We start from the raw sequence: 144,179 nt of genomic DNA, 5'->3' as shown, positions 1-144,179 counted from the left end.
CGGCTGCGTGTCCCTGGTGCCCGGGTAGAGCCATTAACGGTAACCGCATCGCGCCTTTCTCCAGTTTCAAGGCGCGGACGCAGAGCGCCTGGCCAAACGCAAGACAAGCGAGCAGCTCCGAAAGCTGAAGTGGCCACAGGAAGTGTTCTCGAGGGGGGGGGGTCTTCCTCCGGCTTAGCACGGGAACCCCTTTTGTTTGGAGCAAAGGCAGGCGTACTTACTGGCCGGGCTGCTCCATGGGAACAGGCCTCCGTTTCGCGGCTGCTCCCCGCTCTGCTGCTTGCTCGTCATGCGCTGCAAACTGCTGACCAGCAGCCTCCGAAAGGGCCGAGCCGGGACTCCTTCCCCATCCCGGAGTCAGCTGCGCTTGCCAAAGACAAAAACTGCCAGCGCCGGCTGCGCCCCGTCGAGGCTCCGCACGCCTGGGCTGGCTTCCTCCGTCCGCCTCGGCCGCTCGGAGCAAACCATTTCGCTCTGCCGGCGGGTGGGGAGGAAGCGCTCGAGTCATCCGTAATTACGCGGCGCGGTTGAGCCGGCATTCAGGCTGCGCTCCAAACGCCATTGGAGGCGTTTCGGAATCGCGCACAACATTGCCCAGTAAACGCGACGCGTCATTTTTTGATTCAGTGAAAGGCCTCCCCAGCGGAAAAACCCGGGCGCTAGGACCGAGCAGAGCCCAAATTTATTGCATGGGAAACGGCTTTGTAAGCAATGCGTGACCCGGCTCACAAGGTTAGTGAGCTCAAAAACAACAGTTTTGCAACGAGGAGGAACTCCTGACTCTTTATCCAGGCCCTGCCAACGAAGTGGGACTTTATTCTTGAGTGACCATGCATAGGATCCAGCTGCAAACCTAGTTTAATGTATTTAAGCCAGTTATTAGATATCTTTTGGGGAAATTGACAAAAATCTATAAAACAGTAACAGTCGATATGCAGTCTGGCTGGTGTGTAAGCCCTATAGAAAGAAGTGCTGACTTCTTATTTGAAACATTTACACTATAAACTGGAAACTATAAAATTTCAAAAAAATGTCTGACTTGGATCTGGGAGACCCAGGTACGAATCCTTGCTGGGTGACCTAGTTACTCTCTCAGCCTAACCTACCACAGAGTTGTTGGGATAAAATGGAGAAGGGGAGACTGTTGCAAGCCCCTTTGGGTTTTCATTGCAGAGAAAAGTGGGATATAAATGAAGTGGCACAGTAGTAAAGCCTAGAAACACAATTAAAATATCTGATGGCAGGACCGGTTGTTGCTTCCAACGCCGCACACTTGAGTGCAGTGGGCCGAAACAGGCTTCTCCCCTTGGGAGGCAGGGTTGTCAGGCACAACTGGCTGTGTTGACGTGGCATCTGTGTGCATGGCAGTTGCATGAGTGTCGCTGCCGCACTCGCAGCATTTTATATAAGTCTTGCAATCAGTTGAGGCATGTTCTCAAGATTGGCAACAACGGGAACACATCTTGAGCTCTGAAATCGTGAACTTCCTCACTGTCAATGGCAGTTTCCTGAAAGTTGGGCACCTGTTCGCAGAGTGTCCCTCCATGTGGAGTGGACAGAAATATGTAGGCCGTGCCGTCGACTTCTGTGCTGGTGGCTGCGCTGGCAACTTCGATGTTGAAGGTTTACTTACAGTGGCTTCGGCCGGTGTTGTGGAGACCCCTGTTTTTAGCACCGAAGCCGTTGTCTTGGATCTGGAGTCCCGTAGAGGCTTGTGCCTGGTATCCCGTGAAGGTACAGTCCTGATGTCCCGAAGATGCGTCTTCTCATCACGAGGCTCATTGGGGTGCGCGTAATATCCGCATTGGGAGTCACCGGAATACAGAGCCAACCTCGTCAGAAGTACGACGCAGGGCAGAGCTCCTGATTTTCCAGAGAGTACAACACGAGTTCTATGTAGAAGAACTCGAAAACTCCAAGAAAGGGTTGCCTACACCCAAGAACAGTCCGCTACTTAAGCTGAACCCCTACCTCGACGATGATGGCTTACTTCGGGTAGGAGGACGTCTCAAGGCAGCTGATGTAGGCTCAACAGTAGTGAACCCTATCATCCTTCCAGCTCGACATCACGTGACTGTCCTCTTGGTGTGCCACCACCATGAGCGGGTTCATCATCAAGGACGTCACTTCACAGAAGGAGCCATCAGAGCAGTGGGCCTATGGATTGTGGGAGCGAAAAGATGCATCGCTGCAGTCCTACAGACCTGCATACAATGCCAGAAGCTCAAAGGTCCCCATCAGCAGCAGAAGATGGCTGACCTGCCACCGGATCGACTCAGCACTGAGCCCCATTTCACTAACGTTGGACTTGACGTATTTGGCCCCTGGAATGTAGTGACACGCAAGACCAGGGGAGGACAAGCCAACAGCAAGAGATGGGCAGTGCTATTCACATGCCTGAGCATCCGAGCCGTACATATCGAAGTGATTGAGTCCATGGATGCTTCCAGCTTCATAAATGCCCTCAGAAGATTCCTTGCCATACGGGGACCTGTCAAGCTACTGAGGTCTGACCGTGGCCCGAACTTCGTTGGCGCCTGCAAGGAGCTGGGAATCAATGGAAGCACAGATCTTGATCCAACTCTCAGCAGCTACCTGAGTGACCAGAATTGTAAATGGATCTTCAATCCTCCCCACGCCTCTCATATGGGAGGAGTGTGGGAACGCATGATTGGCATTGCACGCAGAATATTAGACTCCATGCTAGCAGAAAAACCTTCTCTCACTCATGAGACCTTGGCTACCCTCCTGGCAGAGGTGTCTGCTATCATCAATGCCAGACCTTTAGTTCCAGTATCGTCTGATCCTGAGAACCCTACCATCTTAACACCAGCCACCTTGCTGACACAGAAGACAGGCGCCTGGCCTGCACCTCAGGGAGACTTCATCTCTAAGGATATGTTCAAGCAGCAATGGAGGCAAGTTCAACTCCTCGCTAACACCTTTTGGAAGCGATGGAAACAAGAGTACCTCCCAACTCTGCAATGCCGACGCAAGTGGGAGAAGTCTGAGCCCAACCTATGTGAAGGTGATGTCGTCGTCCTGAAAGACAAGGATGCTCCTAGGAACTCGTGGCCCATGGGACTTATAGATCGAGTTCTACCCAGCGCGGACGGGTTGGTCCGCAAGATTGACATTCGTGTAGCCAGACACGACGGCCCGAAGATTTTCACCAGACCAGTCACCGAAGTGATCCTGCTTGTTCGGAAGACTGATCTTGAAGACTGAAGCTCAAGCTTTGCATGCCATTTGTTGCTTATATGCTATATTTAGCCTTTATTGCCTAGTTATGAGAATAGTGTAGCATGACATATATGCTTAGACTTGTTAGGTTACTCCACTAGCTTGCATGTTGGGGTGGAATCCATAGGATCCCAGGCGGGGAGTGTACTGTAACCACAGCTTAGAAAGCCTCAGTATCTGTGTAGTCAGAACTATGTACTGTCCCTTTAACAATTGGTACTCATGGGAATTGTAGTCCCCCCTCCAATATAGAAGTTTTATTGTAGGCTTCCTGTGAAGGTGTTAAAAGGTTTTATGGTCCTCTTCCCCCCTTTGTTCGGACCCTTGCCCTCAAGGATGCAACAGTCATAATGAATTTACTGCTTGTCTACAACAAATCTGGACCAATAAAGACGAATCTTGCTTATATTTGAACCATGCTTCGTTCACTGGCTAAAACTGTGAGTAAGGATCCCTTTTACTATCTGGGTTGAGAAAGGCAGCGTGTTAGAGCTATCTGGAAGCTAGCATCTTTCCCAGCTGCTTCCAGAATACAGAATATAACCTGGACAGAAACAAATAATCCAAATACCATCTGAAAAAGGAATAGGAAAAGAACTGCATCTTAAAATGTTCTATTGCAAGTGAAAGGTGCTTTGAAAAGGGGTGAGACCCATGATTTTTGCAGTTTCCCCACCTGAGATACGCTGACCCTTGGGAACAACTTTTCTGGTGTTGCGGTGGTTGAGCAGGACCTCACAGACTTTAGGATCAAATGAGATGATGCTTTCTGAACAGTTTCTGGAAGGAGGTTCCACAAAGTGACCTCCATTACCATCAGTGATCTCCTTTGGGCCCCTCACCTGACAGTTGTGGTACAGCAAGTCTGCAGCCTTGTTACAAGTTGACACATAAAGTGACAGAGTGAGAAACGAATAGCACTTCAGGTATGTGGGTCACTAGTTAAAATACTCATTGGATCAGGTTGCAGTCCTATGGGTGTCCGCAGAGTAGTCTCTTCCTATGGGCTCACTGCCCAGCTATAAATTTAAGTCTCTCCCACATTCACAGACTTACAGATTTTCTGTCTGGTTCCTCTGCTTGAGCCTATTGATGTGGTTCTGCCTAACATGACATGATGAATGCAGGGCCCGGAACAAAAGACTGTTAATGTTCTTTAATGGCTGTGGGTGTTTGCTAAATAAAGGTCTCTTGCTACCTCTCTGGATAAGGACTCATCAGAGGGGAAGGTGCAGATGAGAGGAAAAAAACAGCAGTTGGCACTGGAAACAACAGAAAAAGCAGAAGTCAAGAAGTGTGATTTGGCCCTAATATTTGCATTACTTCTGCTTTTTTTTTCTTGCTAAGGCTTAAAGCAGCCCAGCATACGTGTGTCTCTATTTTTAGTCAGGGAAAAATGTGGAAGGGAGCATTATCCCCCCACACAGCACCATAGCCTTGATCCATACCCTGCCCCCCACAGATTCTTTTCAGGGCCCTCCATATCTGACAAGGGAACTTTGACTCAAAAGATTATACCCTGGAAATCTTGTCTGGTGCCACTGGATTCAAATTTTGCTCTCCTGCTGCAGACCAACATGGCTACTCACTTGAAACTCTTGTTAAGGCCCAATAACACATCTGGAATGTCAGCAGTGCAACCCTAGTGTTGCATGTGGTTTGGTCCTGACACTTGGCTGAAGCAGTCTGGGGTGCAGAGTCTCTGTCTCTCTCTTGGCACCTGATTTGGTGAGGCAGATCTGCTGGCCATTTACCTGCACCCACACCACACAAAACAAATACATTTATTTATATGCCATTTCTTCACACGTTTGAGGCAGCTCATAAGTAAAATAACTTAAAAACTTAAGTAATAACATAAAACCATAAAAACAACAGCACAAGTGATTCGTATTAAAAACAACCCATTAAAAACAAGCTGTGGGCATAAAAACAGTGTAAAACAACCCTCAGGCAGTCTAAAAAAATCATACTGGCTATAACCAGACCATAAAACATCTTAAAAAAGGAAAAGAACCAACGCACTTTCAGACAAAGCAATCTGACAGGTGAAGAACTTTTAGAACTTCTAACCGTTGCAGGAAGTGGGTTAATAGGGTTGCCAACCTCTAGGTGGAGGCTGGAGACATCCTGGAAAGGCAACTGATCTCCAGGTCAGTTTCTCTGGAGAAAAGGGCTTGTTTGAGGGGGGACTTTGACATTACACCTCTCTGAGGTCTCTCTCCTCTCCTTATCCCATGCTCCTCAGGCTCAACACTCCCAAACCTCCATGAATTTCTTAACTCAGAGGTAGCAACCCTAAGTGAGAAGCATGTGTTGGGTGTGTATCAACAGCTGGGAAAAAAGCCATCCAAATGAATTAATATTTCCCAACAATGTACATTAGTACCACAATTGTTATAAATCCCACTTGAAGTGAAAAGTATTAGCCTGTGACTCAGAAATCTCCAGAACGGATAGCATATTTATGTATCTTGTTTTCTTGTGTGGCCTGCAATGTGCATGTGGCACAGTCATCTGATTGCAAAAAGCACTGTTGTGCAACTCTTGGTTGCAGAAAATGAATCACAGATCTGCCGATTTTCCTTTGGACATCTTGGGGCAGTGGGAACAAAGTGTTCCATGAGCCTTAGGGCAGTGAGAGGATGTTAAAATTAGTCTTCTGATCTTAGCATGCTGCCAGGCATTAGAATTATCTAGCTCAATTATTGACAGTGCTCCTACACTTTTCACAGCAATGTACAATAGGTTCAGATGGTCCTACTATGCAGGTACAGCAGTAAAAACCTCTGTCTGCCAAGGTGGAGTGGTGGCTAGAGTGATGGACTAGAATGTGGGAGACCCAAGTTCAGTTCTTTGCTCTGCCATGGAAAATTGCTGGTTGACTTTGGGACAGTCACATATTCCTAGCCTAACCTACCTCACAGGGTTGTTGTAAGGGAAAAAAGTGAGAGGAGACTGATGTAAGCTATCTGGATCCACATTGGGGAGAAAGGCAGGATATAATTGAAGTAAATTTTTAAAAAATTATTGGCTGTTATCTAGATATTAAATCGATCTCACTAGCCTGAGATCTCCTATGCTCAATGCATCAGGCAACCTCAGTTTTCATTCATATTCAATTAATTTATATAAGAGTTTGGCTCATGCTCTGCCCCAAACACGTTTCTACCAGCGTACAAAATAAAAATACAAAATACCTTAGAATCAAATGCTATTCTAATTGAATTAGCATGCTAATAATGCCCATATTTGTATCTGTCTGCCAATTTGCCTCTGTCTGCCAAGGTGGTGTAGTGGCTAGAGTGATGGACTAGAATCTGGGAGACCCAGGTTCAGTTCTTTGCTCTGCCATGGAAAATTGCTGGTTGACTTTGGGACAGTCACATATTCCTAGCCTAACCTACCTCACAGGGTTGTTGTAAGGGAAAAAAGTGAGAGGAGACTGATGTAAGCTATCTGGATCCACATTGGGGAGAAAGGCAGGATATAATTGAAGTAAATTTTTAAAAAATTATGGGCTGTTATCTAGATATTAAATCGATCTCACTAACCTGAGATCTCCTATGCTCAATGCATCAGGCAACCTCAGTTTTCAATCATATTCAATTAATTTATATAAGAGTCTGGCTCGTGCTCTGCCCCAAACACGTTTCTACCAGCGTACAAAATAAAAATACAAAATACCTTAGAATCAAATGCTATTCTAATTGAATTAGCATGCTAATAATGCCCATATTTGTACAGCGCATTTGATGGAGAGATTGTTGTAATCAGGAACCACCATCCTAATTATCCTCTAGAATTCGAGGTCTTGCTGAAACACATGTTAACTTTTCACAAACTTAACAACTGTTTTCCTTCTCTTGTGGCTTTTCTTCCTTTGCAAAGGGTTTGAGAAGTAAACAGGTACATCTCACCACTGCATATGAGTCTATACAGCTATTAAGATCAGCTAACAATATACGGGGAACACTTCATCTAAGAAGAAAGGTGACCCTGTCTTGAGGCTTCACAGTTCTGGCTCCTGTTCACTAGCATCAATTCGAAGAGAACAAAAATTGACTATTTAGCTTTAGCAGAAGATGGGGAAAATGTAAGCTGAAAACACGTTTTCCCATGGCTTGGTTTTATCACATCAGAGTATATCTGAGGGTTTTTAAACAAGCAGTTTGATGATTATGTTGATACTGATTTTTTTGTATTAATAGTTGTTACTGATTATAGGAAATATGATGTGCAAATGCATTACATAAATAGATACACATTCCTTGCATAAATTCGGTAATGAAAAATAGGTAGGATTTTAGGTTATTTTCTTTTTCTTTTTTTTTGGTCTCCTTGACCAAGTCAAGTAGAAAACTAGGTCTGGCAAACTGAAAGACAAGCAATTAAGATCACTCAGCTGTAATTATAACAAGATGTTTGGAGACATAAAAATATGCATTGGGCTTAAAGACAGATAATGTACTATACCTGCAGGTTCATTCTTTATCTGTCATGTATTTTAACCACCTAAGGGATTCAGGGCATTCCATCTCACAGGGCCCTACCAATTAGGTCCTGGTGCAGTGCATTCTTACTTTTTAAATTTATTGTCCCTGAATTTGCCATCCCAGGTGATCATCTTCATCATCATCATCATCATCACCTTCTTCTTCTTCTTGCCTGCACTATCATGTTATTTTTCCAATAGATTGTTGAAGAATACTGATAGACTGAAATTCATTGCTGTCATACTGCCTTGGTATTTATGAGAATGCACAGCTGTGACCTTCAAAAGCTTACTATGTGCCTTCCAGCTACCTCAGACCAATATGGTCAAACAGATACCAAAATGTAAATAAGATGTAGGAGTGCATGGTGGAACAGATAAATAAATGCCAATCACGAGATTTAAGGCTGTGCAAATCTTTTCCATAACAATCTGATTGAGCGCTGAGATTCCAGGATATGGTGCCTTCTTGTAGACACCTACCATTCCTGAAATGAAGTGATTGGAATTCCTGGAAGGTTCTTTTCAGTTACTGCCCCCGAACTCTAAAGCTTTTTTTCCCTGGAGGTGAGACAAACTCACCAAACTTGTTTTTTAGTGTAGTGGATGCATTTTTATTTGTAAATAAAAGTTATTTTTCATTGTAACTTACGTTTCTAATATTGCAATCTTAAACAGTTACATGGTCCTTCTAAACCCATCAAAGTCAATAGATTTAGAAGGGTATAACTGCTTAGAACTGCCTTGTCGATCTTTGATTTTACTATTAGGAGATTTTTTTGGCTGAAAGGTGATTTTCTAATGAAAGGCTGGGCCTGGTATTCACAGCAAAAAACATTTGCTATTTTATTCCAGACTAATACATACAACTATTTCCTACTTGGAAAAAATAATCAATAAATTCTTTCAATGTCTAGGTTTATCCAGTTATGAAAGAACAAGGGCGTGCCTATAAGTCACCATTCTTTCACACATGAAATGAAATTAAGAGTTTTCACAATCTAGATATTGCTAATTTCTTCTGTCATGCACAATTTCTTGGGCTGGGCACAGTTTATGAGTCAACCATCAACACATGAACATTTGTAGAAAAGGCAACGCATGTCTAAAGAGGAATTATCACATACAAAGCCCTCGATGACCTCAGACCCTCATATCTGCATCTCCTCCATCACAAAAATTCCACTCATTTGTTCAGGACCCTCTGCAGAGGATGCACTGCAAATGGGCAAGATCGACAACTGTCAGTAGATGTGCTTTCTCTGTTGTAGCCCCGACCTTGTAGAATGGCCTGTTTGAGGTAGGATTGCCAACCTCCTGGGGAAGTCTGAAGATCTCCCAGAATGACAAACTGATCCCCAGATTACAGAGAGCAGTTCCCCTGAACAAAATGGCTGCTTTGGAGGGTGGACTCTATGGCATTATACCCCACTGAAGCCTAGCCCCTCCCCAAACCCCAACTTTGGCAGGCTACACCCCCCAAATTTCAATGAATCTCCCATCCCACAGTTGGCAAACCTAGCCTGAGGATGTCCCAAGCTCCTTGCGTTCTGCAAACTATGTAAAATGGTGTTTTTTTTATAAGGAGGCTTTCTAGTTGCCCACTAGTGGTAGGCAATCTCATGGGGTTTGCCCTGTAGGTGGCAAGCCATTCTGAAGATTGCTTGCTACTGGCAGGCAACCCAGGAAAGCATGCACCCGGCACACTTCCAGTAGGGCAAAATGATGTCACTTCCTGAGGTGATGTCATTGCGATGGCTGCGGGCATGCTCTTGCGCTTCACTGGGGCCAAGTTTGGCCCCAAACAGGCTGAATTTGCCTCACACAAAGCACAGGAGCAAGCCCACAGCCTATGTGATGACATCACTTCCTGGAAGTGACGTCACCACCACACAAGCGCCAGGAGCACACGCATGCTTCTCCCAAGCATGTGAAAACAATCAAAAAGGCTTTGTATGCATGCAAAAACAACAACATGCTATTTAATATCTATATGAAGCCTCTGGGAGAGGTCATCAGGATGTCTGGGCTGCATAGAAAACAGTGGTTCGGCTGTAGCTCTGGGGAATAAGCATCTAAGCATCTTAGAGGGGGCAGAATGTCAGGTTCAGAATGCTCTCATGTATGTTCTTGCCTAACCGACTCCATTTTTAATCTTTTCAGTGTTTAAGTGCTTTCTTCACAGGTGCCAAGGTTCCCAAGCAGCTATCTCACAGAGAAGGATTGTTTTGGCTACTGCTGTTCCACCAAGAACCAACCTTGAAAGACTTTCGCTTTCCTAGCTTCAAAGGGATTGTTTTGAGAACTATAGGGGGAGGTTGGGCCTGCTGGGATCTGTTACTTTGTACCTCATGCTTTGCCTGTCATTAGTAACAATTCACATGTACCATCCTAAATATTGTGTTCAGGCTCGTGGACTGTAATGAACTCTTTCTTCAGTAAACTCTTTAAAAACAACGGGCTTTTGTCTAATTGCAGAAGGTAGTCTGGAGTAAGAACATTATCTAGCCACAGTTCTGACATTGTCATCAATATATGGATGATACCCGGCTTTACTTTCCCGTTTAATTCTGAGGATGCTCTTGATATTTTGAACTGGAGCTAGAAGTCAGTAATAGGCTGGATGAGGGTGAACAAGCTGAAACAATCCTGACAAGGCAGCGGTTGTCTAGGTTAGTAGAAAGGCTGACTATCGACGTCAGATCTCTCCTGTCTTGGATGAAGTTACACTCCTCTTGAAAAGTCAGGTTTGCCGCTTGTATTACTCGATTCAGGTGTCACCTTAGAAAGACAGGTGGTTTTGGTGGCTTTTGCCCACGAATGGTGCATCAGCTATATCTTTTCCTAGTTCAATCATATCTAGCTACAGCGATCCATGCCTTAGTTACTTCTAGGCTGGACTATTGCGATGTGCTGTACTCGGGACTACTCTTGAAGAATGTTTGGAATTGGAAGCTGCAGCTAGTGTGGAATGCTGCAGCTATATTGCTGGTTGGGGCCAGCTACTGGGAACATGGGATCCCATATTACAGCAACTACATTGGCTACTGAGCCCAATTCAAGATGTTGGTTTTGTCCTTTAAAGCCCTGCATGGCTTGGGACTGAGGTGTCTGAAGGACCATCTGCTCCCCTGTGTTCCTGCCTGGTAGTTAAAATCACAGGGAGAGGCCCTTCCAACTGTCCCATTGACCAAAGAAGCTCATCTGGTGGGTACACAAGACTTTTGGTGGCAGCAACACTGTCATGAATCAACTTCTCCAGTTTGGTGTGCCGGGCCCCTTCTCTCAGTCTTTAGGAAGCAGCTAACGACAGTTTAATTCAGGAGAGCATTTAAATAGGTAGGTAGTTTTATTGCCAGTCTTAAACTGTAGTGTTAAAAAAAATTTAAATGTGTTTTTATGTTCGTTGTTCTGTTTACATTTTAAGCTGCCTTAAGTGCCATAAGGTAATAAATATTTTAAATAAATAGAACATACAGGGAAAGGCGGGCCTTCCATTTGTATTCCTGTTGTCTTCAGTTTCTATGGTTTTCAAAATCTGATAGTGCTATATGTAAATAGATGCTATTTGGAAATATGTTTGTGGATGAATAGTCTATGTGTATTTCTTTGGTTATCAAAATATTTTAAAACTTTGAAGGGGCTGATCCCTGTCCTACAAAAGAAAACAACATAATTATTACTTAGTGAGAAATCCTGAAAGCCTTACTTAAAAGTATACATTCTGATTCAGGCAGTCTTCTAGAACTACTCATTCATTGAAAGGTTACTCACATCATTTTTTCTGGCAGCTACAGTGCTTCCCACCCATTTTTATTTTAGGCTTCAGTTCCGACATGATGTGTTGTAGCAAGATGATCAAATCTGCTTATTGCCTCATCAGAGTTTGTCCCTGAGCACTGAGGAGAGGTGGATCTAAATCAAAAGGCATAATCGGTTGGGAATTCTTCCTGTGAAAACCCCAATGAAATAAGGGGGCATTATGCAACTACATGTTCATTACTAAAATTCACTGTTGTCTGGTGTAACAGCTATGGAGGTGTTTCAGGAGACACACCTTTGAAAAATGTGTGGTGGATAGGCCAGGAGTTGCCAAAAATCCTATGAAATACTACTACTATTTTTAAAAGAAGCTTAGAGCAGATCTTTTCACAAGTTTCTAGGTCGTCTACGCGAAGAACAAGCTGGTGTGGCCTACTTGTTAGAGACATCCTGGCATAGGGTTCCCGTTCCCCTGGTGGGGGCAAGGGATGCCCTCCTCCCAACTTCCACCACTCCCCACCACCTCTCACTTGGCCAGCAAGGGGGGGGCACAGGAATGGGCACACAGAAGCCTGCAGCATGCTCCAGAGCACTTCCATGCACAAGGTAAGTCTCTGGATTGGGCCCCCACCTGAGGCCTCTGTCCCTCAATTTCATGCCCAGGGGACCTAGCAACCCTACTCTGCCATAGGAGTTTTTCATATAGGAACAGACACGTGTATTTTCCCTATTTCTGCTACAGCTGCCAGTACAGTGCAGCAGGAACAGACCTTCGACATGGCAGGTTTCCGCATAGTCTTATTGCCCTGATGTCTTGGCAGCGGCCATTCCTCCCTCTGTCCCTGTTCCACCAGAGCTTTTCAGATTTTTTTTTAAAAATTGGCAATTGCATATCATTATATCAATATAATGTATAACAGGTTCTCTGAATTCCCAGCTTTCGTTTGCGGCGGGGGGGGGGGGACTTCTAGCCCCTTTACTTGTGGAGATATGCCTTCCCTTTTAATCTCCACAGTGAAAGAGGCTAGAGACTTACTTTTTAAAAAATGAAAGTTGGGAATTTGGAGAGCCTGATACACATATTGTTATAATGTTACACAGGGGTCATTTTGTAGAAAAAGAGCTGGAGGAACTCATTAGCATAACTCATTAGCATATGCCACGCCTCGACATCACCAGAAGTGTGTCATTAGCATAACTGATTTGCATATGCCGCACCCCCTGACATCACCTATCCTGGCTGTTTTGGACCCAATCCTGGCCATTCAGTGCCAAAATTGAACCCAAAATGGCAAAAAGGGGCTGCAAATGGTCAGGATCAGGCCACTGCTGAGTGGGAGAGTGATTCACCACCCGTCAGAGGCCCGATCTGGGCCATTTCAACCCCAATCCAGGCTGAAACAGGCTCAAAATGGCCGAGAGTCAGGTAGGCGGGGCCTCCTGACATGTGACCTCTTTGGGGAACTGCCAGAACTGCGTTCCTGCGCGTTCCCCCTCAAAATGAGCCCTGATGTTACATCAATATGATGATGATATTCAATTGTTGAATTTTTAAAAGCCGCCTGGTGGCAAGGGAAGAAAATGGCCACTGTGGGGAAAATGGCTGCCAGTTGGGTGGGACTAGGAAATATCCAAACTTTTCTGCCCACAGAGCAGCTATCCAGGCTTTGTTGCAATCTTTCCCAAAAGTCTGGAGCAAAGTGGGTTTGGGAAAGATTGGGGAAAGCTGGGGAAACCGCACTATACTGTGTGGAAGCCCAACAAGAACTCATTTCCTAACAGCAAATAACCTGGATGAAAATGGCCATAGAATCCATTGCCTTAGGAATAGACTGACGTGCAAGATAAGAGGCTATACCATTTGTTATAACTAGTGTAAAGAGCCATTTCTATCATATTCAGAGTCACTCCCCATCTTTCCTGCCGTCAACACCAGCATTACCTTGGCTCTCGCACAGGAACTGTGGGCATCATGCACATTTGTTCACATATCTTTAAATAATAATAAACATTCAATTTACATTCTGCCCTTCAGGACAACTTAATTCCCACTCAGAGCCCTTTACAAAGTGTGCTCTTATCCTCACGAGGGGCTGAGAGAGCGCTGAGAAGCTGCCTGTGACTGAGCCAAGGTCACCCAGCTGGCTTCAAGCAGAGGAGTGGGGAATCAAGCCGCTCTATAACCACTATGCAAAACTACACCAAAGACACTAGCACAGGAGCTCTGATCATGCCATAGGTTCCCAGAGACTTCTAGGTGGGTGTTTAAAGATGCATATGCATGACACAGATAAGTTATTGTTCTTGCTACAGGAAACAGCAGGGTAACAGATGAGTTTCTTGTATCCCCTGGAATGTGTGATATCCCTTTAATTTTCTATATATTGGACGATAGTTGCATCTGACCTCCCAAACTGCTAATTATATAAATCCCTCCGTAGTTCATTATAAATACTGACCAGTACAAGACTTCTTACACATGAATCATTGGAGGATCTGCATCTTAATGAGCAACCTGCTTGTTGACATTTCTTTTGGATGACAATCTGACATGATCCATTTTTGCCGCTGTATTATGTAGCGACCTAAATGTGAAAAGGCACACTAAGTCTCATGTGATCTTGGGTACAGCATTCATAGCCACGTACTTTATAGCTGTTGCTAGTTTGGAAGGCAACTGACATCATCATAAACAATACATCGTAGTCATTTCTTTTATTTGGATTAATGTTCTCTTTCAAGAAGGAGTTTATGCATGCCACTAGACTGAATCTGCATGCAAGTACACTGATCTCTTCAAGGCTTTAATTTGTTGGAAGACTTGTGTAGGTTGCATGTACAATAGATCCAATATCTAAAAGATAAAATTAATACAGTAACTAATTTGGGGGTGAGGGGAGACCAGCATTGCAGCCCAAGATGGAACTGGGCTGCTTCAAAGGATCCTCGTTGCCAGGGTAATTGTGATAATACGCATGAAGTGCTACACACGGAACCTTAACAAGACATGAGAGTAGGATCCAACTGGAATTTCTATGGGTGAAAACAACAACATTGGATTTATACACAGCTCTTCGTGACAACTTAATGCTCACTCAGAGCAGTTTACAAAGGGTGTTGTTATTATCCTGCTCACAACAATCATCCTGTGAGGTGGGTGGGGCTGAGAGAGCTCTGGAAGAGCTGTGACTGACCTAAAGTCATCCAGCTGGCTTCAAGTGGAGGAGTGGGGAGTCAAACCTGGCTCTCCAGATTAGAGTCCTGCCGCTCTTGACCACTACACCAAACTGGAAGGAAGGATATCCTTTGACTCTTTGCTGGGGATCATGGGACCTCTATATACAAAGACATATGGGACAGGAACTGTAGGGAATTGTAATTAGACATATGGGACAGGAACTGTAGGGAACTGTAATTAGAAGAGACTCAGTGAAAAGATTGACTGGATCCAATCCAGTACGAAGAGAGAGCCCAGCAAGTCACACAAAAATACCAAATAACCAACAGAATCAGACAAATTCATCACCTAGAAGCAGCAAGAAGGTGAAGCTGGAGATCCCCCTGACATGCTTGAATTGTTGACATTTCAATACAGCCTTGAACTTTAGACACAAGGCAAATATTCACAAAAGCAGACCTGAAGGCTTATTTACAAGTAGGATGAATAGGGAGAAATGTAGGCAGATACTTAGGTTCTGCTAGCTAATTTCTCTCCTGGGGGGGGGCACATGATCCCTAACAGCTTTTGGAGGGGGGGCGGCAAAGGGGATCCTCTCCTCATTTTTTTCATCTGTGGAAAAGCTGCTTGAATTCAAGGCTAAAGCTTTGCTGGTCTTCTCTTCTAGGAGCAGCTTGTGTGGGGTGTGTGCCCATGACTTCCATACAAGCACTTGCCCCATTAGTAACATAAGGTGCAACTCCTATCGAAATCTTGGTTCCAACAATGTAAAAATAAGCTGCCAAAGTGATGGTAAAGTGCGGGATGGCTCCTTATGTCAAACTGCTTCTAGGCAAGGGAGAGTGCGTGCACTTCTCAGCGGACTGAGTTGGGGCCAAAATGGGCTCGCTGAGAAACTCAGAGGCGGCACAGTGGTATCACTCCTGGAGGGAACATGGTCGCACTGCCCTGGGAGTGTGCCCGGGGCCGCGTTCCCCTACCTTTCCTCTCCTGGCAGCCAGGTGAAAAGAGGCGGACCGCGAAGGGTGGGAGCAGGGGATTCCCCACCCTCAGCAGGGGAACGGCATCCCTACTTGGGATAATCTTACTGTCTCTTTCCCAAAGGAAGAGTTTTCCTTCTATCATGTTAGTCTTCCTAGCTTTATGGCTCCAGGTGTGATTTACTAGCAGGGAATGAAATGGTAAGCCATTGTCCTGCTTTGGGCAAACTTATTAGCATAACCAAGACATTGAGTGTTCTGTGCTTGGAGCTTGATGGCTCCTTCCTCCAACACCCTCCTCTCTGCCAGTTACTAGCCTGAGCCTGGACTCAGTACATGGGCAGAGTGCAGTCACAGTACTCGAAATCTTGGGGTGGAAGATATTTCTCAATACCAACTATCAAACGGACACTCAGAGGAGAAACTTTGATTAATATAAAGTGCCCTGGGAAGAAGAGCCTGAAACCAAGTCTCTCCTTGTACTTAACCAGAAAGCAGGAGAAGGCTAGTTAAGATACTCACCCTTGGAACCCAATTATTATTTCCCACCCCTTTTAAGGTGAAGCTTCCCGTTTTTACTTACCTCATTAAATGCCCAGTTTCAAATCCCCTCTCTACCCTGCTCCTCTCACCCTCTCTCATCCTAACTTACCTCATAGTAAAATGGGTAAGTTTGCCAACTGTGGGTTGGAAAATTCCTGGAAATTCTAGCAATTGTCATAAAAAATAAGAATGTCACAGGTGTTGTGGGTAACCACATTATCTTATATACTAATAGTCAAGTGGCTGTGATCTGACGATACTTGAATCCAGAAACTGGAGCTATGAACAGACAAGACAGATCTTCCTATACACCTGAAAAACACCCCAGGTTTGCAGAAAAATCGGAAATCTAAAAAAAACCCCAAAATTGGGCTTAAAGAAAATCCCAAATGATAACAGGATCTCCTGCAGCTTTAACCAAAAGCCCTCAGTAGCTGCTCCTGGGCAATCATAATATTTTAACCAGTATTCCAGGCTTGGTTGCTGTCGGAAAAGGCAGGGGGAGGGGACAGGGCCCTTTCCAGGGCTGTTTGGGCCTTTGAGGGAGGACTCATGGGAGCCAGGCCCAGAAGCATCCACTGGGTGACTTGCTACCACATAACTTGCATGACTCATTGGAGCCTAGCTGCTTTCTACTGCTCAGGAATAGCCTTCCCCCCCAAAAAAGCCAGTGTAGTACAGTGGTTAGAGTTTCAGAGGAAGATGTGGGAGGCCCAGGTTCAAATCCCTACTTTGCTGTAGAAGCTCACTGGATGTCTTTGATCCAGTCACACACTCTCAGTCTAACCTACCGCTTAGTGTTGTGAGGACAATTTGGAGGCAAGGAGAATAATAGAAGCTGCTTTGTGTCCCCATTGTGGACAAAGATGAAGTAAATTAATAAATATAGATGAAGGTGGAGGGCAGATAAAAGGTAAGTTGTTTAGTGGGTTTAAAGGAGAGGAGGACAGAGGGAAAGGTTGGAGGTTGCCAGGAGGAGAAGAGGAGGAAATAGTGCGGGGGATACAGGGAAAACTGAAGCCGGCCTGCAAGTCCTTGCAGGTTCCCCCCATGCAACTGGGCCCAGCTCCGCCAGCACCACACAACTGGGCCATAGAGAAGAGGCTGCTGGGAGGCGCAGAGAAATGGGAAAAGGTAAAGACTGCGGGGGAGGGGAGATTAAAGATAATTGGAAAGGAGTGAAGGAAGTAGGAAAAGGGGGAGAGCCTATGGGGGGCAAGGAAGGGAAAGAGGACATGGTGGGGAATGAGAAAATGAATGACCCCCTCCCTTGCAAGTCCTTGTGGGTCCCCACATAATGTGTTTTGCAGTATCTGTTCTAGGAAACAGATTGTGTCTGTGTGTCCAAGTTTGGTTCAAGACCATTTGTTTGCAGTACCACCTCTCCCCTTCAGAAAAAAACCCGGTTCTGGTTTCCTCCCTTCTTTCCAAAGCAAGGAAAACAATAATTTTCTAGCATTTATGAGGCAACAGTATTTTTCTCTTAGAGAGGATCTGTACGTCATTGGATAGTGTACTATCATAATCATTCACCTCCTGGGCTTTCCTGCATGGACGGGAAATAAGGGATTACAATGCCGCAAAATCCAGCAGCATGTGGGGAGATCTACCTGGGGGAAGGAACTTCACAGCTGTCCGAAAAGTGACTGGTCAGTATAGCATTTCCCACTGGAAAAGTGATGTGTCTTGATCATTTTCAATTAGATTTTCCTGATATGTTTCAGTATTGCATTCCAGATCTGTGCTAAATAAGTCTTGGGTAGATTCTGTTGCAGTTGAGTTTCTGCCTCTTTTTTCGCCAGTGACCACATTTATCTCCTGAAAATGCCCTTGCTGCCATCTTAGTTCTGATGACTATGCCAAGTGAGTATGCTTTGCATAAATTACCCCGTGAGGAATATACTTTTACAGTTGGAAATTATGCATCTCCTAGCTGCCATAATATCCATAACCTCTGAAAAAGGCATTTTGGACACAACAACCACAAAAAAGAAATATTAAAAGGTGCATATTCTATATGCAAAAAGTGGTTGCAGAAGTTACATACCTACAAGCCACCCATACCTTTTTAAAAAAACAAAAAACAGGTGTACTTTAAATTTTTTAATTAGTTTCCCCAAAATGTGCAAAATTGCTCCACTCTTGGGGTGGACTAACTATGCCAAATTTCAGATTAATGGAATAAAATTATTTAGCTTTTATGAGACATATAATATGTAGGCATTATCATGGGAAAACATGGTTAAACTAATGTAACCAACTTTATGTAGTTATGCAAATATACTAATGTTGTTTTTTCTTGTACTTTTTGATACCCGTATTTCTGCAAGCCACATTTTTAAATTTCCTAAAGAACAAGGAAAGAGGAGAGACTGCTTGATTTAAAAAACAAAACAAAACAAAGGAGTCAGGCTGGGTAGATTCATCTGCCCAAACTCTTTACCCTGATAGTAAATGCAGTATGAAGTCGACAGGCTTTGCTCGCTGATCTCCAACACATCTCTTCATATTCCCACAGAAGTATCCTCCAAGTACATATACAAGTTCTGGCATGTGTTATTGTGAGACAGTTTCCATATATTTGTAAAGCATTAATGATGCTGAGTATGACAGTACAAAAGAGTCTCTTAAGTCATAAGGTAAGAACTTGACGAACACGTTCGGGATCCAGTTTTGCTGTGCAATAGGTTCGCTCCAGGGATAGTTTTCGGGTGGGGGGATCCCTCTTGTTCCTAGTGTAGTAACTTCTGTGCCACGCAATACTATGGGGAGATTGTCTCCTCCAAGTTACAACATCTCCGTTGGTGTTTTGCATACAATCACAATCTGTTTATCAGAGTTCTAAACTTAAAGTTCTTAAGCTTAAAGAATAACTATGATTATGCATGGGTGATTCCGCACAAATGGTTTTCCCTGCTTCAGCTTCTAAATGACGTCGATTTTTTCTTGTGTTTCCACACGTGGGAAAGCAATCCTAGCAGCAGATTCGAAGTCACTGCACGTTTTGTCCGTTTTTTTCCCATCCTGCTTTCCCCCGACTTATTTGTCCATGCGCAGCAGATTAGGGATTTTAATCATGTGGAATTCTTTATCCGATGTTCTCCCCACCCTTGCTCTTTTCTCTCGCCCTTCGAATCAACTTAATTTGATTGGCCAATCATGTTTTCTAAGCTACACACACTACCCTTTCCCTTCCCCTCTTTTTTTTAAAAAAAAATGTAAAAAAATGTTGCAATGTTTCTACAAATCTATGCAGAAACATATCCTGTGTCACATGACAACAGCTGACCAATAATGGGTCCATTTTACAACACGCCAGATTTGTTACTTGTTGCTCGCTGACAGCTGACAGCTTCTGAGGTAGAGTGAAAGTGTGATGGAGGGACTTCAGCGTTCAACTAGTGGTCTAGGCATTTCATGGAGGGAGAAAGAGACCGTCCTCAACACAACACCTATCACTAAACCACACCGCTCACGAAGAAAGCGTGAAAGATAGACGCGGGGTCATTGGTAACAATTTTCCCTCCAAATGTCAATAGCCAATACTCTTCCACAATATCGGCGGGAAGTGCTCTGGCCTATCCAATATGTTTATTTGATGCAACGTTTATGTGTAGCAATGTTTTTTTGTGAGAAATTTTTTTCTAATGTGTTGGTTTGATGCAACGTTTATGTGTAGCAACGTTTTTTTTGGGGGGGGGGGAATTAAAAAAAATGAAGATGCGCATTATTCGACACTTCCCCCGGAAAAAGCAATAAGGAATCAATTTTTATCCTGTCAAAAATTCCACACGATGGACTTTGAGCCGATGAAATGTGCGAAACAAAAGCCTAATGTGGAATCGGGGAGAAGTGGATTCGTAGGACTCCACCGCGGCATGACTGCTCAGAAAGTCCGATCAAAATTGATCATGCGGAATCCCCCCATGTTTGGTAAATGTTTAACTTTCTCAAATTTTTAAATAAAAATTAAGACTAATTCATTCCTAATTTCCTCCATCTTCGACATGTGCTTAGATCAGGGGTCTCCAGTGTTGCTGAGGTTGTGTGAGCACTTTGGGAATTTTGTATACAGAGAGTGGGCACCATCACAAAAGGCCTGACATGGAGGGCAGAGCCAATCATCAATAGGTACTGTGAGTTGCTGAAGCCAATCACAAAGTTTGCAGGCTAAGAATCCTCCTATGATGGAGGCAGCTGTTTCTGAATTGGTACTCCCGGCAGAGGCAAAGATGATTCTTCCTGGATTCTTCTGAAGCATCTCCTGCTACAATGAAGCTATTTGCATTGGGAAAGAGATGTTTTGGGAAAGAAGCAAATGGACACAAGGAGATCCATTTGTAGTTGCCATGGTGTCCATGGATAGCATGTTGAGGATCACTGGCACAGATAGAATATGACCCAAAAAATCTTGATGTGATTGTACATGATTGCATCAAATTCTTTTTGTATGCTACTTTGCCAGTGTATGGAATTTCATGCGTTCATCATTAAAACACCACACAAGAAGAATCTTAATGAAATCACGTATGGCTTTTTTTTTTTGGCATGGTTTTAATCAATGAGCACATTGGGAATGAAAATGAGATGCATAGATGCAAATGAATGGAAACCTATGGTGAAGTACATATGCTATATTTTCTGACTCCCTAGCATATTAAGCGATTATTAGTCAATTATTGCAGGACAGTAGCTGCTGAATAACTAATTCATTAGTCGTTATTATTACTGTTTTCTGAAAATCATTTTATTGCATTTTATTTATTTATTTATTTCTGGCTTATTATTTGACTTTTAATTAAAAAGTGCCCAAATGTAAATAGATAGGTTTAAATGTGGAAGTGATAAAGAGCTAGAGCATAACAGCCAGTTTCTCATAGATTTTCATGCAGTGCAAAGTACCAGTTTATAAGCTGAAACTCTTTCTTTTAAAAATTATAAATCAATAAAATGATTGGTTATAAGGAATTGGAGCCAGTTTGGTGTAGTGCTTAATGTTAGAGCTAGTGTTAAACAACGCTGCGGAATTAAACGCCGAGCTGGTCAGAGAGGCAAAAGCTTTATTTGAGGAAGTTACATACTTGAGGGAAAGGGGGAGAGATAGATCTGACTACATCTTGCAGAGACAGAGAAGAAGTGTGGCAGGAGAGAGAAGAAGCAGGATATTGCCCTGTTTAGCCCAATAGGAGACAAGACAAGGAAATGACCCCCAGGAAACAAGAGAGGTGCTACTCTCACTGTCCTAACTAAGTGATCCTTGCTGCCCCCTGCATAGAAGGCTCTTCTTACTTCTTGCTGCTGCAGTACACCAGACATTGTTATTTCTAACACCCCTTCTCAATGTCTAGTGTACAAAGTCCACAAAGTTCAGTCTTTCTCGCAGACTTTGAAATTTCTCTTTGGCAAGTGGCTTGGTGAGGATGTCTGCTATCATTTCTTCTGTAGGGCAGTACTGTAGCTCAACAAGCCCTTCTTCTTGCATATTTCTCACAATGTGATTCTTTATGTCAATGTGCTTGGTTCTTGATCCAATTCTTTCTGTATTTGCAAGCTTTATGCAAGATTGATTATCTTCAAGGAGTTGTATAGGTTTGGGTTCATTTATCCCAAAGTCTTCTAATAGTTGTAGAATCCACTTGAGTTCTTGGCATGCTTCTGCTGCTGATATGTATTCAGCTTCTGTAGTTGATGCTGCTACTAGTTCTTGCTTTCTGCTTGTCCAACTGATTGCTCCTCCACCATAAAAGAATACTCGTCCACTGGTAGACTTTCTGTCTGTGATGTCTTCTGCCCAGTCAGCATCCATGAATCCCACTAGTCTGGGATTGTCGCTTGCTGGTAGCTTGAGCTTCAGTTGTGCAGTACCTCTCAGGTATCTTGCCAGTCTTTTGACTGCTTGCCAGTCATTCACACTTGGTGATGCACTTTTCCTGCACAGTATTCCAACTACTGCTGCTATGTCAGGTCTGGTCACTGTACTTATGTAGAGCAGTTTTCCAATTGCTTCTCTGTATACTTTGATGTTTCTCAGAGGTTCATTGTTTCCATTTTGTTTCAGGAAATCTGTTTCCATTGGAGTACATGTTGGTTTTCCATCTTTCATATCCATGTAGTCTAGGAAATCCATGATCTTTTGCTTTTGATTGAGAAGATAGCTTCCATCTTCCTCTCACTCTATTTGAACTCCAAGGTAAAAGCTGACATTTCCAAGACGCTTTACTTCAACCTCTTGGTTCAGGTTGAATTATTTCATCACAATCTTGTTGATCTTCATAACAAAGGAGAATATCATCTACAAAAATCAGAATAAAAGTCCATTTGTTGTCTTTCTTTCTTGAGTACAGGCAGCGTTCTGCCCCGCCTTGCTTGAATCCTTCTTTGATGAGCATTTGGTTCAGTTTCTGGTTCCAGGCCCTTGCAGCCTGTTTCAGTCCATAAATGCTCTTCTGCAGTTTGCATACAAGTCCTCTGTCTTTGGACTGTTCAAATCCAGGAGGCTGTGTCATATACACATCTTCTTCCAGCTCTCCATGAAGAAAAGCAGTTTTCACATCCAGATGCTCCACATGCATCTTCCTTGCGGCTGCTATGCTCAGTAGTGTTCTTACTGAAGTGTGTTTCACTACTGGCGCAAAGGTTTCATCATAGTCTTCTCCATACTTCTGGGAATATCCCTTTGCAACTAGTCTTGCTTTGTACTTTTGTACTTCTCCATCTGCATCAAGTTTGGTTTTGAAAATCCATTTGCATCCTACTGTCCTTTTTCCAGGTGGTAGTTCTGTGAGAATCCATGTCTTGTTCTGGATCAGAGTCAATTTCTTCTTTTGCAGCTTTTCTCCATTTCTCTGCTTCTCTTGCTGGCATTCCTTCTATGTCTTCCCAGCTAGAAGGTTCTGGTACAGCTTCTGTTTTTGCCAGGTAAGAGAATTTCAGTGGTGGAACTCCTTTGTTTGTTCTGTCTGAGCGTCTGACACTTGGCTCTGCTTCCCCTTCTCTTTCTGTGGGCTCTGCAGGTGTCTCTTGCGTCTCGGTCAGGTCCCAGAGTTGCACAATTTCTGGCTGCTGTGCTGCATCAGCTTCCTTTGGTGTAGACTCTCTGGTGTCAGGCTTGCTTGCCTTCTCTTTTTCATCAATGTACACCACATGGCGGATCTTCACCGTGTCTGTCTCTGGGTTGAGGATTCGATATCCCTTGCATCCCAGTGCATATCCAACAAATATGCCTGCTTCTGTTCTGAGACCCATCTTAGACCTCTTTTCCTTCGGAACATAAGTGTAGGCTTTTGATCCAAACACTCTCAGATGCCTTACATTGGGCTTGCGGTTGTACCACAGTTCAAATGGTGTGCTGCTTGCACCCTTTGTAGGTAGCATGTTCTGCAGATAGGCAGCAGTGTTGATAGCTTCTCCCCAATATTTTTGAGGTAGCTGTGCTTCTTGCAGCATGCTCCTGCACATCTCTGTGAGAGAACGATTTTTCCTCTCTGCGATCCCGTTGAGTTCGGGGGTGTATGGCACGGTCAGGTGATGCTCTATTCCTTCATCTGCTAGGAAGCTTGTCATCGCCTTCGCCACGTACTCGCCTCCATTGTCTGTGCGGATAGCCATTGGTTTTCTCTGGAATCTGTTCTGCACCATTGCTAGGTACATCTTGAATTTTTCCAGTACTTGGCTCTTTTCCTTGAGCAGGTAAATCACAGTAAATCTTGAAAAATCATCAGTAAAAGTCAGAAAGTACTTACTTCCACTGGGTGTTACTGTTCCCATGGGTCCACAGACATCACTGTGAATCAGCTCCAGTGGTCTTGTCGTCTGCTTCTCACTCTGTTTGGTGAAAGAAGGTCTTGTGCCTTTGGCTTGAATACAGCAAACACATTTCTCTGCATCAGGACATTTTCTCATTTGCAAATCATTAGTCAGATTCTGCCTTTCAAGCTGATATATATAATCCATATTAGCATGTCCAAGCCTTCTATGGATAAGACTAGTACAATTCTTGTGAGTGCACTTTTCAATTAAATTCACTGCGCCTTCAGAGCAATCCAGCATATACAGGCCATCCTCTAATGTGCCTTGTGCAATTAATTCACCTTCATTGCTAATAAAACATTTCTCTCCTTTGAATACAGTCTCAATTCCTTTCTTCGCCATCAAAGAAACCGATATTAAATTAGATTTAACTTCAGGTACGTATAGACAATCAGTGATCTGCACTTCTCTAGTTTGGCCACTGGGTAGCGCACAACATGCAGATATGGTCCCTTGTCCCCGAGCTGTTAAAACCTCTCCATTTGCCGTATACAATTTATCGTGGCTTTCATTCATCTCATTAAAAAACTTCTCTTGATTGCAAAGATGGTTAGTACATGCACTGTCAATTGCCCATTTGCATATGCTTTGATCATTTTTACCAACATTTAAACAATTCTTATCAGATCTGCTTTTCCTTTGACCATCGGCATTAGGTGACTTAATGGCTGCATTAGCATTCCTAAAGCCCTTTGTTTCCGTGCCTCGTGGCGGCTTGCTAACTCTCTGTGAATCACGAAACCAACAGTCTTCCTTTAAATGTCCTTTCTTTCTGCAGATGCTGCAGAAGAAATCACTTCTTGAACTGACTCTTAAAGCTAGCTCTCTTGGCTCACTTTTATAAAATTGTTTGTTAAGACTTTCCTCTTGCAGTCTTGCAAGTACATAGTTTAAGCTTAGACTTTCTCTCATTTCCAAAACATGTACTATGCTTGTATAAGATTGAGGAAGGCTAGATAGAAAAATTATAGCTAGATCCTCATCCTGGATCTCCTTTCCAAGGGATCTTAATTTCTGTGTTAATTCCATGAAATTTGCAATATGATCTTTCAGCTGTTCCTGTGGCTTCATCTCAATCCGATACAATTGCCTCATTAGCAAAATTTTAGTTTTAATTGATTCTTGACGGTTTATTTCTAGAAGAGACGTCCACATTTGTCTAGAAGTGGGCTCATGAATTACTCTTATCAATTGTTTATCACTTAAAGCATTAATGATAATAGATCTTGCCTTATTGTCTAGCTTGACCCATTTGGCTTCCTTCTGCGGATCTGCAGTCGGTTTTTCATCTGTTATTACAGACCAGACGTCCAGTTGAATAAGATGGGCTTTTATTCTTTCTGCCCAAAGATCGTAGTTGTTGTCGCCTAGTCGGTCGACTTGGAACCCCTGCTGTGCTCCCCAGGAGTCCGCCATCTTTCCTCTGCCCTCTATGCTTTTAGCCTGCGGCTACAGCAGAACTTTTATTGCTCTCTCTTAACTTCAGCTTGCGTTAATTGCCTCTGTGGCCCATTACCCTGTTAGAGCGAGTGTTAAACAATGCTGCGGAATTAAACGCCGAGCTGGTCAGAGAGGCAAAAGCTTTATTTGAGGAAGTTACATACTTGAGGGAAAGGGGGAGAGATAGATCCTAGCTATCTGACTACATCTTGCAGAGACAGAGAAGAAGTGTGGCAGGAGAGAGAAGAAGCAGGATATTGCCCTGTTTAGCCCAATAGGAGACAAGACAAGGAAATGACCCCCTGGAAACAAGAGAGGTGCTACTCTCACTGTCCTAACTAAGTGATCCTTGCTGCCCCCTGCATGGTAGGCTCTTCTTACTTCTTGCTGCTGCAGTACACCAGACATTGTTATTTCTAACACTTAAGAGCAACAAGATTCTACTCTGGAAAACTGGGTTTGGTTCCCCACTCCGCCACTTGAAGCCAGCTAGGTGACCTTGGGTCAGTCACAGCTCTTCCAGAGCTCTCTCAGCCCCACCCACCTCACAGGGTGATTGTTCTGGGGATAATAATAACATACTTTGTAAACTGTTCTGCATGGGTGTTGTCCTGAAGGGCAGTATCAACTTATATATGTTGTTGTTGTCATTGATATACACATAGGTGATATTTCGTGCTTTCTATGTAAGAAAAGCCAAGCTTGCAAGATCTATCAGGTTACAGTATGGATCAGACAGGCCCATTTCAAGCTTTGTAAAATAAATATTTGCATTGAACTGAATGGGCAGCTTTTAGGAGGTGAAAGAATTCTAGGTCCTCACTGGATTCTCAAGCAGATATAGGGTTGCCAGTCCCTCTTGTTTCCCACCACTGCTTGGAGTGGCTGTGAGAGAAAAAAATAGCCATCAGGCCTATGACCATCACTTCCACATAGGGTTGCCAAGTCCCCACTTGCAACCAGTGGAGGTGGAGGGAGAGGGGGTGTGGTAGGGTTGCCAAGTCTCCCTGGAAACAAGCAGGGGGGGGGTTAGTACTCACTGGGGTGTGCATTCCCAGCCTCGGCATGATGACATCACTTCTGTAAATGATGTCTCTGCGCTGGCCACAGGAGTTCTACGCACTTTGAACCAGGTCTGTTCTTTGAAAATTGGCCTCTTTGGGGCCAAAATCATTTCCCCACAAAAAGTGGGAACATTCCTGCACTCAACCCAGCGATTTCACTTCTGGACATGATGTTGTCATGACCTGCTGGGAGCATACACACCACACACTTGCCTGGGTTGCTTTCCGGTGGTGGGAGATTGCCCACTGGCAATCACTGGGCACAGGGGCAAATCGCCTGGGGTTTGCCTGCCACTGGCAGACACCTGGGAACCCTATAGTGGGGAGGTGTGGATACTAAACCGTATGCACACACAAAGCATGCACATCCATGGGCCCTGCCAATGACATCATTTCCGGTGTGACCCCAGAAGCAACGGCATCACATCAGGACTGATGCTTTAAAAATCAGCCCAAAACATATGAGTTTTCTCTGCCTGCCTCCTCCCTCATGGGCATTGCCTCCTCCAACCAATCAGCTAGTGATCAGCAGGCAGAGCCAGGAATCACTAACAGACACATGGTAAGCATAACAATGCATAACATTGCATAAGCACAACAACTCATTTAAGCGAAGCCTCTGCAAGTGTAAGTTTGCCAAGGCTTGCTAATGTTGCATCCATAGTGAGTGTGGGTCCAGTTTGAACAAGACACTGGATATCTAAGGGCATTCTGAGTGTGCGCTGTAGCATACACAGGGGTGTGGTCTGCCGTTCCTACTTTGTGTACTGTAGGAGTATTGTTTTAAGTTCTTCCAGCTTCATTGTTTAGTCTAAAAATTCAAGCGAATAGTAGGAAGAGTAAGCAACCACTTGTTTTGGTGATCTGTCGTCAAGTTCATGGCACTTCCTCTTGTTTATCCTGAAGCTGAGTGTGCCTCTTTGCTGGTGAAATGTTGCGCAACATAGATACACTGGCCTTTTTCACACATCCTTAAATGGATGGCCCACTCACCGAACACCGGCAGCTTTTCCCTTTGACTCCAGATTCTCCATTTTCAAAACAGTTGCAGGCTGTTTGGCTTCCATTTTTTCGGCACCTTTTCTGGGACCACGGGAAAGTGCACTCCCAGAAAAGGCACTGAAAAAACAGAATCCAAACAGCCTGCAACTGTTTTGAAAATGGAGATGTTTGGAGTCAAGGGGAAAAGCCGCCAGCATTCAGTGAGTGGGCTGTCCCTTTAAGGACGTGTGGAAAGGGCCAATGTCATATGTTTTGCCAATTTGTAGCATGAGATGACAAACTTTTGCTTCTATTACTGGTTATCAGTTGTTGAAGTCCTTTTATTTTTTTCAAAGGGGAATTTCATTTGAATTATTCTTTGTTACTTTGGGTACTTTCAGGAGAAGTGCAGAAATAATTGCCACACATTAAACTGATGATGTTTCAGGGGCTCCCTCTGCTGGTCATCTCAGGCGACAGCCGCTGAAGGAGTTGCATGAATTAATTAAGCCCTTTAGCCCAATACAGTTGTATGAATTAATTAAACCCTTTAGCCCAATACAGTACTATGTCTTAAATAATCATTTGTTTGAAGCTTATATATCCTGAAAAGAAATCCTGTTAGCCTAGTTTTGGGTTGCACAATCTTATCCAGTCATCAAGCTTTTGACATCAGTTTAGTCACTGATACTGTAGTTCCTTATGGAGCGCAACATTTGTAGTCTGAGTGTTGGTGGCAGAACTGTGTCTTTAAAGATGAGTCTACTCTAATCATCATATTTATTTATTTATTTATTTATTTATTTATTTCCTGCCTTTCTCCCTGGGACTTAAGGTGGCTTAAAAACTATTCCGGAATATAAAACATATCTTTCATAAAAACACTCTGCAACAAATCCCTTGCCTGCAGCTCAGGTCCCACGAAATGCCTGCACAAGCAGCAAAGGGTTGCAGTGCTTCCTAAGCACCTCCAGGGAACCTGCCCTCCTGGGCATCTCATCTTGGAGGATCTGGCGTGTGCCACTCTCAGTAGGGTTCAGGCAATCCTTGCTGATTCAGTTAAGAGCCCAGTGGTTATACTGGGCCCAGCATTACTGGTCAAGAAGCAAGTTAATGCAGCTGCAAAAAAAGTTTTCTTCAGACTTAGTTTAGCCCAGAAGATGCCCTCTACCTGGACTCAACTGATCTGCCCACCTGGACCCTTTCAACAGTGACAACGATACTAGGCAATGAGAATGGGTCTGCCTTTGAAGCTAATTTGGAGATTCCAGTCAGTACAAAATTCTGCAATGGGGTTGTTATCAGGAGCTAGGTGCAGTGTGAATATTACTTCCATTTTGCAGTCATCCCATTGGCTATGCATCAGTTACCAGGTTCCGTTTAGAGCACTGGTTTTAACATACAAAGTATTTCATTACCTTGGACCTTCATATCTTCAAGGTCGCATCCTTCTATGCTCCGCCACTATAGGTTTGCTCATCTCTTCAAGGCTATCTGCAGGTGTCTGAAAATGGGTAAGAACAACAATTGCCTGTATATGTACATTCTCTGTTATGGCCCCCACCTTGTGGGATGGCCTGCTGGAGGAAGTCTGGAATGCTTCCATACTTGTGTAATTCCACAAACCATGTAAAACAGAATTGTTCAGGCATTGCTATAACAACAACATTTGATTTATATACCACCCTTCAGGACAACTTAAAACCCACTCAGAGCAGTTTATAAAGTATGTTATTATCCCCACAATAAAACACCCTGTGAGGTGGGTGGGGCTGAGAGAGTTCCTAGAAGATGCGACTGACCCAAGGTCACCCAGCTGGCTTCAAGGGGAGGAGTGGGGAATCAAACCTGGTTCTCCAGATTAGAGTCCTGTCGCTCTTAAACTGGCTCTCCAGGTAATAGGGCAATATTATAATGGAAGTTGATTTAATAAATGGAAGTTGATTTAATAAAGGAAATGGGACTGAGTACTATACAATTGCATATAGGGTGTATTATCTGTTTACATATGTACTATCCCGTGTCTCTGCATTGTTTTATAATTAGTAACACCACTTTCTCTTTGTTTCAAATTTCTGCAATCCTACTTTGATTGCTTTGTTTATTGGATGTCACATACATCCTCTTGACTGCATTGACTTATACTGAGTAATCTGCCTCGAGTCTCAGTGAGAAAGGCAAATTGTAAATAAAAATAAAGCACAGGCTAATACTGAAAGGAACGGGATTTAATAGATACCGGGCAAGCAAGCCTGGTTGAGCGGCAGGAATAAGCAGGAAATGACAGCTAGCAGAATATAATTGGTGCAGTGGGACATAATGGAGATCCTACAGATTCATAGGCTCCAGATCATTAAGCATTTTTAAGGGTTATTACTAGCCCCTTGAACTGAGTCCAAAAACAAACTGGTAGGCAATGCTGCTATTTTAATATCTGCAATATATGTTCCTGGCATCTAGACACTGGCTGATTCTGCACACATTGGATAATGCACTTTCAATGCACATTATCAATCGTTTGAGGTGGATTTTTTGTTCTGCACAAGAAAAAATCTGTTCCAAATGATCTATAAAGAGGATTGGAAGTGCATTATCCAACGTGTGCGGAATCACTCACTGACAATAACTTAGGTGCTACATTTTGAACCAGATTCTGGGTTGTCTCCAAAGGCAGTCTAAGTAGCAAGGACAGGGCGGGTATATGGCATGAGACACAAAATGGGGACATAAGCAAGGGGATGCTGAACATCCCTAGCTGGAAGCTGCTTTGGGTTGTGAATGGGGAGAAAACAGGCATATGTTAAAGGGGTTAGGGTGAAGATTTGCATAGCAATGATGGCCAGACTACATGTTACATTTTATAATGAGTCAGGTCCAGGTTGCCCGGACCCAATTCACTTTCCACACAGCCACATGGCAACTTCAGGGATCAGCATTATAAAAGTCCACAGGTGGGGAGGTGAGAGTTAGGGGAGAGTTATTTGCCCCATTTTGGAGCTGCCTTAATCGTTATAAATTGAATATATGGTTTAACCCTTAGGCAAGACTTTTGCCCTTTAAATTGCACATTACACTTCTGCCTGTTTATTAGAACAGCTCATCTCTAAAGAGTAGGTCTGTTGCCTTCATCTGTATGTAGGCTGCAAGTAATATATTACAATGGTACTGCTTTTAGAGGAACTAAACGGGTTCTGCTAGCTATCCTATTCTTCAGTACATCCCTTGCTAAGGATACATTTGCAGTATGTGAGATTTGGCATCTGGTTAATAACTTGTGAAAGAAACTACTAACTTGCTGTATTTTTTCAGTAGGTCAAGGCTGGGTTAATAAAGAGTAAAGCCACTTTTCTCAAAAAATTTAATTGCAGAATTATTTACAGAAGATGATCATAAACAATACAGGAACCAATGGAGAGAGGCAGCTTCATAAAAGAGCCAATGGGTGGGGGTGGGGGGGATAGTGAAGCGCATTTGTTGCTCTTACAATTAGCTGAAGGCAAATAGAAGATCATGAAAAAAGTAAATCAGGAGTAAAACAATTGGCAAGGATGTTCCAAACCAACTAACCAACAAACAACTTTTTTTTTTTTTGGTAAATAAGATATTACTGAGAAGCAAGAAATTATTGTTGCAATGAAACATTATACTCTACATTCAAATTTAGGTATCCTGCATGCTACTAAACAGAACTTATCAAAAGAACCATAAAAGCATGAGAAACAGAATTACATAAAATAGTTTTAATTCCAATGAAGTGTAGATTTATACAGATGGCAAATATTTGGCACTCAGTTCATCCTCATTGTTGATATGATTTCTTATGTGTGTGTATATATATATATAATATATATATTTATATATATAATTCTTTAACAATAAACTAAAGAGCTAGTTTCCTGTTTCTAACATTCCTTGGAATTCTATAGGAGGCATTTAATTTAGTCCTTAGGCCACACTTGAAGATTTTGGCACATTATGCACTAAGTGAACCTATGAATTTCTTTCTGCACAGAAGAAGCTGTACAGACTGACTGGCTTTTTTGTTTTCACAGGAAAGAACATTTCTAGAGCAGTGTTTAGTTTTCACTGTTTTAAAGGGATTGAAAAAAAAATCCAAAAACCAACCCCCCACCCAAAAAATCAATGTATGGAGGAAATAATTCATACATGCTGAGCCCTTTAAAATTGAAATGGAGACCAATATTAAAACTTCAGAGGTAAATCAATGCACAAGTATGAATGCAGATTTCACAGAAAGTGATGATGTAAAGTTGAGGTGAAAGTAGACAGAGTATCAATTATGGAGGACTGGCAAAATATTCATCACGAAGCACAGAGTACCTGATGGGACTTCAAACGTAACTGGGTACTTGCGTTTCCGTGATTTTAAGTAGATGCTTATGAAAATAGCTTTGTTTACAGTTCGGCATCTACTTTCTCTGTTGTGACTATTGCCTGCTTGGAAGAAGAAAGTAACTGCTTCCAATGATGTGCACTTGTGTCCAAAACAAGCGTTGGCTCGTTTCTATTCTGTGTTGCATATCTAGTGTGATAGCCTCGAATGCAATGAAACTGGCCTAGACTGATGTTGGGGAAACTGGGTTCAGAATTAAGGCGAAACTTGTGTTGATGCCTGAAGCAAAAGCGGCGTTCAGGCATTTGCTATAGCTGCCATTTAAAAAGGAACAAACCTCCCTTGTTAAGAGTTGGTCATTACAGAATTGTTCACTAGTAGAGTTTGAGTGGGTAGAAACGATCACTGATACCCTTATCTTTGCTGTTCCTATAATCCTGCAATTTTAATTTGTCAGATCTCTGTGGGCAAGCACCCTCTTTGTTATCTATATAAACAGGTATCTAATGTCAGATATCTGCATCACTTCAAAGCTGGAGGAATGCCAGTGATTTGATCAACTTTGAAGTGATTTGTATACGCCTGGCTGAGAGTTTGTTATTACCCCAAATCCCCAACAGAAATCTAGAGATGGAAACAAGCTTCCTCGTGTAAAATCCTTGCTGATTGCTCATGTAGAATCAACCTTATTTTGCTCCTCTTTTCCATCACACAGATCTTTCTGAGAACAAGCAGCAGATTTCCAGAGATGAGCTACAGCTATCATGAAGAAACGGCTGCCGAAAGAGAAAAAAAGTTCAACGTGTCAAAGAACGATACAAATGCTAGCAAAATGTACAAAAGGGACAAAGAGAGAAAGAAGGGAAAGGAATGATGGAAACTCCCAGGCTGGCTTTCTTCCAGCCAGCGTATCCATAGCTGCATGAGAAGCACATGCACATCTGAATGGTGAAACCACTGTCATTGAGACAAGTAAGCCCCAGTGGCTGCACACGGTGTTGACCGTAGCACTGCCAAAAGAAGTATTAGGTGGAAGAGGTATGGATGGGCACTGAGTCAGCCATCTGCCTTTTCCTCTTGCCCTTCAAAAGTAGCACAATAGACAGTTATTGGACTGGGACTGCTGAGCCCTAGTGTATCCTCATTCCTTTTGCAGCTGGGGTACCTGCACAGAAGTCAAGTTCTACACATGGTCCTACTTGGGTCAGGATGAGTAAGAAAAAGGAGAACAAAAAAGGCACAGGCACTTTGAGCACAGTCCGGCAAAAGTTATGGATGCCTACACCCCATCCCATTGAACCCAATACAATTAAAGTGCACAGTTCAATGCTTATTTGCTTCCAGTTCTTTGAACACATAAAGCTGCTATATCCTGGGTGAGACCATCAGTCTCCCTCGCCCAACTCTCTCTATTCTGCCTGGTATTGGTTCTTTTTTTTCCAAACTGGAGACGGCAGGATAGAGTCCTCCAGCACATTAAACATGTGATCAATTTTGTCAAATAGCTGTGTGGTTCTCTTACTGTTAATGTTGTTTGCAGTCCTACCAAACTATCACCTTATGAGATTTAAAGGCTAAAATAGGAACAGAAGTCTCCTGGTTTTAAATTTAATTTTGCACTGCTTATTAAAATATAGGGGTGAATCCATTGACCTTCTTCTATTAAATGAACAGCATTGTTCTGGAGGAAGGAATCTTGCGCTGATAGAGCAACAGTCCTTCCACCAGAACAAGATGACTCACATAGCTGAAGTGAGTTGTTAGATCCAACCCTGTATTTTTAGCATAGTAAAGTAACGATAAAGAATTTGTGTATTTTCCCCTGGATATACTTGGGGAGGTTCAAAATGTTGAGGGTTCATTTTAGCACACCCTCTTCAAGGAAATAGCAGAAGTGCTCAGAAAATTCAGCAAACTTGTCTCTGAGAAATACCACCTCTCCCTTCCAGTATTGCTAAAGACAATATAATTTCTAGGATCAGCACTTGCGTGATCCAAGTCCTCTGGGTCTTGGTTTTAAGCATGATTACAAAACCCCATTAGGGTTGATTTCACAATTGATTTGTGATTCCACGATGTGATCTGTGGGAGTTCTGATGAAGTCCAAGAGAACTTCACACATTTTTTTTCTCTCAGTATATTCCTGGGCCATGTAGATTGGGACATGCGGAATCTTTTTAAAAATCCCACAGAGTATACATAGCTGACTCTGAGATTCACAGTGCAATCCTAATTAGAGTTACACCCTTCTAAGACAAGTGAATTCAATGGAATTAGAAGGACGTAACTCTTTTTAGGATCGCACCGTTAGGGACCTTAGGCAACGCACACCCCTGTGCCGCGAAGAACAAACAAGCAAGCAAACAACAACTCCGCTTCAGAATTAACCCTTTATATGCTAAAATAATATGTATTTAAAATTATTTTCAACACACAAAGAATGAGCTAGTTTTGAAGGGGCTTCTATTGTTTTGTTGCTATTTTTACATTGCCACTTTCCCCGGGATCCCAGTTCTCAGAATTGTGGACGTGTGTTCCCATTTAATTTCTCTTCTGGGAAACAGGTTCTGCTTTGAATCTTTGGGTTCTTTCAAAGTCCTGGAAATGGGATGGATGATTGTCTGAGCAAAACACATGGATAAAAGATAGAGTGAGTCTTAATGGGGGCTGACTCTTGAGGAACTTGCTTAATCCTACTTCCTGTTTTCTTTTGTTAATGAAAGGTTCATCTAGAATATAATTGTTTTCTTTTTCTTTGGAGATGTAGAATGTCATCTAGAACAGGTAAGTACTCTTTCATTCACATAAGCCTCTGGATTACAGGCTACATCAAGCACATTTCAAAGCGCACATCTCCTGGCACAGATGTCTGAATAGAAATGAAACAATAGCTGTTACTATCGGAAATGCTTTTGTGTGAACCTCACAAATTACTTCTGCATTCTTGAGCTTGTTGTTTCGAATTCAACAGACGACAAGCATTTACTGTGTTTCTGATGAACTAAAATGAAATAAAAATTCTGTTTTTGGTCTTACTTAGTGACATTACTCATTCTTACAAGAAAGGCCATGCTAATAAATCAAATGGCAACCCACAAAACATCATGATGTTTAACTGACAAACAGTGGAATGGAAATGATAGCAAACAACCACAGAGATCACTGGAAAACAAGTCTAGATTCTTTTCTGTCTTTATCCAGAGAGCTTTTGTTCCATTCAGCCCAATCCTGTGCATCTTTACTTAGAACTAAGTCCTATAATCTTCAATGGGATTTATAGTGCTGCTAACCTAAGCAAAATTACATCTTTCTAAGCCCATGGACCTCAATGGGATTTAGAAGGGTATAACTCTGTTTAGGATTATACTGTTAGTCATAGGTAAGTGCACACAGAACTAGGGCCCTTGTTCAATATCTTTACGAATTCCGCTTATTACAGTTGAATTTTTACAGACAACGAAATAACAATTTACCTGTCTGGCTGATATCATAATTCACAATGTGGTAACTGCATCAAGTTTAATTGAACATGGTAGATTTCACCATTATGGTGCTATAAAATTAAATTTTATATCTTTTATATAAAGAGAGAAATTTTATCTTTTAATCATATGATAAATTATTTTGTTTGAACCACATATGGTAGTAACTCTCTCTGTAGACTTTGGAGTTTACTCTAGACTGGGGCCAACTGACTTGCAACACAAATTATTATAAACATTAATTTTATTTCCCCCCAACAAATTAATATACAATACATGAGAAGCATGGCTTATTAACTGCCATTATTGTTTAAATCTTCCCTGTACAAAAGAAATTGAATATATTGCACTTAAAAAACTTGTTTTGAGAACAGGTAACATTTTATCAGTTAGCAGAAGGCATCTGGTTTACATTTTAAATAGTTTTCTTTGGAACAGAGGTGGAATAAACAGTGGGATGTACGGAGGCAAAGGCTCATATTCAACGTCTTCCCATCACTGCATGGACAACGTGCAGGTTAGTGTTCGGCTCGATCACATTGGCCTAGTTTATCCTTCATGCTTTGTGCCTTACTTATTAGTAAGAGTAGATGTTCATTTTAGAAACAGAAAGTGAAGTAAAAATAATAAAAACAAAGGTCTCGCCGGCACAGAAAAGTAGCTTCTGTTTCATGAAGTTCCTTTAGGGATGGCGGAGTGCAGTACAATGCCTCATTGACATGCTGGCTTGAGTTGCCGCAGCCATTACGGCCGGCTGTTCAAGCTCCACTCAAGGAACATGTGATACAGAAGAACTGTTTTTCATTTAACAAAGAATTCCGCATCCAAATTCTTAATGGGGCATATGAGCGAATACTGTTTCAGACTAGATGTTACAGGTGACAGGTGCGGATTCTCTAAAATTGTTTGCCTTTTTTACATGGAATATGGTGAAGGGGTCAAATGCAGCAGGTTACCTTATTACCATCAGTTCCTGCTCTGCATGGAGTTTAATAAGCAAAGCATATATGATTTGGCCTTATCTGTTGAATAAATGAGATTAAAACAGATCAGCTGCCTTAGGTATGGTGGGACAGGAAAGAGAGGGAGAGGAAGATCTATTTTAAATCTGCTGTTTCTAAGAAATGCATAAACTATTCTTTTACTTTCATGTAGTTACTTCTATGTAGCAGCTCCACTTGGAAAAAAAACCCCTCATCTTTAAAGATACCTGCAAATATACTTGCATTTAAAACAGAATGGTAAGCAGCATTAACATTATACACTACCCAGGAGTTGGCTTTTCCCCAGAACTTCTATGAACACACTGGGAAGGGGGAATATCCTAATCATTACAGAATAATATTTTAGGATTTTTTTTTTGCATTTTTAATGTTATACATTCCTCTTGGTTTTTTGCTTCCAAATGCAGTTTAAGGCTAGTTGGTAAAATTTACACAAGATATTAGGCTCAATTTACAGGGTTCCCTCTTTTCGCAAACATTCAACTCTAAAGATTCATATCTTGAAGCTAAACATGCTAATATCAGCTTTGCCCTAAAACAGAATGCATGCTTAACAAAATACATTGGAGAAAAGGGGGGAGAGCGGAGAAACCCATTATTGGATCTGCTTAACCTCCTATAACGTCTAGCATTTTTCAGTCACGTGATGGAAGGAAGGGCTTGCAAAGTACATATTTAAAGTGCTCATCAAAGTGAAGAACCAAAGTGCTGTAGTATCATTTAAGGAGCTGTTCTGCCTATGGCTAAGTACAGATTGTTCAACTAAGACTTGTAACAGAATTTGTCTCATGGATGCAATTCAGTTTTTGTATTCTGTTTCATTCCAAACCCTGATTTGTGTGTTTGTGTGTGTTGTCTTCTGAAGACTTCAGAGAACTAGAATCATACCACTGGAAAGATAAATAAGTCAACACTATTAAGAGGTTATTTCATGTCCAAGCATAATATTTCGAGATTTTCCTTGGTATTAAACAGAGGCTTGCTGGGGTGGGGGCGGGGAAGGATGCTTTCCTTAAATCCTATAGTTAGAAGTCACACACCTCTTGAAATTATGTCCTATAAATCTGAAACAACCATCAAGAGACTTTCCCTTATCGTTAACTAATACTGCATAGGAAAAAAAAAATCTGAATAAAATTACAAATGTAAACCACAGTTCACCTTTTTAACCTTAAGATTACCATTTAAACTGAGATATACTTACCACTCACATTCATATTTCTTAAACTGGTTACAACATCACAACTGGTATTTTAAACAAGCAAAGGTTTTTTGTATTTTTTTGTTTTTGTTTTAAAGGATACCCTGGAAACTCAATTGGTCTAGCATTTTGAGACTTTCAAATATTACATGTAGTACAGCTTAAAATTTAAAAAAAAAATCCATGTTGTAAACAAAATAACTACAGCATAAAAGAACTGTTTAAAATGCAATGCATGTTCCAAAAGAGTAATAGAACTTTTCACATCTTGCTACACAAGATCTAAATTCGTAAGGCGTCCCTTTTCATTTCATTTTATTTTTAACTAAAGTCCTTTTGCATTTCCCCCCCATCAGACTTCTGAACATTTGTAATGATTCACTTTTCTCACAGGGCTGGATGTTCTCACCACAATCAGATATTTCTATGCTTCTTTATTCGTTCCTGGTGAACTTTGGAGTTTCATGGCTGGATATCCCTGTTTGTCTCCAAAAACTCAACTTGATGTGAGATGATAGGCCTCATGTTATTTTGTAGTAATGAAGATGAGCAAAACAGCAGAGCGTGTGGGCAAAAACTTTAGCTGAATACAAGGTAAGGAAACTGGAGGTCAAAGAGAAGCAGAGAGAGAGAGGAAGAGAAAGAGAGAGAAATGGGTTTTCTTTCTTTCTTGCACTTTACATTTGTAGCACCTTCTACTTGGATTAGCTAATGCCTCTGGTGAATGGTGAGATGCACCCATTTGAAAGTTTGTTATATTCTTATCCCTAGTTATCACATCATTTATAAAAATATAAATAACAAAAAAGTAAGCTGGGTTCCATCTCGAGAGGTGTTTCTTGTTGTCCTCTGAGAACATATTGGATAAGTAAGGTCTCAAGAAGCCCTATCCATTGGAGCTGATTGTTTAGTCTGATAATCACTACAAAAAAAAGGGAACACAACTGGAGTTCTTGCAACAGGCTCAGCAAATTCCAAGGAACTCAAAAGCATTCCACTGTGCCTGTGGCACGAGGGGCACAACACCAAGGGCCCATTCGGTAGGAGGGGAAAAGAATGTGACCAGGTTTAGCAGGGAGGAGACAAACTGTACAAGCATTTTGCTTTGTTTGGTTCTTTTTTTTAAAAAAAGAAGAAGAAGAAGAAACTATGCAGCATTCTGGTCTTTAAAGCCTAGTTTGGGCCTCTGGGATATATATCTCAATGCTGTCTGCACGCTCTGTAGCTGAATTCTGCCGAAAAGAGGCTGCTCTTTTAGCAGCCATTAGCCGTCTTCGGGCTTCTTGACGTTGTCTGTCGGGCAGATCTAGAGACTTCTCTCTCGTGATAGGGAATTTTCCTTTTGGGGGCTTCTTTGGTACTGGAGGAGGAACTTTTCTTTCTTCCTAAAAGGAGTGTTTAAAAACAGAAAGGAAAAATGTTAAAAAGGATAGAAGAACATTAAGTGCCACCTTAGAGTCCCTTTCAATATTTGACAGAGTTCTTCCAAGTGAAACATCACCGGCAGCACCAAACCAAATCAAAACAAGGTTGAAGAGCAAAGATATACCTAAAAACAAGTCTGTTCTTTGAAACCAATACAATATACGAACAACATATCTATAATCTTCAGAACATTCCTGTTGTAAACCGTAAAAGGCTAGACATGTTTCAAAATATCATCATTCTCAGTAGTCCCTTTACAATATTTTATAAATACAACTGTTCCTTTATAGCAGCTAAACACATTACACAGAATTAAAACATTAAAAGTGCAGATAAACTGTCAATATCTTATTAAATCACGCCTTTCAGTCATTCTCTACAGGCTTGTTTCTAAACCTAGAGAATGCAAAATAAAATATCTACGATTATTATTTATCATAAGCATCCTCAGGAATGTAGCTGCATGATTTGTCCTAGAAAATTCTGATTTCTGCCAGCTTGAATGCTGTGTGGATTTGTGTGTGTGTGTCGCAGCTGGAAAAAGTGTGGCTGCACTGATACAAATATCTAAATTGGGTCCCTGAATTTCAAAGTTCTCTCATTTTATGATAGTGAAATATCAGCTGAAAAATATTTTGATTTCCCTAATGCCATCAGTCGCACACAAATCTAGAGATTTCCTCAGTTATGAAAGCTTATCCTCCAAAGTTAATAACAAATCCACTGAACTCTGTGTTCTCTTTGTAGGTACAGCAACAGGAATATGTTTCACACACTCCACTTGAACCCCATTCAAAAGGACTACATTTGGAAAGAAAGGGCATGCATGATCCAGCCAAAGTTAAAAGTGTTTTTAATTTTCCCACTGAAATCAATAGAACATAGAAATGCTTGAAGGACATCCTGACTCTCATCTCTGCACTGAATTCTCAGTGTGGACGAAGTGACAGGCGCATTGCCTAAAAGAGAGATTTTTTAATTAGACCCGTGCTGTAGAATTTGGTCTCCACTGAACATGAGAGCAGCTGCCGGCACATCTCTATCCTCTGTACTCATGCCATCAGTTATGTACTACTTTTTTTTTCTTTAGTTAGCAGAGATAAGCTCCAGCATATCAATCGACTATCACAAGGAGAGATGTTTGTGGTTCAGGCTGCTGCATTTGATGTTGAACATGTTATTTTTATATTGGCCCTCCAAAGAAAGTTATGGCATTAGTGAATCCTGTTTACCGGCCAGAATCCTGTTTCTTCCATGTATGGCGCAAGAGAAAAGTTTACCTTTTAATCTTTCCAAGTTTTTAGTTTATACTTTGCTCTTCTGTAAATTTAGAAAACCCATCTCATCTTAGTAGTTTATACAGGGGTTCTCAACTTTTTTAATCTGGAGGGAACCTTTAGAATTTTGAGGCACAACAAAGTGCATACACAATTTTGGAAGGAAGAGCCAACATATGTTCACTTTATGAGGGCAAGTGGAGACCAGTACCTGGATAAATGTGGGGTTTATATTGCATGTTCAGCTACAGAAGCATTTAATGCCAAGTGAAAATTATTCAATGTACGTAACAAAGAACAGTCAAGCGGACACTGTATACTTGTATGGATTATATGTGTGTTCACTGCAACTTGTAAACAGGGTTACAGATCAAGGCAGAAAAGAGTGCTCGATTGCTCTGGTGCTCTCTCTGTCCCCCTCTTCTGCAGGTCTTGTTTACAGAATCCTGGATTTTCTCTCCGTGAGCAGTGGGAAGGATCTGAGTGAAAAGCCCCATTATTTTCCTAGAGGAAGCCAGTCACTGGTTCTGCCTCCACAATGGCTCCGCCTACTTTCCTGAAGCACATGGCGGGTGGTACCGTTGCATCCATGGGTATCATGTCGGGGAATGCTAGCCTTAATTAGCGGAACCACCACTGGATCTCTAAGTAAATTGGAGGTGCAAACTGATATGCAGCACACAAGTACCAATGATGCAACTTGTGTATGCAAACACTAATTATGAAAAAAAATAGTAAAAAATCGAGTTCTCTTCACCATAATTTTTTTCAGGCCACAGTGTGAATGTTTTATGTTTTTGGTATGCCAAACAAAGATATAGCCAAAGTCAAGTACTGCTTATAGGGAAAATATTTCAACAGGTTTCTAGGTTTCCATTCTATTAATTTATAAATAAGTCCCCTTCGCTGATTACACTTACCTATGCTAATATGCACTTGTGATAATTTTCTTCTCAAGTACTATTCCGTGGCCATCAGTAAAAACTGGAAAGCTCCACCTTTTTCTACCAAATTCACAATGTACCCAAGGAGATGGCAGGAGTCAACAGGTGAAAGGGCATGCATGAACCATCACTTAATATCATTCTTTGTTGAGAGGCTTACAGTACCATCCTAAGAACACTTTCTTGGGAGTATATTCATTGAATAGACTTGAGCAGAATTCTGAGTAGACCTGTTTAAGATTGCTGTAATAGATTTCCTGCCATCTCACAAGTATGTTTTTGGATGTCAGTATGAAAACTACGTTGGAAAGGGCATAGTTCAATTTTGGAAAAAAAAATCCTTTTCATTTGAAATACTCTATTTAACACATTTATAAACCCTAGTTAGGTAGCCACCAGACCTGCTGAGAGAAGGAGACATTCCTGACACCCTGGGGTCTAATGTAGATAGATAAATCATGCCATTTGCTTTCATTAACTGTTTAAATCGGCTTTGGGTGGCATGAGCGAGACTCCAAGGGACTCAGTTTGGAGGCCCCTGGTGGCTCTCAGCAGCTGCGATAGCTACAGCCACTGTTCAGTCTGACGAGCATCAGAAAGAAACAGGGCATGTCAGTTACTGGAGCTATAAATGTTTAACAAGAACTACAGATCCCCAAAGCAGCTTTAGAGTGCAAGTACAAATTCAACCTTAGAAAAGCGATTGTTCAAAAACATTATCGCAATCAGATTAAGACCGGTTTGTACTGCCTGCTGAAATCACTTTGTTAAAGTGACAATGGAGAGCCAGTATGTTTTCCCATAACAGAATTCTTCCCTTCATAGCGAAAACAACGCACCTACATAGTTCTCGTGAGCACATTGGCTGGCCTAACGTTCCCTCCTCTATAGCTCGGACGGAAGACCAGAGCCAAAGGCAGAGCTTGGTTTACTTCTGCCAGTAGGACAGAACTTTCCCACTTCTCTCTACCCCTTCAGTAAAACGGTGCTCTTGGGGAAACGAAACGGCATGGGGAGTAAAGTGGAAGGGGAGAGCCTCACAACAATCACCCCTACTGGTTTAAATTAACCCTTGGAACCAATCCCTGACAGAACAACAAGGGTCGTATGTGAATCTAATCCCTGCTGGTGCAGACATTCACATCCTTCTTTTATTTTCAAGATTTGTTTTGGTGAAGCAAAGACTCAAAGCACTGTTTGGTCCTAATAAAGTACAGTAAACAGTTGCGTACATTATTTTTTTTCTTTTTTTCTGCTTTAATTGTTTGTTTTTGTATCAGATCTTCACTTAGTTATTAACTGAACAGAAATTAATCACATGCAACACAAGGAGGCTGTACACTTCGGTCCAAACTGAATATGACTTATGCGGTCCACAGTATTCTTACCTTTCTTTCAGGTGATTCTATTATTTTCCATTCATTCAGTTTCAGCTGGTGCAGTTCATCAAACTTCATACTGACATCTTCAATTGATAACTGTAACAAGTCCCAGAATCCTGCTAGGTCCTGTGAAGTTGGCCGGGGCATGGCACTGGGATCCTGAGGAACACACAATAAAAACATGTAAGTAATTCAACAGTAAGAATATCAACTACGTATATTAGGTACATCGTAAAACTGTTGACAGACAGCACGGGTTTCTTACACAACGACAGAGGTATGAATAATGTTTTCAAGATTTAGGTAGCTTGACTCAGTCAATACTGATATCACAGCAGCTTATGACTGGGACCACCAAATGGCGCACTGAAGTCCATCTCATTCTAGATAGTCTGAGCTTTCCTTTAAACAAAGCAGAAGACTGAATCCATCATAGTTATAGGGGGAAAAAACTTGAAAGGGAAAACCTGCTCTCGTAAAAACTCTCTGTGAAAAAACTTCCAGTGAACACAAACTTTTAAATGGGTATTGCTCTCAGTGGATCCCAACAACAATCTTACGCACTACATGCCCAAAAAATCTCAGATGGTCCACAGATGATTCGTTAGCCACCATTTTGGAGTTATCGCAAGTGTTACTAATCTAAAAGCAAGTAGACTTTTGGAACAATGTCCAAACATTGTCTAAGAAACGGGGGCGTCCGACTTACCGGGCGCCCGGTTGCCGCCGTCAAGCCGGGAGGGAGCGAGGCCAGCGTCTTCGTCGTCGGCCCATCCGGGAGCCCCCAGGTGGGCCGACGACGAATCAAATTCAAACTTTGGAGCCGGCCAAACAGGGGCATGGGCCGGCTCCGTGGAGGGGCGGGGCGGGGACTGCGAACCTCTGGTCCGCAGTCTTCACTCAGGTCCGGCAGCTGGGTATTTAACCAGCTGCCGTCCCCGCCCACCCTCACTTTGGCTCGTTGCATCTGGAAGGAGGAGCGGAGACCGGGGCAGAGAGCGACGAGGCAAGGCGGAAGATGTCGGCGCGGCGCGGATCGGAGAAGGAGGACTGTGGGCGCCGCGAGGAGAAGCAGCGAAGACCGAGTGAAGGAGGCGCGGGGCTGGACGAGGAGCAGGGTGTGAGCTGGCCCATTTCCTCGCTCCAGCAGGAAGCGGCGCGACCTTCCTTCACTCGGCAGAAGACCGTCTCGGAGGAGCGGCGGAGCGGTGCGGGCTCGGAGCTCGTGGCCTGGGGTCTAGCTGAGCCCCGGTCTCCATGCTGCAAAAGGCAGCCCAACGAGGGGCGAGCTCGGTGTGGGGGGCCTTTTTTCCAGTCAACGGCACCATTATTTCCCCCTACCTCTGTTTTTCCTCTTTAAGCGGGCGTCTGCTGCAAAAAACAGGCATGGCTCCTTCCAGGAAGCCGGCGGCAGGGAAGAGCCGCTCCCAGGGGGCTGGCAAGGGAGCTGCTGGGGGGTGAAGGCCCCACCCCAGGCCCGCAGCACCTGCCACTAAAGAGGGCAGGGCAAGCAGACCCAAGGGGCCTGTGCAACCCCGGGGCAAGGTGGGGGGCAGCAGGCTACCTTTCTCCCCCTCCCCTAGCGGTGCGCAGGGAGACCCAGAGGCAGGCTCCAGCGGGCTTCGCCGGGCAGGCAAAACAGGAGTGGGGCGTGGGGTGGCGCGACCTCCTAAGAGTCGCAAGCCCGCTAGGAGGGAGGCAACAGGTGGGGCGCAAGGGGGGCAATCCAGGGCAGACCCTGACCCCCTGGCTCTCCAGCACATTAGCAGGGCTCTGGAGGCCCTGACAGCCAGGGTAGAGCACCTGGGGAACTCCAGGCTTGGGGCGGCTACAGCTGCCTCGGAGCCTGTAGAGGCCCCCCCTCGGAAGAAGGGCCGCAAGACGCAGAGGGGGTCAGCACGCCGGCAGGACTCTCACTCTCCATCCTCCAGTTCAGAGCGGTCGACCAGCGGTCGGCGGGAGCGGGCTGCAAAGAGGAAGAGGTCTGGGCGCAGGAAGAAGAGACAGCAACGACGCCATGAGGACTCAGACAGCGACTGGACCACAGGTGAGTCCTCGTCCTCTGAGGATGGGGAGCTGGAGGGCGATTACTGGGAGGTGGCCTCTCGGGTCCCGGGTCTTCCCAGGTGGACGCAGCGGCGGCGTCTCGGGCACCAGGGGGGCGAGGGTGACCCTCGGGAGGTATGGGGCTCCAAGGATAGCCCCCCGCTGCCCGCAGCCTGCACGGACGATGAGGACCCCCCGGGCAGTCATCTGTCTCGCAAGGCTCGAGAGCGCATCTTGGACGGCTTTTACGTGGACATCCTATCGCTGCTCAGGCCGGAAGCCGAGGATGGGAGGTCTGCACCCTCCTCAAAAAAGGAAAAGGTGCCAAAAAGGAGTCAGCCGAGCGCACGTTCGCAAACTGGCTGGAAGGCTTCACTGTCTACTTGGGGGTGGTGCAGGCCGCCTATCCTGACAGGGGTTGGCACCTCTCAAACCACTTAGGAAATGTTCTGAGGGCCCGTGCCCTCGCCGGGGACATGGCGGCCCTGGATTACGACGAGGCCTTTCGCAAGCGGGCCTCTCATAACCCCAGGGCTCATTGGGACCTCATCAACCAGAAGCTATGGCTCTGGCTGGTGGGACCCCACATGAAGGGCAGGGGAGAGGGCCCCCGCACTGGCCGCTGGCCTTACCGCAGGGAGCGGGGCAGGGGCCTGTGCTGGGAATACAACCAAGGGAAGTGCCAGCGGCCCAGGTGCCGTCTCGAGCACAATTGCGATGCCTGCGGAGGGCCCCACTCCCGCCTGGCTTGCCCCCGCGGTTCAGCTGCCCCCCAGCCCTTTTGAGGCAGCCGGCCCTCCAACAACGGCACACGCAGGGAGGGAGGGTCGGGTCCCACAGCTTCCCAGCCTGCCAGCAGCGGGAACTAGTCACTTCTGTGGGCTGGGGGGCCTGGCCCGCACCCCCATCAGGCTCCATGCCCTCACCCCCCTCCTGGCAAGATACCCAGACAGGCAGGCTGCCCGGTTCCTGCGGGAGGGCTTCTCTTCTGGCTTTCGTATCCCCTTCACTGGCCCCCGCGTGGCAGCCACATCCAGCAACCTCAGGTCAGCCAGGGAGTTGCCAGAGGTGCTCGCTGCCAAAATTAACAAGGAGGTAGCCGCAGGGAGGGTGGCAGGGCCGTTTAACAGCCCCCCTCTGCCCAACCTCAGGGTCTCCCCACTGGGGGTGGTACCCAAGAAAACCCCGGGCGAGTTCCGCCTCATACACCATCTTTCGTACCCCAGGGGCTCCTCAGTGAACGAAGCCATCCCACCCGAGCTGTGTTCGGTGAGGTACGCCTCATTCGACCATGCAGTTCGGCTAGTGCGGGCTTGCGGGAGGGGGGCCCTCATGGCCAAGTGCGACATCCAGTCGGCATTCCGGCTCCTGCCCATCCACCCCAGCGACCAGTGCTTGCTGGGATTCAAGTTTCGTGACCGCTGGTACGTGGATAAGGCCATGCCCATGGGTTGCTCGGTCGCCTGTGCGGCCTTCGAGACCTTCAGCACCTTCCTGGAATGGGTTGCCAAGGACCGCATGGGGGCCCCCTTTGTTAGTCACTACCTGGACGACTTTATCATCATGGCCCCCCCTAACAGCCCGGCCTGCGCCGACCGCCTCCGCATCTTCCAGGAGCTAGCGGCTGAGCTAGGCGTCCCCCTGGCAGAAGAAAAGACAGAGGGGCCTTCTCCCCGCCTCACCTATCTGGGCATCGAGCTGGACTCGGTGGCTGGGCTTTCCCGGCTGCCGGCAGACAAGCTGGCTCGCCTCCGGGACCTCCTGACGGGGACACTTGCTCGCAAGAAATGCACCCTCAGGGAGTTGCAGTCGATAATTGGCCACCTGAACTTCGCCTGCAGGGTGGTCTCCCCAGGGCGGGCCTTTTGCGCGCGGCTTACCAGGGCCTGCCGGGGGGTTATTTCCCCTCACCACCACATTCGCCTCACCAAGGGCATCAAGGCAGATCTTGAGGTCTGGCTGAGATTCCTGTCCGGTTTCAATGGCGTCGCCCTGTGGCAGGCCCCCCTCGACCTGGGCACCGCGCTCCAGGTTCACTCAGACGCAGCCGGGAGCCTGGGGTTCGGGGTTTTCTTCAGGGGCTGGTGGTGCGCCCAGCCATGGCCCCCCTCGTGGGCGAGTGCAGGGGTCCTTCGGGACCTCACATTCTTGGAGTTCTTTCCCATACTGGTGGCGGTCTCCATCTGGGGGGACCTCCTGCGGGACAAGCGGGTGGTGTTCTGGTGCGACAACCAGGCCACGGTCAGGGTCATCAACAGGCAGTCCTCTTGCTCCGAGAGGGTGATGCGCTTGGTTTGCCGCTTTGTCTTGACCTGTTTGGCCACTAACATTACCTTCTCAGCCCGTCATGTAGCAGGTGTGGATAATGGCCTTGCAGACACGTTGTCTCGGTTCCAGATGGAGAGGTTCTTCGCACTGGCGCCAGAGGCTCAACGCATCCCGGATCCCTTCCCGGAGGAATTGTGGCTGGCTGGCGGGACATCGTGATGCAGGGAGTACTTAGCTCAGTTGCGCCCTCCACACTCAGGGCCTACACGGCGGCAATGGAGCGCTTCGTGGGTTTTACCTGGGGGGCGGGCGGGGGGGCTGCCCTCCCCCCTTCTGAGGATGAGGTGCTGTGATACCTGGCCCACCTGCGTGTGCTGGGGCGGGCCCCCCACTCCATGTGGAAAGAGCTTGCAGCGGTATCCTTCTTCTGTAAGGCCCTAGGGTTTCCCGACCCATGCCGTGGCTTCATTCCCCGCAGGGCCGTCGAGGGTTGGGCCAGGCTGGCTCCGCCTCCCGCCGACAGGAGGCGCCCCATTTCTCTTTCCATCCTGCGTCATCTCCTGGGGGTCCTTCCCAACTGCTGCTGGTCCTCCTTCGAGGCTCAACTGTTCCACACAGCCTTTACCCTGGCCTTCTTCGGGGCGCTGCGGGTCGACGAGCTGGTGGCGGGCTCCCGGAATGACCCAAGCGGCAGGGCGCTCAGCCTCGCGGACGTCTCCTGGTCCCCCCAGCAAGTGTCCATCACGATCCGTCGCTCCAAGATGGATCAACGGGGAAGGGGGGTCACCCTATGCCTGCGGGCCACCCGGCGGGGGTCAGTTTGCCCGGTTCGGGCGGTGGGCGCTTACCTGGGCATTCGCCCTCCCCTCCAGGGCCCCTTTCTCATACACAGGGATCACTCCAGCTGGGGACAGGACATCTGGCTCCAAGACCTCCAGGATGGCCTCTTGGACTGGGTCAGCGGTAGGAGTGTTGGCAGGAGCCACGGGTGGCTCTAGTGGCGGTGGGCATTGGATCAGATCACTTTTTGGGGAGTTGGGGGCCTCCGCGTTGGGGGTTGAGGTCCATCGGCTGGCAGGCGGGTCAGCCGATGTTGTTCTGGGATCTGATCCACATGCTGCGCCAATACTCCTTACTGCTGTTTCAATAAAGTTGTGGCCATGTTTTCTCCAAGCTTTGTGTGGTCTGGGTTTGTACAAGCGTCCTCCTCCCTCCCCCCATCGGTGCTAGGCGGCAAACGCTTAGCGGAGCATGAGGATGGAAGAGAGCCAATGTGGTATAGTGGTTGGAGTGTTAATTTAAGATTAGGGAGACAAGCGTAAATCCTCACTCACCATCACATTCACCATTAAATTTATCAGATGTCCCCTGAGCCTACCACTCTCTCTCAGCTAACCTACGTCATAGAAGAAAAGGGCCATATATTTTGTCCTGAGTTTCTTGAAGTAAGGACAGGATTTAAAAAGACATTGAAACACATCTCCAAATTATATTATTTTTATCGTATTTATATCCCGCCCTCCCCGCAAGCAGGCTTCACTTCAGCTAGTAGATTAGGTTTATACCACATGTTGTGTGGTACAAATTCATTCTCTATGCCCAGTTTTCAACTAGGGTACTCCTGTGTACTGCAATCCAGTGGGTAGGATTTAACGAAACATGTAGGTAAGTACTCTTGTGTTTCTCCAGACAATCTAGATTTTCTCCAAAATTTATGCTTAAAAAAATGTCTGCAGTGGTAGTCATTGAATGCTAGTGGTAGTCATTGAGTCGGTCCATTCTACCCTTATTTAAGAAGATTATACTTCTTTCCTAGGCACTCCAATCAGAAAAAAATACTACAACATTTCCAGAGTTGCTCTTCTGTTGCTTTATGTCCTCTGGTCACAAGAGGGCTCCCTTGTACCACTGAAATGTATATAAATCAATAATGCATACTAGTGCTTCATGCTATCAGCATTGGCTCTTCAAAAACGGTATTAACAGAGATGCTTCATCTTGAGACATACTTGAATTTGATCTTATTCAGAAATTATATATATAACTGTTTGACTATTTCAAGTGTTATAGCCCCAGTGCACTAGCAACACACTGATTGTTAAAAAAATTCCACTAATTATCAATGCAGATAGCCGTTCAGTAGCTATTAAAAAAGCTTACCATGTGATAGCGGTAACTGTATATTTATTTATTTATTTTCAATTTTTATTCCACCCTCCCCACATTTCCAGCAGGCTCAGGGCGGAATAGACAGGTAAGCTTTGCAACTTCCGTGCTCCATGTTTTTTTATCCCTGCTTGCTGAATTGCTGGCCAGGTGGTAATACTGTAACTTATAATGTCTTTATGTTTTGCTACAAATACAGCTGGTAGTTTTCTGGGCAACTACCTCAACGCTTTATCAGTTGCTGTTCTGTTTCCACCCTTAGAGGGGATGTCAGCCCATAACTTGATTATGTTGGCTGTCTGTCACAATTTATTAGATGCCTGGCTTGGTTATAAAATGTATAGGATTAATTCTTCATACATCTCCAACTTAGGAAACAACATTCTGACTATTAGCTACTTTCTTCTTGCCTATTTTTTCTTACACTGTTTCTATTTTGATACAAAATGATTTCCTTTTCGTTGCATTCTCTTGTATTCACTATAGCACACAGCTTCCAATTTTGAATGGTTAGATGCAAGGGATCAATCCCAAATGTTCTAGCTATAGGATTAAATATGTTGTCCAACTTTTCATTGTAACTTTAATTATTTACAAATTAAACACTTGAACATACTTTAACTACTGTAAGTTCTTTGACAGTTATTAAGTGCTTAAAGTAGGGGTGTGTGATTTCATATACCTGGTCTGAAAATATACCAAAAAATACCTTACCGGTATTTTGGGGTGTATTTGGGAAACCTGCATCATTTCAGAATTCTCTGCTATGCATTCTCAAATAATCTGGAAATATGCAGGTTATTCAGGAACCATGGGATAGCATGATTCCATGTTGTTGCTCCTGTTAGTTTATCGCATCTGATGAAGAGAACTGTGGTTCTCGAAAGCTTATGCTACAATGAAGTCGGTTAGTCTTAAAGGTGCAACTGGACTCTTTACTATTTCCCATGACCACTGTGCCCCATCTCTTTGTGAACTCTGTAATTTGTTCTAAGAGTTTCTCATCCAAGTCTTCTGCTTGCTCTGGTGGTCTATAGCACCACCATAGTGGCACTATTATTTCATATTCCTTTTATTTTTACTCTCAACTGAACTTCCATGCTAAGATACATGTATTTCCTCACGTATACACATCCTTTACATATAATGCTACTCCTCCCCCCTTCCTTGTCTATCTTTTGAACAAGTTGTATCCCTCAGTCCTTGTAATCCAATTGTAGTGTCATTCCACCAAATTTCAATAATGTCTATTATGTCATAGTCCCCTTCCTGTATTCGGACGTCACATTCCTCCTGCTTGTTTCCCATACTCTGTGCATTTGTTTACAGACATCGAAAGCCATGAGTTATATGCCCTGAGGTTTTTGTTTCTGTGCTTACCTGCAAGTTAATGTTTCCTAGCATATGTTCCACTCCCTGCAGGTCTTCAGTGTTCCGTTCTCCAGTTACAGGGTTTGAATTTTTGACTCTCTCCCCCATAGGATTTAGTTTAAAGCCCTCCTTATAAGGTTTGCAAGAAGATGCACCAGAAGCAGGTTCTGACAGGTGTACTAAAGCACTTTCTGATCAGCGACATGAGCACTTGCTAGAACTCTACCCACTCTATGCTTGAGCATTTGGAGGAGCAGAAGAGCACCCTCACAAGAGAGTCAATTCACCCAAGAGGACTGGCTGACCATCTCCAAGACAGTGGAGGATTTTAGGTCCTCTAAGGACTTCAGTGTGACAGTCTTGTCAGATATGGCAACTGTGGGTCTGGTCATTCCACTGATCCAAACACTTCAGAGGAAGAGGGCTTCCTTTCTGGACTCAGGTGTACGATGTGCAGACCTTGTTCCAACAGTACACATTCTCGTAAGAAGGCTACAAGAGGGCATCAAATCCCACCTGCAACCTCTGACTGAACAAAGAATGAACATATAGTTGACCATGTGTGACCTATGCATCAAGGGCAGCCTTGCCGAGTGGGCTGGCAAGCTCATCAGCTTGAAAGATGAGCTGTGTTATGAGTAGACATGGGCATGAATGGAAAAAAAAACCCGAACACCCTGTTTGTTGTTTGGTGCCATCCACAAACAATGAACAACAAACATGGACAAACATGGACTGTTCCTGGACATATTCGTTGTTTGTGGGGGCCAGAACTACCCCCACCCCAACCCCCCACTTAGCTCCTCCTTCCCTCAAACTCACTTACGTGGCCCTTTAAAGATCCCTTTAAACTATCAGCTGGCAGGCGGCAGGGAGGATTCCCCCCTGCCACCTGCCAGCTGATAGTTTAAAGGGCCCTTTCCTGCCACGTGCAAAGAGCAGGGCCATTTAAACATCCCACAAACTGACCTTCCCAATGTCCAATACCCATCAAATTTGCAGGTGACATAGTCCTCACTGTCCTCTGAAGACCCCCAAAGTTTCAGAGAGATTGCACCCTGGAAAAGGCATGATCCATGGGTCTCCCTGTTGGCTGTCATTTTCTCTTCACAGTGGCAAAAATGGGACTCTCTGTTGGAAGTACTTTGAAGGGTTAAAGCCAGAAGGAAAGCCGGAAGGAGTTCAGACAGACTTCAGTCCCTCCCTGCCTCCGGTTGCCAAGGGGATTGATTGCAGGTGCCAGACTGTCTGGCTTGCCGAACGGCTGCCGAAGGCAATGAACAAGGCTTTTAATGACTACCTGTTCGTTTAGGATGTGGCCTCATGAACAGCTTGCTTGCGAACAGCAGATTGGGCTGTTCGTGGGTTTTTTCTGTTTGTAATGCTGTTCTTGCCCATGTCTAGTTATGAGCCCCTTTCTTTCTCTCAGATTTTGCCTTTAACCTTTGTCTTTTTGCTCACTCTGGGTAGATTGCTGCCACCAGGAATTATATTCCAAAATAATTTAAATTTCCCCTTTAATAACGCGCCCATAAGTTAGGCTTCTTCGTGGTACTATGTGGCCCTGAGGATAGGAATGGGATATAGGAATAACAGATACTCTGGGATAAGCCCCCCAAAACCCCAACAAAATGAACTTTTATTTTTACAAGAAGCGTATCGGTTTCATATTATTTCTTAAGTTTGATGGTTTCAAAGAGTATTATCTGTTTTTAAAGTTTCTTTTCATAGACACAGTCACTCAGATCTTCATAAACTTTCTCAGGCTGCACACACAGTTTGCCTGCTTCAGATATCAATTTCTCACTCAAATACACACAGACTTTCTCTCAGGCGCACTCACAGTTTGCTTCCTTTAGATAGAATGAATGGGTTCCTCTCAGACAGACAGAGTTCAGATTTCCACACAGGTTATATTTCTCTCAGAAATGCTTACACACGCTCAGGCTGCAGACAGCTTGCCTGCTTTCCCCAGAATCAATCTTTTGTCTCCACTCAGTAACTGAAAACTGCATTCACTCTACCCACACTCAGTCATCAACCAATCATCTCACTCACTCATCCCTCTCTTTCACCCCCACTCTTCATCTGTACCATACCAAGCATTTAAAGACACACTCATGCACTCAAAATCATTACAAGCTGTCTCAGTGGATGGAGCATTCATGGGCCAAGAGGGGAGTGTTGCCTGGGAGGTAAGAGGATGGGGAATGCAGCTCTGCTGCCCACACCTCCTCCTCCACAGCCAGTCTCCAGATGTCCCTGGAGATGGAGACTGTCAGGAAGGAAGCTGGTACCTCTGGGTACATCAGGCGTATGTGCCAAGATTTGGTGGAGGCAATAGTCAGGGACTACCTTGTGGGGAGCCCTATAAGTTGCCTTCTGCCTCTCCTATTAGGCAGTATGGCCAGACCTCTCTCTTGAGGCTCAGAGACTCCTTTTGTGCTCTCCAACAACCATGCAGAACAAGCATGTCTTCTCCCATGTGGACAGCATTGTCAGCCCACATCGCTCTTGTCTGCTCCCCTGGACAGTTGAGCAGCTGGTATTCATGAAGGTCAACTTGCCGCTCTTCAGTTTTCCAACTCTGAACTTTCAGAGTGACTGAAGTGAGCACATTTATACATGCATCTTCTATCAATCTGTGTTGGGGAGGTGGAAAAAAATGCTCTTTCCAAATACTGAAACATATGTAGAAAGAAACAGCAGGACAATTATCCATTTGGTGCACTTGTGCTATATTCATCCACATTCCAAACTGGAATCTTCCCTCCCCTCAAGAAAACTTCATCTAAAGCACACTCCAAGTTAGATTTGGCACCATTCTGTGCAGAAAGTAACATATACAAAATGTTGTTCTTGGCCACTCTCAAAAAGAAGAGGAAGAGAGTGTCAAATGTATTAAGACATATTAAAACAGGCAGAAGCAAAACCAACATAAATGCCTAAAATGAAGCTCAAGCTAATAATGCATGCTGCTGTACTGGTGTTTTGTATTTTTTCTTTACAGAGTTAGGGGGAGGGAACAAGAGGGCCAGTGATGAAGGGCAGCTGCAGCTCTTTCTCTAGGCTCCTCTAAGCCAGTGAGTGACTGTATAGGCTGCAGACTGCAGAGAGAGAGAACTTAAGTGGGTGCCCTAAAAACCATCCTTCTCACTTAATATCCCTTCCTTGGAACATTACTAAAATACTGCATGTATAAGATACCCAGGCCTCACCTGGAGGTTGGCAGCCCTGGTTAACAAGTTTCCCAGTTCTTCTACTTAAATTTAGAAGAAGCTGTGAGGGCTCCCACCGCAATCTGGATCAGTCCCTTGATGCCGGAGGTGAGATAATCCTTTCCCCGTGCTCTTTTTGGTGAATAGAAATGGGGAAAGGCTGTGGCTCAGTAGAAGAGCATCAGCTTGGCATGCAGAGGATCTCAGGTTCAATCTCCAGCATCCCTAACTGAAAAAATCAGGTAAACTAACAAGTGATGAGAAAGACCCAAGACCCTGGAGAGCTGCTGCCAGTCAGACAGTACAGATTCTGATGGACCAAGGGCAGGGATCCCAGGTCCCACAGTGGAGGCAGGGGATCCCCTGCTTCTACCCTCCACCACTCACATGGCTGGTGGGGGAACAGGCCTCCCAGGCACACTCCCAGAGCGGCATGATGACATCACTTCCAGGAGTGACATCATCATGCCGCCCCAGAATGCTCCTGTGTTCCACTGTGGGCTGATTTCGGCCCCAAATGATGACCTGGAAGTGATATCAGCATGCCACCCTGGGTGTGCCACTCATCACACCATCCTGGTGAACACGGCAGGAAAGGTAAGGGCTGGGTCCCCCTCCTTCCACTGGGAGGGTAAGGGTACCTGGCAATCTAACCACGGATCCGACTCAGTATAAGGCAGCTTCATTTGACATATGTATGGGATAAATGCCCACCATCAGCTCTAAGGGAAGGGAGATTTCTATCTGGAAAAGGGTGTGGTGCTAAACTTTCCCTGTCCCAGTGCCACATATTCTGTCCAAAATCTTCTCTCCTACAGCAGCTTTAAAAGAAAGAAAATTAGAGAGGGCAGGTGATGTAGCCGCTATGCTCTTGAATCTCATCTAGCTTTGCTATAACAAGAGTGGCAATTAAACTCTTCTGTTTGCATTTTGACATCAAAAATGAGTTTCCTGTAGTTCCTGCTGCCTGAATGCACGTATATACACACACACACAAATGGAAAATGGAAAAAAAAGAGTTGCAGAGCATTTAGTGTATTTTCTGAGTATGTGGCCTGACTCATTTGTCTTGATGCCCTCACTCTGTTGGTGGCCTGCAGGAATCAATCAGAATATATCACTTCATTCAAGTCCCCCAAGCCCCTCTCGGTGTGGACGCAGCTCTCTCACCAGCATTGATATAAATAATGGTAACAGAGAAGTGAGAAAAGAGTAACTTCACTGCCTGGGGCATTAACTAAACTAGTTACCACTCGTGCAAATGGCAGGAAAAAAACCCAGCCCAGAGAACTCTCACTTGCGTTTCAAACAAGTTTCAAAGAGGCATGTGAGCATGAATGCCTTGTCATGCTGCTAAAGGTTAAACTGTAAATATTACAGAATGATTGATTTTAAATAAGACAGATTTATAGGTCACATCCTCTGATGCCAACTCAAAATTTTATTTAGTTCTCTCATTCCAACAGGAAATGTTGTCTTTCACTGATACTGCATTCTGACAGAAGTTTTCTCCATGGCTGATTTAGTGCTGGAGCAGGAAAACAGAAGTTGGAAGGACGTACCTCAAGGAAGAGGCGTCAGCTATTGTACAGATTTTATGCCACAATCACTATTTTTTTTTTACTGTACCAACCACACTGACCCCACCAAGATGGATTGTCTGCACTGAGTGCAGGGATTAGCACAGTCTCACTGGAACTTGTAGGACAATCATCATATTAGGAGGGGGGGAAATCACTGGCTAGGATCAGAGAGACATACGTACAACCATTTCCATGTCTCTAAGCAATACTTTGGACGTGTGTCAGACAATAAGTCACCTGCCAAACCTGAGGGAACAGGAAAATTCTGAGGGGACTTTCAAAAGTGAACTGTGATAAGGTCTGCTGCACAAAGTAAATTTCACTGGACGTGCCTAACACTTGGATGAGCCTTAAATAGATCTCTGGATCCTAGTCGAGGTCATTCATTCATAGTTTTCTACACAACTTTCAAATCCCTGAGTAGCAACTCACAGTTATTCCAATAATGCTTAAAATGGCTATCTGTGTCTTTCTAGAATATGATCTGTACAAAGTAGCATATGTAATGCGCTCGGGGCTGCTGACAACGATTTGAAATAAGGGAACCAAATTTTGAGGTCCTTCGTCAATCTGAAGGGCCTACGGAGCTGGAAGAGTCATATAATATGATGTTTGGACTGGAACACGGACTCTGAGGGGAGCAAAACCTTTACCCTGGTAGCTCTCGCAACAGCCCTGAAAGGACTTCCTGGAGTCCTTGAAGTTTTGCTATACAGCTCTATCGCCTGCCTATTTTCTTCGAGGTACAATTCCTTAACTGTATTAAATCATTTTCTTATCCTATTAAATCATGTATTAAATCATTTTCTTATCCTATTATATTTCAGGTTTTCATGTGCCATTTCAAAACAAAATAACTTCCCTCACGCAGATTTTACTGTTTTCTTGTTCCATTAATAAGGAAAAAACAGATAAAATAATACCTAAGCATAGCCATGTGTTTCTCTCTACTTGTTATAACTCATATTTATTGTACTCTATCACGTCACTAGCAAGCCTGAGGCCAATAACAAACCTAGTAAGTTTCATAGCGGAATCTGCAACTCTACAGTCAACATGCTCCAGCTACTGCACCACATTGCCTTCTGCATCAGCTGGAATTGTGTAAGAGTAGATTGTGTTGGAAAGCCAACAAAACAAAGACTTCAAACACAGCTGTCATCACCAAGTATTATAGCTAACTCTTGAGACAGAGCTGGACATAGGTCAGATCTATCCAGCGATGTTAAAGAGCATTGACTTACCAGATTCTGTTGACATAGCCAATAGAATTGCTGGAATTTCTGAGACATAAGCAGCTGAGCACTTCCGACGGCACTTCGGATCTTACCTAGAACTAAACAGGCAGGATGATTACCATCACTCTGAGTTTGAAGAAAAACAATGCACACATATATTTATGAAATCAATCATTTAAAATGATATCTATCAGGTTACCAATTTAACTTTACTTTGTACAGTTTTTAGTATTATCTAGATGTGGCTTTCACAGAGAATATACAATATAGAAACTTTTAGTATCTGGTATCTAGCTATTCCATCAAGTTATTGAGTATCCTCAGTGTGTAGTGAATATACATCAGCATAGTGATGAAGTGCATGTCTTTTTCCAATCCGTGAAGGAAAATATTAATCAGTTGGGATTATGGATAAAGGTCATAATTATATTTATTACTATGGGTTATCCCACATTTCCTTGCATATAAAAAAGGCTAGAGATGCTTTGTTAAAGTGCATATGTTTAAAAATTTAATTTTAAAAAAGGCAGATGATCAATCAATTAAAATTCTTTAGTTTCATCATGACCCCTCTGACCATCTCGGTGACTCAGATTCCTCAGGGAAGGCATCCGAGGTGCCCAAGTAGGTGGCTGAGGAGGGCCATTGGGAGCAGGGAGAGACCAGTACTGCAGGAGTACCTGCTGAGGACAAACCAGCAGCACCAGGACCAGCAGCCATACCACTGGCCTAAGAGTTAGCAGGCAGGGCTTATACCTGGGTCTATATCCTCCCAGGACCCTCTACTACTCTTCAGGAATGATGGCTGAGGTGGCACAAAGGAGGGCAAGTGGCAGACTGGCTGCACACAACCTCTCTCTAGATCCACAGCAGAGTGCTGACAGTGGTACTTTCTAGGTTTGCCAGATCCCCTTGCCCTTCTGGTGAGAGGGGGAGACCCGGCACTTACCTATTTTTTCTTCTTTGCACATGTGTGCGCTCCTGGGCCTGTGTAATGACATCACTTCTGGGAAATGACATCATCGTGCAGGCCCAGGATCTAATGCGTGCTTCACACCAGGCCAATTTGGGCCCCATGCAAAGTGCGGGAGCACTCCCGGGACAGCGCAAAGACATCACTCCCAGGAGGTAAGTGGTGGCAGGGGTGGACGGTGGGAGCAGGGGAACCCTTCCCTGAATGGGAGAACAATAAGTCTAATACTTCCTCACAGGATTCTGGCCAAAACACAGAGCAGCCTCAGGAACTTCAGCACCTGCCAGTAGATGCAGCTGATACAGATTACCTCTCATCCTATTTAGGCTGAGGCTTGAGAAGGCTACCTTGCTGGCTGAACCGGTCAACTAGGCACAAGCTCTGAGCTCCAAGCTCGAGCCGATGGTCTTAAAGTCTAGCCAGCCAAACCTTAGGCTTGACTCCTGAGAAGCCTAGACTCAGCCTGCCTGAAGAGCGCAGGACAAGTTAGATAGGCAGTCATAATATTTGCAAAATGCATCTATGTTAACTTATCATATCCACAGGGGGACTTCTCAGACCCTAATGAAATGGAAGTGAAATGGAAGATGATCTTCTTGTAGCACTGCAGTGCCATTCTAATGATTCCTTAATCAAATGTAGTTTATTTGTATGTATAACATTAACATGTATAACATGTAAAGCAAAATAGAACTAGTATCCTTTACAGAATTTCATTCTGAAAGGCTTCATTACTATCTATCTTGTCATTCCATCTAGTCTGTTGCATTGGCAAATATTTTTATGACATCTACCCAATACAGTGGATTCTACCACCTTCACTTGTGAAACATTTTGAGATGATGTTTCAATAGTGATAATGTATCTAGTCCTGCCCTGCAGTAACTAATTTGGAAAATATTTCTGTTCTCATCACACGTTAACACACCAGTTGCACTTATTAGAATGACTATTGTTTTACAGATAATTGTAGAGAGATTCTTGAGATTCAGATTTAATAATTTCAGGTAGTAAATATCAGGTAGTAAATATCTAAAGAAATAAACAGAAACTTCTATTTTTAAAAAGCCTAAATAACTAAAATTACTGTATCTTCCATTATTGGTCTGTAACAAAGAGCTGGTAAGTGAAGAAACGTAGGCTGCAGAAGAGAGATATTTTATTTGTGTTGTTTCTAAGTAGTCCCAGAGTGACCTCTCTCTGACTCTTCTTGTGTTGTGCCATCCTTTTATAGGAAGAACTCCAATGCCTATACTTGACTACCTGAAAAACTCCTATCCAAACCAGAGTAGAAAAATAGCATTTACAAAAATTACACAACCCCTATTCTCTTCCCAATTTATCCTCCATTACTCGAAGCCTTCATTTGGAGCATGCTAGTCAGAGAGAATTCACCTGTCTGCCTAAACTCTGCTTCACAGCATGAAGCCATTGCAAAATGATTACAAAGGGTATAGTTATATGGGGTTACAGGCCCACATTTGCATGCCTTCATTCTGTTCTGCCTGTGCCTCTTAAACTGACCTCACAAAAGAAAACAACTACTATAAAGCCCTTTATCGCAACTGGATTATATATTGTATGCTACAATTTTCAGCACATTTTAAAGAGTTCAATTGCCTGAAAAATTATGCCACAGGTAGCCATATTCTGGTACTTAGCTTGATTGATGGTCGTATTTCATGATGCTATAAAATCAACAAAAATACATATGGCACTAGTTTCTGGGTATAACCCAAATTTGTATACCCATTTTCCTGATCACCTGTAGTGTGTAAGAGTCACTTCTGGGCAGAGAACCTTATATATAGACACAGGTAGGGTTTTTTTTCTTTTAGTGTGTCAATTTGCTATGATGACTAACACGTTTATACACAGCAGGTGTCTATAAAGACTTTGGGGGACTAGCAGTTTTGTAGATTTATTTGCAAGTACGATCACATTAGAAAGTCTAGCTTTAGTCATACTTTCTTAAGTAAATCACTGTGCAATCGTAAGCAGTGATGGACTGCACTTAACAGCAGGTGTCCACAGTGCAGCAAAATCAGAAGCTTGGAGGGGAAGGGTTAACTATTCCTTAGAGCTTGAGTGACAGGCTGCTCCCTCTTCTCTGTTGGTCAGTTAGAATCAATCTGAAGGCACTCAGTTGGTTTCTGATAGGATTTTTTTTTTGAGTGTGAGTGAGTCTGACAAGAAAGGACTCTTTTTGCCTTAACTGTAGTATTACTCTCCTGAGGAAGAATTCTAGGAATTCAAAGTATAAGTGTCAGCATAAGCTGAAGCATGCTTTACACAGACACCAGAGAGCCTGGATTGTGTTTTGGTAAGAGTGATTGACTAGTGGGTTGAGACTCCCTTTCAAGCCAAAAGAAGAAGTGTTATATCTTCTGAGGAGAAGAAGATTAATGCCTGCCCAGTTTCTAAGAGGGTTGGCTCTGAGGAGGACCCCAGGTCTGTTGTGAAGGGGAAATGGTTTTAGACTGACTCTAGGAAACCTAAACTGTCATAGAAAACTTTCTGAAGAAACATTGTTGCTGTAACTAAATTACTAAGTAAAATACCTCTCACTGTTAAGAACCAAAAATATATGAAAGTAAGCTTCAAGGATACTATTTTGCCTGTTACAAGAACTGTATTCTGTAATACCAACAATATTTTACCTCCACATTTCCATTCCCTGAATACATGTACTCAATATATTTATGTCATTTATTGTCTGCCTTTCTTACTGAGGTTCAAGGTGGATTACATAGTCAATATCAATAGTAAAGTCAATATCAAGGTCAGTTCAATAAAAATACCATAGGGAATATAAATGCAAATTTACAAAGACATAACATCAGCAAAAATCCAATATAGAGTTGAAGAAAAGCTGAAACAGAGCAAAAACAATTATAAGGCTGCCATATTAAATAACATAGAACTACCCAGTAGGATTGTACTTAAAGCAACAAGTAGTACATACTTGAAGCAACAGATAGGACATAAGGCAACAGATAGTACATAGTGGTGAAGTCTATGGTCCTTATCTCTTATTTTGATTCTTCTATTTATAAACGTTCTGTATAATACATTATTGATGCCTATCTAAAAAAATACAGCCTGTTAATCCAAAGAATCTCCTTGTGGAAAGCATTTTGGTTAACAAAAACCCTTTGACTTCACAGTCTTTCTGGATTGTATGAAGAAAAAAGTCCATCAACAAGGCCTGAGAGTTTATTTTGCAAACCAAGTGAGCTGCCAAATTGGGGTTTTTACATCTGTTGCATTCCATTGCTTTCAACAAGACCAAACCCTCCAGTGATTTTTTTTTGGGGGGGGGGGAATTCTGCTTATGATTTTGCAAATGTAGAGCATTAACTAGCAAAAGTTATTTGTAACTAAGTGCCACTGAAATTGAGGGGACTTATAGTAATGACCAGGTCCTATGGCATGGTTTGCAATGGGATGTTGTCACACAACTATTCTTGGATTGTGCCCACATAGTGTTTATGTGTTTCTCATTAAATTGCAGCCTACAGGATAGATAGGATTAAAAAGCATGGTTGACAGACTAGCTCATTGGATCATAAACGCTTTCTGAATTTAGAGTGGTTCACTTGATAATTTTAACTCAGTGATGTTGGCACAAGGAAAGTCTGCTTCATATTTGGGATTGCACAAGCACCCCGAGTTATCCTTGCTTACTTTCAATGATTTTAAAGGTGTAGGACTGCAACATAATTTTTAAAAGCTGAAAATGTTGATAGCCAGAATGTATTCGTGGTTGACTCAAACTAAAGAAAGACTGGGAAATTAAGAGGAAAGATGTGGAACTAAGCTGCTGAAATTGAAGATACTGAAAATTTCTCAAGGATAAGCATATTAAGTTGCAAGTTACATGAATGGATTGTATACTACCACTGCCCTCAGACTAGGGCAGTGTGTTCCTTCAGTGTAAGATGCATAGTGCTGGCATTGTGAATGCCAGAAGTTTATAAAAACACCCATTAGAGCATTATTGGAGGTTGTGAGATGAGTTGCTTCAGTAAATTGAAAGATATATTTCTCTTTCTATAAAATTCCATGATAAAATGGGTGCAGTCCATTTTCAAGTACCCCAAGGTTATTGTTGCCAGGGATTCCTATGCCATGTCTAGTGAATTACCCCGCTCATCACTTCCTGTCATACTGGGATGTGTATGAATCTTGGAAACAGCCTCAGACAATCATGAGACTCTACATCCTGGCCTACTGTGAATTGTATACACAGTCAGCAGCTTTGTAGGCAAAGGCCAATCCCCAGGGTGAGTAACAGGGCGGAACTGGCCACGCTTTCCCCTCACTTTCTGAAAATAGCTTGGTTGCCAGCCGTAGTTTGCTAGAACAACAATACTAGCTCTTTTAGTCTCTGGTGTGAAAAAGCCATGAGCTTAAAACTAGCTGTGATGCAGTCTGAATCCCAACATTGGGTTTTCCTTTACACTGAATGATTACCTAGAACTGTCCCTTTAGTGTCTTTTTCTGTTCTCTTTGGAAGAGATTTGTAACTTGCATTATTGACAAGGTTTTCAATGAATATGGTGGGATGGGATCGAATTTCAGTCAATTGACTTAGCTGTACCTGGACAGTAGATCTGGCTGCAGAGGTAGAGCACATGGTACAAGTAGAGTGCCCTGAGGTATATAAAATCGAAAAGAGTCCAGTAGCACCTTTAAGACTAACCAACTTTACTGTAGCATAAACTTTCGAGAACCACAGTTCTCTTCGTCAGATGCGCATCTGACGAAGAGAACAGTGATTCTCGAAAGCTTATGCTACAGTAAAGTTGGTTAGTCTTAAAGATGCTACTGGACTCTTTTCGATTTTGCTGCTACAGACTAACACGGCTAATTCCTCTGGATCTATGACTGAGGTATATAAAGCATGTTTGATTTGAAATGATTGAAATAATTCATTTGTACAGCATTGGTTGCCCCCTACACTTTAGAAACAAATTAAAGTGATGAGGAAGAATGGGAATCGGCTTGGTATTGATGGGATTGACTGCACGTTAGACTATGCCCATTAAGACCCAAAGTCCAGTCAAGGATCTTGCCTTGACCTTGATCTTGCATAGCACTAAGCCATATACAAAGAATATATAAAAAAGAATATAAAAAGAATAGCTGGTTATTTATATATTGCTATGAATGTACTTGACTTGCTTTAAAATTCAGAAGCAGGTAGAAGTGAGGGGAGAGGGAAAGAAGGTCTATATTTAATTCTTGCAGGGTATTTAAAAAAGCCTGTTTACATTTCCATTTGAGTGATTCCCTTGACTATTTCAGAAACTGAAGGTTTACAGGGATGACAGTTGTCTCATATAATTCATCTCACATTTTGTCTACTAGCACAAAGATTGCACAATAAAACAGAATGAGGCACTGCAGATGAACTGTTTTTTTCTGCAATGAATCAGGAATTCCGAGACCTTGCCATAGGTTTTATTCAATATTCCACCTGTGGTTCCTAAAACATCTAGGATTGACAAATCCAGGTTGGGAAATTCCTGGAGATTTGTGGGTGGAGAGAAAAAGATGTGCTGAGCACCAGAGGTTATAAACAATTGTAAAACAATAATTAATTGCTACATGTATGCATGAAAGCAGAGTGTTGTACAGAAACAATGATAGTAATGCACAAACAAGTGAACAATGTACATAAACATTGCAAGTAATGCACAGAAAACATAGCAATTCAAGCACAAAAAGTCATCAGTGACATTTACAGTGATGTTTGTGCATGTACATTATTCACTGTTTTTTGTGCATTACTATCATTGTCTCTGTACAACACTGCTTTCACGCATATGTTTAGCAATGAATTATTGTTTTATAAATGTTTATAACCTCTGGTGCTCAGCACATCTTTTTCTCTTCTCCATTCAGCAGTTTCTCCTTCTCTCTTTTTTGTTTCAATTTGTGGGTGGAGCCTGGAGGAGGGTAAGATTTGGGGACGGAAGGGACCTCAGCATGGTACAATGCCATTTAGGCCACTCTCCAAAGCAGCCAATTTCTCCAGGGGAACTGATTTCTGTAATCTGGAAATCAGTTGCCATTCTGGGAGATTTCCAGGCCTCACTTGGAAGTTGGCATTTGGCAACCGTATAAAAACATCTCTTTATCCGAAACACCTTTAAGAGATATTTGGCTTGAAATCTCAAATGATTCCATGAGAATGTACCAGACTTGAATCTGTTGGAACAGAAGTAACTCACCTAACAAATATCTGCAATAGAATCCATCCACGCATGATGCGTTTGCAGAAGGGGCAAACTCTGTGCCATGTGATGCTATTCCAGATGGCAGAAGAATGCATGCATGATTCTGGCAACGGACACTAACGGAGGGCAAAACTAGACACACTGGCATTTTTTCCCCTCAGCTTGGCTCCAACCCTGGATGGGAGCTGGGAAAATGTTTCAATTAACCAAGCATAATGAAGTAACATGGGGCAGAATTGTAGAGTGCTTACTTGCATATGGTTTCCCATTCTCAGGAGAAAAATTGTCCTGCCCTTTTATAGAGGGTTAAAGGGAAGTTATTGACCAGGTTATATGATTTATCTCCATGCCATGAAAAGCTTCCGCTGCCCATTTCCACATCTTAAGCATCCACGGAAGAGGCAGGATATTTTTCTATAGACCTGATGGCAATCCTATACCTGTGTGGTCAGCTTTCAGCAAAGAATAGATACACACACTGCTACTGCTGCTGTAAACATCAATGGACAGACACAGAACAAAAACAACAACAACAATATTTGATTCATATACCATCCTTCAGGACAACTTAATGCCCACTCAGAGCGGTTTACCAAATTTGTTGTTATTATCCCCCCAACAAAACACCCTGTGAAGCGGGTGGGGCTGAGAGCTCTGGAAGAGCTGTGACTGACCCAAGGTCACTCAGCTGGCTACAAGTAGAGGAGTGGGGAATCAAACTTGGTTCTCCAGATTAGAGTCCCACACTCTTAACCACTACACCAAACTGGCAAATATGAACAAACATGGATTTCCTAGCACATCTAATTTGGGCTATAGATGGCTTGTAAAAAGGACTGGGTCCTGAGGTTATGTTAGTTTATCATTATTAACCAACTGGAAACTTCTTGCAATTGGATAGATTACCAGCCCCTGATGGTAAGTATAAAAATATATAATTATCTTCCTTTGGGAAAGCTGCCTTAAATATCTAAGGAATAAAAGTAAAAACTACTTCACAAATAAGTTATCCAATAACACAAGATAATCACAGGGCAATCGCTATGATTTTAGAAACTAGTCTTTGGAACAGCGCAGAAATATATATCCATAATCAACATGGAACTAATTAAATTGTGGTAATTAATTAGATTGCCGTGCATATAGTGTTTTGGAATCTCACTGCCACTTTACTTATATGATCTTAATTCACCAAAAGTAACTTATTTCAAAATGCATTTCTACTTAGACTTTACCTTTATGGGTAGGAATAAATCCTATAAAAATGTAAAATATCATAAATATTATCAGTTATATCTTAGAAAATAATATACTCAGGCTACATCAATACATAAAGGAAGGCAAACATATACAGACTTTTCATAAAATTCACCCCAAACAATATTTCACTGCTGGAAATGGTGGTACCTGAATCTTGTGCTAAGATAACTTGTTCTCTTCAAGGAATTTCCATATATATATATATATGGAAACCCATCTTGCTGTTTCAATGAAATGAAGGCAGGGCATAAATGTCTCAATAAATAAATATTATGTGGGTAGATTAAGATATATTTCATGTTGTGACAAATTCCAGAGGGGTAGTCGTGTTTGTTTCAGTGTAAACAATAGATTCTTGAGCACCTTAAACACTAACAGATTTATTATGTCTCAAGGCACAATAAGTCTTTAAGCTACTGCAAGAATCTATGTTGTGATAATCTCTGTGTCATCCTGAATATATGCTTATCAATCCATGAGGGCACGTGCAGAGTATATGTGCTTTTCATCTGGAAGTTTAATAAACTTTAAAAGATTAATATGTTGTGCTGATCTCATTTCCACACTGATTTAATTTTTTTGAGCAGATCTATTTTTTGAGATAAATAATTTCCCATACTAAAGAGAAATGGGATTCATGTTATTGTGTTACATATATTATTGTGGACTGCTGTTTCTATATTGGCTGCTTGTACTATGATTGGGTTCAAGTGTATTATTTTATTGGTAGGCACATTAAATTAACTGAAATTAAAACAGGCGCCTTAAAAATGAAGTGGCACCCAAATATAAAATTGGCAGCAAGAGTTACCAATTATCTACATGATAAAAGTTCAGAACAAACTGATCCACTGTTTTAAACAAACTTTTGGGGTCCGAAAATTTGCCTTATGAATTGTCAATCGAGAGGTCACAGATATTGGCTCAGTTTCATAGCCAAATATTGCTTGTAGTAACCGGTGAAGTTTGACTCTTGTTTCCTGCTCTGTACAGGCATATTAAGTAAATCCCTTTGGGATCTGCTGACTGCTAAGATTTTAAAGGAAAGAAGTGGAGGATATACATGTGCGTAAACTAGTAACATGTCCCTTCCAACCCATGACACTGATGCTGTTACCCACCAGAATAAGAAACCTACCAACATTTTGAAAGAGCGACTTTTCTTCTCTATGTCATTGGTAACTTTCAAAAAATGTGTTACTCCTTTGACAGATTATGGTGGAGACTTACCTTGTTGGTCACCAAGATTCAATCTCCTGATTACTAGTGGTGACAAATCAGCTACTACTATATTATGGATGTGTCAACTGAATAAAAGACAGCCAACATAATTATCTTAAAATAAAATTAAAAATGGAAGGTATAAGATACATAGATAGGCTCTTACTTTCTTCAGAAAGATCATTTTCTTCTGCTTCTCTCTCCATCTCTTTACACCATCCTTCCATTCTCTTTGTCTCAGTATGTAGTAACTTCATAAACCAAGACCCATCCCTTCGACAAGGAGACATCCGCCCTGTTTCAACTGTTTCGATGGCTGGTTCCAACCAGGGTTCAGGTGGTGGAAGATTGGAAGTGTCTACTTGGGTCCTATAATCTTCTCTGTAACTAAATAGCCCCTGGGTCCGTACAGTTCTTACTGCACCATACTGAGTAGGGGTGCTAGGTTCTGAATGCCTCTGGAAAGAGCCACCAAATTGAAGTCCCTTATCCTCCATTGTTATATGTCCCGGGAAGCCTTCAAGTTCTAGGTCAGCCTGAACAGCTGCTGTGACACTGTTTGAGCGCTTAAACCGTCCATGTCTGAAGCAGGATGAAAGGAAAAGAAAAGAAAACCAAACAAGTTCATACATGGTCCAAATACGGTAACTGTGGTTCCAATTTGGAGTTTTCTTTTATTATTCTTCAGCAATATTGATCCAAAATAACTATACTGATTTGAATAAAAGAGTTGAATGAAACAATGTCTGCATAGGATACATTACTATCATTCACAATAAAGATATGAATGAAAATCATTTTAAACACATTTGGAAGCAAATATTGATTTGTTCCCACTTTAGAAAACGAAGTTAGAAATATCTTTCAAATCCTGCTGTGGCTCACATTATCATTAAACTGAATAAAAGTAAATAAAGTGTAAATCCAAAAGTCTAAAATACTGTGTGTGGGGAGGCTGTTTATAGTTATTATCCAAAAGTTTATTGGAAGAGTACTGGTATGCATAATAGTACTGGTATGCATAATATACATGTAAAATACATTTATAAATTACAAATACAATTTATAAAATTTGTGAATGTATAAAATACAAATACATTTATGAATTTATGAAAGTTTGTTATGTACACACTTATAACATCCCCCCTCTTTCTGTCTCTGTTTGACATACCGTTTTTCATCTTCAACTTGCACTCCAACAGAATGATATTCCCGTAGACCTCTGCTCTCAGTATCTGAATCAGTTGCTGTTTCCACCTAATTCAACACAAAAGATAAATCTGCAGAAGTGAACACTGAAAATCTGAGATTATTACTATCTCACTGGTTTAAACTAACATCATCAATAAATCTAATTCACAATGTGGCCATATCTGTGGATGTTTAAATCAGGAGACTAGAGACATGGACAGACAAGCCAGATCTTTCTACAAACCTGAAAAAAGCTAAAGGTTTGCAAAAAAAAAATCTGAAAGCTAAAAAAAAAATACACTGAGGGTTTAAAACACATAAAATAATAGAAATAGCACCTGTACCTTTAAGAAATGAATGCCCTCTCCAGTGGCCCCTGTGGAGGTTACTGGACAACCACAACAGTACTGCCAGCCTTTAAGTCTTCGTTTCTGTCAGTAAAAGGCAGGTTTTCAAGGGCTATTTGGACCTTTGATGGGGGACTTATTAGGGCCAGGCACATAGGTGACTCCATACAACACAATATGCATGACTTACCCAGGAGTGGCTGCTTGCTACAATTGAACAGCAGCCACCCTATGAAAGCCAGTAATGTGTAGTGGTTAGAGTTTCAAACTAGGATCTAGTAGACCCAGGTTTGAATCACCACCTTGCCATGGAAGCTCACAAGTTGACCTTACACCAGTTATACATTCTCAGCCTAACCTACTTCACAAGGTTGTTGTGAAGATAAACTGAAAAAGAGGGAAATTATGTAAGCTGCTTTGGGTCCCTGTTATGGAGAAAGGTGGGATATAGATTAAATAAATAAACAATAAATATAGTCAGGGAGCAGAAAAAAGATAAGTTGGTTGGTAGGTGGGAAGGAGAGAAGGAATCAGGGAATGCTTGCCAGAGGAGAGAAAGGGGATACAAGGGAAAAGGAGGATCCCCCTGCAAGTCCTTGCAGGTTCCCTACCATGCAGCTGGGCCTGGCCCAATGGCCAACATCACAAAATTGGACCTGGCCAGTGGCCACACACAAGTGGGTCACAGTTTTCCTGGGTAGAGGCTGCCAGGGGTAGGGAAGGGGAGGAGGAAAAACTGAAGACAGGCAGATACAGGTAGGTGGGCTCATTGGTGGGAAGGAGAGAAGGAGGCAGGAAAAGGAGACAGGCTATGGGGACTTTCAGGGATGAGATGGAGGAAATAGTGGGGGGAAAGGAAATGAAATGTCCTTCACAAGTCCTTGCGTGTCCCCTAGTTGTATATTTATATAATGTTGCAATATTGTTTCTCGTTTTCGATGGTGAGAGAGGAAAATACTGTCATCAGAGAATCTATGCTCCCATAGCATCTTAGGTCATGAAGTAGGCCGATACATGTGCCAGAATCTAAAGATTCCTGAGCAGACTTAGGCCAACTGGATCTGTTCTGAAGCCTTGTTTGTCTAGTCTAGCTTTGGTACAAATTGGAGCCAGAAGACCCAGACACTTGCTCAGTCTAGCAAGTTGATTTAGCATCTCTTCTTCCCTTTTGTTAATGCAATGCTGCGTCTGCCTTTCTCTACCCCTCCATCAGACCAGTTTCCAAACCTCTAGTGTTGTTAACTATCCTATGCCTGTCTATTCATCCTTCCTTTGTTTAAAAGCCCTGTTTAGCCAGCTTGGGCCTAGCATGCATTTAGTTTGTATGTCTGAGAGTGCAATGGGTTCAGTGTTGGTTCCAAGATTTTGGTGGTTCATGGAAAGGCATTTAAATGGTCTCACTTAACATGGGAGAGATGAGAGTGCAAATACAAAAATCCTCTCGTGGTGCCTCTGACCCTCTTGAGGGTTCTGGCAGGGGAGGCACTGCTGCTCTTTGTGGTCCTGGCGCCATAACAAATGTCCATACAGCTGGTCCTCCTGTTTTTATCTGAGCTTTGCCTTTCTTCCATGGAAAACTGAGTCGATTCTTTCTTTCCTTTCAATTATATTGTTTCACTCCAAATTTGTTATTAGCAAATAGGTTACATAATAAAACATCAAATACATTCAATTTTAACCCTGTTGTTCTTGAAATTGTATTTCAACTCCAAAAATAAATTAAATGGATAGCATAATTGATTTTTATGAACACTGAGTTAAACTTAAAACAGTACAAAGATGTACACGCAATTTAAAGGTACACGTGTAACAGCTTTGACCAACAGTTTTATAAAAAGGCAGATTTTTTGTTACTTTTATTGAAAGCCTGCAAATTCTCATCTTTGGTTACTGACAGTAGTTACTTCAACAGTTTAAACTGTACTTTGAAAAGATAAGCTTTAATGCTAAGACTGTTCAAAATGTTCTTCTTTTTAATAAATGATTAATGTAAGTCAGTGTTTCCCAACTTTTTTTCCAAGGAGGAACCTTTTAAAATTCTGAGGAACCACTCCCTAAGAAAATGTTTTACAGGCAAGAAAATATTGATGGAGGAGAGAGTGATTTAATTACTGCTAAACTATGGTCAAGAAAATGTATTTATAAAGAGCTGCTACACATAAATTCAAAACTTTACTAATTGCGCACTCTGATGATTGATGTATTTGGCAAGCCAGGATAAAGGAGGCCTTCCATTGGCTTTTGACCAAAAGAAAAAGAGCAAGTTATGGACTGTAGTCTGATTTACCATAGGTGTTTCTGGTCTTCAAGAAGATGATCAAAATGGAACTTTTAATTTATATTTTAATAGTTCTGAATATCATTATATTTTTGTTGCCAGAAAACCAATGCAAAGACTTCTACTGTTCCAACTTATCATTTTGTGCAACTTGGCAATGCTGAGACTAACTGAATATTCCCAATGATTGCTTTCACATTTTAATACCTTTCATTTGCCTGCCATGCCTAGAAACAGAAACCAGCGCCAAATGAGGATTTTCCATGCAATTTGGCAAAGTAAATATTTTAGTGCCAAGTGCACAAAAATAAATCTGGAAAGTGAAGAGGGAAAACAAGTCTCTAAGTATAAGAAAAGGGGATAAGAGGTTTTAATTTCCAAGTGGGTAAAGGGTACCCAGAAGATCATATGCCTATAAAAACAGGAAAGAAATGCTAATGGCCATTTCACAAGGCTGAATCCATAGAGCTAGTTACCATAGAGCTAGTTGGACTTAGAACTTGGGAGATCTGGACTCTACTCTCTTATTTCTCCATAGAAGCTCACTGGATAACCTTGGGACAGTCACTATTCGCCTCCCCAGCTTCCAGCTATTACCAGCCAGTTGCCTTCTCCCTTCAGCTGGGGTCCTTTATCTCCCTGCCCTGGCCACTCCTAACTCTGGCCTCCCTGTGCTTACTGCAGAATAGGCCCTTTCTCCAAGGAGTCCCTTACCCCATAGGAGGCTAGTACTGGATGTTCCTCCTGTCTGCTCTGTTATGGTTCCAGCAAATCCACATGGCTCTTCTCTCTATTCTGTTACTGGACTGCTGCTCTCCTAGGATGGTGCTAGGGTTACCAGCTTCCAGGTGGTGACTGAAGATTTCCAAGAATTACAGCTGATCCCCAGGGCATAAAGATCAGTTTGCCTAAAGAAATGGCTGCTTTGGAGACTGAACTCACTGGCTTTATACATCACCAGTTTGGTATAGTGGTTAAGAGCGCAGGACTCTAATCTGGAGAACCGGGTTTGATTCCTCACTCCTCCACTTGAAGCCAGCTAGGTGACCTTGGGTCAGTCACAGCTTCTAGCTCTCTCAGCCCCATTTACCTCACAGGGTGTTTTGTTGTGGGGATAATAATAACATATTTTGTAAACCGCTTTGAGTAGGTGTTAAGTCATCCTGAACGGTGGTATATAAATTGAACATTGTTGTTGTTATTACTGGGTCCCCCCCCTTCCCCAAACTTGCCCCTGTCCAGGCTCCATCCCCCAAATCTCCACGAATTTCCTAACTTGGAACAGTCAACCCTAGGTGGTGTCCCTGCTCCCCTGTTCTCCTCCAGGGTGAGAGTGCCCAGAGGTAGGACATGTGTATATTTGATTCCTTGCACAGTGATATCCTTGCTGGCTGGCAGAACCAAGATGCCACTTGGTAACAAGCAAAGAACTGGATTAACTCCTTTTGAAAACAAATCAAATTGGTGACCCTTAGTACATCCTGTAGAAGTTAAGGCCATGTTCATTATTCCTGCAGTGAATAATACTTCCTTTTGTTTGACATGGATTTAGTGCCTGTCACGAGATGTCTGTGAGTTCTAGTATTATGACAGGAAAGAATTCTTTCTCCATTTTCTCAAACTCTTACATAATGTTATAAACCTTAGTTTCCCTTGGTTATTTTTTCTCTAAACTAAAAAGCCCAAACTCCTCAGCTTTTCCAGAGAAGATGCTCCAGTCCCTATATCACTTTGGTTGCTAACTTGGTATCACCTGCAAACTTGGTTTCCTTGCTCCTTATCTCCAATTCCAGATAATTTTCAACAAATTGAATAGCACCAGTGTCCATTTATTCCTACAACTGTCTATTTACTCCTACTCTCTGCTTCCTGTTGTTTAACCAGTTTAACCCACCAAAGGTTTATTGGTCTAATTTGCTACAGTTAGATGATCATAAGTAACCACAGTTCAAGAAACACTAAGAAGGAAATGAAAAAGGAAGTGTAGACACATATTTTTACAACCTACTATATTCTATTTTTACCACTGTGAAAGATTGCCAACACTGTTATTTAACACCATTAAGAGAGAAAGACGGCAAAAAAACCTTAGTATGAATTATTACACTGTTTTAAAGAAAGACAGAATGGTACCATAATAGCAGTTTTTATGCATTCTTGGTGGGCTTGTAAAATATATATCTCATCATTGACAATATTATTTAAAAGTATTCATGATGACAGTATAATTTAAAATCCATGATAATTCTGTTTGGTTCCTAGAAAAATGTCCTGACAATGTCCGTCATATTGTTATTGATGATTTTTTAAAAACTACTATAGCTAGTAGTGTTGTCACGCAGAGGGTTTACTAGCAACCAAGGAGGGGTTGGGAGGGACATGGGAGGTTCCGTTGGCATGCTGGTGTCACACACTTCTGTTACATCACTACCATTGAATTTCAAGCAATTATTAGAGAGAGACAGGCATGAAGACACATAATGATTCATTATTCTTCTTCTAGGTGCCAGAGCTGCAGCAGGCATCTACAGTTGGGGTCGGGAGACTTCTCAGCAGATAACTGACAGCACTAATAGCTAATATAGAAAATGAGATGGAATTTTCTAGAAGGAATGGTTGTATTTATTTATTTATATCTTGCCTTTCTATTCAAAAGAGCATAAGACAGCTAACAAATCTGAAACATCCTGTTACAACACAGACACCAAAAAATTAACTATTAATTAAAAAGCAGTAGCAGATTTCAACATTGTTTGTTTGTTGTACAGGCAGGGAGCTGGGGGTGGGGCTAAGCAGATAGAAAAGCTCAGCCTAGATGACACAGTATCCCCAGAAAAAAGCCCTTTTATTACCTTAAATGTGAGTTATGGAAACAGCAATGTTTTTTAAAGAAATAATGTGTGTAGGATGGATCTGAACACATGTAATGGTTATGTGCTAGGGAGCTGTGGTCAACTGCAGTCTCCTATACAATGTACCTCAAAGTTTAGCGAGGAACCACACTACACACACAATTCTTATTTCGTATGAGGAATTCTAGCAGCATGAATATGTCTCAGCTGCCATGCAAACTATGAATAAAGTCAAAGCTAATGGCACTATGATCCCCCAAATTAGGGGAAAAAACCCTACAGACTCATGGCATGGATCCTGTCTTCCTTCAAGAAGCTTCTTCTATTGGAGAAAGAGCCACTTAGGGTGGAGGAAACCTCCTTTGGCTGGAGAAGAGCTTCAAGATTTGCTCTGTGGAGTGGTAGGAATAGGGTAGGCCTTACCTCAGTAAATGTCCAAACGATTTTGTGAGATTTTTAAAATAGAAATTTACTTCCAGGTTTCCCTACTTGAACTGGAACTTTATTATGGACAAGAACATATGGCATTATAATTTCTCTGGTTATGTCACCTCTATAATGGATGGGTGGGGAATTCGTCCTAGAGTAGTTGATTTCTACCTGCAGAGACACAAGCTTTAAATGAACAGAGGAAGGATTACAGTAAGTCGCTGCCTGAAGCTTAGCTGTTTCCCTCATACCACTACTGTTAGTTTACACATTATGTTAAATTGGAGCAATAATTTACGAAATTCAGTAATTAACTATCCTGCTATGAGTGGAAATGCATACAGGTGCACCGCAGTGTCACCTCACAGTTATCTAATATGAGAGCTAAGAGAGTACTTAATCTAATAAATATGTAAAAAATGTTCAACTCAGGTGTTCCAAGTGCAGCTGCTATTGATAAAATTATCCTTGTTGATTTATAAAACAGTTGGATTAAAAAGTTAAAAAAGACATGGTAGTAGGACACTCCAATTCATTGCAATCTTGGCAGTAGATATGGCTAAATGGGGTTTTCTTCTTCAAATTGCACAAACAAAAGTGGTTGGAAGTGGGAGAAAGTCCCTGGATGCCCAACCAAGAAGATAGCCTGTGACCAAGTTTGCCAAGGGGACTATAGCAGAGTTTCATCTGCTATTCAGACTTCAAGGGAGGAGGATGTGGTTTCCAAACCTCTGCTTCACAGAATTATCCTACCAAAACCTTTTAGATGGAGATGCCAGGGATTGAACCTGGGACCTTCTGCATGCAAGGCAGATGGTCTACCACTGAGCCATGGCCCCTCCCTCTGTGCACAGAAATCATATACATTCCATTACAAATGGGACATCTCAACTTTGATCCATCTGCAACAGCAACTGGGTACTAAAAGCTGACTCTGGGTACCAGGACAGAAAGAGGAACAGGGACAAGGTGGACAGGTTATGTAGGCTGCCCAGGACATGCCAGGAGTCCTGCAAGTTCTGATTCAGACAGATATTAGGGTTAAGAAACTGCGTTTGCCTGAAAATTTGGCCTGCAGAGTGGCACTCCACGGAAGATCAACCTGCAAGGAAGAACAATCCCATACTGTGAATGGGGTAGTTCCTGGGAGCATGAAAGTAGACTTGGACATAGGATTGGCTTTCTCAGAGACTACAGCAGTCTCTCCATCTTTGAAGACAAGAAAGTTGTACCCTTCAGAATATAAGAAATGTTTGTGGAAGTCAAACTATAGATTCATTCTGATTCTACAAATGGATTGGGTTTGGGAGTTTACATTCAAGGGGAATATGGTGCTAAGGAGAGGTCTGTGGTATGGGGTAAAAGTTGCCACCAGAGAGCTAACATTCCTGTAATTTTTTTCCTATTATGCCATTAGGGCATCTTTGGACTCCCAAAACGAATGATGCTACAGTGAGATTTTGGAGTGATAACATCTCAGCCATGCATGTAATTTAATCCAACTCACCGAGGATTATGGGGCTTGGTTTTGTCTTATGTACTGTAGTGCCTTAAACACAATGTCTTGGTTCTCACATGGTACAAATAACAGAATTTCTGAGTCAGTATTTGTTTCTAGAAAGCCTGCTTCAGACAGCTAGCACCTTTGGCAAGTGGGAGGCCAGAACAATGCCTCGGGCTCTGTGGAGCTCCAGTGTCATTGGTTTGAACACCAGATGCGGGAATTTTAGAGTTTCAGCCAGAATGTGGATCTAAGGTATGATTGGCAAAATATTGGACCATACCAAGGAAGCATCATATGCCATTTATATGAACCTTGGTGGGGCAGGTTTAGCACCCAGAACATTAGATTATTTAGCAATCATGGCATAGAACACAAAGACTGAGGGTGGGACTTCAAGATTAACTGGAATGAAGGAGAACATTCATTAACCTGAGGTACCCATACAGCAACACTTATATATGGGCAGTCCAAAAGAAATTGATGAGAGAACTCTCTCTTGGGGCTGGGCAGCATCACTGAACATTAAGTTTGACTAACTGGGCAGGGGTATGCTGCTGATCTTCTTGGCACATTAGTTGATGTACAGGCAGTGAAATGAAAAGCAAAGAAACCAGCTGAACTGAGATCTAAACCAGGGCGGGTTTTACTTAAATTCAAAGCTAGTGGAAAGTAATTTCCAGAGTAGTAACTTGAAGGCTACCTGCTCTGCAATTTGAAAAGTTTTCTTGCTGCATGTCAGCTGTTAATAAAGTTGACTCTAGTTTATCCCATTGCTTATTCCCATGGTCTTTATTTCAAGGACGTTTCTAGCCTTTGGGGACCAGTATTTTCAATGGAATTTTTTGCCAAAGAAATGGCAAGGAAGTTATTGTGCTATTGCAAATACACAGTTCAGACTTCTTAGAGCCCATACCATTGACAAATAATGTTTTTCATTTAGTGTACTTGAAAGCATCCAATAGAGACTAAACATCAAATACCTTGTTGCTATAGAGATTCAACTGTATCGGTATAAATTGTTGAACAAATGTATTAAGAGATTTGCAAGCACACAAGCCAAAACAGAGAGCAGAAAGACAAGATACAGCTATTGTAATAATGGAATAAGAAATTTCAGTATTAACTGGGCTAGAACAGAGATGGGGAAGGCATTCTGGTACAATATCAGTTTTGGACCCAGTCTCTGTATGAGGCACATAAGAACAGCTTTCATCATCTTTCCTGTTTGAACAGAAAATTTGTCTCTAGCAACTCAAACGATCAGGCGCTTTTCTAAGTTTTTCATTATCATCTGTCTAAGTCTTCTTTTATAACCATCCCACCCCATCCTTCATTGCAGTATATTGCAGCGTGAATCATTACAGGTCCAGTTTTTAATTACTGCCTCAGCATTTGTACGGTGGGGGGGGGGGGGGAGAGAAAAGCTGACCTGGGAAAAAGCTATTTTGTGCTGATGCTAAACTGCATTCTACAATTCTATGCACTAGCTGTAGCAGAATCACTGGACAGAGGTGGATAGGCAGGTTTCTGTCCAAACACAGTTGCATTTTATGAGCTTTGGACGTGATATGAAATGGACGTAATGTGAAAATTCATGTAGCCAACCCCTGGAAAGTGCTTTTAGAAGATGTCTTTAAAATTAGACAGATCTGCTCAGGAAGCTTTTCATGGTAGCTACTGAAAACTCTGCAATAATTATTGTCAGTGGAATGGCTTTTATTTAAAAAGGACAGTAATTCCACTTAATGAGTATGATTTTTAACAGGGCAACTCCATCCTCCATTCCATCTGAGAGAGGGTCAAAAGAGTTGTACCGTCTGGGGAATTGCTGCTGCAGTGCTACTAAGGAACAAGGTCAAAAATGCAAATGTGCCTTCCTAACAAATGAGCTGAACCTAATGACATTATTGAAATATTTAGGGATCATTTTTATGCTCCTTTGGCTTCCGAGAACCTTGCATCTTTATATGGGTCACCCAGACTACCTTTAATTAATTGTCAATTATTTTCTAGCACCTTTTTGTGACCATGGATGAAGTAATCTGACAGCTACTTAAAAAAAATGACTTTGAACTTTGCACATTGAATTTGCTTTGTGAATTAATCACTTGAATGAACCTATATGCCTAGGTAAACCAGGGATGTTGTTCACGATAGTACGATCTGTTATCATAATAATATATTGTATTACAGTGAACAACATTTCTGGTCTTTCTAATAAGGACTACTGAGCCAGTAGTTAGTGTTAAATGAGAACTGAAGAGACCGCTCTCATCTCTTCACTCACCAATGAAGTTCAGAGGGTAATCCTGGTCTAATGACACTCAAATTAATGGTCTTACACCGCTATTAAGAGGATAAAATGGAGGAAGACAGAACCATTCATATTACTCTAAGTTTCTTGGAGGAACATCAAGATAAAATAAGTAATAAATAAATAATAAAATAAGAACTACATCGAAAGTCCTTATGCCCCAGCCCACATGGCTGCATACTTAAATCCTATCATTAAGGATAAGTTTGCAGTAACTCCTGGGAAGGACAATTAGAATAAGCCATGACCTTTCCTTCAAGGTCCAAAAGAGAAGTACCTAACTATAGTAGAGGGATCCACTTGCAAAAGGAACCCTATGCTTCTTTTCCCCTCCCCACATAAAATGATCAGCATTAACTGATGTGAGATTTCTGCACATTTCTATTCAATTTTTCATGTTTTGCATTTATAAAGATCACTTAGCAAAAGCCTGCATTTCAGAACCATCTTGCACTTTATGCAGAAGCACACTAAATTTGCAATAATGCAATCCAATCCTAAACAGAGTCTACACTGAAGTCTACTGGGCTTGGAAGGATGGGGCTTTGGACTGGCAAGCCTCCTCTCTTGCCTCGTCCCTCCTTCTCCTTCCTGGCCTTGTCACCCATGGCCTTGTCAACATGCTTTTGAGTCCACAACCACTGGACTACAATGAATTCTCTACTCCCAGCAGAGTACTATATGAAGGACTATGAATTCACAGACAATTATTGAAAGAAATGAATATGCTGTTCACAGGTAGCCATACAGTATAAGCTCCCTGTCAAGCATTACAGACAGGTAACCTGCCCAAAGATATCCTAAAGATATATTCATTCATTTTATTTCTAAGCACTGCACATTGACTGAACATTTTTCTGCTTGGCTACGTTGCCATGATGTGAATTCAAATTAATGCTAAGCAGCCAGGGATTGTTTGTCAGGTTATAAAGAGCCACTGAAACGGAATGACTCATTTGGTGCTATTTACAGAACCAAGACAAGTAACTCATCAAAGAACAGATGTTAAGGACGGGCTACCTGAATCCCTATAGAGGAACGCCGACTCTTAAGGAACTCCTCAGCCTTTGTCACTAGGATGGCCTTGTCGCTGGTTCGTACTGAGGTACTGTGACTCTCAGACACGTGGCGTTGGGCAGCTGCTGTTTCCATGGCGAGGTTCATGGCCTTGTTACTATCCAAACTGTCTGTAGAGTTGTACATCCCTCGCCCATCTTGAGGCCACGGGGATATCCTCTGAGTCCGGCTATCATGATAGGCATCCTGGGTTGATTCTGTGCTGCTCTGGGCTGTAACTGAGATTAGTGGCTTAGAGGTGGTACGAGGGGGTACAGGCGGCGGTGTTTTTTTGTAACTTGTATATGTTACAGCTATGAAGAGAATTAAGAAAGAGGAGAGAAAACATGATTAATAACAAGCCTCACTGTAATTCATGGGAGGGGAAGAATGGTAAGAGACAGATGATGCTAGTTAAAAATGGGAAGGAGTTACAAAATATACTCATCTATAAACCTCACAATCAGCACATATTCTCTGTCATATGGAGAATGGTAGCCATAGCAACAGGTTCATTTTATTTCAAACAGAAAACAATGACAGTGGATTTTTTCACGCTCCAATGAGAAGCTTTAGCCACAGTGAAGACGAGGGAGGAAAAGAAGTTGACAAAGAATTTATGTGAATAAGTTTAAGCATAGAGAGGGTGGGTCAGAAATTTGAACTGTATACATAGACAATTGTTGATTGGCACTCCCTGATCGAGGAAGAGAAGCACAATCCTTTTCTTTTCAGATCAAAGCCAATATTGATTCCACCACAATAACCAAACTGATTTCGGACAGGTTGTAAAAGCACTGTAATAAGAACCTAGCCTTTTAAGGCCTGGACTAAAAGACAACAGGTCTCTCATAAGTTACAGCTAAGAAAGGAATTAGGGTATGTGTGTTGGGGGGAAGTAAATATGGCTAATAAAATCACATCAATGTTGTTTGTGTGAAGGAAAGAAAACTGGCGAAAGAAGGATCATGCTACTTTAAAGATTGCAGTTAGAATGCAGTTGCCCCCTAGTGAAAAGGGGGCAGGGCACTCCCTCCCGCTCTGTGCAGAATAACAGGTCTACACTGGAAAGGTTGGACTGAGTTACAAAACTGCAACCAAAGCAGCTTAAAGGCTGCTTTGATTGAATGACAACAGATACTTATTTACAAGATTTTTGCAACCTGCTGTTGTTCCAAGCAAACTGCGTCTCAGGGCCAACTACACCTTAGCCTGCAATTACCGTGTAATTACCTTGCACCTTACCCTGCACTGCCTTCTCTCCTTCACAGACTAGGTGAGGGAGGGGTGTTTTGGAGTGAAGAAATGAAAAGGAAAGGGATTCTTGGCCTTTCTTTTTCTTCCCAATCTCTCTCTGAAACTCTCCCTACTCCTAGCTGTTTCAGGTTCGGAGAAGTTCGAGATATGTTTTATGAGGTAAAACACAAATAAGAGGGAAATGAATTGCTGGAGAAGAGCTCAGAATTCCTTTCCTTTTCTGTACATCAAAGCACCAGGTGCATACTTTGCAAAAAGAAAAGGGACTACTGGGATGACATTAAACACAGTTGCATCAAGCACAATGTATAGATTGCTGAAGCTCAACATCTTTCGAAGCTTAGTAAATAAATACCAATGGCCATTTATTTAAAAAAATAGCTATTTTGCTCCTGGTCACAATGCTCCCCACTCACATAACAACGATCAATGTTCAAACAATTATTAGCAATGCATTAAACATTATATTAATTACTTGCAACAAAGTACATCTGGGACGTCTTAAAGGGTAGCACCCACGTAAAGGACTGTTTCAATACACCAGCTTCAAGTTTATTGCAGAGTAGATCAATGTGGACGGGTCAGTTGTGTCCAAATGGGGTCAATTTCTATTCCAAATGATAAAATGTGCTTTTGACCACTCTACTAACCTTTTTCTCCCTCAGGAGGGCAGGATCCAACATCACATTTACACTCCTTACAACGTCAAAGATAATTTTCCCCTATCAAAAGTATGAGGAGAGTTTTATCTGTACAGTCCTTAGGCTTTTTATTAAAATGCATGGTAAAATTCTCCCCACTACTTAACCATGACAGTAACCAGTTTGGTAGGTTGCCTGAACTCCAAACAGAACCCCACATTTGTCCACCTCAGCTTTCCCTAAATTACAAAGAAGATTCCTCTCTCCCCTCCTCACTCTTCCTTTAATTCCAGGGGGAATCCTACCTACTGCTCTTCAGCCTATTCTTCCCAACTCTCCCAGTCCTGCATATTCCAGTTCAAACCTGATGCATTCGGAACAGCTGCTACTACTGACAATATGACTACTGGTGCTGTTGATATCACCCCATTATTTGGGGGGTTTATTGTATTTTATGTGATTTAAATTTGGATTTGTAAGCTACTCTGAGTTTTTGGGAAAGGCAGGGTATAAATATTTGCAGAAATAAATAAAAATATACATGTCTTTAGGCTTCATGGCACCAGGCTCTGCTGTTATAGTGTGATACATGACATTCTGCTATGATAGGCAATTCTATGCTGTGCATTATTTTGTATGCAATGAGGCATGAAGCCAAGAACATACTTGCCTGTTTTCAAGGTCCTGTTCCCTGAAAACTTGCCAAAATGGGTGAGGGACCTGCCTTTTTGCACTAGGCAAACATGTACACTTTTGACTCTGAGTATACAAAGCTTATAAACAGTAATATTCAGTGTATTTTCACATATGCACAAGAGTGGACATTTTTTTTTTGTCCTGTATGAAAAATGTCATATGTGAAAATGGTTCTGTACAATAGTTGCATGCAAAGATTGCGTGAAGTGGTCAGGTACCAAATGCATATTATTTTGAAGGATAATTTGTCTGAAAAGTTGCTCTGGGATATATGGTAAAGCCAAAACCAGCATTGTATAGTGGTTAGAGCATCAGACTAAGATCTAGCAGATCAAGGTTTGAATCATCACTCTGCCATGGAAGCACACTAGATTATCTTGGACCAGCCACTTTGTCTCAGGGTTGTTGTTGTGTAGATGAAAAAGAGGAGAGAATGTAAGCAGGTTGAGTAAAGCAGGTCACATTTTTGAATGCTCTCCAACAGAAAAAGTCCCTGCAAGTAGAAATCTTGTATATCAAAAGATTAGAACAGAATCTTTCACTTGATATGAAATTTTTAAAATTTGATGAGTGCATTTACACAGGCGAGTATTCAAAAATCATGTTTCCTATATGCAGGCTGTCGTGTTTTTTCCCCTGGTGCCAATTTAGAATTCCGCTACAACATTCAGCTGCGTACAAAGATCAAACTAATGTTTTTCACTAGCATTGCTGGAAGACACACCATCAAAAATTCAGTCTATCAGGAAGCCATTCTTGGTGTAACCCCTTAGGTTATAATTAGACATGGGCACGAACAGCAATACAAAGCAAAAAAAGCCACGAACACCTCGAACAGCTGTTTGAGAAAAACATTGCAAGCCTCGTTTGTAGTATTTGTCCTCCCTTCGTCAAGCCAGACAGTTTGCCACCTGCAATCAATTCCCCTGGCAACGGTGGCATGGACTGTCTGAACTCTGCCTGAACTCCTTCTGGCTTTCCTTCTGGCTTGTAAGTTACCCCTCAAAGTAGCTTCCAGGCAGCAGACACTGCTGTTTTTGCCACTGTGAAGAAAAAATGACAGGAAAGGCGGAGACCCATGGATTGAGCCAATCTCTCAGAAACTTGGGGGGGGGGTCTTCAGAGGACAGTGAAAATTATGTCCCCTGCAAATTTGATGAGTATTGGGCATTTGGAAGGTCAGTTGGTAACCCCTCAAAGTAGCTGCCAGCAGACACTGCTGTTTTTGCTACTGTGAAGATAAAATGACAGAAAAGGTGGAGACCCATGGATTGTGCCTTTCCCAGGGTGCAATCTCTCTGAAACTTGGGGGTTCTTCAGAGGACAGTGAGGACTATGTCCCCTGCATTGGATATGTGGAAGGTCAGTTGGTAACCCCTCAAAGTAGCTGCCAGCAGACACTGCTGTTTTTGCCATGACAGATCCCTTTAAACTATCAGCTGGCAGATCTAATTGGTAGCAAAATGGATGAGCTTTCTGTGTGATAGTCCCACAGGTCAATTTTTGGATTCATGTAACATTCAGCAGAATTTGGTCCCCTGTGTTCAGTTTTGGGGTTGGATCCAGCCCGCTTTTCTATTAAATCTCACCCAATTCTTCTCCTTGTTACACAGCAAACACAATCCGACATGGATTTTGTCCATATGGGTCCCATGATCACTAGCATAGCCTTGTCAGTGGTTAAACGGATCTCTCCTCTGTTTTTCAGCAGCTGAAAAGCCAACTAGATCTAACCCTATATTTGGTGGAACTGTCTATTACTCTGCACAAGCTAAAGCTATGCATGTATTGCTCTTTAAAGTGTAAATTATAATTGTAGTAAAAGCTCTGTGGTGACAGTTTAGATTTGGCAACATGTTTTACCCAAGAGGAGGTCACATTAGTTTAATACAGCATGCTAATTCCTCCACAAATTCCCGGTTATTTAAAGGCAGTAATTACCCTTCTTTTCATGAATCAATACAAACACTAACCTAAGTGGAAAACATCTAGGCTGACATAGATAAAATTCCACTTGGATTTCACTTACTACCTATTGCTGAAAAAGCACAAGAGTGTATTACACTTCCTGTGTAACAAGGTTCATTCATCAAAGGCTTGATCGTGCCTAGTTTTCAAAATATAGTTGCTTTCAGCACTGCACAAGACAGATGTCCTTTATGAGAGTGTCAGGAGGATTTGTGCTTCAGCTGGAGAAAATCCTCCTTCCATCTGAGATTATGATGCCACAATCAATTTTTAGCTGAATATGTATTGTCCTGGTACATGTGAATAAAAGGTGAGATGAGACCCTTAGAGAGGTTAATACTATGCTTGGTCTTTACAAGTGGCTTTTTAAAGTACAAAGCTGCAACATTTTCTGAATTATATACATGCCTACAGAGACACGGGAGTGAGAAACTGGCTCATCTCTGAGCAAAAGTCTGCTTTGAAAGTTTGGTGCTATCATTTGATTATCAAGAAGTTCATAATTCATTGCATTTATGGAACAGAACAGAAACAACTATTCCAATATTTTTCCAATGTACTTGAGGTAAATAGGATGTACTTCACTGATTTATAAATGTTTCATGTTCTACAAGAATATGGACTCTCTCTGCTTTGATTTATGACTGTGCTGCAGAAAGCAAATTCATTTTTGAGTTATGACAGTTCCAGCTGTAAATATTTCATTTTCTAATTAAATAATGGTCCTTTTCAAGAATCTTCTATGACATCTTGTCTCATTTTAGTAGTATGCCCTCATGCTCAGCTGAGACAGTTTTAAATTTCCGAAGCATTGTAGTCATCTTCCTTTAGAGTATGAAAGGAAGCATGAGAAACACACATTTTTTAAAAATTCAGGGAAGTAGGGCTATAGAGAGGTATTTTTTACCTTTTTTTTTGGCAGGCATTTTATAATTTTATAACCAGATAACGTAAATGTAATATTTAAACATTTGTGTCCTCTATTATTAAATGTCTGCAGTAAAATAGAATCAATGTTCTGTAATGCTGATCAAGTTTCTGATAGACACATTATTAGCACAATTATGATGGGGAGGGTGAAAGTGCAGATGGAGGAAACTACAAGTTATTCTTCAAATGCTGTAGTGACCCCATTAAGCCCAGTTTGGAGGCATGTCTGTCCCCACATGGCCCACGAGTGGGTGGTGGTGGAGGGTCTACTTGGTGCTGTTGCCATGCTGCATGCACTGATTTCGTCTATTGTGGTGGGTGGCTGAGGCATTGAGTTTTGACCAGTGGGTAGAGGCCTTGTGGCCACAGTGCACCCTTGGGATGGTGGCAGGAGTTGCTGCCCACTTGCCACCTGATCACTCCTGCAGATGATCCTCTTAGCAGGGAGGCCAGTTGCGTGCCAGCTGGGGGATGGGAATGCTGATGCCATTGTGGGCTCATCAACTGCTGTGGGTAACTTCTCCATCAGGCCACCAGAAGGCTGTACCTTTAACACTCATACCATGGCGGCAAGCCAAGAGATGAAGGTAATGATGAGATGCCTATCATCTCAGCTGCAGGTATGGATGGAGGTGAAGGTGCCATGAGCATGGCAGTTGGCCTGTACATGTCATGGGCAGGACCTGCCTAATATGTGTTGCTCTCCATTGCCCCCCCCCCAACCAGGTTCTTCACTCTGACATTCTCTGCCAGTGTTGTGGCACATTGCCCTACTGTCAGTCCTTTGAGAAAGGCCCTGGAGGACAGATTAGTTGTCCTCTGGACTTCCTCCAACAGGGGCAGGGGCCACAGGGAGGCTGCCCAGGTGGTCGTATAACCTCACCCAGCCCTGGATGCTGTCACCAACATGGTCCTGATGGGAGTGCCCATTCAGAGCTAGTGTCTGGCCCCTGGTCATGGGAGCTGCACCACATGCACCTCCCCTTGCCCTCTCATCCATGTAAGCAATCATTGAGAGGGAGTGGCTGGAGACCTGGCTCAAGTGGAGGGATGTTGTATCTCAGGGTCTGCAGTGCTTGGAGACAGCTATTGGGCACCTGGAGGGGTTGGTGGCTGTTACTGGGAACATGGCTGGGCTGCAGGTGAGCATCGAGGGTGCTTGCAGGCCTTTGGTGGAGGCCAGTAGCCTTGCAGCCCCGTTCTGCACTCCTCCTTCTTCTGCAACAGTAGCAGTAGAGGGGTCATCCAGGGAACCCCACAGGGCCAGCATTGGCACCATGATTGCTGTTTTCGGAGGTGTCCCCACCAGTGACCATCAGGCACCTGTGGCTGGCCCCATATTGTCTTTGTTTTCTTTGTGCCACTTTCCAAGGATTGGGTCCATTGCTTGGCATGTGGTGTACTTCTTTGTGAGTCCAGTTGGGGTTTTTCCAGTGTACAGGTTGGTGGGGGTTCCCATTTTTCCTTTTTTTGTTCTACTGCCTCCATCCTGTTTTGCAGGGTCCTGTGAGAGTACCCCAGCACTGTGTGGCCCCTCCCCACCCTACTCCTCAGCTCATGTTCCCCTGGGGCTACCACTGCATGGTTGGTTCCTAGATTTGTCATGGTCTCACTGTTGCATCCCTGTTACATGTTCTGTATGTGAAAACGTGGTTGCTGGATCAGTGTGCTCATGGACCATGTGGCCCTGATCCCAACCTGTTCCCTTAAGGGAATGGACCAGTAGTGGTGCTACTGCATTGGGACCCAGCTGCCAGTGCCTCCAGCTTGATGGTCCTCAGGATTATACTGTATGAGTTGGATCCTACCAGTGTTTTGTTTGCACAAGAGACAGAATGTGTCCCTTTTAACCCCTGAAAATGCTAGGTTGGAGACTGTGGGTTCAATGTGGTGAAAAAGTCGCGCAGGACAAGGCTACAGTGAGGAGAGGAACTCAGTGAAATTGCTTTTCCTCCATCCTGTAACAGCAGAAATATCCAGTTCTGTGTGTGTATTTCCCATGCTTTCTGGACAGAAGTGCTTTGCTGCTTGTCTGCGTATTGGCCACTGAGATTCTTGGCCATTGCGATTTCAATGTTCATGAGTTTTGCAACACGCCCAATGGAATTTTCAACATGACTGGAGAATGGAGGTGCTATGAGCCTCTCCCAGTGTTTACTAAGGAGTGCTTCTACTGTATGTTAAAAACAGAGAAGGAGGTCGGGAGAGCCCCCATTCTCCTCGTTTTCCACAAATGATGTAAAACCGAATTATTTTGTATTGTAAGGAGGGGCTATCAGATGCTTTGTTAAAGACCATAGACTTCAACACTATGTTGCCTTATGTACTACCTGTTGTCTTAAATATGTGCGCCTATGAACTACTTGTGCTTCTAATGTCAGCCCTACAATTGCTTATGTTCTGTTTCAGCATTTCTTCAACTCTGTATTGGATTCTTACTAAAATGGTGTTTATTTACTCTATGGCATTGTTTATGGAAATGTCAGTATTAATCCGCCTTAAGTCTCAGTGAATAATAAATAAATAAATCTATTTACTGAACTATGGGATAACTGATAATTCAGAGGGGAGAGAGAGGGAGAGAGAGAGAGAGAGATGTATTTGTTTGGGCAGCCATCTTAAGTTTGCAGAGATAAGGCAGGGTATAAATATTTTTAATAAATAAATTAAATAATCAATAGTCTTGTGTTTCCTTGTCTGCTGATCTTTGTAATGTCATTCATTGTAAACAAAATTATTGCAAACATAAGTATATAGTAGTGATTAGCAAGTGGAAAGTAGTGGTTTAAGAGCCTCTTCAATGGCTCAGTGATAAAGGGTATGCACAAATTGTGATTAGTGAAGTGATAGGAATAATGGGATATGGGCAAAACCTGGTAATTGGAAGAACATGGGATTTTCCTGATTCTCATATCTGAGAAAAAAATTAACTCAACCTTTTTTGATATGTTGATTATTTTCTCCCTTATAATGATTTAGATTGTGAATCCTTTGAGGACATAATTACAATTGTCTATTTGCCTGAACCCTCTGTAAAAAGCCGGTAAATAATCTACTTAAATAACAAAATTTATCCAAAAATAAATTATCCATAGCAAGCAAATATGAATATTTATTTTTTCATAATTTGTTTTTATTGTAGATTTACTGAGCTTAATCCTGTGATACACAGAGATTCAATGTTTCTGAATTGTATCTTCATAAATTTCCCTTGAGGTTGGGATTATACAAGTTGAACGAACAGGTCATCATAATCTAGTCGCTTTCCCTCGTCCTTCAAAAATTTCCTTGATTCTCATAGGATTATTTTTGTAGTTTCTGGAGCTATAGTTCACTGCCAATTCCCTTACTTTTGATTTTGTTGTTGCAATTAATAAGGCGTACAAAAATCACAGCATGTCTATTGAAATGTCGAGATACTTAGTTCAATCTATTTTAGGATGGTATTTGTGAGTCTCTCTACATGAGACATCTGACAATAAGAACAGATGTCAGGAGATGCAATGTTACCCAGGAAGGGTAGTTTAAAAAGACAGAGTCAGTGAAAGGTCAAATACTTTGCTATACACTGGAGCTGTGTGAAGAGGCTCTGAAATGCCAGAAGGGAAACTTCAGCCCATTATAACTTCTCCAGGTTAAAGCTCAGCTCTGGAAGGTAGCTCCGGCCCATTTCCATTCCTTGCTGCCCCTCTGGTTGCAATCCCACAGTTTTAGACTGGGGAGGTAAACTTGACAGAGTATCAGCAAACCCTCTGAGGAATGATCTCTGCCAGCTCTGTCATTTTAAATTACGCTCCCCGCCTAACATTGCCTCTCTCCACACTTGATGAACACCCACTAAGGTGTCTTGTGTAGAGAGACTCTATCACTCATGAAATCTTGGGACTAAGCTGCACAAGATGTCGGAATTCCATTTGGTTGGGATTAGAGAGGGGCATGAACTGGGGAAAAAATGAACCGTGCGGTTCATGGTTCGTTGTGTTTCATGAACCACAAACTTTCACGAACCTGCCCCGGTTCATGAACTGGTTCGTTTGGTTTGTGACAACGTCACTTTCGGATCAGCAAATCTTCACTTCCAGGTCAGAAGAAGGACACTTCCAGGCCAGCAGAAAGTCTGCAGAAAACCCATCCTTGTTGCCTAGGAAACTGATTGATCTGCATCAGGCTGTCTTCAGTGACAAACCGAAAAACAAAACAAACCAGCCTAAAGTTTGTGGCGGTTCATCAGAAATGGGCTCTGATGAACCGCCAGTTAGCGAACCACAAACTGGCCCATTTGTGCTGAACTTTGGTTCGTATTTTGGTTCGTGCCCATCTCTAGTTGGGATGTTTCTAACTAGGGATGTACTGTACCAAGCAGGAGCTTATACAAGTTGACTCGTGGGATCCTTTTCAACTCTACAATTATTTTGCTCAAGAAACAATACCAAGGGGGCCTCATATGAATCATGGATAAAGTGAAAGGGATGTTCTTTTCTGCCCAACGCTATTAGCACATTTGTGTCTCAGGGACAGACACCCTGAGAGCATCACAGCAGAGTGCAGATTTGAACCTGGTTGCCCACATTCTAATCTGACAGTTTAACCACCATACCCCACCGGGTCTCCATTTCTCCTAACATAAATATCTTCCCCTCTAGGATGCTCTAAGCCCTGTAGATAAAAAGACAGCACAGAACCTGCCTTTCCCCCCATGTGGGGGGATTGTTTAAGGCCCCCCTTCCATCATTGTGATTCCAGTCCAGTCACTGAACTCCAATGCCATGTAGTTTAATCCTGGGCAGGGCTTTTTTTGACCTGGAATGCCCTGGAATGGCGTTCCGGCACTCTTTAAAATACCCATGTAACTGGTGTCACGTGAGTATTTTGGGCATGGATAGGGTCCAAAACAGCCTGGATTGGGCTGCTGCTGGGTGTGGGAGGATTCAGCTGCCTGGCACCAGTACGATCCTGGCCATTTTGGCCTTAATCCGGGCTGTTTTGGGCCCTAAATAGGCCCAAAATGGCAAAAACGGCGCAGAAAGGGCCCAGATTAGGGCCAAAACTAGCCAGGATCAGGGCCAAACCAGCCAGGAATGGGATGCTGCCAGGTGGGGAAACCCTCCTCACCTGGCACCGGCCTGATCCTGACAGTTTCAGCCCTGATCCAGGGAATTTTGGGCCCTAAATGGGCCCTAAATGGACCCAAAATGGCCAGGATTGGAGCCCAAATGGCCCAGATCAGGGCCAAAACAGCCATGATCAGGCTGGTGCCAGGTGGGGGAACCCTCCCCCAGCCAGCAGCGGCCCAATCCTGGCTGTTTCAACCCAAATCCGGGCCATTTCGGACCTGAATTGGGCCCAAAATGGCTGAAAGGGTGCCCAAAATAGCCAGGCTTGGGCCCAAAACGGCCACGAACAGGACTCTGCCAGGCAGGAGAAGACTTCCCTGCCCAGCAGCAACCCGATCCAGGTCATTTTGGGCCCCTTTTGGTCATTTTGGGCCCAAAATGGCTGAAAGGGGCCCAAAATGGCCCAGATCGGGCCCGAAACAGCCAGGATTATGCCTCTGCTGGGTGGGGGAACCCGATCCTGGACATTTTGGGCCCCTTTCAGCCATTTTGGGCCCAATTCAGGGCCAAAGAGCCAGGATCAGACGGGAGAGTGCTCTCCCTTGGGGCAGCAGCCCGTTCCAGGCCGATCTGGGCCATTTCTGGCTCGTTTTGGCACAATTTGGGCCATGAACGGCCTGGATGGGGTCCTAAATGGCGGATTCAGGCTCCTGCCCTGTGGGGGCGTGCTCTCCACTGTGGCCACAGCCTGTTACAGGCTGATCTGGGGTGGTTTGGGCCTGTTTTGGCCCAATTTGGGCCTGAAATGGGCCAGAGCTGGCCACTGTGGGGCGCAGGAGTGCTCTCCTGTGGCAGAGCGCCCCGTTTCAGGCCAAATCAGACACCCCCATGGAGCACAGGAGCACTCCCAGGCAGCCACGCCTGTGTGATGACATCACTTCCCGGAAGTGACATCATCATGCAGTCCCGGGAGTGTGCATGCGCTGTGCACATTAACTTAAATCAAAGCCACATTAACTGTGGGGGCATGATAAAATAGTCTAAATTATTGTAAATGAAAATCTTGGTTGAGTGCAGAAACACATTTTAGAAAGAAAATTTGAAAAAAAAAAACCAAATAAACCATTGCATCCATGTTGGAGAAATCCAAGCTAATGAAGCTATAAAGGCTACAGTTTCAGGTGGGTAGCTGTGTTAGTCTGTAATAAAACAGCATGATTCGAATCCAGTGGCACGCACCTTAGAGATCAACAAGATTTTCAGGGGATATGCTTTCAAGAGTCAAAGCTGCCTTCATCAGAAGCTCAACTTGAATCTTGCTATAAAGGCTATAGTTACAGGTGGATAGCCATGTTGGTCTGCAGAAAAACAGCAAGACTTGAGTCCAGTGACACCTTAGATACGACAAGATTTTCAGGGTGTAAGCTTTCGAGAGTCAAAACTACCTTAATTATTTGATGAAGGAAGCTTGACTCTCGAAAGCTTATACCTGGAAATCTTGTTGGTCTTTAAGGTGCTATGGTACTAGACTTGAATCTTGCTCCTATAAAGGCTAGAGTACAGTTTGTCAAGTTTGCTTAAAAAAAATATAAACCAAACAAAACCAAGGTCACACGCAAGTGCTTGTATTGCAGGCTTCGAGATGTAGGCATAGCCAAAGAACAGCAGATGGAATGCATACAAAAGGTTCTATTTTAGATCTGTTAATTAGCAACAAATTATAGTGCAGCAAACAGTTAGCATTCTGAAGACAGCTAAGTATTGATAGCAGCTTCATTGTGTTTCTTTCAGTCTCTCTCTAGATAATCCCTATTTCCCTCTGATAGGACATAGAATTTACTGATCTGTGTAGCTAAAAGCTGGCTTACTCTCAGAATCCATAACATATGCTCTTTATACCTTCGGCAAAGGATGAAGTGTCAAATCATTCCTTGGTGCTCTGGCAATACTAATTAAGCAGAGTTGCAGTGAGAATTGCAATGGTGGACAATCTTGTATATATTCATTGTATTGTATTGATTTTTGTATATATGTTTAAATGCACAGATTCAGTGATCACATTAATGTCAACTATTTTAACAGCAATCACAGCATTATTAACAGCATTATTCCAGAGAGAGGAGTATTTATTTGTTTGGAAATTTATTAAAGATTTTGTAAAAGGAAAACACGGAAATTAATTTGATCATCACTAAATTCTCAAAATTATCCTTTGCAAATATTGATATGCAATACTCTTCAGATATTGACAGAACCCTTGCCGTTATTAGATGTCTCTATTTGACATGTGTGGACATTTAATTTCAATATTTTACAGCTGATAGTTGGCAGCATTTGATAGTTGACATGTAATGTTATTTTTTATATGGTAGAATTTTAGATAACAGATTATATGCAACACAACAGCAATTATTGTTTGACAGTTGTTCGCTTAGGGAATTTCCTATTTGAAGGTTTCCAAACAATTTAAAAAAACATCCTGAAAGACAATAGTATTCAAATGCTAAGGTATTCAAATATGTGAAGAAGTCATAGAACTTTTTCTAAAAGCCTCTATGAAGGTATGCGAGAGCCATTCACCTTTTCTAAGGCATCATTTCCTCCCTTCCCAGTCCATTATCATAATTTTAATTTGAAGTACAGCAAGTATTGTGCTAATATCTATAGTACCTTTACCAAAAGGAAACTGAATTCATGGTAACTCCCAGGGCTTTTTTTCTGGGAAAAGAGGTGGTGGAACTCAGTGGTGAAATTCAGGACCACACAATGACATCACTTTAGGTCAGCTGGAACAAGGGGGGAGTTTTTTTAAAGTTTAAATTGCCCTTGGCGAAAATCGTCACATGGCTGGTGGCCCCGCCCCCTGATCTCCAGACAGAGGGGAGTTTAGATTGCCCTCTGCGCTGCTGCGTGGAGGGTAATCTAAACTCCCCTCTGTCTGGAGATCAGGGGGTGGGGCCACCAGCCATGTTACCATTTTCAAGAGGTGCTGGAACTCTGTTCCACTGCGTTCCTGCTGGAAAAAACCCTGGTAACTCCTATCATAAACTTATCTTTGGAACATGGCCCTCACACTTATATATCTAGGTGCGTTAGAGTCAATCCAGGGTAAGATCCCAGGGCCAAAAATAAAATAAAATAAAAACTCTGTTCCAAAGAGAAGGCACACACTAGTACTACTTTAGTACAGTGTACTGGGTCATTCTGCTTTTGATGCTGGAAACACAATGAACATTTTCATAACAACTGAGGGCAGTTATTTCTTCTATGGCACGGACATAAGGAATTCACGGCATAGATCCACGGCTAGTCTACATGACAGGCTACAGGAACAGCAGTTTTAGGAAAAGTGCAAAACTTTGCAAATGAGAAAGATTACTAATTTGTGTAAGCCATGTTTACTATGCTTTTCTACTATAATAGTCCTCAGAGTTCCCTACAAACCTAGCTTGCACAATATAAAATGCCAGCAATAAATAAGAGCTAAAAGAAAACAAACACTTGAAATGTACAGCAGTACAATCACCAATAAAAAGCAGCTGCCGCCAATAAATATTATTGCTATGAAAAAGCATTTAAAAGTTAATTTAAAAAATTGCACCAAATGAAGTTGTCTATGGAATTCCATAGCTGGGAAGCCCATCAAAACTGGCAGAAAACCCTTCATATGGTTCAGGCACAACTTTAGATGTCTGGTTTCCGCATGCTAACACTGTGTTTATGTGCCAAATGGTAAGAGGGCTCTCTGGTAAATTCAATGCATGGTGGATAATGGTTTCGTTAGGAATCGACACGATAGCAAATTAATCGTTAATCTTGCCCCTCATAAAAGCACACTTTAGGCATAATTCGAATGAGCGCTGATTACTTAGCAACCATCTCAGCTGTATATTTCTAGTAACCTTGAAGGAGTGTTTGCGGCCATTATGATTGCAGCAGCAGTTAGATTTATTCCTGCTATATGACCATGTTGAGCCAATTGGATTTAGAGTTTTATAGGCAAATATATTCGTATTAGTCTTTACTAGCTAGAAGCATCAAGCAGCCAAGGCTGCTTGGTTTTTTAAACTGCTGCTATGCAGTTCATCTATATAGTTATACAATTCTGACTCCCGAATGTACTGACCTCTTAACAGCTGGCTTTATGGGGTCAGCGAGATGACTGATTGAAACAGATTTGCATAATTCCACAGAGCATGACCCTCATGCAGCTTCCAGGATGTTATCTTGCTTCTGCTCACTTTATAAAGCTCAAGAGCAAAAGTTCTCCATTCCTTCCTTCCCCTCCACTCATAACCTTTAGCTCCAGATGGAACTATGGAGAATGTTTGTTTTAAAGACAGCCTTTCAAGTCCTACCTCACTAATGCAGTTGAAATCAACTGCAAAGCTCTTGTTATCAGTTCCCCAGGATCAAAAATGTAAGAAGCCAGAAGCCGAGCATTTTCATTTGGGGCCTTTCCTTTGGGAGTCATTCCTCCTGATGGTCTGGCAGGACCTCTTTGGCAATTTTCAGGATGTAGTATGAGACCCATTTATTTCCTTTAGTACTGAAGAGCGTGCTTTAGATTCAAGTTTGACTTCAGCTTGCTGCTTTCATTTTCAGCTGGTGTGTGCATTTTATTTTTGATTTAGCTACAACCCTAAGAAAGCTGACTAGTAATTAAGAACCATTTAGATTAATAGGATTTATTATAGAAAAAATGTTTAGACAGGACAAGGGATCCAAGACTCTTAATACCTAAGCGCTCTATATTAGTTCCAATGAAATGAGCATATGAATGTGGACATTAATAATTGGATATATTTTCCACCTAAAAGAGTTTCACACAAATGAACAAAAGCATGATCATCTTTTCCAATCTTTAATCAAATCCATATCTCACTCTTATGCTGTAAATTTTAGCTATTCAAAGAAAGGCTGACTTTAATTTTTCATTCATTGCTGGTTGCAAAGTTCAAGTCTAACTCTGGAACTCCAGGTGAATATCTGAAGTAGTAAAACATCCTGTCCTTTTGCTTACTTGGATGAAATATTGCAATCCTTAATAAAGCAAGTGTTGGAGATAATGGGAAGTTGGATCATGGAAATGTTCCATTAGAAAGACAAGGATCCTACCAGGTATTTGTGCAGATGGAAAGATTTCCATCTGTGGAGTGTAACCTCCTCACCTCCTTCCTCTTGCTGCAGCCCTATATGCCCCTTCCAACACTGCTCCCATGGGTCAGGGGAAGTCAGAGGACTACAGAGGGATTCCATTCATGGAAACTGTCCTAGGATCCAACCCACTGTCACAGAGCAATGACAGAACGCGCCCCCCCCACTCTAAATTAATGGCTCAGTTTTCATCCAAGCAGGCCTAAAACAAATAAATAACAAAATAGAAGCAATGATGCCTGGGAAACGAGGCTCATATTTTATTAGTATCTTGGAGGTCTCTTCTATTTCTTGAGGTGTAGGCTTGATGCAATATTTCAAGATGAATGACATATTCAGATATAGGCCGTTTTCACACTGCTTACCAGCCATGGAACATCGCATCGAGCTCCCAGAACGACAGCGTCTTCCTGGTGCGATTTTGCGGTGTGAAAATGTGAAAAGCAGTGTGGAAATGACCATAATGCGGTTCAGCCTTCTTTTATGGACACTGCCAGTTTAGACTGCAAATGGAAGTCCAAAGTTATGCTCATAGCACCAAAGTTATGTAAATAACTTCCTACTGGGGAGTACTTTATATTCAGGAAAATGGCTGGGGGGGGGGGGTTAGGAGCTCCCCCTCCACTTATTCTTCTCCTCATAAGCAAAATCAGCTTCTGAAGATTTTAAAGTAACATCCTTGGAGCTTACATGTGACCGCGATCAAAGTGGTGAACCTGGAGACAACTCATAAACAAACATATTGTGCATTTTAGCCCAGTATCTGCATGATTTCCCTAAGTGCTGTTAGGAGAACTATAGGACAATTCTGAACAGAATTACATCTTTCTAAATCCACTGATGTTTATGGACTTAAAACTGTGTGATTCTTTTTAGGATTGCCCTGCTAGCGTGGTTGTTATTAATATGAAAATGATGCAACTGGAATATGAATGATGCACATGGTCTACAACCTGAATATCAATTTCAGACAGTAACAAAATTACTTTTCTGAGAAATTTCTTTATGGCTTTCTATATTAGAAAAAACCATTAATCTGAGATATTAATAATCTCTCGGAATATTCAAAGCAATCCATTTTCAACAGAAGTGTGACCTTTCTGCCTTTTATGTAAAAGACCCTATACATATCAAATTATTTCTAACACGTTGCACTACATTTAATTTGGGTTGCTTTAAATTAATAAGTAAATGGTCATTTAAAGTGTGAAAATAATGTGAAATGAAACTGCTGTCTTCTGCATTTCAAATGCAGAAATATTAGTTACTCCATCGTTTAGAAGCTAATAACTTGTTTTGAAAATTGAAAGTTTCACTTAACACACTGTATCATACAATCATTACACTCTTTTGCAGATCTGATATATATTCCCATTTGAATATTTTACTCATTCTATATTCTCACAGAAGCCAAAAGCTGATTTGTGCAATGGTATGGATAATTTAAGTAGTTACAAGTTACAATGCCCACAGGCATATCCAGATTTTCAGCCTTCTAAATTTCACAATGTTTGGAATGCATCAGTATACTTAGCTTAACAAGAGAGAGAGATGAAGTATTAGAGCGAGAAATTACCTGATAAACCCCAGAGATAAGAAAGATATCTTTCATGAGTATAATGAGTTGTGCATTTTTAAAAAATGAAAGGCACTTCACATATCCAGAAGATTGCCAATCAAGGTATATTATATTTCCTATGCTTCATGTTTCAAATAATTCTGGAAAAATTATTCTTATATATTTTCTGCTTCCATTACATAATGTAAATTGAAGTGCAGTACTCCCCATTACAAGAGCCAACCACATATCAAGACGTCCGTGTTTTGGATCAAAACCAGTATTGCTTATTCACAGTAAACACAAGCTTTCATCATTTTCCATGTAATGAGTTGGATCCAATCAGCTTTTCCACTAGAGAAAAAGGGAGGAAGGGGTACCATTTGAGCACCAAAAAGACTATGCTGGGGATTGTGGGACCTTCATGGCCCAAACTCATGTGGCATTGGGACTGTGATAAAGAGAGGAATTCAGATAGGTTGAGTGAAAAAGCTGGCTGGACTGAACCTAGTGTTTCCTAGTGTCTAAGACCTAAGCTATAAGAGCTAAGCTACAGTGTGTTAAGCAAAACTTTCAATTTTCAAAATAAGTTATTAGCTTCTAAATGTGAAGGGACTCACAATTAGGGTGTGCACGCCAAAAATATTCGGATTTCCTACTGCGGGTTTACCCAAAGCAGGAAAAACATTCAGAAATACCCAAAAACCGAAGCGGCAAGCTACTTCGGGATTCGGGTATTTGAATCGCTTCGGAATGCTCCGTAAATATTCGGAGCATTCCAAAGTGATTCAGGGGGCTGGGTTTTCTCCCAGCACCCCCACCCACTCCCACCCCAAATCCCGCACTTACTGCCCCTCCAGCCCACTTACCTGGCCCTTTAAAGATCCCTTTAAACTATCAGCTGGCAGGCGGCAGGGGGGATTTCCCCTGCCGCCTGCCAGCTGATAGTTTAAAGGGCAGGCGCTGCACGGCTGCTCCACCCGGCAGAAGAAGCCTGGTGGTGACTTGACTTTCCCAGTGCTGAGAGTGAGGGGAGATCCCCCTCCCTTTCTCACCGGGAGGGCAAGTGTGCTGGGCTGTTTCGCCCCGGTGTCAAAGAGACAGGGAAAATCTCCCTGTCTCTTTGACATCGGGGAGAAGCAGCCTGGTGGCGCAGACCTTCCCGGTGTGAAAGGAAGCGGAGATTTCCTTCTCTCTGTCACACCAGAAGGGTGAGTGCTGGGCTGTTTCTCCCGTGCCCGGTGGGGACTTGCAGGCATTTGCCTGCATCCCCGCTGCCCCATTCAACCACTGTGGCTGCGGCTGGAAAGAGTTCCCCAGCCCCATCTGTGGCGGCTGAAGGGAGCATCCGGTGGGGACTCGCAGGCATTTGCCTGCATCCCCGCTGCCCCATTCAGCCACCAGGGACAGGGTGGAAGAGAGTTCCCCAGCCTGTCTGTGGCGGCTGAACGGAGTGCCCAGCATGGACTCGCAGGCATTTGCCTGTATCCCCGCTGCCACATTCAGCTGCCGCCGCCGGGGCCGGAGGCTTCCCTGGCCCCGTCTGTGACAGCTGACGAAAACACCCGGTGGGGACTAGCAGGCATTTGCCTGCATCCCTGCTGCCCTATTTAGCTGCCGCGGACGGGGCCGGGGAGTTCCCTGGCCCCTACAGTGGCGCCGGCACTCAGCTGCTCATTGGGGAAGCCCCCGATGAGCAGCAGATTCAGGGGTTTAAATGCCCCTTTCCCTGCTGCTGTGCAGTGGTGGGAAAACAGGCATTTAAACTCCTTGACCCGAAGCTTTTTGAAGCTTTATGAATGTTTCGGGAAGCTTTGCTTCGGGACTTAAATCCTGGAGCTTTCCGAATCGGGTCCGATTCAGGCATTTTACCCGAATCGGATTCCCAAAGTACACACCCCTAGTCACAATGTTAGCTGGGAAGCTGAGTTTTAAAAGGGATTTGAAGATTTTGTCAATTTCCCCTCTATACAGAACCAGGGAGATACTTGCTCAGAAGGTTTATTTATTTCTTCTTTGCCTCTTAAAAGGGAAAGTGAAAAGGGAAAGTGAAACTGACAGCGCCTTTGGGAAGCAAAGAGGAAAGTGAAAAGGGAAAGTGAAACTGACAGAGCCTTTGGGAAGCAAAGAGGTAATTAACAAACCCTCTGAGCAGCAATCTGCCTGGTTCTGTAGAGAGGGGAAATTAACGAAGCCTTCCAATCTCTTTTAAAACTCAGCTTCCTGGCTAACATTGTGACTCCCTTCATGTGCTCCTCCTCGTGTAATTCGTCTCTTGTAGCTTGGCTCTGAGCTGCTTGTCGATCAATGCAATCCTAAACAGAATTAAGCCCTTCTATACCAATTGAAGTCAATGGGCTTATAAGGGTGTACCTCTGCTTAGAATTGCATTGTGATTTCCTAAATGGTATACAGCTCTCATAAATGGCAGTTTTGGTGCTAAACCTTTATTTGAACTGTACCACATTAAACATGATTGAATGCTTGACCATCAAAAAAGAAACCCTGCACACAGAGACAGAGATTTGAGGCTGGCCCGGGTGTAGCCTAGTCATGCTGTCATGTTTCAAATCACAGGGACCCTTGTACCCCTTCAATCTGAAAAGTCTCTCCTCGTTTCAAGTCAGGCATTGATCCTGTTGATTCTGGGACCAACTGAAAACTAGTCTCATTTCTGTCCCTGGCTTCTAGCCACTGTAACCAGTCATACTGTTAGTCCCCCCACCTTCCTTCCAAAGGGGGAAAACATTACCTTTGCAAGCGGAAAAGAAATCATGAGGGCTTGTTAAACAGTGCTCTCTCTTTCTCTTTTTGCAGTTACAAGTTCCATATTCCTCCGCTATCATTTTCTGCAAAGGGTGATGGGATATGTACTCTTCTCTACCTCCCCATTCAACTTAGAAGAAAGAGAAAACTTCAGATTCCAGCACCGTCAACAAGAAATAATGGGCAACATGGTACCCTGTGTTTAACAAGGTTTTCCCACTTCTGGCTATTCCAACCCATTTTATAAAGATAACATTTTGTTGTTTGAGAAGACTGTTGGGAAGGGGCAAGCAGAAGTTTGCCCTTTTTGCTCAGAAGAATTCCCTGGTGAGTGTTAATCATTTGACAGGGGTACTTGACAAATGCTAATTTTTTAGGTTAACTCTAGGGGTGGAAGAGAGGGGCCCACTAGCCTAGCACACAAACCTTGGCTTCTCTAACAGCAGTTATGAAATGAAAACCATACATTTAAGAACATAAAAATAAATGTAAGAGACATAAAGTGTTATAATAGTATTTATTTCTAGTTTTCTGTTGCAGGCAGTAAATGTTACATTTTTCATTCTAAGCAGCCGTTCTAAAAATAATGAAACCAATCGCCATTATTAGTAGCTTACAGGGTGGAAAGAGACTGTGAAAATATGTAAAGATCCCCAAAAGAGTGGAGTAATAGTGAGATTTAATGACTGATGATGAATAATGGAAAGATTATGTATATGATGCAGTGGCCAACTAACTGTTCCCTAAGTTGGACAGTATTCAAGGATTTTCATTGTGTGTGACTGCTTAGAACACGGATTTAAATTCTTTTTTGTTTTTGCTCTCTGGTTCTCCCCGATTTTAGGAACTGAAGGACCATAAAGCAACTGATATAATGTAGGTGTCTATTATATTATATGAGCTATTGGCTCATTATAATACTAGGGCTAAGAGGTAGGAAGGATAAGCATGCTTCTGTGAAGTCAGACTTGCTCATAGTCTTATGCTGGAACAGTTATTGTGGCCAGGTGGAGGTGGGGGGAGCAGAAGGCCCTGGGCAGTTGTGCCCAACAATGGCTCAGCCAGGGGGCTCTCACACTGCTTCCTGCAACCCACTCCCATTAGGCCAGCTATACATTAGCCAGGTATACATTGTGGAGGTAATGGAGCCAGCAGATATGATGGTCAGGCTCCAATCTGATCCACACAGCAGGTTTAAAATAAGAGGGCTGGAGACAGGCTGGGCATTCAAAAGAATCTCCCAGCAACACCCTCCACCCATATATGCTTTTTGGTACTCTTCTTTGCTACATCAGCCACAGGTTAACAGGGCCAGGAAAAAGTTTTACCCTTGGTTCTTATTGGCTAATAGGCTGCGGCTTTTGCCTTCCTCATAGCAAAAGTGTATGTTCTGAACATATTTGAGCATACTACTGAATGAATGTAAATCTTCCAACTGGCTGTCGGTGTTTTGACACTGGCAGGGGACATAGTACAAAGTGCGCAGGGGTGCGCTCCCTTCATGACTGTGAAAGGAGGACCAGTTTGGTGTAGTGCTTAAGAGTGTGGGACTCCAATCTGGAGAACCGGGTTTGATTCCTAACTCCTCCGCTTGAAGCCAGCTGGATGACTTTGGGGTCAGTCACAGCTTCCTGGAGCTCTCTCAGCCCCACCCACCTCACAGGGTGATTGTTGTTGTGGGGATAATAATGACATACTTTGTAAACCACGCTGAGTGGGTGTTAAGTCATCCTGAAGGGTGATATATAAATAAAATATTATTTTTAAAAAACCTCTGGGGGTGAGGGGCATGACACCCCCTTCAAGAAGCTGGTAATGAGCAGAGGCAGCAGCTTCCACCGCTTTCTTCCCTTGGCTACCCAACTGGCAGGTTGGGGGATTTACTGTCAGCAATCAGGCTGTCAGCTGCACCCATTGTTGACTCTCCCCAGCCTATGCTGCACCAAGACCTGAGAAACCTGAAATCAATAAAGTTGAGGCCAAATTTTTCCCCAGTCCAGTGTGTCTGTGTTGTTCTTCTGTCCTCCACTCCCTTCAAGTTTGTCCCCTTGTGTACACAAGTTTTGAACAACAGAGCTTGCTTCCAAGTAATGCGTTCAGGTGCAGGATGAATGAAACACAGGGTAAAACTTACTGGAATATACATGAAGTGTACAAAAGAAGGTAGCTCTTACAGGGGGCAGCAAAGAAGCAAACTTAATTAGAAGTATGGGTGCTACCCTTTTTTCTAATCTTCTAAATGCTGTCTCTGTTTGTCCCCAGAATGGAAAAAAATCTGTCCCCAGTAATGTAACTTCCTAAATAAACGCGTGAGCCTCATTAACCTAGATAGCCATGTTGGTCTGCAGTAGAACAGCAGGATTTGAGACCAGTGGCACCTTAGAGACCAACAAAATTTTCAGGGATAAGCTTTCGAGAGTTCGAGCTTTCTTCAGATACCTGAAGTTTTTGAAGTCGGGCGCTCTGACTTTCAAAGCTTATACCCTGAAAATTGTGTTGGTCTCTAAGATGCCGCTGGACTCAAATCCTGCTAACCCTGATATGCTTCCTTGTGTGGTTCTTTATGAACAAAATCCAGCTATTGTTTTGCACTGGTCATACAGTGCCACTCAGAGTTAAGAGAAGACTATGGATATAATGAAAACTATGCAAAATACAAGAATTAAAAGGAAAAGGGATTATTCCACATAGTGCTTTTAGGTATGAGAAGTCATTATGGTTACACAGGAATATATAACCTTCAGTTAACATCTTACCTGTTGTTGACCTGATTGTTGAGGTGATATTGGAAGATGCCATTGCAGGGATACATTCATCATCTTGGGAGTAGCCTGCTTGAATGGCACGCAAGTAACTGTGGCTTCTGGTTCGGAAACATCCTGGGAGGTCGAGGGCATCCATTGCCTGAGCTTCAACTTCACTAAATACTGATTCACAAACAGATTCAAATTGCCCATTGACCTCTGCTTCACTCATCTAGATAAACAACAACATTGCATTTGGTATTTTTCGGCTGGCTTTGTCTAAAATGCACTTTGCTTCAACATTACAAAAATGCGCACCGATTGCACTTTGATATAGTATTCCTCTCCATCCCCACCCACCCCAGAAGCAAAGCTTTTTGGCATTTCTACACTTAGTAAAATGTGTCAACCTAATTTATCTATGTATGCTTGCTTGCTTTGATTTTAGATTTATACTAAGTAGAGTTGCCTCCAGTTAGTTCTGATTTTAGTTTGAGATTATGTGTTACAGTCTGATTTTAGCTTGACTATCCTTAATAGTCAATAGACATATTAAGCATTAATTTGTGAAATTAGACTGAAGAGCTGAGGAAAAGCACAACAGTCTAGTAGCACCTATAAGACTAACAGAATTTGTGGTAGGTTATGAGCTTTTGTAAATCACATCTCACTTCTTAAGATACAGCCAGACTGTGAGTCCATCTGTCCTTATATCTTGGAGAGCAGAATGATTTCAGATGCCGAATGAAAATGGCACATAAATGACAATAGCCAGTGAATGACAATACCAGGCATGATTAGATAGAGTGGGGTACACAAAGGGATAGCGGGTGTGAAGAAATCAGCATTTGTAATGAGACAGAAAGCCTAGATTGCGATTCAGTCCAGGTGGATGCATGGTCTTGAGCTTCGTTATCAGTTGCAATTCAGCAGTCTCTCTTTCTAATCTCCCTTTGAAATTCCTCCACAGGAAAACTGCTACTTTTAGGTGAGCAACTGAATGTCTTAGAAGGTTAAAATGTTCTCCTACTGCTTTTTGAATGTTGTAGTTTCTGATGTCAGACTTACGTCCATTAATTTTTTGATGAAGGGACTGGCCAGTTTGTCCAATGTAGAGGGTGGAAGGGCATTGCTGACACGTGATGGCATAAATCACATTAGAGGATAAGCAGGAGTATGAACCTGAGACGGTATGGCTGATGTTGTTGGGACCAGTGATGGTGTTGCTAGGAAGAGCTGAGGCTGATTCTTATCTGTTTCACTCTTCCCCTGCCCTTATATTCTTCTTCTTTTCTAATGAATTCCAGGAAGATCTCCATGTCCAAGGAGGGATATGGCTAAAATATCAAAGCTTAATTTGAGCTCTAATAGAATTTTTTTTTTAAGAACAGTTTTGGGAAAAGTGGAAAAACAAATTAAGTCAATGTCTCTCCCAGCTAATCTTCCTTTTGCATTAATCCATCAGTGGCTGCTTGCTGAATGCATACAGGATTGATAGGGCTCTAGAACTCAAGGGACAATATCTAAGCACAGGACTGGCTTCTTGCCTTCTTAACAGTCATTGTTTTTCCTCTATGTTATCCGAAAGCGTTCACCCTTGAGAAATCTGCTTGTGTTGCACTGAAGGAAGAGAGTGTCACAACACCAGAAACGAGGTGCAAAGAGGGGGCTGCAAGAAGAAAAAGACTGAGTGTTGGAGCCCCAAAGCTGCAAACTAGAAGATTGGGTTGGCCTTCAAAAATGTGCTGAGCTTTTGCCCATGTACATTTTTACAATTTAGCCCAAAGGCTGCTCGTTTCCCATGTGACTGTTTTATAGATGCTCATGGCCTGCTGAGGGCTACAGCTGATTCCTGCCTAGGTGTTCGAAGCAGCTTCTTGGGGAGCCAAATCAGAAAGGGCGACACAGTGGAGGAGGCAGTGTAAATAGCTTTTGCCAGCTCACCCTTGCTTAGCTCCTACAGGCTCTGCAGAGACCTTCTACTGGCCGCTGCTGCTCAAACTGGAGGGAACACACACAGGAGCAGGTGTGCTGCCCCACATGTGGCACAGACTGGCAGTTTTGGAGCTGGGAAGCAGCACTGGGAAGGAGTCCGGACCGGGGTGGTAAAATGGTGGCCAAATGATTTCAGCCAGCCCTTCTGGGGACTATGATTGTGTGGAAAACCAGGCAAAGTTAATCAGCAGCAGGTTGAGCATGGAATTTCTTCACAAGAAAAAGAAGCCCCCTGACAAACAGCTTTGGTCTGGGAAGTATTTTCGGTTCATGAGTCTACAGGAAGACCATCAGCTGATGCAGATTTATCAAAATGAATTAAAGGAACATCATGGGACACATCAGAATGACTTTCAGTTGGCCAACTGCTTTTCTAAGCAACCTATTTGTCATGTCGTATCTCAAAAAATATTCTTTGTTCAAGAAATAAAATAAACAGCAAGATACTTTCAGGACCCTAATATGAAATCTGGAGGACTCCGGACGTTTCAGTTCTGTGTATACTTGGAGACACTCATCACAAGTTGATTGAACAGATTAATAAGCAACTTGAAAAGGAAAAAAGTCATTTAAAAGCTAATGAAGCAGCTGTGTAAGTGACTGATAATCATATACTGCATCATTTATTATAGGAGACTGAAAGAACTAGAACTAGAGAAGGTAAAAATAATGATATTCATGATATCTTGGCTCAATATGGCTCAAGGGAAACTGCCTATGCCTTTAGCAGCTGAACAGCATAGCAAACTTCCTTGGTTCACCTTATTGTGTCAATGTGGCACCACACTGGAAGAAACTACATCAGCCAAAATGATCAGAAATCAGTTGTTCAAAGTGCAGGGTCTGCATCAGACTGAGGGCTCTTAGATCTGCAAGTTACACATGTTAGTAATTTAAAACAAGCAGTCCCAACTACCCTTAATGCTCACTCATGCAGATAACTTAAATGTGTTTGTCTAGGTGATGCCAGATACAACCCACAATTCCTGTGACCGTGATGACATTTTTCTCCAGCTACAGCTACAGCAGTTATAGTAATTGCCAGCTACAGCTACAGCAGCTACAGCTACAGCAGTTATAGTAATTGCCAGGGCTTTTTTCCAGCTGGAACGCGGTGGAATGGCGTTCCGGCACCTCTTGAAAATGGTCACATGGCCGGTGGCCCCGCCCTCTGATCTCCAGACAGAGGGGAGTTGAGATTGCCCTCTGCGCAGCAGCTGACCCAAAGTGATGTTATTGTGCAGTCCTGAGTTCCATCACTGAGTTCCACCACCTCTTTTCTCAGAAAAAAAGCACTGGTAATTGCCATATTTCAGTGGTCTCCAACAGGCAGCTTGTTGCCTACACAGTAGATATTGCGCATTCTGGATTATGATTATCTGATTTTATCTGGTTCATACATTGTGTTCGCCTATATTAGTGCCTGGCCAAGGATGCTTGCAATTGCTTGTGAAGCTCTTCCACTAGAGGATGGCTCCTTAGGCTGGGAGAAGTCTCTAAACTTTGCTCAGGGAAGTGGTAGGCTACAAGCCATTGTGCAGATTGCACCAGCATAAAGGGAGATGAAACTCTGACTGCATGTAAAGTCTTCTAGGGCCATTACCCATAAATACATTTCCATAATTAAATCTATTCTGAAAATAATTATTTCTGACCTTCCTAATTATTATATCATTTTTAATCAAATTAAGCAAACTAATGTACTCTGGAAAGACAAACATTCTGATGCTGAACACCCTTTTACTAACAATATTAAGAAATAAAGATGAGACAATTAAATTACAAGTATGATGAACATCTTATTTGTGATTTCTAAACCGAATTTGTTGGCAGGAAGCATAATAGTTTGAAAAAAATTGCATGCACAACCCTTTCACTGGCCATTGGATGTAAGTAAACCTCTAGACTTATGCAACTGGATATCTGGAGATGAAGGGTCCACAGCTGATGTACATCTTCTACTTTGCATCATACCTCAGTGTGACCATTTCCACACAGGTTAGCTGCCCTGGGTTCAATGCTGTTGGGAAGTGGGACTTTATTCCTGCTTTCCCACAGCATTGTGGTGCATTTGTGCATCTCCTGGGGTTTTCATGACTTTTCTCCAATGTTTCTTAAACCTGTTTTGCTCTGATGTTTTGGGAAAGATCACAGGTAAGCAGGGATGGCTGTTGGCTGGGTGAGATTTTTCAGTTCACATGACAGCCATTTTCCCTTCCCCATGTTGGCTATTTCCTCCTCCCAGTACCAAATCATCAGTTTTATTTTGTCATATTGATATACTGTTATATCAAAAAGTGTAACAGGTTCTGGGAATTCTCATCTTTCACTTTTTTAAAGTAAGTCTCTAGCCCCTTCTGTTGTGGAAATACAAGGGGAAAGACATCAGTGACGAAAAGGTCTAGAAAGTTACTGTTTTTAACAAAAGCTGGGAATTCACAGAACCTGTTACACTTACTGATATAATGGTATATTGATATGATGATATGAAATCGACCATTAAAAAAAAACCCTGAAAAGTCCCCAGTGGCCCAGAGGAGGGAGGTTGGCTGTTGCTGGGGGCCTGGGACAGGGAAACTGTGGGGAAACCTGCCATATGAAAGTCCCCTTGCCACTGCACTGGATCTGCAGTGACACCAGCAATGGTGACTCAATACAAGCCCGTTCCTGTGTGGAAATGACCCCTGCACAATACTTTACTTATACGAATAGAGAGGGACATATGCCGTTAGAACCAGAAGCATGAATTGGTGGTCTGTAATGGGGAGAGGGTGAGATCACCTCCCTCTTCAGTCAATGCAGCGAGAGGAGGAGGAAGAGAATATTTCACCTCCTGCTTATTGCAGCTTCCTGACCTGCAGGCTTGTTTGTCCAAGTGAGTCCTACAACCCCAGGAATAATCTTCCCTGGGACGAAAAGGAATTGTGGGGTGGGATGGTGAGGAATGTGACAAATACCAGCATTTAATTGGTGGTTTCCTGAGACAAGCTACTGTTCCTCTAGGAACGGGGTAGGGAAACCTGCAGCTTTGAAATATCATAATTTTTTTACTCAGAGAAAAGAGAGACAGACAGACAGACAACCAGAGAGAGATGAAGGGCACTGTTTCAGCCATTCAACTTCATTAACACTTAGTGGTCAGTGAGGAAGTGAAGAATGTCACACATGGAAAGAAGCTTATTGAGCAAATGTACCACTAAGTATGATTAGAATTGCTATACCTTCCCATTATCCTCAATTTGTCATTTGATTTCTTATTATATAGGACAAAGTAGTAGAGGGACAGTGAATGGTCTTATTAGGTTTCTTTCTTTCGTTTCCTAGTTATGTTTTATTGGATGGTCTTAGCTTTCTCCCAACTGGGAATCTCTAAGAAAGTAAAGGTATAATTTCAATGAGCTGTCTAGTTCAGTAGGAAGTTAACTAAAAGAGGAAGAGGATCCCATTAAATAGGAAAGTTCATTTCATGAGAGATGTTAAGAATGTATTGTTCCAATTGACATTACTTTACTATGTTTCTCATCCTAGGAATACAGAAGGCATTCTGAAACTAGAAGTAATTGAAAAATTAAAAAGAGTCCAGTAGCACCTTTAAGACTAACCAACTTTATTGTAGCATAAGCTTTTGAGAATCACAGTTCTCTTCGTCAGATGCATCTGACGAAGAGAACTGTGATTCTCGAAAGCTTATGCTACAATAAAGTTGGTTAGTCTTAAAGGTGCTACTGGACTCTTTGATTTTGCTACTACAGACTAACACGGCTAACTCCTCTGGATCTTGAAAAATTAAAACTCAGTAATTTGATTCTCCAGATGTTCTCCCTGCCCCTAGATCCACACCTTTCAACATTCAAAACTGCAACTGAGTTTTATCTATGTTCTCCTCTCTCTGTGTCTTGTTTACAACCATATCCCACAATTTACATTAAGTTGCAAACACAGACCCAGTTTCTGGCTTACTCTATATGATCCCTTAACACATTATGTGTGTCAAACCCTGAGCATGAATTCTAGCAGCCTGCTAAGTGATGCACACTTGATGCTGCTTTATATTGAATCAGACTATTGGCCCATCCATCTAGCTCAGTATTTTCTACTCTGAGTGGTAGCAGCCCTCCAAGTCTCAGGCAAAGAAAGTTATTTTCCAGCACCTGATAACTGAAATCTTTTTAAACTTGAGAAGCCTGGAACTGAATCGAAGACTTTCTATCTTTAAGTATGTTTACCACTATGCCGCAGCTCCTCTATACATGTCTGCTGGTGTAAATAGGCTTCTACTGGGTAGTTTCCACATTGTTAAAGATGTCATGTTAATTAGTTATGCTTTGTTTTAGAAGGGTTTCATCTTTGTGTTCAGATTTATGTTTGTTTTCAAATTTTCTGCAACCATACCCTATTGTATCTGTTCACTGAATGTCCTAACTGATATTCATATCGTATTTTGCTCAGTGAATGCCCTAGCTACTAATTATATTGTATTGACTTGCACTGTGTAATCCTCATTGGGTTTCAGTGAGACAGGCGAACTATAAACAAACAAACAAAAATAATTTATGTCTGATGATTTAAATTTCATTTTTTTTAAAAAAAGTATACATGTAAAACATATCAACAGTATTCCTTAAACATTGCCAATATTCTTCTGGTTTCAGTAACAAAACAGGATTCATTTACACATATGCAAAGTTTCTAGTTCAGGCAAATGACTGATGGCTTGTTACAGTCTCTTTAGTCTGAACTCAAATGTTTTCCCTGAGGCCATCTGAAATAGTTTAACCCCTTAATACTCCATTCACATGAACTCAAATATCTTTGTTTTCAGTTCCCTGGTGTCCCTTAACAAATAAAACCTGTTAAAATTGGGAGGTGTGATAAACTACAGGGTTTAAAAAAATAATAAAGCTAAAAAGAAAAAAAAACCAAAATTCCAACCTGGCTGATGCAGCTGGCCTGACTGAGCGTGCTCACTGCTCTCATATAGCTTTGATTCCTCGATCGGAACTTGGGGGAATTGTAGTTTGCTGACGGATCCAAGTTGTGACCACCAGGTACATCACTTGCAGCTTGCAGATAGCTCTGACTAGTAAGGAAAGGTAGAGAGAGAGAACGTATGAAAAAGCTATGCTTGGATTAAAGAGGGAGTGAGACAGCCCAGTATAATTGCAGTGGCTCCTCATTTTTCCATAGTGGAAGATCTGCTACAGCATAATGCCCTTGTACCGAAAATAGGAAAATTCTACCTAAAGATTTTGGCTTTTGGTCCATTACCCACGCTACAGATGCAGGCTTGGATCCAGCTGAGTGCCTCCTAGCTTCACATATCTGCTCTTAGCCATGATAGCACCAATTTCTTGTATGGATGGGTAAGTAGGCTACCATCAGTCCTTCCAAGTGTTACCAGCTTTGATCACTTGTCGGAAGGTGAATTTGTGGCTCCTGATGTGGTAAACCACAAGTACAGATCAATAAATTAAAGAACACAGGAACCTTTCTCAGATGCACTGGCAACCCTATTAGTCGGTTCCCTTAACACGTTATATTCTAATAGCCAAGTGGCCCTGATACGTAGGTACTTAAATCTTGACACTGGAGCTACGAACAGACAAGACACATCTTCCTACACACCTGAAAAATGCCCCAGGTTTGCAGAAAAATCTGAAATCTTAAAAAAAATATATGGGGAGTTAAAAAAAAACCAAGTAATAAAAGAAGTGCCTGTAGCTTTAACCAGATGTCCTCAGTGGCTGTTGCTAGACAGCCATATCAATATAGTTAGGGTTAGAGTGCTCCTGTGCTCCTCAGTGACCTGATTCGGCCCGAATCAGACTGGATTTGGGCTGAATCAGGCTCATTTCGGGCCAAATTCAGTCTACTGTGGTGCTCAGGAGTGCACTGTGCGACCTGGGAGTGTGCCCTGGGAGGTGCATTCCCCCGCCTTTTCCCCCACTGGCCAGGTAAGTGGGGGTGGGGGTGGAGGGTGGGAGCAGGGGATCCCCCATCCCTAGCAGGGGATTGGCAACCCTAACTGTAGTGTAGTGGCTAGAGTTTCAGTGCAGGATGTAGGAGACCCAGATTCTAATCACTACTATGCTGTGGAAGCTCACTTTGATTCACTCACATTCTCAGTCTAACCTATCTCTCAGGGTTGTTGTGATGATAATATCGAGGCAAGGAGAATGATATAAGCTGCTGTAGATCCCCCTTGTGGAGACAGGCAGTATATAAATGAAGTAAATGAATAAATATAGATGAAGATGGGGTAAAAGTTTCAGTGGTTTGAAGGAGAGAAGGAAGTAGGGAAAGGTGAGCATACGGAGGCTGCCAGGAGGAGGGAAAGAGAAAGAGGAAATAGTGTGGGGATACAGGGGAAAGAGAAGTACCCCCTGCAAGCCCTTGCAGGTTCCCCACCATGCTTAGCTAGCCCCATGCAACTGGACTATAGGGGAGAGGCTGCTAGAAGGGAGAGAGGAAAAGGTGAAAACAGGGGGCAGACAAAGCTGGGTGGGAAGGAGAGAAGGAAGCAGGAAAAGAGGGAGAAGCTACAGTGGCAGGGAAGGGAAAGGGGACATGATGATGGAGAGGAAATGAGATACCCCCCCACAAGTACCTGCAGGTCCCCATTTGTATTAGTCTATTTCATCAGGGTAACAGAGCTTAGTAATTAGTTGCAATATATTCTCTAATTCATGTAAAATTAATTGTAAAATAAAGATATTAATCTTTTGCTTCTTTCTTTAAATTCTTCCAAACCCGCATTAAGAAACCTTTGGTGGATAGCTCAACAAAAATAAGCATAACTGCTAGGAATGCATGAATATATATATTTTAGAACTTTGGGGGTTCTTTTGCCAGGAACCCTGCCTTATCCTTTGCCAAGTTTTTAATGCTGAAATTTGGATTTAGGTAGCTCTTCTGTGCTAGCATTATATTGTTTTATATTGGTTTTATCAATTGAGATACCTTTTATAAACAAATGTCTTTATGTGAAAAAAGTTTATACTTTCCAGAAAGTGAGTGAGCTGACATTGCACTCAATTATTTTTGCTTCTCTCTCTGTGGTAAACAGAGAGAAAGCAAAAGAGGGCTTAAATTAATCCTATCTTAACTGTATTCTACATGCCAGTAGATAACATTTCAAACAGTCTCCTCACTCATTCAGAAAGAACAATTTCATGTCATTCTTCGTTTCTTCTTTTTCAAGATAGGAACTCACCACTGATTCAATTGGTCAATGTGACCTGATTCAGTTAACCAATGTGTCTTAATTTTGCTTTAAGCAGGGCAACTTTCTTTTAATCTTTTCCCACAGACACCGAGATAGGTCCCACCATTCAGCAGACAGCACCGTCGGGGCTATATTCAATTGAGAAAACATTAGCCACCCATTCTGATCCATGGGCCTAACAAAGACATGGCCAGCCAACACTCTTTGCAATACTAATACAGTTCCCAATGGGACACTTGACATGACCCCCAAAATGAATACACCCAGCAGATATCTCATGTCATCAAATAATGAAACCAAGACAATGAAGAAATGTTTTTATTAAAAGGCAAGAAAAAGAACACAGTTGATGGAAAAATCAGATAGAATAGAATTGCAACAGAAATGTGATTGAGAAAAAATTATGATACAAGCATACTGCTACGTATACTTTGACAAGCAATTGAACAGGTCTGAATCCTTTCATCCAGCAATAACACTGTGGTTTGAGTAAAGTTGACATACATGAGAATTTTTTCAAATTCCTAGTAACTGCATTTGTATACATTCTTCCCCAGTTACATTTGCCTTTGTTGCTTTGCTTCTTTTCCATAGACTGTGAACTCCTTGGGGCAGAAACCTGTCTTGTGCTTACCCTGAAGAGTGCCATGCAGATTAATAGCACTATATTAAGAGTAACAAGAAATTACCATAGGGACAGGTATCCACATGATAGTTACCTTATCTAAGAATGTGAAAGATAATTTTATTTATGGTTCATAGGAAAACAGTATTATAATTATTAGTGACAGTGCAAATGATACTACACTAAGAGATTCTTGGGACTTTTAAACTGAAATTGCTATTTTAAAAAACACACACACTCAACACAGGCATACAGAACTAGAACTAGAAATGAGTTTTAAAACATCACTCTGAAACAATCTAACTTTATGATACCTAACAAAAGCAAGAAAATATGCTATACCATGCCTCTGTTAAACCAATCTTAATCAGTTCTGTTTGTCTTTTCTTATCATATTCAGTATTCACAGGTAGACATGGGCACAAACCAAATTTAACGAATCTACGGTTCGTGGTTCGGTGCCAATGACGATCCCGAAGTCTCAAACCGCAATGGACATTTCCTGTTGCCGAACCGGTTCGCGGTTCATGGTTTGTGGTGCTCAGAACAGCCCCCGTTGCACTTAGAGAGCCCATATTCACAGGGAGTGTGTAGTAGGCTCTCCTCCAACCAGCACCCAAGTTTGGTCAAGATTGCAATATGGATCTTGGAGTTATACCCTCTCCAATCCGAGGCCCCCAGGAAACTCCCACAAAAATCCAAGCTCAATTTATACTCTCTCTGTCTCTCCCCAAAGGCTAGCAAGTAGCAAGCAACAGCTCTCACAATCCACTGATCGCTGAAAGTGAAAGCCAGCCTAGGAGCGCAGTGCTTTTTATAAGCTGAGGTCCCATAGAGCAATGCAGGAGGTCTGTGTTTGGCTGTCAGAGCTGCCTATCAGGCTTTGCAGGGATGAGATTGGAGTGCCTGTGGCTACAGAACACCCCTCCCCCGGGTGTCTTCTCCCAACTTATAACCACTTTGCAGCTCCATGGTTGGAAGGAAGACCTACCGATCAAGGTAAGCTGGGCTCTCATTCGGGTTTCCAGGGCGACAGAAGGAGCGCAGACAGAGTTCAGGCATTCCCCCAGCTCCGTTTCCAGGGGAATTGATTGATGGTGCCTGACTGTCTGGCTTCCCAAACCGCGGCCAAACGCATTGAACCAGGCTTCTTCCTAACGCTGGTTCGTTTGATGTGGGCAATCACAAGCCGCTGGATCGCAATCGCGCGATCGCCAATTTCGTGGGTTTTTGAAGTTCATAATGTGGTTCGTGCCCATGTCTGTTCACAGGTATTTCATTGCCTAGCTGGTTCTATCCTCTCTTAAGAGTTGCACTTTGGTCACCCCACCCTATGCTGAGTATTTTCATTTCACCCAAACTCTCCAGTATATTTCCCTGCTGATATGTGCTACCCATTTTTTGTTCCAAGGCATGGAAATTTTGAACCGCATCAGACCCAGGGCTGCTCTTTCTGGAACCTCAGAAAAGAACTTTAAACGCTTAGTTTTAGCTTGAAATCAGTGAAAATGTAGTCACTGGGTTTAATTAATAAACCTTTTAAAATTCCAGCTTAAGATTATGTGGAAAATGACACACTTCTGTATCAAAACTCTGCAAACTGTGTCTTGCTAAACTCCATCCCTGTTCAAATATAATACATTAAACAACAGAAAAATATGTATGTGAGGCTGAAATCCTCAACATACCCATTAGGAAATAAGTTCCACTCAACTTTATGGATCTTGCTTCCAAGTAAACATATTTAGGATGGACTGCCACATAGAACTGTTGACAATAAATTACCACTCTTAGTGAAGACAGTGAATGTGAGGAAACAAATAATGAGCACATGGACATCAAGGCCCTCCCAGCAGGGGTAAGTCTCCCACCAGTTGCCAGGAGGGACATGGCAACTCTAGCGACAGTAAGTAAAAATTTACTCAAGTAGTGTAAAAGAGCCCTTGGATGTACATACTTATATTTAAAAATTCATTAACACCGTTAATACTAATGATAAAAAACATGAATAGTATACTGACCTAATTTTTATTTTGTTTAGGCTAGAAGTTGTTGCTAATTTTAATCTTATTTTAAATTCATAACATGACAAATTGTTGGGGGGGTGCAACAGCCATGAGATATGTATAAGTAAGCAGAGTAGCAGAGTATGATATTAGCACAGTGGAAATAAGTAGACAGACTTCTGTGGTTCTGCTCTATAAAATACTTTACTACATAATAGGGTAAAAAGGGTACATTGGTAGGAAAAATAATAAATAAAAAACGCCTTGCTGACTACATCTTGATGGCTAGACTAGGTACTAGGAAAGAGACTTAGACTAAACATACTGAGCAGACTGAAACAAAGAGAAATAAAACCTTAGTATATGTTGCTAGCTAATTGCCCCCAATAAACTGCCTCATCCAATGGACATTTCTAGATTCTCTGGCAGGAACTTTTACTCGAAGCCTTAGTGGTCCTATGCTAATTAGCTATCTGACTAAGCAGAATAACAACTTAACTCTTTCATGACTGAGCATAGGATACTTGCAAACAGAAGCCTAACACAAATGATATCAAATGCTTTTAATTAAATCCTTGATTCCCCCAATTCAATTCATTCAAAAGAATCTGCTTTGTTGGTGGAATATGAAGAGCTCTCTCAACTTAAGTACAAATATAGAACACATTTAAGATCACATCTCAAATAAATCTTTGCCATTTTGTTCAAATGGGGAAGTGCCAGCAACAACAAATGTTATTACAGCATTCTACTTTCTTCTGCTTAAAAGAATACTGGAGATCGACTGGAGGATCAGAGGGTGAAGTGCAATAAGTGACGTCTGTTCAAAAAGACTGGGGAGCAATCACAATATCCAAGATAAAGAAATCACAAAAGAAATGGTATGTCTTTTAAAATGCTGCTTCTAATGACTAAACTATTAACCTCCTATATTAAAATAGACTACAAATTTATTCTGCCAGTCAAAAAAAAACTAGAGGCACAATTTTGAACGCTGAGGACATCAGATTGTAACATTACAGAGCTATTTGCTTCTGCCGATATCAACAAAAGCAGTATATACTGAACACCACACAAGAAGTAAATATGCTCCTACACCTTTGGTGCCATTTGTAGTTTCATCCAAATGTAGTGGAATTAGATAGTACCACAAAATGCTGAAAGACATCACACTAATACAGTCTTTCTCCATAAAATGGTTTAGTATTATTAAGCTAACTTTACCTTTCATTGGGCCAGCCTTTGGGTTAGCAAGCAAAACCCTGAACTGCACGGAAATTCCAGGCATCTTGCTAACATATTCAGACAATTGGTTCAGCAAAGATGTGTTCTGTACCACTTTCTACAAAGGTGAGAAGCACCACCAGGTTCATCTCTGGAAATTCTTGGAGGGCTCCAGAACAAATTAATTCTAGCCAACCCCAAATACCTTAATGGATCTGGAATGAATGCATTCCAGACAAGGCCTCAAACAAGCCACAGATTTCAGACAATGCAAAATTCAGCACCCTCTGTTTTATTATATTTGTCTGACAAACAACATATATATTTGTCTGACAAACAACATAGGAAGCATTTTATTAACAAAAAATTGATATGAGATGAAAGTTAAGCCTACCACATGGTGTTGCCCACTCCAAGTTGGGAAATTCCTGGAGATTCAGGGTACTGGACCTTGGGGGAGGTGGATTTTGGGGAGGGGAGGGAGCTGGGTATATTACCATAGAATCCACTTTTCAAGCTATTTTCTCCAGGGGAGCTGATATCTGTCGCCACCACCTGGAGATTAACAACCCTACTACTGCAGGTTTCAGTCACAAGCACCATTAGCAATGGATTTATACAATTCCCAAGAACTGTGCTCTTGTGAGCTAACACTTTAAGGCTGATCTCTAAAGGGACACTGAGTTCTCAATGAATTCCTCTTTTAAAGAAAAAAAAAACACCTCTCTGAACTGAGAACTTCTTTTCATCTTGAATCTGCCTCACTAGTCATATGAGTATCAAAGTGAGTACTTGCCAAGATGGACAGTTGATTAGAAGCCTAAAATGACAGACTTTGAACCAAGGCACTTAATCTCTGGTTTAAGGCTGCTACATCATGCTGTAACAGAGTTTTATGGGTGGAAGCCATATTTTACAGCATATAGTTCAAAAATAGCAACTGAAGCTATCAGGAACTTATCCAATTCTTGTTCTGAAATATCTCATCTTAACATCTAAGAAAATGTAGGCCTACCCTTTCTTTTGGCTTCCAAGTCTCTGTTCTTCTAGTGTCGGCTTGCTAACTTCCAGGTGGGGCCTAGATATCTCCAGACCTAACATCTTCAGACTACAGGTATCACTTCCTCAGGAGACAATGGCTGCTTTGCAGGGTGGACTCTGTGGTATTAAATCCCGCTGAGATCCCTCCTCTCCCTAAACCTAGTGCTCCCCAGGCTCTACTTCCAAATTTCTATGAACTTCCCAGCCCAAAGTCGGCAGCCCGCTTCTAGTGCTGCTATCCCGAAAAAGAAGCATTGGTTGTGAATGAAATATATTTTGTCTTTGCTTTTCTTTGATTAATAAATGATGCTTATATAAATAGGACTGGGCCCTTCATCTTCAATGGAAGATATGCAAATCCAAAATGTGTAAGTATCCAGATTAGAACTGGATTTTGCAGGGACCTGGAAGGATGGTGTTCTCTCTATTTGGTACTTCACTGGCAGTGTAAAATGTAATGAGGCTGCTATGGGCATAGGATGAGGTGGTCACTGAGATCAAGAGCCAATTCCAACCACATCTAAGCTATGCCTTATGCCCACAACATTAGAGAAAGCCAGAGCAGATGCTGGAAAGCTATGTTCCATCCAGTACAGTTCATCAACATTTCTGTACAAAATGAGATATAACAAAAACTGTTTCCCAAAGTTTTTTTTAGCTAGCTTTTTCTACCTTTGTCCTTTCCATACAATAGAAACTCAAGATAAATTCATAGAACTACTGCTTAGTCCAGTGTTTCCCACCTTTTTTCCATGGAGGAACCCCTAACTTAATTTTCCAAATTCCAAGGAACGCCCATCTATGAAAACATTTATAGGCCAGAGGATAGTAAATGGCAGTGAGTGTGATTCAACTGTGTGTACTATGAGCTCTCAAGTTGCTTCTGACTTACGACAACCCTATGAATAAATGCCATCCTATCACTGATAGTCTTGCCCAAGTTTCGCAAACCGAAGGCAATCTACCTCTTTTCCCACTGCTTTAATTATTGTAAAGAAAATCTATTTGTAAAGAGCTGAGATGTGTGTGTAAGCATACGTTGTAAGAAAAAAAAATGGTGCATCTTCCATCAGCAAAAGCTTCCAAACCAACTGTATACCGAATAAAATACAACAGGATAGACTTAAGGGTAGCTCAACATGAATTATAGTTGCTAGGTTTGAGTCTGAAAGCATGGCCCACTCTATGGAAGCAACTGACAAAAGATACTCCTCACCTTCACTGCAACCCAGGATTTGAGGCCCAGGTGAGATTCTGAAACACTTCAATGCTGAACCTACATGACCAGATGTTGCTGGACCGCAACTGAACTCTATGGACAACATGGACTCCTGCCATCATCCCAACCCCCAAGACATTTATTCCCATCAGTAAGCCAGTCTTGACTGCATCTGATTTCAAATGTATGCAGTGCCTGGTCACTAAGCACTTGCAAACACAAACTGTGAAGAAAAATAACCCCCCAGGTGCATATTGAACTGGAGGATAAGAGTCTTACAGTAAACATCATTTTCATAAGATAAAGAGAATCTGAAAGTACCTGAATAAGACAACTGCACCGCATAGAGGCCAGATCCTCCATATGCAATTCCCCTGACATATTTGACCATATTATCCAGATTAGAGCAAACTGCAAGGACGAAGCGAGATCAATCAAGGCGCTCTGAGTGGAATTTCCTTTATCTGTTGTGTCTACAATCTAGACTAATTTATATTCAGCTGAAAATTGGGCAAATCATATCTCTTTGAGGTCAAGTTTTCTGTCAAATTGAATAAAATTATTTGCAGCTACGGAAACGGCGTCTATTTTCTCTAACAAATTGTTTACTGGGTGGTCAGCAATCAACTTAATAAAATGAGAATGCATTAGTAAAATAAAAGGGTTGGCCTCTTCTGTCCCTCTGAAACTCCTGTGCATCATTGAACTGGGTCAGGTCTTTTTCTTCCCTTCAAATAAAGTCGGGAAGCCTCAATTTGTGCTTATGAATCCTATCCTTTCCAAAGCAAAATGCTTGAGGAAGATTCTATTAGGATGAAAAAATAAGCCTTCATAATCCTGAAAATTAATTTAGACAGAATCAGCTTTTGTGTTGGGTTGAATGACACATTAGGCAATCAACATAATCTAGACTTTTCTTTGTCTAATATTGTAACATACAGATTGTCATTAACACAATTACATCTGTTAGTTTATTCAATATTTCTACATGAAAGTCTTTCTCTTATTCCTACTTCAGGCAGAGACTGTTTACTACATCTCTACTATGGCTGTTTTTACAAGCCAGTAAAACCAGAGCTATTCTTAAAATTTTAAAGACAAATTTGTCCAGGCCATAACCATCTACAGATAATCTTGCAACCATGAAAAGGGCAAATTCACCACACAAATGATTCAAGAATTTTGAGGGGCACCAGATCAGCAGAGGATGCAGACACAGAAGACCATGCCTCCCAGACATGTGCTTCCTCCTGCAACCTGCCTTGGATCCAGCAGGGACAACACAGGAGGAGATGCCCCCTTCAACTATCTCCTGCCACTGCCACCTGGTTCAAGATGGGTCACAGAGCACTGCTTTGGAGCTGATGGGAGTAACATGGGCATAGACACTCTCCGCTTGTGCCTCTGTTGGCCAGTTCAACTGTCTGCCACTATAGAGTTCCAATGCAACCTGCAATGGGGTGGTATGAGGGGAACAGGTGCTGTTGGGTCCAAAGCAGGTATCCATCCTTGGAGCCAACAGGACCAGCATGGGAGTAGGCTTACTGCCACCCTCCTTATGCCACAGCTGCCAGGTTTTCTTGAGTTGGTAAAATGTGTTCAGCCAGACTGACTCTGGCTTCAATCAATCAGAACATTATCAACTGTGTCCCCTGGAATGCAAAGGATGACAAGTTGCTAGGCTAAGTAGGCAGTGATAATTTGCTGGGAGAGCCATGACTGGATCTCCAGAATGCTTTTCTTGGTGCGTAACAAGTGTTGCCCATCCCCGTTCCCCAATTTATATTGGGACCTTTTCCCCTGTTGTGGGAACATAAAGGCAACTAACAGCCAACTTGCATGCTTCGCCCATTAGGCATATACTCCAACAGCTTGAGATGAGAGAACGTTTGAGGACAGGACAACTGAACAGGGGCAATGATTGAACCCCAGTTCGGGGTCCTCCATGATTTCTAGTTACCAAAAGAAAATGTATTGAAGAGTTAACATCAACAACAAAAGCTCTAGAGATATGATCACCATTCTTCCAGTTGAGACTTATCTCTCTAAGAAATGTGCATAGCTAAGACAGATATCCCTGGAAATCCAAGCTTAGATCTAATTGGCTTTTGCATATATGCTTATTAAAAAAACTCACAGGGCTGGTCTTATGGGTGGAACAAACTACCATCGTGTACAGTATCTTCTATCTATGTGCCTCAAGATAGATCTAACATTTGGGGCAAGTTCTTACTCAGTTGGCACTAGCTAGAAAGAAGAAAATGTAGCTGCAGCCTTGAAACGAAGCAGGACAGATATACTGCCTGTTACTGGCCTTAAGCAGGAGAGGGAAGCCACTTTTTTTCAACAGTGGTAGGAAAGGAACGGGCAAATAAGGCTTGGAGACACTGTCATGCGCCGTGTTCCTTACAAAGAGGGAAGTACTGCCATCATACATTCCCCAAGCTAGTTCAACTGCCATTCTATTGTCATTATCCTCTAAAAGCTAGCTAAAAGTTCCAACAGTATATTTTTGTGAGATGGTTATAGAGACTGAATTGTGAACCATTTCCTAACTCTCAAATCAGCTGTAGATGTCATATTTTGAAAATGTAAGTGTTCTGTGCATACCTTTCTTTCCCCCATTAAGTTTATATATACTTACTAGCTTGATACCTGTGCTTCGCTACAGTATTTAACTACTTTTTATCCAGTTATAATACCTATGGGTATGTAACATTTTTTGGTTGGGGGGGGGGGGTTGAGTTGGTTTTGTAGTATAACAGCATAGTACCTGAGCTTCACAAAGGTGTTTGAATAAAGCAAAGCATGTTGATGCTGAAAACCGATGAAGTGAATTTCAAAATGTAACATTTATTGAAGAGATTTTAAAAGGAAATGATTGTAGTACAATAAATAAAGTGAAAAATTCGTACAACCAGGGTTTTTTTCTACTGATGGACCTCTTTGTAGACCACATTGGTGGTTTTCCCCTCAGGTGCTAGGATCACCAGGCTGCTGGGTGAGCTCACTCTGAAGCAGGCCACGTAGAACTGCCCATGTGAGAAGCAGTCCTCCCTCAAGTAAATTCCTGCCACCTTCAGTAGCTGCCCCTGGGACTTGTTGATCATCATAGCAAAGCAGACCTTGAGGGGGAATTGCAGTCTCTTGAACTTGAAGAGGTTATCTGATAGTATGAATGGTATGCGTGGTATGAACACCGACTCCCCACGAACACTGCCGGTGAACAATGTGGCCTCAATGATGTTCCTGTGGAAGGCTTTCACTTGTAGTCTGGTACCATTGCAGAGTTTGGGTGGGCTGAGGTTCTGGAGCAGCATCACTGGAGCCCCCACTTTGAGGAGAAGCTTGTGGGCTGGGAAGCAGGAGGGTTGAGCGTGCTGAGGAACTCCACAGGGTAGTGGACTGCATCATCCATTTGCACCACTGAGTCCACAGATCTGTACTCCATTTCTGCCCCTTTGAGGGAGTTAAGTTGTGTTTCATTAATTATGGCAGACTTGTTGTTCTTGGGGGTCAGAATGGCACACTTGCACAGCCAGTCCATGGACTTCTCAGTGATAGTGGCAATATCAGGGTATATCATGGCTGTTAGGTCTGCTAGGGTTGTCACTACTGTTCCCAGGCCTGCAGGGATGGTCACCTTTCCCTTGGACTCAGGATACTCTCTGTCACCTATTTTTAGTAGGAGTTCAGAGAATTCCCTAGCAGACCTCTCGCCTCTTAAATGGACCCTCATGTTCTTTCTTAGTGAAAGTTTCCTGATGAGGAGCCACAGATATGACACCTTGATACACACAGTAACTTCTTCAGCTCAAGTTCCCCTTGGGACTACTGGCAGAGTCTGCCGGAAGTCTCCAGCCAGCAGCACAGTGACTCCCCCCATCACCTCAAAACACCCCTTGTGCGCCATGGTGCTATCATCCCAAACAATGAGCTTTCAGTTCCTCAGCACTTGGGCCATGTTGCTTTGTTTTGAGATGCTGAACAGGGATGTTTCTGCATGGATGAGGTTAAGAGGCAGCTTAAGGGTAGCGAAGGATCATAGGCCATGCCTGAATGAGCCTTGACCTTCCATGGAAGTGAGCGTCTCTCTACTCTGCCACTCTGTGCACTTCGGGGTGATCTTGCTGGTACTTGGCAACTGCTGCTCGGTGCACCACAGGAGTACAATGTGCATATTTCTTTGCTGCATCTCTAAGGTGCTTCCTCCTTTTAGTGTTGGTGTATCTTGCACGACGTCTGCCAGGAGGCTTCTTGGGAGCAGTAAAAACTGATGGCTGTGAGAGGCACGAGGTGAAGTTGGACTGAGGGATGGGTGGTATGGTGGGCACTTTGGCAGGTTCATGTGAGAGGTTCACATTGAAATGGCCCCTAGAAAGGTCGTACACCATCTCCCCAGGAATATTTGAAAACTCAGTTGCCATACTGACTTTTATATAAAATTCCTATTCAGGAGTCTTACACTGTCTTTCTTCAACTGTCTGCAGTTTCCTTGACCTGATTTTTACCTTAGAACACAGAATTCTACAGCTGACCCATCAGACAGAGGGGGGTACAAGCAGGCAGGCCTCACAGTAGGATTGCCTGGTCCAGGTTGGGAAATTCTTAGAGATTTGGGGGGGGGGGGGGTGGAGCTTGGATAGAGTGGGATTTGGGGAGGGGAGAGGCCTCAGAATGGTATAATACCATAGAGCCCACTCTCCAAAGCAGCCATTTTCTCTAGGGGAACTTATCTCTGTCACCTGGAAATCAGTTGTAATTCTGGGAGATCTCCAGCCACCACCTGGAGTCTGGCAACCATACACCACAGGGAGATTGGCAACACTGGTGAACTTTTAGGGGAAGACTGGGAGGTGCATTTTACCTCAGGACATATTCCATGACTCTCTTAGCAACTGCTTACTGGTTAGAATGTTGAGCTAAGCACCAATCAGGCCACATATGCAAATGACCTTGAAAGCTAGCCCAATCAGGGAAGAATGGCCAAGTTGGCAGTTGTGGGGGTGGAGGGAGCAGGCAGCCGCCTCTTAGTGGGCCTCTACATCACAAAAGGAACATTCTCCCCAAATTTCACATTTCTAGGTCCATGGGTTTGGGCTGGGTGTTGATGAGTCAGTCAGGACACTTGTCTTTATGTATACAGACTAGCATGATGCCCATACTTCGCTATTGTATTTAACTACTTTAAATCCAGTTATAATATTTAAGTGCATGTAACATTTTTTGGTTTGTGGGGGTGGGGTGGGGTTTGAGTTGGTTTTGTAGTATAATAGCATAGTACTTGAACTTCACAAAGGTGTTTGAATAAAGCTAAGCATGTTGTTGCGGAAAACTGATGAAGTGAATTTTGAAATGTAACATTTATTGAAGAGATTTTAAAAGGAAAAGATTGTAGTGCAATAAATAAAATGAAAAATACATACATCCTTTTTTTTTTCTACTGAAGGACCTCTTTGTAGACCTCATTGGTGGTTTTCCCCTCAGGTGCTAGGATCACCAGGCTGCTGGGTGAGCTCACTCTGAAGCAGGCCACGTAGAACTGCCCATGTGAGAAGCAGTGCTCCCTCAAGTAAATTCCTGCCACCTTCAGTAGCTGCCCCTGGGACTTGTTGATCATCATAGCAAAGCAGACCTTGAGGGGGAATTGCAGTCTCTTGAACTTGAAGAGGTTATCTGATAGTATGAATGGTATGCGTGGTATGAACACCGACTCCCCAGGAACACTGCCGGTGAACAATGTGGCCTCAATGAAGTTCCTGTGGAAGGCTTTCACTTGTAGTCTGGTACCATTGCAGAGTTTGGGTGGGCTGAGGTTCTGGAGCAGCATCACTGGAGCCCCCACTTTGAGGAGAAGCTTGTGGGCTGGGAAGCAGGAGGGTTGAGCGTGCTGAGGAACTCCACAGGGTAGTGGACTGCATCATCCATTTGCACCACTGAGTCCACAGATCTGTACTCCATTTCTGCCCCTTTGAGGGATTTAAGTTGTCTTTCATTAATGATGGCAGCCTTGTTGTTCTTGGGCGTCAAAATGGCATGCTTGCACAGCCAGTCCATGGACTTCTCTGTGATAGTAACGACATCAGGGTATATCATGGCTATTAGGTCTGCTAGGGTTGTCACTACTATGCCCAGGCCTGCAGGGATGGTCACCTTTCCCTTGGACTCAGGACTTGCTGGTACTTGGCCACTGCTGCTCAGTGCACCACAGGAGTATGATGTGCATATTTCTTTGCCACATCTCTTAATTGTTTCCTCTTTTTAGCATCGGTATATCTTGCACAACATCTGCCAGGAGGCTTCTTGGGGACAGTAAGAGATGATGGCTGCAACAGGTGTGAGGTGGAGTTGGACTGAGGGAGGGGTGGTGTGGTGGGCACTTCGGAAGATTCATGTGAGAGGTCTGCATTGAAATGGCCCCTAGAAAGGTCATGCACCATCTCCCCATGAACATTTAAAAACTCAGTTGCTATACTGACTTCCATATGAAATCCCTTTTCAGGAGTCTTCTACTTTCTTTCTTCAACTGTCTGCAGTTTCCTTGACATGATTTTTACCTCAGAACACAGAGTTCCACAGCTGACCCATCAGGGAGGGGGAGGGTGCGAGCAGGCAGGAGCCTGCTAGCCACACAGGAAAGCCAAGCCCCGCAGGGAGATCGGCAACCCTAGAGGGGAAGACTGGGAGGTGTATTTTTATCTCAAGACACATTCATTGACTCTCAATAGCAACTGTATACTCTTTAGAATGTTGGGGAGATAACCAATCAGGCTGCAAATGACATTAGGGAAGAGTGGCAGTTGGCAGGGGAGGGGGAAGGAGCACCCTGCCAGCCACACAGGGAAGTTGTACATTTTACCCCTTTTTACCCCCTTAGAGGGTGAATTTCTTAAAATCCTGTCTTAGTGAGCCTCTACATCACAAAAGGAACGTTCTCCTCAAATTTCACATTTCTAGGTCCAGGGGTTTGGGCTGGGCGTTGATGAGTCAGTCACGACACTTGTCTTTATATATGTAGATTTCTTTTGACCTAGTCAAAGATATTTGTAGTCCTGGGCCCTAGCACATGACCAGTTCAGTTTGCTACAGATAATGGAATCAGGGGCGGCGTGCACCGCCACTGGCCCAATCGCTGCGGTGGGCGGCTGTGACGGTGCGTGGGTGGCCTCCGAGCTTTCCCGCTCAGTTGCCTACACCACTGCAGACGCCTGCCCGTGGCTGCTGTGCACGGCCGGGGGTGTGTGCTCACAGCAGCGTGGAGCAGGAGGGATAGGAGGCTGCAGCTCTGTGGCACGTGCTCCCGCCCCCTGCACCTCCTCCGGCGCTCCCTCCGGCACCCCACTCCTGAGGCCACTGCCTACTTGGCCTCAATGGGCACGCCAGCCCTGAATGGAATAGTAAGAGTTGCAGAAGAAAGCCAAATAGAAAAGGTGAGATCAGTCTGCACAAGACAATCCCAACATGTGAATGAAGAATTAGCTTGTTTTCAACTAAAACCTATACCCTATTGTTCCAGACCTGCACACAGGTGAACTTCTTCTATAATATTTACTTCATTGTACACACTGGGAATGTCACAGATGATGACAAAAGTACATATTTTGTAAAACTTATCATTAAATATAAAAAACAGTATGTGATTATAGCTGTATGTTTCTTGTATAGGATGACTCTGAATTGTTTGCCTTCACTCTGAACACCCTGTCCTTCTTTAGGGTTACATTTCATACAACTTCTACTGGAACATGACAAATTTATTCCCATTCTTCAATCAAAAAAAACTTTTTAGCATTTAATAATAACTTTATACTTGTAATACAAACATTGATCTTAACATTTTCTCTAGAGTCAGCTTTGATACAATACAAAGAAATAAGAAGAGAGAAAGGACTTCAAGTCACTGAGAATCATACTGATTAGATACAGGAGAAAGCCTTAAAGGACTTACTTTTGGTGATCTCCAAGAGGTCTTTGTCCAATGGATTTTAGCAATGACTCTGGCCGGACTGCTACCTTTGGTGATGTTTTGGGGCTCGTGTCGGAATCTCCGCTTTCCTCATCTCCCATGGCTTTAATATAACTTCCACTTCTCATCCTTCTGCAGGGAATCTCCTCATCTTTACCACCAGCAGGGTACCCTCCCCATTCATCTTGAGGCACCTGGTACAGCACAGTACAAGCACAAAATGGGAATACATTTTACAGGCTGGGGGGCTGTGAGGAATTGCAGGGGAAGGGGAATGATTTAAAATTGTGCCTCCCATACCCAAATCACCTTCCTCAGAATTCTTTAATTTGTCAGGAGCTTGAGCAGGCCAATTTTTTTCATTATATTTTGTTAACCAAATCCATTCCTCTCAGCGTTATATGCATCCTGGAGTATGCTCAGTGTTTACTGGGAAATTGTGGAGTTCCTTTTCCCCCCCTTTAGTTAATTTACAAAGGCTTTTCCCCCTGGAAACCTGTGGAACCTCCTGATGCATGTGCAAACTTCTACCTTCTACACAGATGCTTTGGTTGCTTTTATGAGTGATATAAGCCACTCAACTTACTTTTAGAGTAATAACTAGGGGTGTGCACCAAAAAAAGATTTGGGTTTCCCGCTTTGGGTTTACAAAAGCAGGGAAAAAATCCGGGTATTTAAACCATTTTAGGATTATTAGGTAAGATTCGGCCAGTGTTTCCAATGGGAAATACCCTTCCTGGCTATCCAGGGGCTTGGGGGGCATTTTATTACCTAACAATTCCACATTTGCAGGGGACTCTTTGGTAACGCTCCTCTCACAACCACCCAAGTTTCAGGGAGATTGGACTTTGTGGGGGGGTCATGTTATGATCCCCCAAAGAAAGTGCCCCTATCCACCACCGATCTCCATTATTCCCTAAGGGAAAATTGGGCTGGGTTCCTAGGTGGTTTGGGGTGGCATTTTGCAAGCAAAATGCATGAAACATGCAGGGGACCCTCTCCTAACCCTCCTCTCATGACTACCCAAGTTCCAGGGAAATTGGACTTCAGGGGGGGGGCATGTAATAGCCCCGCCCAAAAGTGCCCCTATCCTCCAATTTAAATCCCTGCAGCATTTTTAAAAAGGCACTCTCCGTCCAGTGAATCTTCATTGGCTGAAAGAAAAGCTGCTGCAGGATTGGCCACTCTCAGATTCACCCCTCTCTTCCCCTTCTGACTCCTTTTACTCCAACCCCCTCCTCCCTCCTCCCATTGGCTAAAAAAAGATGTGAAGCACTTTATCTCTTGCTGAAACAGCAAGGGAAAGAGTGCTGCAGTGCTACCCAAAGCTTACTGAAGCATTCCAAAGCGCTTTGGTAAGTTTTGCTTAGGTATTACTGAATCACTTCAGCAATGCTGACGCTGATTCAGTAATATCAAATTGTGCTGAATTGGGCCCAATTCAGGTTAAAAACTGAATCCTGAACCCGAAGCACACATCCCTAGTAATAACATTGCCAAGGTATCACTTTAAGCATACATCATGAATAATAGTAAGCATTCACTGTTGTGTAAGGAGACAACTTATCCTGGTGTTGTAGACCTATTATACCTGGCTCAAGTAGAATAAAGATGCCCGTTTACCCAGTGGTAACATACCCCATTGGTTACATGACGACATGAGAGGGTAGACATCTGCAGTGTTCCATGAATAGTCATAACATACAATGGGCTACATGCTGTCCATGATAAGTTATCATTTGTTAAACGAACACCTTTATTCACACCTTGGCAGCCTTTCAGAGAAGCCAACAAACATTTAGACCCGGGAGACCAGTGTTTAAGTATAAGCCTAACACAGTCTAGACTATAACTACATTCCATAATGCAGTTCCCTCATGAAATCATAGTGGTGTGAGCTTATTGGTTATGGACCAAACATAACTATGCATAAATCAAATATGGCTAGGATAAAAACCCACTAAAATATTTTGCAACAAGAATCTGGGGAGAAGACTTTGCTTGACATATGATATACCCATGTCATCGTTCCATTATTTAGTCACTGTGTGTTATTACTTACGTTCCTATTCTTGTCTTTGTTTAATCGCAACATTTTCCTACTATAGTCTACCTTACCGCTCTTCTTTTCCTATCTTTCTAGTGAGTTATTTCCGGTGCCTCAGCTTCTTCACCTCCCAAGCTTCTTCCTACATCCCTTTCATTGTCTGTTCACCATACACATTTCTAAAATAGGCCACTTTGCTGGCTAGCCTCTAGTCATCATCAACCAGTCAGATGACAGCATCATCACAACCTACAGATCTTTATATTGACTACTGATAAGTTTCTTTGTATCATTCAAGGTGCTGGTGCCTACCTTCACAACCCTTTATGGCCTTTCCCCGTATGAACCCATGCTGCAGTTCTAGCATTTTGCAGAAGTGTTCCGGAGGGCATTTTTATAAAGGGAATAAGGATGGGGTAAAAAGAATTCCACAGATGGGGAGCAGAAATAACATTCAAATTTTAATCGCCTGTGGAAAAATTAAGCAGTTTTTATACCTTTAGTTGTTAGGAGTAGGGGACTTGTTCTGTGGGGTTCAACACAGTTCATTCTTATTCTCCATGCTGTCAAATCTCTATGTAAAACCCTTGGGAGAGCTCATTTGTGGATTTGGAATTGGGTGCTGTCATGCTGAAAACTCTCAGCTCTAGACCACCTGATGCAAATCTAGCTGTCCTGAGCCAGTGCCTAGGATCTGCGATGAAATGGCTAAGGACAATTAAGTTGATAATGAATCTTAAGGAAACAGAAATGATGCTGGGCAGGCAGGCAGAAGTCTTTGAGACCATTTACTTATTTTATTTTATTCTTATTTATTTTTACTTCATTTGTTCCCTGCATTTCTCTCCAAAGGGGACCTCAAGCACCTTTCATCACACGATGCTCTAGGATTTCTCTGAAACTATGGTTAAAAACTACAGAAATTGGCGAAAGTTCTAGAGCACTATATAACGTGGCAAAATTCTGGGTTCCTAGCTAGAAATTATGTCACAGCATCATGCAATGCCATCCCCCCCCCCCGCCATTCCCTCCTACTGCTCCACATAGCACCAGTGGGGAGATGGGAGGTGCTGGCAGGGGTTCCTCTATCAATATTGGGCATCTGGCAACCCAGCTAGAAATGGTGTTATCAGCTAACCAGCACAAATAAAAATACAAAACCTTTTTTAAAAAACCTAGAACAGATTTTTTTATGACCTTTTCATGAGTCTTCTAGCCGATGCATAAGCTATCTGCAGCAACTAGTGAGCTACAGGTTTCTCACATGCTACCTGTTGGAGACCAGTTGCTGTAAATGTATTCGTTTGAGAACGTGGAGAAAAGAGAAGTATTCAGCATTTCACTTCATCTCATTTACATTGCCACAGTTTAATTGCTATCTTTTATATCTATGAACTGTTACTTAAAAATTTAGCATCTCTGATATGCCAATTCTCCTTCAAAATATTCCTAAGGGCTATTATATTACACAAGGAAGCATTTCTCTCTCTCTCTTTTATTCATTCCGAACACTTGCAAAATCTGTATACATTTGATGGAAAACACTGAAGTGGCTTTATGGCTTATGAGAATAGTTATTGGTGCCTGAAATTCCCATCTGCAGGGTTTGCATCTGCTAATTGGGAATAATTACCCTAATTACCTACTTGCATTTAGCAACGATTGCTGATATCTATAATTTCTAAAAAGCTTTCTTCCTGTTCCAAGATGGTAAATCCTGGTATTTGCAGTTTTTCATGCACAAAGGAAAAGAAATTCATGTGACATTATGCTGTTCAAGGTTCAGCACCTGTATCATGAGGGAAGAAATGCCTTGCAACAAAACGGGGGGAAAACTCACTTCAAAATTACTCGCAAGCACCAGACTGATCTTTTGTTCCAATCACCAGGTGCATTCTGCAGGTGATCAAGTTGCAATTTCTACGTGCAATTCACCCTTCACTTTGGATGCAACATATATGTGCTTCTGAAAGTACATTGGAAGTAGTACACTGGAAGTATTTTGTATTGGGCTAGATATGCCCCAGAAGGAAACCTCATTGTGAGAGCTAAAGCAATACACCAATTTTTTTAGAATAATTATGTTCCCCAACCCAGAAAATACAATAGAAATATAACAATACCAGCCTACTCTTCTAAGCAGTTGTAAGGATTGCTAAGATAATGTGCACTTTTAAACTCTTAGGAAACTCACAATGCAAATATTAAAGACAATGAGGCATGGGGGCTGATGGGAAAGATGATTGATTCCTATGGTTTTTCCTATGAGGAAGAGAGATGGGCGATTCCAGAAAGGTCCTCCACTTGTACTTAGCATGGTGTATTTTATTTTATTTACAAGCCTTCAGCAGAGCATTGCAGGGGACTGCTAGGGGAAGGTGAAAAGTAGAGCAAGTTCTGCCTTCACTAGCAGAATGTTCATAGGATCCAACTTTACTATAATATATATATTATATATATTATTATAATAATATAATATAATATAATATTATAGGAAAATACATTTCTTATTTCATTTTAAGTTGGGTTTCCAGGCCTCCTTACCCTCTGGGCGGAAGGCTAGAGACTTGGCACTCATCTTGTTAGAAGTGTTCGTGTGTGTGCTTTGTGTGCGCACACGCTTCTGGGATGCGTGCAGGCATCTGCGCTGCACGATGATGTCATTTCTGAGAAGTGACATCATTGCACAGGCTGCAGACTGCTCCTGGAAGTGCTCCCGTGCTCCATAGCAGGCCAATTTGGGGCTCCCCTGCCTTTTCCCCGCTGGCCAGGTAAGCAGGGGCAAGAGGTGCAGGGTGGTAATGGAGGATTCCCTGCCCCCCCCCCCGCAGGGAACTGGCAACCCTAATTATAAGTGATTTTAGGCAAACAACATCAGTGTAGCAGGAGATTATAATGGCTTCTGCAGAACTTTAGGAAATTAGTCTATTTCACTTTTCTCTCTCTGCTCTTCTCTAGCTCAGGGCAGCATACATGGTTTTCCCTTCCTCTATTTTGGTCTCAAAACGACTCTGGAAGCCAGGTTAGGATAGGGTTGCCAGCTCCAGATTGGGAAATTCCTGGAGATTTTGAGGGTGGAGCATGGAGAGGGTGGGGTTTGGGAGGTGAGGGGCTCAACAGGTTATAATGCCATAAAGTCCACCCTCTAAAGCAGCCATTTTCTACAGGGGAACTGATATCTGTTGGCTGGAGATCAGCTGTAATTCTGGGATATCTCCAGCTACCACCTGGAGGCTGGCAACCCTAGGTTAGGCTGAGAGACAGAGAGTGAGCGGCCCACGGTCATCTTGTGAGCTTAATGGCTGAGTAGGGATTTGAATCCATGCCTCTGCAGCCTAGTTTGACTGCCACCCTACAGGTTGCCTGCTTTGGCTTTTACCATGCTTTTGGCTTTGATGGTTTTTACCATAGAGTTTCCCAAAATCTTAGACCATTTTGCAATTTGGTGATGACACTTCTGGTCATGTAGTTGGAAGTGATGTGGTGACTTTGTGTGACTTTGTATTTTTGGTAAACTGCCCCCCACTCCCTGGGGTTATCAAAGGCTTGCAATCCTAGCTCCAGTTTTAGCAGGTTGAGTCATTTTTCAGGCTGAGTCACTCACTGTTGCATGTGTGTGTTCAGCTTCAATTTAATACCACTTTGTGTACAGCCATATGACTTATAATTTATTGTCAATTTTCCACCCCAGTATAGTGGTAGTAGTTGTGGGAAGCAGTTTACTGCTTTGTTTGATTCTACATTTCTTTTAAGTGCTCTTTAAATACTGTAAGCTATATTTGTACAAGAGGAGGACCTGCAAGGACTTGCGGGGTAGGGGGGGATCTCATTTAACTCTTCTCTACTTTTTCCTTTTTCCCATTCCTGACAGCTCCTTCAGCTCATCTCCTTTCTCTGCATCCCTCTCCTTCCCATCCACAAGCCAACCTACCTCTGGGGGTGGAGGATTCACAGCCCCCAGCCAGCACTTCCCGCTGCTGCTCAGCTAGCTGGTAGGGGAAAAAAGAATGGGAAACTGGGAGGAGTTTTGTCCCCAAACCACAGAGTTTTGCCCAAATACCAGAGCAATTCCAGTGCGCCTGGCAACATGATGACATCACTTTTGGGAGTGACATCTGTATGTTACCAGCAATGTGACGATGTTGCCAGCAAGCATCCCAACATGCAGTAAATCCCCACCTACCACCTGCCAGTTGCCAGGGGGGAACCTGGCAACCTATTTATGTGCTCCTCTGTCTTCACCAGTCCCTCCTTCCCTCCTTCTGGTAGCCTCTACTTGGCAAAACTATGGTCCAGTTGCACAATGGGAAATGTGCAAGGACCTGTGGGGAGCACCTCATTTCCCCTGTATCCCCTTCTCCACACTTTCCCTATTTTTCTCCTCCTTTCCCTGCTTCCTTTGTTTCTTCTAACCCACCCATCTTAATCTGTCCCCCTTTCTTCAATTTTCCTTCATTCCAGCACACTTGGATAAAAGTTTGGTTCAGTTATATTGTGCAAGCCCTGCTGCTGGGCTGGGCCCAGTTATGTGGTGTCAGCCAGATTGGGCCAAGTTGCACAGTGGGGAACCTGCAAAGACTTGTAGGGAACATCTCCTTCCCCACACTACTTCTCTCCCCTTGGCAGCTCCCACATCCTCAACTTTCCCTGTTTCTTTTCCATCCACCAACCACCCTAACTTTTAACTGTCTCCTAGTTAAAAAAGTATTTATTTACTTTATTTATACACCACCTTTCTCCCCAACAAAGGAACCAAAATAGCTTACATCATTCTCCCCTGCTCTGTTTTATCCTCATAACAAACCTGTAAGGAAGGTTAGGCTGAGAGCGTGTGACGGGATTAAAGACACTCAGTAAGCTTACACACCAGTAGTGGTGATTCAGACCCGAGTCTCGCAGATCCTACACTGAAACTCTCACCACTACATCACATGACTTTTGTGGATGGCTGCTGCTGAACAATAGTAAGTAGCCAGTCCTGGGCGAGCCAGGCAAGTTGCCTGGTGGTTGCTGCCAGGCATGGCCACAATGAATCCTTCATTAAAAAATCCAGCCCTGGAAAGGGCCCTGCCCCTCCCCCTGCCTCTTACTTGACAGAACCCAAGGCTGGAAGGCTGGCAATTCTGTTTGGCTCCTGAGCAGTGGACACCGAGGGCTTTTGTTTCTTAAGGGTAATGCCCCTGTCTCTATTATTTTGGGTTTGTTTATCCCCCCTCTCCTTTCCAGTTTTTTTGTTTTAGATTTCAGATTTTTATGCAAACCTTAGGTGCTTTTCAGGCTTTTACAAAGATCTGCCTCATCTGTCTATGGTTCCAGTCTCTGGATTTAAGTATCCACAGATATGGCCACTCTGAGAATTCATAATATTAGATGGTTCTCAATTACCTGCTAACTAATGTATTTCCAGCTGTTTTTTTCACGTTTGGTTTCAAAACCTTGCATATTTCATGGTTCCAGCATGTCAATACCCTAACTAGCCACTTCAGAGCCATAAAGTAAATAACTATATCAATGATCTTATTAATTGATTGGTTTTGTTTAAACATTTTATATGACACCTCTCCAAATACCTGCTCAAGGCAGCTTCTTTTCACCTCTACCACATCAATGAAGACTCTGTCCACACAGGGGGGCAAAAATATACCCCCATCATAGTGGCACCAGCAGCAAGTATCAGGAACGGACAGGAATGCCCCCCTGGGCTGCCAGGTCCCCCAGGAGTGAAAGCAGGGGATGGGGGTTGTGGGGGCAAGTAGCACTGGGGGGCACATCACAACACATGTGTGCTCCAGAGTGTCCTGCATCATGCTGGGGATGATGTCATTCCTGATGTGATACATGATGCTCTGGAAAGTGTGGGAGTGAGCTTTGTCCCTCCACTGCCATGTTCCTGCACTCCCTCCCTGCAGGCCAAGTGAGAGGTCATGGGGGGCAGATGCTGGAGCAGGGAATGCTCCGCCCCCACTGGAGAACTAGCAAGCCTACTTATCCACTGCTGCGCCTCTTACTCCTGCTGCTTGCTCTTCCTTCCTTTTCCCATCACACTTACATAAAGGCACAGAAGGGGTGGTGATTTTGGTAGGGCTGCCAACTCTGGGTTGGGAAATTCCTGGAAATTTGGGGGTGGAGGTTGGGAAGGCTGGGGGTTAGGGAGGCAAGGAATCTCAGTGGCATATAATGCCATAGAATCTATCCTCCAAAAGCAGCCATTTATTCCAAGGGAACTGATCCTTGTCATCTGGAGATCAGTTGTAATTCCAGGAAATCTCTAAGTACTACCTGGAGGTTACCTGAACCCCCACCCCACCCTTCACCGCATTTCTTCTGGTGCTAAACTGAGGCTCAGCAGGGAAAGGGGGGGGGAAGCCTTCGAAGGGCAAAAAATGGGAGCAAATAAACTTAGTTTAGCTCCTCCCCACACCCCATAGTGGCAAGAGAGGAAGTATCCACATGGGCAATCTTCTGCAGCCACTCCATGGATTCTCCTTTGAGCCAGATCAAAACTGTTTTATTGTTAATGTAATTTAAAGGGGAAAGCTCTGGGAATGTTAAGTAATGCTCTCAATAACCACAACCTTTGCCAGGTGGACATGTGGACATTTCCCTTTCACATGGGGGCTTCCTGCTTTCCATGAGGGAGAGGAGACACTGCCCTCAAGAAAATACCCACAACTAGGATAAACAGGAACTGCTGTAGGAACCTTCTTCCAGTTTTTTCCCCTTGCTTTTGTTTTACTCCATAGACGTTTTGAGAGTGGTTGGAATAGTGCAAAATGGGGGGAAAATAATATACATGTACCTTATTTTCTTTTTAATTTAGCAAACCATCAGCCATTTTGTAATCCCAAATTTGGCACGAGGCCTTGGGCAGTAATGTTATTTGGCCAATTTCTGAGCTAATCATAGTGAGTGTAGTTTGTTTTGTTTTACTGGTATGAGCTAGTATTTGGGGGGAAATTTTTATTTATCCAATTAAATCTAAACCTACACTCTAAATTCTGTGAATTAATTACTTTTACCTCTTTCTCACATCAATTTCTAACTCTATCTAGGAAGCATGCTGATGAATGATGCTGTTACTGCAGAATATTGAGTTCTGTTCCTCCATTGTTCACTTAACAACCGTAGCAATATACTGCACCCTATTATCTATGCAAGTGCTACTCATTTCTCTATAAATTAGGCAAATATTGTTGGCAAATATCATTGCAGAGCCAGTGACTGAAGCTCAGATAGGTTAATGTAAACAGTTTGAATGCTGTGATAGGGAACGATGATGTCTTTTCTAATGTGAGAACAAAACAGTCCAGTCATCTGCTAACTCAGGAGGAAGTCCCACCGAGGTGAATAGGACTTACTGCCAATTAAGTGTGCACAGAATTGCTGCCTAAGTTTTCTTTCCCAATTAAAAATATGACATTGGGGAAAAACAGCCTCTGGGCAAGGAGCACAATCCAGAAAAATGAACTGGCAACTAAGGGGCCGTGCAATAGAATGGTATGCAACAAAACCCCAGTGCTGTTTTGTGGGGAAATAAAGTGTGGGAGTCCTTCCAGAGAGAGAAGATTGGAGTGGAGAAACAGCAGGGAGATGGTGGCATTCAGAGTTCTGTAGGGAAAAAAAGAGCTAAGGGGCATGCGGGAGTGGAGAAGCAGTCGGAGGGGAAAGGTTAAGCACCTCCTTGTACCTTTTCACTTCTCGATTCTAAATTCCACCCTCCTGAAGATGGTTTTCTCTTGAAAAAAGTGAAGCATATAATGTGTAGGTACTTAGCACCTGTCCAGTTGAAATCAACAGAGTTATAGGTGATGTCCCTTTCATTTTTTTTCAAGAGAATTAATATGATCGTGATGTTTTAGGTCACGATGAACTAGTTTGCTTGCAGTGTGCTGCAGTGTGCTGGTGTGATGGAGGTACATGCAACAATGTGAACCCACACCTGCAGTCTGAAATGGCACACGCCTGGCATAAGTACCAGTGCAATGTAGCGGTTAGAATGTCAAACTAGGATCTGGGAGGCCCAGGTCTGGATACCTGCTCTGCTCAATGGAAGCTCACTGGGTGAACTTGGGCCAGTCATTCCCTCTTCACCAAACCTACCTCACAGTTGGTTTGGGTCCCTAGTAGGGAGAAAAGTGGGGTATAATTGTTAAAATAAATAAATATGTTCACTATAGGCATTTTCTGTTTATAAGAAGCAAGTCTTAATTTTGCTAGTCAACGAGTTATTATTCTCTCTGTAAAACAGGGCCTCCCTCTGTACTTACTCAGGATGCAGGAATCCAATTGTGTGATGGATTTATAAGGATAGCCTGGGATGTTCCAGCCCTAAAGAGAAGTCATTAGGACAAAAGCTGCTTGATTCATGATTCTGAAGAATGTGTTAAATGCAATAAAAAGCATAACCACAAAAATGGCTGCATAATGAAACAGAGTGGTGATGGAGGTGGTTGCTGTTCGAGTATGTCAGAAATCAGATGCAGGTAACATGTAAGATGGTCACAACAGATGATCCAGAAAGTATCATTCAGAAAGCCAGCATGGCATAGTGATTGGAGTGTCAGACTAGGATCTGGAAGAATCAGGTTCAAATCGCCACTCTGCCATGCTAGGTGACCTTGGGCCAGTTACATACTCTTAGCTTAATCTACCTCAAAGGGTTGTTCTGGGGATAAAATGGAGGAGAGGAGAGTTAGGGAAGCCATCTTGGGTCCTCACTGGGAAGAAAGGTAGAGTATAAATGAAATAAATAATAATAGAACCCAATTAGAAATTAAAATCCAGCAGAATCCTTCAAACAAGAAAACTGGCAGCTGTAGGAATAAAATGAGACTTATTTCTTAGTAGACCTGCTTAGGATTGCTTCTTATGGGACTTATCCATGGCAATCTATTTTAGGTACTAAAATAAAGTAGTAATGAAGAGATTTCTCTGAAGTTGTACTAAAGCTATGAGACACTGATAAGATGTCCTATATCTTACCGTTCCAGTAAGCAAAATTTGAGACCTTTCTCTAGTCTAAACAGCCTTCTCCCAACTTAGTGACTATTCTGCAGCTTAAGCTGGAGGAAGACGCCTTAAGAATGTCCTCCAGCCTACATTCCATTCTCACCTAAAATAATTTTTTTAGGATTATGGGAACAATTACCAATCCCCAGCATCACACGAGATCTTGTTAATTCACTGTTAGTAGCAGCCGAAAGTGCGATAGCAACCAAATGGAAAGACAAATCACCACCAACTATTGAGCTGTGGGTGGCGAAAATTTGGAACCACTTAATTATGGAAAGAATTCATGACAAATTACACCAATTGGAATACTACCCCCTAGAATCAGATTTTTGGGAAAAATGGTTTCCATTTTATGAATATTTAGAATTTAACTGTTTACAACCTACTTCTCACTTCTATTAATTGTTGTATTAATTCTTGAAAATTAATACTGTATATTACTGAAAGTCAACTTATTTTACCACCAATGTTTTAATCAAATGTTTTGATTGTTTTGATTTTGTTGCTGTTCAGTTTGGAAAAATTAAATAAAAAGATAAATAAATAAAAAAAAGAATGTCCTCCAGCCTAAAATGTTTGATAAAGATTTTGTTTTGTCATCAGATTTTTACATTTAGCAGAATCCCATTATAGCCCTAATTTTCATGACCAATACGATCACCATTTACATTTTGAGTCTACTAGAGAGCTACTACAGTTAATTAATTAATTTTTTAAAAAGAAAAAACTAGAGTCATTTTCTCTCTGTTACATTTTATTCCTAGGTGCAGATGAACTGTGCAAAACAAGGGAACTTTTAAAAATAAAATCTGTAAAGCATGCACATAGAAAACCCTCTGGCAAAATTTTTATAATGGCATGTTCCTTTCCGATTAATAATATTAACTACATTTAGCTCTTACCTGAAGGTAATGGCATGGCCTCAGGGAAGGTTTGATTTCCTGATGAACTAGAGGCTTATCTAGGTTAAGGGATGACTTGCGATAAGCTTCTTTAGCCTGGCTTACGGTAAGCGTAGACCAAGAACTCCTTTTCATGTATTTTCCATCAGGGGCCATTGCAAGGCCTTCACAAGCAGAGCACTTCACATCATTGTTACTTTTTGAAGTCTTTAGTGAGAGGTCCCCAAAGTGTCCCTGAAGAGCTTCGGGGTAGCAATGAGAGATGTGGTCCACATGATGCCTGTTTACAACACTAGGTGTTCGGTAAGTGCTATCGCTATCCAAATTATCATCAGAACTCCACCAACTGCTCATTCCAGTTTTATGCTTACTCTCAGGTTTCCGTTCTTTACTTTTACTTCTTTTGCTATGTTTTGAATGATGTCCATGATGATGGTCATCTCCTCGGCCATCTCCCTTTGTCCCATTCACATTGCTCTTGGAAGATCCTTCCAAAGAATGAGATTTTGTGAAAAGTTTTTGTACTGAATGAACAAGATGGCGTATTCTCCCTGGACTTTCACTACGTTGTTCAGCAGCTGTTGAGGTCCTCTGGTACTGTAAAGTGTGAAAGCCATCCCTGTGGAGAGGAAGTTGTTTTTCAAACTGATCCAGCAGATTTGCAGGGATCCGGTTAACTTTAGTGTTAGCATGAGACATGGTACAATCGTCCCTAGTATCGTAATGTGAGGTGTAGTGCATTCTGGGAAAAGTGCTACTGGACATATGATCACCCATAACCATGGGCATCATCATGCATTCTGAATGGATGGAGCTCCGTGGGGAGCAGCGATGGTGGTCCATCGGGCAGCTCTCCGTTGGGCTGAGAAGATATGATTGCCTTGAATCCTGGCCATGATGAATATGATCGTGGGTGTGTTCACAATCTTCAGCAGATGCTAAGCCACAGGTATGAGCAGAACATAACTGTGATTGATTGCGACTGCCAGATAATCCTTTCATGTTCCTTGAAGCAGGAGAGTATCTTTCCTCATTGAAGGGCTGAGTAGGAGACCATGAGTACGGCTGGTCTGTGAACAGAGCACAAAGACACAGCAGTCAGCTAGAAGAAATCTAACAACAAGCTTAAAAAGCAAAGCATGGAGCAAGGACACATTCATACTTTATTTCTGGCATGAGTACAGGTTAAATTATTTGTCACGTAAAAATTCTAGTTAATTTATTTTGCTTCTTTTCAGACTGAGAACATGCGACAAACTTCTCTTTTATTTTGTATTTTGATCAATGAGATTATCCAAATGCTGAGTTGAGTACTTAATAGAGTGTTCTTTATACACTATAATTGCGTATTACTGGAATAATCCTAGTAATTCATCATTATATGTCCATAAACCAGAAACCTATAAACTATGGCTGCTTGTGTTAACATGCTTAAATATCAATTCAATTTGATAGGGCCCCAAATTAAGTGTTTCTTCAGATGACAATCTTAAGGGCAGTTACTAGAGGTAAATCCCATTGAACAAAGCCTTGCTTAATTCTGTGCAAAATGTATTTAGGATTGGGCTGTTAAAGTGTTAAGCAGGTATTTTACATCATTCACTGAAATTAATGAGACTTAATGGTATTTTGTTTGGGGTGGACTGTATCCAGAATTGTTTAAATTGATTAGGATTTTTTTTAAAGAAAGAGTGTACTAGTGATAAATTGATCATTTCTGCACAGTATGATTCTGAGTTCTTTTTCTGTAATGGACCCATAACATGTTTTTAGAACTTAGTTTTTAAGATGTTAATCCATATACGCTATTTCATTGTGCTACAAAGTTGTGGCTTCTACTTATTTTTTGTTTTTACATTTAATCACACCTTTTTTTCTTATGGAACTTAAGGCAGCCTTCCCAGGCTTCTCAGATGTCTCTCATCCAGGCATTGACCAAACCCAAAACAGTTTAACTTCAGCATAGTTGCTATACCTTATACTTTCCAACCACACTTTGGAACCAGGTCATACCTACATATGATCACATGGACTTCATCTACCAACACTGATCCTAATGGAACAGGACCGGTTCAATTACAATACATAAAATTCTTTAACCATTTACTCCTCACTACTTATAGACACATAATACTAAAACTTGCAAATTCTTCAAAATCTATCTAATATCTTTCCCTTCCAGGGTAAAGTTGTGCCTAGTAAACACACACACAAAAAATGGCTTCTAATTAAGGGCATCTTCTATAGAAAACTGCACTGTGTTAACAGTTCGATAAATTCTCTTGCTCACTATTATACAAGATCTTGCAGCTGGGAAATTGTGCAAAGAGACCAGAGAAAACAGGGAATGCTTCAGTTTGATTTAAGTATTCAGAATCGTCCTCAAATTTCAATTTATTAAAGTTTTGAAAAGGAAATGAACATCTGGGCTGCAAGAGCAATCCTTTATAGGAGCAGCCAAACATTTCCATAATTATTTTTAAGTGTCCTTCTTTCAGAGTCTTTTTGACATATTTGCTTCAGAAAACGTCCTTACAGAAAGTTATTATAAACCAGTAGTAGATTTTAGAAGAAACTGAAGCTATAAAACACTACCCAGTTTCAGAGGATGGACCTTCAGTTGTCCATGGATGGGGCACACAGAATTTAATATATCAGGTGTAGAGATGGGCACGAACAGGAAAAAAACCCCGAACATGATGTTCGTTGTTCGTTTCCATCCATGAACAAACATGGTTCGTTTCCATCCATGAACAAACATGGTTCGTTGCCATCCATGAACAAATATTCACAAACATCAACGAACATGACCTGTTCATGAACATGTTCGTGGTTGGATGTTCGTTGGGGCCAGAATGGCCCCCTTGGGACTTAGAGAGCACATATTCGCAGGGAGTGTTCAGAAGGCTCTCCTCCAGCCATCATCCAAGTTTGGTCAAGAAACCTGATCTGCGCAGGAAGCAGAACAGGTAATAATAATAAAGAATAGCTTGGCCCCAGAGCCTGGCAGCAGCCATGGAACCTGAAGGTGGGTAGAGCCCTACCACACCACTCCCAGAAACCTGACCTGAGAAGGCAGCAGGAAAGGTAATAATAATAATGAATAGCTTGGCCCCAGAGCCTGGCAGCAGCTCTGGAACCTGAGGGAGTAGAGCCCCACCCCACCACGCACAGAAAAATTCAAGCTCCAATGCACTCTCCCTCCTTCTCTCATGCCAGTAACAACTCTCTCCCGCTCCACTGTCTGCTAAAACTGAAAGCCAGAGCTGGGAGCACAGTGCCTTTTATAACCAGAGGTCCCATAGAGAAATACAGGAAGTCTGTGGCTGGCGGTCAGAACTGCCTAACAGGGTTTGGAGGAATGAGATTGGTGTTCCCATAGCTACAGAATACCCCCCTCCCCACTGCACTTTGCTCCCATGTAACAAAATGGGAGCTCCACGCTTGGAAGGGAGACCTGCCTATCAAGATAAATTGGGCTTAGATTGGGGTTTCCAGGGCAACAGAAGGAGTTCAGACAGAGTTCAGACAGTCCCTGCCTACATTGCCAAGGGAATTGATTGAAGGTGCCAGACTGTCTGGCTTTACAAACAGCTGATGAACGCCATGAACAGGGCTTGGAATGAACACGTTCATGGGGAATGGGGCCTCACAAAGAGTTTACTCACGAACAGCAGATTGGGCTGTTCGTGGCTGTTTTTTGGTTCATATTGCTGTTTGTGCCCATCTCTAATTGGGTGGCATTCGCTCTTTGGCTTTAGTGGAAATGGCAGCCTTCAAAATCCAGGATGCCTAACAGGTTGTGGTTCAGGACTGGAATACAGAACTGGAACGTTTTCATAATACTTGCAGAGCAATTCTAGAGAACACCCTTCAAAGTCCACTTAAGTTAATTTAATTCTTCAGTTTTGACAATACAGTATCAAATATTTAAATTGTTGGTTGACTTGTCCAGTGTTGGCACCCTTTTGGAAAGCAATATTGGCAACTTTTAAGATAATAACCGGTGTAACACTAAAATTTAATCTGGAGTGTCTCTTATTAGGAGTGAATTGGGATGTAGATCAACCCCAATAGACAATGTCTATTATAGAGACTCTCTTAGTGGCAGCCAAAACTTCCATATCCTTTTGCTGGAAAGCCTCTACTGCCCCAACTTTACAGATGTAGTATACACGATTATGGTATCAGTATGACTTAGCAAGACTTACTTTTAATTTGAATCAGATGACATCAACTAAAGCTCTCTCTAATTTCAAGAAAATTTGGTCGCCAATTTTAACTTATCTTTCTGAACAGAAGGAGTTTCCAAAGGAATGATATCATAGTTTAGTATATGTCGTTATACACTGTATAGTTAATTGATATATTCTCAATTTATATCCATCATTTCTATGTTTCTAATTTTAATAAGACCTGTATAAATCTATTGGTGTTTTAAGAGGTATTGATATATTTTTTGTGTTGTTTCTTTTATGCTCTGTATTTAAATATTTTTTTTAAGTTAATGGCTTTAGAAGAGTATAGTTTTGTTTCAGTATGCACTGTCAGTTCCATAACAAGTAGGATAGAAATTAAGGGTGTGCATCTTGAAAGTTTCAGTTTCAGTTTCGATTCCAGGGGTTCCTGAACAATCTTGTTCCATTACTAGTTTGTTCCAGATCAGCAGGTACTGGTTTGTATCTGATCAGGGTTTTTTTTCATTTGCATTAATTTCAGTTTGTTGTGTGAGCTAGAGGTGGGCGTTTGGCCCCACATGTACAGATGCACGCTGTTCTTTTCAATGGGGGTGGAGAAATGAGGTGCTGGGGTGGCTGTTTTTACATGCAATGGCACCAAAATGGCACAAAACTCAGTCCTGCCTCTAAACTATCGATCCACCAAGTTTTCCCTCAGTTACATACAAACACACAACAGACCCTAAAGAAAGCGAGTGTTTTAAGAAACTGGCTGGCTAAGGAAAAGGGGGGGAAGCAGCAGCATTAAAATCCTTTCTGTTCACTTTTTTTCTTGATCTATAGCGCCAATAAATTATTATCTTTGGTGTGATGTTTCCTTGTACTTGCTCCCAGGGAAGTGTCTTTAGAATTGCAGCATATGATCGAAGTCTTCCATGGCTTTTATCAAGTTTGATTGATTGAACAGACCACCCCCCCCCACACCATTGTTCCATTGAGAGTCTGAAAGAGGAACTCTCACTCTCTCCTCCATTGTTTCTTAACAGAAAAAAAGAGGAGGGTGGAGACAGTGGTCTTTCATCTAATTTTCTCTCATGTCTTTCTCCAGCCAAGTCCCTAATGGCCACAAGTACCTACTGGAGTAGAAGGGTGGCCGCAGGGGAGAACAGCTTTCCATAGAGAGTAGCAGTGAATTGCTGTGTGTCCTTCATGGAAAGTGAGCTGGATAAATACAGTACAAAGAGGTATAGCACTACCATTGCTGCCATTTAGTCAAATAACAGCAGTGATAGGTCCTTTTGCCACACCCTCAATGGAAAAAGGCAAGCAAAGAGACTTTATATTCCAAACGGAGCTTGACACTAGAACATCCACCAAGTGGACCTCTTTTTCTTCCTACTGGCCCATGTGCACTCTGATCCTTCCAGCTCCCTGAGTATAGCCTTTATTAATAGCTATGGGCAGTGATGTTGGGGAATGCTTCCTCCCATTATGTTTGGCAACCCCAAATGATCAACCCTTCCCACAAGGGTATCTTATAATAGATATAAGTATATCATCCATATAATTAAATTATAAAGAGCCACTAGCCCAGTGACTAAGGGCCAAATTAGACATTATGTTCATAAGCAAGCAGGGTCCGGGGTCCGCTGATGTAATTCACTTTCCCTGCAGTCGCACAGCAGCTGCAGGAAATGTCACTTTAAAGATCAGAGGGAGGAAGCTCTTCATCTTCGAACTATGAGGTGGGTGGGGGCTATCTCCTTCCATGCTGCCTTATTCAGATGCAGAAATGGCCCTAGAAGGGAGTTTGTCCTAACAAAACTCTGGAGCAGCCATGGAGTATTTCCAGCATGTGCCACTCCAAAGTTATGTAAATAACTCCTGCTGGGGGCTGCTTCAGCTTCTGAAAACAGTGTGGGGTACGGCTGCCAGGTCCCCTTACCCTCCTAGTGGGAGAGGAGGACCCAGCTCTCACCTTTCATAGTGTGTTTGTCTGTGTAAAGAGTGCATGCACTCCCAGGGCGGCACAATGATGTCACTTCCAGGAAGTGATGTCATCAGGCAGGGTCCAGGTGCTCTCCCATGCTTTGCAGAGGGTCGATCGGGCCCTCAATCAAAAAGTGACATCGTCATGCTGCCCTGGGAGCATGCCTGGGAGGACTGTTCCTCCACCCCCCTCCGGTGGCCAGGTGAGTGTTGGTGGGGGATGGGGGTGGGAGTGCTGAATCCCCTGCCCCCACCGGTGGACCTGGCAGTCCTAGTGTGGGGAGAGCCAGGAGCTTCCTATTCCATAGTTCCAAGCCAAAATGGGCTCCCTTTGATCTTTAGAGTGACATTTCCTGTAGCTGCTGTGTACCTGCAGGAAAAGCAAGTTGGGTCAGGGGAACTCAGACCCAACTCACAAAAAAGGTCTAGTTTGGCTTTAAGTTAAAATTGCTCCAGAGAACTGGATAGGGAAATTTTGCAAAGAGTTCTTTCACTTTTTTTTAAGTCCACAATAACTAGAGGAGTTCCAGTTTACAGCCTAGCAAAAATGTTTGTGAGATAGTACCTGCTCTGGATTTATTTACAAGACTCATTTATTGCAACCACTTTTTGGTGATTCCAAATCATGGCACAGGTCCTCTTCTGATTTTGCAACATGTTTTAATGTAGTCTTGAAGCAACTGTGAAGAAATGGGTGCATAATATAGAGAAAGGGAGAAGAACTTTTCGAACTGGCAGGGGTAGAAACAAATTCTCCAGTCTGGAAAAACCGCCCCAGTTACGAGTTGCGCAAAACTCCTCTCTGACCCTTGACTTAGTTCATAAAAAAAATTCAGCACCTACTGTCCCCAGGCTTGCCTCTGGTTGGGAGCCTGGGAGCAGAAAGAGAGAGAAAAATTGCCTGGGGACAAAGGGAAGAAATAACATTTTTAATTTTTGCTTCCACAAGCTAGTCTGCCTTTTCTCTCCTCATCCTTCATCTGCCCAGGGAAAGCTTTATATAATGACCAATATCGGTTCAATAGGCTACTAGTCCAGCATTCTGTTTCCTGCAGTACCACACTGTTCTTCAGAGAAATACTACTTCACAAGTGTGATATCAGGACACTGAATTTGTCTAATCCCTTTTAAAGCCATCTAAGTCGGGTTTTATGGACTTGGCCAGGAGACTATCTTGGATTCTCCAACCTTGCCCTCACCGTAATGAAAGAGCACCAGAACCTCTTTGCTCTGCAGCTGATCTGAGCTGTAAGAACGCAGAACGCCGTCCCTTTAACATTTGACCCTGGATAAAATCTATGATGCATGTAGAGAGAGAGGTCTCGGGCCCAGTTGTGAGGTGGACAGGAACTTGAGTAATGATGAAAATAGAACAAATGCCCTGCAAGATATGCTGCATTCAGTTTTTGGGTCTGTAAGAAAGCTCTTATACTCACCACTAAAAATTCATGTTAAAATACATAGAGAAAAATACTGGGGCAAATGTAGAAGAGACTTTTTTCAAGATTGTGTATTATGTGATGTCAATGCCTGTTGACACATACTCCATACAGTTACTGTTATCTGTAAGAGCCAATATTTCAACAAATGAGCATTATCATCTTCATTTTGATATAATGAAAGTAGAGCATCGGTGCAAATTTAAATTCTGGAATGCTGACTTCCATAGCTATCTAACTCAGTTACATAAAGCAGTTTTATCAACCAAAATTTTATTTCAATTAAAAAACAAACCTGGATGCCTGGTCTGATTCTTCTCTCCCCATATAAAAGAAAAGTGTAAGGACCCCGGTGTGAAGGACAGGAAGTCTGGAACCAAGGAACATCTTGGAGGGAGAGAGAAGGTTGGGAAAGA

General features: G+C 42.7%; 3 protein-coding genes and 1 non-coding gene across 8 annotated transcripts in view; 1 reads left to right on the top strand and 3 right to left on the bottom strand.

Annotated features, from left to right (window-relative positions):
- CLN8 (CLN8 transmembrane ER and ERGIC protein) overlaps positions 1–544 on the bottom strand; it is a 16,800-nt gene extending 16,256 nt beyond the window's left edge. The window contains exon 1 of the mRNA XM_054984333.1: positions 222–544. The gene's annotated coding sequence lies outside the window, so the exon portion shown is untranslated. The remainder of the gene's footprint in view (positions 1–221) is intronic.
- Positions 545–38,021: 37,477 nt separating this feature from the next.
- On the top strand, positions 38,022–52,026 carry LOC129329840 (uncharacterized). Of its 5 annotated transcripts, none has more exons than XR_008597029.1 (4): positions 38,022–38,130; positions 42,610–42,747; positions 43,539–44,611; positions 47,008–52,026. XR_008597029.1 is itself a non-coding variant. In XM_054979550.1 (4 exons), exon 4 carries the CDS (start codon positions 45,328–45,330, stop codon positions 47,095–47,097), a length of 1,770 nt encoding a protein of 589 aa, XP_054835525.1. In that variant the 5' UTR covers positions 38,022–38,130; positions 42,610–42,747; positions 43,539–43,772; positions 44,496–45,327; the 3' UTR covers positions 47,098–52,026. The 5 variants fall into 5 exon arrangements, 3 of the variants coding, with proteins under 3 accessions (XP_054835525.1, XP_054835533.1, XP_054835512.1); XR_008597026.1 differs by having other exon boundaries at positions 43,539–49,132; positions 50,526–50,542; XM_054979550.1 differs by having other exon boundaries at positions 43,539–43,772; positions 44,496–52,026.
- On the bottom strand, positions 38,703–137,174 carry DLGAP2 (DLG associated protein 2). Its single transcript, XM_054979527.1, has 10 exons — positions 136,158–137,174; positions 124,179–124,390; positions 107,823–107,970; positions 100,908–101,127; positions 78,089–78,438; positions 67,325–67,410; positions 66,320–66,735; positions 56,461–56,552; positions 42,571–42,723; positions 38,703–38,921 (listed from the first exon to the last, which is right to left on the bottom strand). The coding sequence occupies exons 1-10, from the start codon at positions 137,157–137,159 to the stop codon at positions 38,703–38,705; spliced, it is 2,898 nt and encodes a 965-aa protein (XP_054835502.1). The 5' UTR covers positions 137,160–137,174.
- TRNAA-UGC (transfer RNA alanine (anticodon UGC)) lies at positions 74,018–74,092 on the bottom strand. The gene has a single exon. It is a non-coding gene; the product is annotated as a tRNA-Ala (tRNA).
- Positions 137,175–144,179: the final 7,005 nt, after the last annotated feature.

This window comes from Eublepharis macularius, chromosome 1 (genome assembly GCF_028583425.1).
Source record: "Eublepharis macularius isolate TG4126 chromosome 1, MPM_Emac_v1.0, whole genome shotgun sequence".
NCBI classification, from domain to species: domain Eukaryota; kingdom Metazoa; phylum Chordata; class Lepidosauria; order Squamata; family Eublepharidae; genus Eublepharis; species Eublepharis macularius.
This window is presented reverse-complemented; position numbering and strand designations above follow the sequence as displayed.

Bases quoted from the DNA above. Each gene is read 5' to 3' on its own strand.
- DLGAP2 (XM_054979527.1), bottom strand. From the start codon at position 137,159: ATGAAAGGATTATCTGGCAGTCGCAATCAATCACAGTTATGTTCTGCT. The intron at 124,391-136,157 runs GTAAGAGCTAAA...GTGCTGTACCAG, and splicing joins GGCCATGCCATTACCTTCAG to GTGCCTCAAGATGAATGGGG. The intron at 78,439-100,907 runs GTAAGATGTTAA...TTCTCTTCATAG, and splicing joins AACAATCAGGTCAACAACAG to CTGTAACATATACAAGTTAC.
- LOC129329840 (XM_054979558.1), top strand. From the start codon at position 45,328: ATGCCTGCGGAGGGCCCCACTCCCGCCTGGCTTGCCCCCGCGGTTCAG.